Source organism: Phyllobates terribilis, unplaced genomic scaffold (assembly GCF_046119375.1).
Source record: "Phyllobates terribilis strain yellow unplaced genomic scaffold, ASM4611937v1 Scaffold_3__8_contigs__length_932513732, whole genome shotgun sequence".
In the NCBI taxonomy this organism is placed as follows: domain Eukaryota; kingdom Metazoa; phylum Chordata; class Amphibia; order Anura; family Dendrobatidae; genus Phyllobates; species Phyllobates terribilis.
The window spans coordinates 223,676,342-223,820,520 of NW_027362763.1; the positions used below are offsets into that span (position 1 = coordinate 223,676,342).

Below are 144,179 nucleotides of genomic sequence, written 5' to 3' on the forward strand. Positions count from 1 at the left end.
ACCCGGGTGTGGATGAGAGGACTCTCATCCAGACCCAGGTACCATTAAAAAAAAAGAATAAAATAAAAAATATATATATACTCACCTTCCGGCGTCCCGCGCTGCGTCCTCCTGGCTTCCCGGGCACTTCGCGGTTGAATGAAGGGCCTACGCTGACGTCAGAGTCATGTGACGGGTCACATGACGCTGACGTCGGCAGGTCCTTCAGTCTTACACTGCCGGCAGCCGGGACGGAGGGAAGCAGGACACCGGGGGCCATCGGAGGGTAGTATATATTTATTTTTTGACATTCACACACTATATAAATCCATGCCGGTTGCATGGATTTATATAGTGTGAAGTTGACAAGCACTTTCCAAGTGATGCTAAAATCGCTTGGGAAGCGCTTGTCAACCCGCATGCGGAAATGAAAGTGAAGACCGCTTCACATCCGCATGTCCCTGGCAGGAAAATGCATGTACAATCCGCATGTACAATCCGCATGTGTTTTTTCCTGCCAGGGAGATGCAGAAACGCTCAGGAAAAAATCCTGAGCATTTCTGCATCGTGTGCACATACCCTAACACAGTAACTTGAGACACAAACCCTGATGAGTACAAGATAAACATAGTATGGGCTTAAAAGGCCCAGGTTCTGTATATAAAAAAAAAAAAAAAAAAAAAAAAAAAAAAAAAAAAGCATAGTTATACCAAAATTCCTATCACATAAAATTATATGAACTGGATATTACCAACAACGACATACTTGAGGAATACTTGGAGTTTCAAAATTCTAACTAAAGTAATTTAGCAGAAAATAGCAAAAAAGTAAGCGCACGGGTTACACATTCTAGGGATAACAATCACACAGAGGACGTAGCCCCTATAACAATCATAGAGGATGTAGCCCCTATAACATTCGTGCAGGGGACGTAGCCCCTATAACAATCATACAGAGGATGTAGCCCCTATAACAATCATAGAGGATGTAGCCCCTATAACATTCGTGCAGGGGACGTAGCCCCTATAACAATCATACAGAGGACGCAGCCCCTATAACTACCGTACAGGGGATGTAGCCCCTATAACTATCACACAGGGGACGTAGCCCCTATAACAATCGCACAGGGAACGTAGCCCCTATAACAGTCACACAGAGGACGTAGCCATATAACAATCATACAGGGGACGTAGCTCTTATAACAACCGCACAGGGAACGTAGCCCCTATAACAGTCGCACAGAGGACGTAGCCCCTATAACAATCGCACAGAGGACGTAGCCCCTATAACAGTCACACGGGACGTAGCCCCTATAACAGTCACACAGAGGACGTAGCCCCTATAACAGTCACACAGAGGACGTAGCCCCTATAACAGTCACACAGGGGACGTAGCCCCTATAACAGTCACACAGGGGACGTAGCCCCTATAACAGTCACACAGGGGACGTAGCCCCTATAACAATCATACAGGGGATGTAGCCCCTATAACAATCATACAGGGGACGTAGCCCCTATAACAATCATACAGGGGACGTAGCCCCTATAACAATCGGTGTAGCCCCTATAACAACCGTACAAGGGAAGTAACCCCTATAATAAGTCATACAGGTGCGTAGCCCCTATAACAATCATACAGGGGGCGTAGCCCCTATAACAGTCATACAGGGGACATAGCCCCTATAACAGTCATACAGGGGACGTAGCCCCTATAACAATCACACAGGGGACGTAGCCCCTATAACAATCACACAGGGGACGTAGCACCTATAACAACCGTACAGGGGAAGTAGCTCCTATAACAATCACACAGGGGACGTAGCGCCCAAAGCAGTCTTACAGGAGAGGTAGCCCCTATAACAGTCATACAAGGGACGTAGCCCCTATAACAATTATACAGGGGATGTAGACCTTATAACAGTCATACAGGGGGCATAGCCCCTATAACAATCGGTGTAGCCCCTATAACAACCGTACAAGGGACGTAGCCCCTATAACAGCCATACAAGGGGACGTAGCCCCTATAACAGTCATACAGGGGACGTAGCCCCTATAACAGTCATACAGGGGACGTAGCCCCTATAACAGTCATACAGGGGACATAGCCCCTATAACAGTCACACAGGGGACGCAGCCCCTATAACAATCATACAGGGGACGCAGCCCCTATAACAATCATACAGGGGACATAGCCCCTATAATAGTCATACAGGGGACGTAGCCCCTATAAGAATCACACAAGGGATGTAGCCCCTATAAGAATCACATAGGGGACGTAGATTACTTAATCAATTTAATATAAACCCATTTCATTTGATATGTAAATGTGGGGTCTTTGGGGCGGCAGCGGCCTGCTGCAGCGTCCCGCCCTCCAGTCACACGATCCTCCGCACCTCCCTATGACTGACCGCACCGGGAAGCGCTGCCCGAACTGAATCACTGACGTCCACGTGCAGTGTGAGGAGCCTCGTGCACAGGTACTGCCGCTCCTCCTGCCACCACACTGGGACACGTCTGCGCCACTGTGCACTGACGTCACACACCACCTGACCGGGCGCCGCTCTGTGACGTCACACACCATTAGGCTGCGGTTTTTGTTATGCCGCGGTTTTTGTTATGCCGCGGTTTGTGTTATGCCGTCTTGTCCGCGTTACCGCGCTGTTACCTGCACGTTTGTGAATGAGCTGCTTCCTGTGTACAGTGGCCATTACAGAATAGGCAGCCAGTTCTTCCAAGCTCCTAGGCTCCATGCCAGTGATCCACTGTGCACTGACGTCACACACCACCTGACCGGGCGCCGCTCTGTGACGTCACACACCATTAGGCTGCGGTTTTTGTTATGCCGCGGTTTTTGTTATGCCGCGGTTTGTGTTATGCCGTCTTGTCCGCGTTACCGCGCTGTTACCTGCACGTTTGTGAATGAGCTGCTTCCTGTGTACAGTGGCCATTACAGAATAGGCAGCCAGTTCTTCCAAGCTCCTAGGCTCCATGCCAGTGATGTAATAATGTCAGCCTGACCACCAGCAATGTCATGGTTTTCCCTGTGGGACTACTAATGGAGGTGCACACTTGGTGGAGGTGGTCCAGAAGCCATGTCAGTAGTCCTATGCCACCAGACCAGAGCCCTGCGGACCTCCTGCCGGACCCCTGATACTTCTGATTAGTGGTCTCAGCGTGATGTCATGTATGAGTAACAGTGCAATGATGACATCACACCTTATCAGAAGAGGCACCAGGGATCCTAGCAGGTAGGCGGTGTTACCTAGGACTGTGATCTGGTGGCCATGGGCCACTGACAAGAGAGCTGGACCAGGGTCATATGACTTTTTTTTGCTCATCTCTAATATTTTGGGAGAATTTTTTTTCCACAGAAAATCAGCTTGTGCTGCGATCACAAAGGCCACGTTCACACTGTCAGTATTTCTAAGCCAAAACCAGGAGCAGGCGATAAATACAGAAGTGGCTGACATACTGATGTAAAATACTGAACGTGTGAACATAGACAAAGGCTCGCTCCCACTTGCGATACAATCGGATGACTGCAATCTGATTTTTTTTTTTTTTTATCGTATTGCACTCGCCCCAATGTTACCCTATGGAGCAGCGCACATCTGCGATTATTTTCTCATGCCGATTCGGATCACACGCAGCCATACAAGTCTATGGGTGCGTGTGAAACACTGGACTGCACTCGGAGATCACCTGAGTGCAGTGCGATTCCCTCGGACTCCAACAATGGAGGAGATGAATTTCTCCGTCTCTTCCGCACCTGCGAGAGGATCGAATCTCAGAGCACTGACACTCGGATGTGATTTGCTAATGTGACTCCGGCCAAAGGGTGAAATCGGCACGTATTCTACACAAAGAACACGTTACAGACTGTCAAATCCGCATAGAGGGTCGATTTCCTTTCAGAAATTGCATAAACAAGTAGATGAGATTACATCTACTTAACTGTATCACTCTGCAGATTTTCTGCACCAAAAATGCAGTGTGTGAACATAGCCTAAGGCTAGGGCAATGCAAGGACATTAACAGCTCAACCGCAAGTGCCAGACAAATCGTGAACAGATTTGTGTGATTTATCTGCGATTTGCAGCGGTCAAAAAAGAATTAGCGCTGTGATAGATTTGCTTGTAAAATGACCGTTGTATTAAAGTCTAACCGTTGTGTTTGTGGTAAGACTGTAACACGGCCCCATGACGCTGTAATCACATTCACCGTTCTGCTGAATGTCACCACTCTGGCAGCATTAGGCAGGGAACATTTGTCTAAATTTTGACAGATTCCTGAATATATAAGGAAACCTTAAAGGCCCCACTGACTCACAGGACTGAGTATAAGGCCACGTTCACACGGTCAGTATTTGGTCAGTCTTTTACATCAGTATTTGTAAGTCAAAGCCAGGAGTGGAACAATCAGAGGAAAAGTATAATGGAAACACGTCACCACTTCTGTATTTATCACCCACTCCTGGTTTTGGCTTACAAATACTGATGTAAGATACTTACCAAATACTGAACGTGGCCTAAGGGCTCATTCACTCGTCAGTATTTCACGTACGAGTTCTATCGGTGTTATTCATGGCCGTAACTCGTACCCATTATAGTCTATGATGTCCGTTTTTTTTTTTTTTTTTTTTTTTTTTTTTTATTGTGGATCAATTTTGATTCGTCTCAAACTTGAAAATACAAATCTATGAGTAAGAGTAAGTTCACACGACCTTGAACAGTCCGATCATTCTGATCAGAGTGGTATCCGTTTTTTTCAGACTTGGAGAAAAAAAAGTTTCTCCACCTTTTCCAATCTACTACGTCTGAGTGTCTGCCTCCAGTAGGTGTACATGCCCAAAAAATTATGCACGGCAGAGCGCACATCCACTCACGTGCCCGCACCATTATAGTCTGTGGCCCCTTTGGCACATACAAGTACATCTCACTGAAGTAGAATATCATCAAAAAGTTATTTTATTTCAGTTCTTCAATACAAAAAGTGAAACTCATATATTATATAGAGTCATTACAAACAGTGATCTATTTCAAGTGTTTATTTCTGTTAATGTTGATGATTATGGCTTACAGCCAATGAAAACACAAAAGTCATTATCTCAGTAAATTAGAATACTTTATAACAACAGCTTGAAAATGATTTTAAAATCCGAAATGTTGGCCTACTGAAATGTATGTTCAGTAAATGCACTCAATACTTGGTCAGGGCTCCTTTTTCATCAATTACTGCATCAATGTGGTGTGGCATGGAGGCGATCCGCCTGTGGCACTGCTGAGGTGTTATGGAAGCCCAGGTTGCTTTGATAGTAGCCTTCAGCTCGTCTGCATTGTTGGGTCTGGTGTCTCTCACCTTCCTCTTGACAATACCCCATAGATTCTCTATGGGGTTAAGGTCAGGCGAGTTTGCTGGCCAATCAAGCACAGTGATACTGTTGTTTTTAAACCAGGCATTGGTACTTTTGGCAGTGTGGACAGGTGCCAAGTCCTGTTGGAGAATGAAATTTCCATCTCCAAAAAGCTTGTCGGCAGAGGGAATCATGAAGTGCTTTAAAATTTCCTGGTAGACGGCTGCTCTGACTTTGGCCTTGATAAAACACAGTGGACCTACACCAGCAGATGACATGGCTCCCCAAACCATCACTGATTGTGCTAGACCTCTAGCAGCTTGGATTGTGGCCTCTCCACTCTTCCTCCAGACTCTGGGACCTTGTGGAGTGTGTCAATGACTGACTTCTGGACATCTGTTAAGTAAGCAGTCTTCCCCATGATTGTGAAGCCTACTGAAGCAGACTAAGGGACCTTTTTAAACGCTTAGGGTATGTGCCCACGTAGTGTTTTACCAGCGTATATGCTTCGGAATTTCCGCAGCGTAAACCCTTGTGAAACGCTAGGTAATCCGCCCCCCATGGTCCCCAAGGGGAATCCGCAAGTTCTATGCCCATTCTACGGATTTTTCCGCAGCGGTTTTGATGCGCGCAAAAATCCGCAGCATGTCAATTAAGTTTGCGTTTCTGCAAGCGGAATTGCCTTTGCAGTGCAATAAAAAATGCAAGGCAATTCCGCATGTCGAAAACGCGCGATAAATGCACGATAAACGCGTGTGGAATTCCGCATGCGTTTATCCGGGAGAGGACATGCAGAAATTTCCAGGACGTCCCTCCTGACAGCACACCAGGAGGTAGTCCTTCATGTCCGGCTAGGGGCAGGAACACACGAGAGGTTAAAAGGCCCCTCCCCACCCTCCATCGCCAGTGTTTTTCCTGTCCCTAGTCGGACAGGCACATGAGAGACGCAGCAGCGCGGAAACTATAGGAGCAGCCCAGGGGACGGAGGGGTTCTTATACCTGTCTCCTACCGCTGTCCAGACAGGCTGCCGGCTGAAACCCGTCCCGGTCCCTCAGCCAGCCCAATGGAGCAGAGCTCCTGGAAGGCGCCGCTTCCCTCCTCGGAGGGCTCTGGGCACTCTGCCTCTGCCGGCCGGCGCAATTCCGGTGACGCGGCTGCGGCGTGCGTTCCACCCTGGAACGCACTTCCGGTTCAGAGGTCAGCAGGAAGGAGAGCCCTGGAGAAGATGGCGATGACGGCAGACAGGTAAAAACTGTCCATGTGTGTCTGTCGTGTAGGCACTACACCTAGGGTGAGCTATGGAGGTTAGCCCCGCACAACACACGGATTCCACGGCCATCTCCCTGGGTCACGTAAGTGAGGCAGCTATAAGGCCCCTTTTTGTCACTGAGCTCTTGTAAGTTATCCTGACAGTCTGCCTGTGTCCAATATTGTCCATAGGCTAAATGGACCCCAAAGGGATCAGGTTCTAAGAAGAGAGCTAAATGCCCAACCTGTAATACCAGGCTGCCGGACACATATAATAAACAGCTGTGCAAGGACTGTATAGCGAAAGTTATGGCAGAGAAGCAGGCCACATTTAGAGCCGAAGTAAAGGCTATGATTAAAGAAAAAGTGCCGTCTTCAGTGTCCACCCTGTTAGCAGCACAGGCCTCTACAGGCGAACCTCCCTGCAAAAAAGCCAGGCAGGATTTCATAGTCTCTTCGGAAGAGAAAGAAGGAGCCTATGGTTCAGACCAGTCCAGGGAGCTGGATTTTGATTTACCTTGTGGTCAGCGGGAAGAAAATAAAAGATACCTCTTCTCCTCGACTGACACAGAGGAGCTATTACAGGCAGTACTCAATACTATGAACATTGAACAGCCGCAGGTAGCTCAGTCCATCCAGGATCAGATGTTTAGTGGACTACAGGCAAGGAAAAGTAGATGTTTTCCGGTTAATAAGCACATCAGATCCATGATTCTGGAGGAATGGAAGAACGCGGAAAAACGTTTATCAGTTCCGGGGGAGTTTAGGTCCCGTCTTCCCTTCGAATCGGAGGAGTCCAGGATTTGGGAGGAAGTGCCAAAGATTGACGTACCAGTAGCCCGAGTTTCCAAGAAGACAACAATCCCTTTTGAGGATGCGAGTCTAAATGATCCGATGGACAAAAAAGTGGATGGTCTACTTAAAAAAGCCTGGGAGGCTTCAGCGGCAATCATCAAGACCAATATTGCGGCCACGTCCGTGGCCAGATTAGCAGGTTTATGGTTGGAGGACCTGGAAGCCAAACTGGCACAGAGTAGTTCCAGGGAAGGTATAGCTGAGGTGTTATACATGGTCAGGATGGCAGTAAATTTCATGGCGGATGCGTTAGCAGAATCGGTCCGGTTCGCGGCAAGGAATGATGCGCTGTCAAATTCAGCCCGTAGGGCACTCTGGCTGAGGTCCTGGACAGGCGATATGCAGTCCAAAAACAAACTTTGTGTATCCCCTTTTCCGGCCTACAGGTTTTTGGGCCGGTACTAGACAGCATTCTGCAAAGGCGGCCGATAGTAAGACGGGGTTTCCGGAGGGACGACCTAGACGCCCCTTTTCCTTTCGAAGGAGCCGCCCCACCCAGTCCCAGAGTTATAGAGGGAAGGGGAAGGAGGGTAGATGGAGCTACCCGAAGGGTGGTAGAGGCCGCAGAGACTTGCCCGGGCCTAGTCAGAGGCAGACGCGTCAATGACACCGGACCAGTGGGGGGAAGGCTGCAGCATTTCCTAGGAAGTTGGCAGAGTATAACCCAAAATCAGTGGACTTTACAGCTTATAGAACACGGGTACAAGATAGAGTTTTCTCAGTTCCCCCCCCGACGTTTTCAGCTCACGGAAGCCTTCAAAAGGCTGGAAATAGACATCAAGCAACTCCTCCAGGACAGAGCAATAGCACCAGTTCCTTGTTCAGAGAGATACAAGGGCCATTATTCCAGACTGTTCTCCATAAAAAAGCCATCGGGAGAGTACAGGATAATTATAAATCTCAGACCCCTGAACCAGTGGGTAAAGTACAAGAGGTTCAGGATGGAGTCAATAAGATCGGTGATACCTCTGATACCCAAAGACGCGGTGATGTGTACCTTGGATTTGAAGCAGGCATATTATCATATTCCCATACACCCTTCAAGACAGAGATACCTCAGGTTTGCAACAAGAGGGAAAGGTGGCGTAAGCCACTATCAGTTCCAATGTCTTCCGTTCGGCCTGTCATCGGCACCCCGTATCTTCACCAAAATAATGTCGGAAGTAGTCTCCCATATAAGGAGAGAGGGCATAGTCATAATTCCCTACGTAGACGACTTCCTTCTAGTAGCAAATTCAGACGCGCAATTAATTCTTCATCAGCGTCGGGTAAGGCGACTATTGTCAGACTTGGGGTGGGTTCTAAATTTAGAGAAATCAGACCTAGCTCCAAGCAACCAGAAAATATTCTTGGGAGTGCTATTAGATTCGCACCAGGGCTTGTCCAGTCTCCCTCCAAAGAAAGCTCGGGACATAGTAAAAAAATTTGGTTCCTTTCGCAGAAAGAGGGAAGTAAGGGTCAGGGAAGCTATGAGTATTCTGGGGACCATGACATTGTGCATTCCCTGTGTAAGGTGGTGTCAGGCACATTACAGAGTTCTTCAGAAGGAAATCGGCTCCGCTTGGGACAAACGTCAGTCAGGCCTGGACAAAAAGATGCCCTTAGCTCCAGTCTTAAAAAGCTCCCTAGCCTGGTGGGTTTCCCCTTTAAATCTGGGAAGAGGAGTCCAGTGGATAGAATCCCCTTACCACGGACGCAAGCCAGTGGGGTTGGGGGGCCCACGTAGAGGGCAGATACATACAGGGGGCTTGGTCTCAGGAAATCAGACACCGGTCCTCAAATTACAGAAAGCTATGAGCAGTTTGGGAGTCCCTACAGAGGTGTCAGTCACTACTAGCAGGCAAGCACCTAAGGGTTGTCTCGGACAATTCCACCACGGTAGCCTTCCTTCAACATCAGGGAGGACCAAAACATACATGGCTCTAGGCGATAGCAGAGGAAATTTTCGCTTGGGCAGAAAAGACGGTTTCCTCCATCTCAGCTCTTCATCTCAGGGGCTCCCAAAATCATGTGGCAGACTTCCGGAGCAGAGAAAGGATATACCCATCAGAGTGGTAACTTCACCAAGAAGTTTTTCTTCAATTAATAAAGAGATGGGGGACCCCTTCAATAGACCTTTTTGCCTCAAGGAAAAATGCGAAAACCCAAAAATTCTTTTCCAGGTACCCAGAAGACAATCCAGCAGGGGTCGACGCGTTGTCCCAGACCTGGGATATGCCACTAGCTTACGCCTTCCCTCCCATAGCCTTAATACCAAGGATGCTACGGAAGATTCGGGAGGATGGGGCCACAGTGATCGCAGTGGTTCCCTTCTGGCCAAAAAGAAGCTGGTTCCCCCTCTTGATGCGGATGACAGCAGAAGATCACTTCCCTCTCCCGCTGCGACACGACCTTCTGTCTCAGGGACCTCTGAAGCATCCTGCGGTGGAGTGGCTTCAGCTGTCGGCCTGGATCCTGAAAGGTTGATCTTGAGGTCCAGGGGCCTCTCTGATAGGGTCATCACAACCCTTCAGGCAAGTAGGAAACCAGTGACTACGGCCATTTATTCAAAAGTATGGAAGAAGTTCTGTTCGATATACGGGAACACATTAATGGAGGCTCAGGCCCCACCAGTTCCAGAAGTCTTAGAATTTCTCCAGACAGGGTGTGACAAGGGACTAAGCCCCAGCACGCTTAGAGTCCAGATTTCGGCCTTAAGTTCATACTTAGACTATCCGTTGCCTAAACATCCGTGGGTGTCCAGATTCTCGAAAGCAGTGGGTAGATTGAGGCCCTTTATAAGGGAAAGGGTGGCTCCATGGGACTTAAATTTAGTGCTAAACGCCCTGTGTAAAAGCCCCTTTGAACCCCTGCAGGATATTAGTATCAAGTCACTGTCAATTAAAACCGTGTTCTTGGTGGCCATAACTTCGGCTAGGCGACTGGGGGAAATTCAGTCCCTCTCGGTAGTGTTCCCTTATATGCAGATTTTGGACGACCGCCTAATCCTTAGACTAGATCCTTCTTTTTTACCCAAGGTGGTGTCGGACTCCAACCTGAATAGGGAGATCATTTTGCCCGCCTTCTGCGATCAGCCAGGAAACCCAGGAGAACAGAACTTACACTCGGTGGATGTCAGGTGATCGGTTCTCCACTATCTAGATGCCACAAAAGAATGGAGGAAAGACTCTAGTTTGTTTGTCCAGTTCTCGGGGAAGAACAAAGGAAAGACTGCATCAAAATTGACTTTGGCCAGATGGATCAAAGCGGCCATTTCCCATGCTTATATTTCTAGGGGGATGTTAGTGCCAGAAGGCATAAGGGCCCACTCCACCAGATCCATTTCCACCTCATGGGCAGAGAGAGCAGGAGCTTCCTCAGAGCAGATATGTAATGCAGCAACCTGGTCAGGGTTGAATACATTTTGTAAGCATTATAGACTAAATTTGTTGTCCAATCAGCAGACAACCTTTGGGAGCAAAGTACTCCAGGCTGTAGTCCCTCCCTAGGACCATTTAGTTGGTATTTCTCCTGGTGTGCTGTCAGGAGGGACGTCCTGGAAAAAGGGAATTAGTCCTACCGGTAATTGGGTTTCCAGGAGTCCAGCTTGACAGCACCCTTATATTCCCTTCCCCTTTTTGAATAGCCAGAGCATGTGAGCATTTAACATGTATCGGTAGTTTCAATAAAATTGTGTTGCATCCATCCTGGTGTGGTACTTGGGAAAAACACTGGCGATGGAGGGTGGGGAGGGGCCTTTTAACCTCTCGTGTGTTCCTGCCCCTAGTCTGACATGAAGGACTACCTCCTGGTGTGCTGTCAGGCTGGACTCCTGGAAACCCAATTACCGGTAGGACTAATTCCCTTTTTTCTGCTTCATTTCTGCAACGTGGGCACATAGGCTTAGGAAGCCTTTGCAGGTGTTTTTGTTAATTATTCTAACTTACTGAGATAATGACTTTTGTGTTTTCATTGGCTGTAAGCCATAATCATCAACATTAACAGAAATAAACACTTGAAATAGATCACTCTGTAATGACTCTATAAAATGAGTTTCACTTTTTGTATTGAACTGAAATAAATAAACTTTTTGATGATATTCTAATTTAGTGAGATGCACCTGTATGTCTGAATCCCGTTTTGCAGGAGGGTTCGGATGCAAGCCTTGACAGAACCCACAAACGTGTAGCTAAACGCAATAACAGTGCACCCGAACCTGTATGTCCATATTAATAGTTTAGATATTGCAGGTGATTGCATCAATGGCTTTCTTTGCTGACTTTTTTTGGAACTCCTATGGAAGTGTAGCAAATGTGTTGCTACATCCTGTTTACAGTGAAATGGATGAGGACCCCTTGATGAGCGCTCTAGGTGTCTCAGACCGTAGACACATGAATCACGTGATCATTGGATGTCTGACTGACGTAGTGGAGCTGCTGGGTCTTAACAGACCAAGATCCGCTTGGCCAGTGACCTGTGTCACTAAAGAGAGGTGTTTTCATATGACTGAACAGTAGAAAAAGTTCAATGCCTATCAGAGATCTTTTGTGACCTCTTGAGGGACATATTATTATGTAACAATAATATACAGTACAGACCAAAAGTTTGGACACACCTTCTCATTTAAAGATTTTTCAGTAGTTTCATGACTATAAAAATTGTACATTCACACTGAAGGCATCAAAACTATGAATTAACACATGTGGAATTATATACTTAACAAAAAAGTGTGAAACAACTGAAACTAGGTCTTATATTCTAGGTTCTTCAAAGTAGCCACCTTTTGCTTTGATGACTGCTTTGCACACTCTTGGCATTCTCTTGACCCCCTCGAGTCACCAGGAATTCTCGGACTGCAGGTAGACGAACCCGGTCCGGCCATCGTGACTCTAACAAGATGGACGAATCTGCAGCCCTTAAGACCCCATCACACTTAGTGACGCTGCAACGATCCCGACAACGATACGACCTGTCAGGGATCGTTGCTGCGTCGCTATGTGGTCGCTGGTGAGCTGTCAAACAGGCAGGCTCACCAACGATCAAGGGAGCAGCGACATCGTGGAAAGAATCTTTCCACGATGTCCTGCTCCTGGTTACCAGCCTGCTGAAGCAGGAGCAGGCTGGTAACCATGGTAAACATCGGGTTACTAGGGGCACACGCGCACCTAGTAACCCGCTGTTTATCATGGTTACCACTCTGCTACGGTGAGCGGGAGGTTACCGCTCACTTTAGCAGGCTCGTAACCATGATAAACAGCGGGTTATTAGGTGCGCGTGTGCCCCTAGTAACCCGATGTTTATCATGGTTACCAGCCTGATCGCTGCTCCCGCTGGTCACACACAGCGATGTGTGCTGACCAGCGGGAGGGCAAAGACCAAAAAATGGTCCAGGACATTCTGCAGCGATCAGCGACCTCACAGCAGGGGCCTGATCGCTGCAAAGTGTCACACATAGCGACATCGCTGGTTAGGTCGCTATTGCGTCACCAAAACCGTGACACAGCAGCGATCTCGCTAGCGATCTCGCTATGTGAGACTGGGGCTTTAGGGACAATCCCCCGGCTGAGAAAGGTCCTCCAGCTAAACCGGTACAGGATATTTGAGCTCTGGGTAAGTGATCTTCGAGAAAGTTCACTTGGGTAATAAGATGTCCCTTCTTCTTATCCGTTTAGGGGAAGAAGTGTACCTCCAAAACCAAACACAAACAATGTGCGTTATGCGAGGCCCTATTGGCGGACTCATATTCCAAAAGACTGTGTCAGTCCTGCATAAACCAAACTTTGGCGGATGAAACCCCTAGTTTCGCCTCAGGCTTAAAAACCCTAGTTAAGTCAGAGGTGAGCAAACTCTCTAAAAAGTCTAAGAGGAAGGAAGCTAACCATGAGGTCTCCCCAACTCCTGATTGTTCCCTATCATCAGCCGAGGAGGTGGACTCTGACGATTCATCTTCTTCATCTTCCTCATCTTCGGATAGTGGTTCAGGCCAGCACTGCTTTCCATTAAATGAAGTTGATGGGTTGGTTAAAGCAGTCCGCTCAACAATGGGCATTACGAACCTCAGACCAGAGAAGTCAGTCCAAGACGTCATGTTCAGAGGACTGGGGCGGAGGAAGAGAAAATGTTTCCTGTTTAATGCTAAACTTCAGGGTCTAATCCATAGAGCGTGGCAAAAGCCGGAAAAAAAGGGTTCTCTCCCCACATTCTTTAAAAGAAAGTACCCCTTTGAGGACTCGGCCTCCTCCTCCTGGGAGAAGGCTCCCAAACTAGACGCAGCCATAACTAAAGCTTCTAAAAAGTAATCTCTCCCCTTTGATGATATAGGGGCCCTTAAAGATCCTCTGGACAGAAAAGCGGATGTGTTTCTCAAAGGCATCTGGGAGACAACCGCTGGGGCTTTAAAACCGACAATTGCTGCGACTTGCACAGCTAGGTCTTTGATGATATGGCTAGATCAGCTGGTATCACATTTAGAAAACAACACATCCAGGAAAGAGATCTTGTCTAGTATCCCACTCATGCAGGGGGCAGCATCCTTCTTAGCGGATGCTTCCGCGGACTCTGTTAAGTTAGCTGCTGATCGGCCGCCATGACTAATGCAGCCCGCGGGGCCTTGTGGCTCAAGTGTTGGCCAGGTGACATCCAGGCTAGAACTAGACTCTGTGCTATACCTTGCGAAGGGGAACATCTCTTCGGTCCAGTCCTGGATGAAATCCTAGACAAAGCAAGCGACGGGAAGAATTGTTTCCCTAGCCTGTCCATGCCTGCCTATAAGCGGTCTTTTCGCAGAAGAAGATTTGTGTGTAAAAAGCCACAGATTGACCAGGATAAATGGGAAAACAGTAAACCAAAAGGTAGAGGTCTTCTGTTCAGTACGTCTTCTTCCACTCGGGAGCCCCGGAAATCGAGTCAGTGACTCGTAGCCCAGGTAGGGGGGAGGCTGACGGCCTTCTTACCTGCCTGGACAAAGATTTCAGCCAGTAACTGGATCCTTAATCTGATAGGTTCGGGTCTGAGATTCCCGTTCCAAGGCGTTCCTCGTGGAAGGTTTATCTTGACCCCGGTCCGTTTCTCTATATCAGAACAACTCGCTCTTCAGGAAGAAGTACTGGACCTTGTTCAAAAAGTAGTCCTGGTGGAGGTCCCGGCGTCCGAAAGGGGATTGGGATTTTACTCCCCTCTCTTTCTGGTCTCTAAGCCGGACGGTTCTTTCAGGTGTATTATAAATTTAAAAGCCCTGAATAAATTCCTGATAATCCCCACCTTCAAAATGGAATCGATAAGGTCAACAATAAAATTGCTGTTTCCAGATTGTTACATGGTAGTTTTGGATTTGAAAGACCCCTATTACCATGTACCTACCCATTCAGATTACCAGAAATATCTTAGAGTGGCCGTGGTTATAGATGGGGTCATCAAGCACTTTCAATATAGGGACCTGCATTTTGGTTTAGCCATAGCCCCCCGGGTATTTATCAAAATCGTGGCAGAGGTAATGGCTCACGTTAGAGAGCATGGCATATATTAATTATCCCTTATCTGGATGATTTCCTGATAGTTGGTAACTCTGCCCTTCAATGTAGCACGCATCTAAAAATGGCGCTCTCCATCTTAGAGAATCTGGGCTGGGTCCTCAATTTAAATAAATCTAGGTTAACGGCCACAAAAGTTCAGCAATTCTTAGGAGTTATGCTGTATTCAGATTCTCAGACATGTTACCTCCCTGAAGCCAAAAAACTAAGGATCAGGGATCAAGTAAGAAGGGCAGTGTCAAACCCAGTCATGTCCCTGAGAGCTGCAATGTCCCTGTTAGGCACCCTGACATCTTGCCTTCCCGGGGTTCTGTGGGCTTAATATCACTCCAGGGTTTTACAATGGGATGTACTGCTACTGCATAATGAAGTTATGTTGGAGGGGAGGCTTTCCTTGTCTTCCCGGTCAGTTGAATCCTTAGTGGTGGGATAATGAAGTGAACTTATCCAGAGGGGTCCCCTGGGTTTTTAGAACAACCCGAACAATTACTACCGATGCCAGTTCCAGTGGGTGAGGGGCCTATCTGGGAGATATGGTAACCCAGGGGTCATGGTCTAATTCGGAAATAAGAGTCTCTCCAACGCTAAAGAGTTGCTAGCGATAGACAGGGCAGTCAATTATTTTCTAGTTTTTCTTCAAAATCACGGTGTAAAAGTTTTCTCTGATAATAAAATCGCAGTAGCTTACGTGAACCACCAAGGGGATACATGATCAAGATCTCTGATGAGAGTGGCGGATCATCTCTTTCAGGTCTCGGAATGCCATCTTCGTTCCCTAACAGCCCTTCATATAAAGGGAAAAGAAAATTCAAGGGCAGACTATTTAAGCCGCTTTACCCTGAGACAGGGGAATGGGAACTAAATCAGGACATTTTCTCCCAAATTGTCCAAAGATGGGGACCTCCAGTAGTGGACTTGTTTGCTTACAAGTTACATAGTTACATAGTTTATAAGGCCGAAAAAAGACAAGTGTCCATCCAGTTCAGCCTATTTCTTGTGCACTGCAGCTATTCCGCAGCGTTGATCCAGGGGAAGGCAAAAAAAAACCATGCGGTATAGGCCAATTTACATCATTGAGGAAAAATTCACTTCCCGACACCAATCTGGGAGTCAGATTAAATCCCTGGATTAATTAACTATCACTAAGCATAAGATGTAATTTTATTGTTCTCAAGAAAGGCGTCCAGGCCTCTCTTGAACTCATTAAGTGAGTTGGACATCACCACTTCCTCTCCCAGAGAGTTCCAGAGTCTCACGGCTCTGACCCTAAAGAATCCCCTTCTATGCTGGTGCAGGAACCTCCTTTCCTCCAGACGCATAGTGTGCCCCCTCGTCTTTGTCACCATCCTTGGTATAAACAGGTCATGGGAGAGATCTCTGTACTGCCCCCTGATGTATTTATACATGTTTATGAGGTCTCCCCTAAGCCTTCTCTTTTCCAACGTAAATAGGCCTAATTTTGACAACCTCTCTGGGTATTCTAGTCCCTCCATTCCCTTTATTATCTTAGTCGCCCTCCTGTTAAATCAGAAAACTCAGCTCTTCTGTTCCCTGGATCTCAAAGAAAAACCCCTGGTAGTAGACGCTCTCCAGATACCTTGGGGGTTCAGTCTAGCCTATGCCTTTCCCCCTTTAACCCTTCTTCCTATGGTTATCAGGAAGATCAGGGAGGACAAGGCGAGAGTTCTGCTGGTCGCACCCTTTTGGCCCAGGAGTTAGTAGTATTCATGCCCTGTCTTCAGCCTTACCCTTCCCTCAGATCCTGGATGATAAAATAATTCTTAAACCTGATCCCGCCTATCTCCCTAAAGTAGCTACCCGTTTTCACAGACTCCAAGAAGTAGTCCTACCCTCCTTCTGCCCTAATCCGGGTAACCGGAAAAAAAGAAGAGTTTCATACACTAGACTTAAGGAGATGTGTAATTAGGTACCTCTTGGTCACCAAAGAGTTTAGAAAAGATAGTTTGTTATTTATATCCTACCAAGGTGTCAGGAAAGGCTCTAAGGTCACAAAGTCCACCATAGCTAGATGGATCAGTGAGGCTATTTCCCTAGCTTATACATCCAGCGGTGAGGAAATACCACAAGAATTGAAGGCTCACTACACCCAGGCAGTGACTACCTCCTGGGCGGAGAAGACTGGTGTCTCGATAGAAGACATATGTAAGGCTGCTACCTGGTCTTCTCAGTCTACCTTCTATAGGCACTATAGACTGGATTCGGGTGTTTCGTCTGATCTCACTTTCGGGAGAAGGGTGCTCCAAGCTGTAGTACCTCCCTAAACTTCTTAATCTCTGTAATTTCTCTCGTTGTGCTGTCATGGTCGACCGATAAAGTCATAAGTTACTTACCGGTAACGGGATTTTTCGGAGACCATGACAGCACCCTTATATTCCCTCCCTTCACATTGGTGAGAGCACTCCTTGTTTATTAATTTTAAGTTGGTGATTTATAGAAATGTTGGTTTATCATGTTTTGCTATGTCTACTAACCTGGTGGTCCTCTCAATGCTCTGTAATCCAAACTGAGGCGAGAAGAGAGGGCTGCCCCTTTTAAGCCTGTAGGTTTCCTGTCCTTGGTGGGCGGATCTCTTCTCTCGTGGTGCTGTCATGGTCTCCGAAAAATCCCGTTACCGGAAAGTAACTTATGACTTTTAACAGATGTCTGGATAGAGCTATTTATCTGAATGAGTCATTGGGCTGTCTGATAAAAAAAATCGGTCATCACTTGAACATTTCACATGGATGTGTGAATGCAGACTAAAGCAGATATTTTACAAAGTTGATAACACCTGCATGTTCCATGTGTAATGTGGCAGATTTTGTTTTGTCTAACTTTAATGGAATGTTTTATTTTCTCTTTTAGGATTAAAACTTGACAGGGCAACTAACTGGCAAACAATGACTAGCGTGCTAGAATTCATTTCCAGAAGATCACCCATTGTCTGCACCGGCGGATGTGTAGCAAGCAGCCAACCACTTGCTACACAAATTGGCTTAGGTATTCCATGTAGTTTTCAGTAAATATAAGTTGTCAAATTGCCTTCTTCTGTCACCCCTTTTAAATTAAGTAGTCCCCCTTGTAAAATAAAAACACTATATACTCACCTCCTGCACTGGCGCTGCTCTGGCAATGTCAGCTCTGGGTGTCCCAAGTTTTTTGTTTTTTTTTTACATTGGCTGCAGGCCAACGTGTCATAACAATCAGCGGACGCCGATGGGCTGCTGTTCTCTTATTACTTCCATTTGTCTGAGGTTCATTCAGAGGCCTGACTACTTCATTTAAAAAAGGGGTTGCCCAGGTAGCGGACAACCCCTTAAATATATTCCTTAAAGAGGATCACCTTCACACATCCTAGAATGTATCACAGTGGAAGCATAAGGACTATAATTACAGAGATTTTGTTATGAGAGACTCACAGTTCATGGGAGGCGGCCATCTTGGGATTGGCAGCTAAGCCTGCTGTGTTGTAATGAAACGCCTCAAGATTCCAGGCTTGCTGCTAGGCAGAGCCCGAGCTAAGGCCTACAGAGTAAGGGTATGTGCAATACTTATTTATTTATGTGCACATAGCATCTCTTTCAGGCGGATTTTGCCTACAAAAAGACCTCATAAAATGAACAAATCGATACAGCTGTGCACATGTTCTGTCTTAGATCACTTCTTGTAACCACTTGTTCTAGATTAGCAAAGGATTGAAGAGTCGAGTAATGTTTTTTTGCTGTTGTTTTAAAGTATGTTCTTCTCCTTTTATTTTCATATTGTTTGACAACCCCTTTAACGTTACCATTCAGTGGCATGTATCAATAGGTAAGTTTCTGGCTGATTGCTACCAATTATAGACTTGTGCTTAGGTTCATAGACTGACTGACTGACTATTGTTGAGGGAGGGCACCAACGTCCCTTCATGGTTGACCAAGTGAGTGTCAAATTATTATGCTGATTGCGCAATACAACAGAAAACCAAACGGAAGCAGTGCTCTGTATGGGAGGATTCAGAGAATCTCTAATCTCATTTATTTCTACTTAGCATTTTATATTGTTTTGAGTATATCAATAGCCAATCACCTACAGACATACTACAGGCTTGAACCAATGTTAGTACAATTATTACGGAAATACACATATGGTCATATTATCGTTAGTTCGGTGCATGGTGGAAATCTACAAGGTTATACACATCCCGGCTCAGACCAGTTAGATAACAGGAGCGTCTCACAGAATGTTCTTGTGAGAAAAGGTCAGTGTGGGAAAGTTGCATGAGAAAAGAAGGAAATGTATGTTATGTAAGGAGTATAATAACATGATTTTAAAGCAAGCAGACAAAATGGAGTTGCTATAGCATGAGTATCAATATGTCCTTTACACTTGGATAGCATGAATATTAATATGTCCTTTACACTATCGATTCCAATGTAAAGAACTCTTTCGTAAGCCTCTGTTATGCTATTGTAGCTACTCACTCAGGATAATAGGCAAAGCTAAATACTGCAACCTACCCTGCCAGTGTTATGATCTGCTACAAGCACTAAGGAAAGACAGGAGATCTGTCCCTACAATAGAACTAAACTGGATCCCTACGATGTAACGGGGAACCTGATCCTGCGATCAGACCCGCTAAAGTCCTCGGCTAGTCTGTACGAAGACCTATAGATGCAAGAGAGGGATTCCTACAAGAACTAGGGACTGGGATAAAGTTGGACACCTCCTAGCAGAAATTGTAGCAGGCAAAGACAAACACACAACAAAGAACATAGAGGTCCGAAGACCTAGCACAACTAACAGAGAACGGTAACAGAGCACCAAGCTAGCTCAAGAGTAGTAAATACAATGAAGTCCAGCAAGGCCAGGAGGGCGGAGGCGGATTAAATAGGCAAAAATGGTCATGTGACCAGCAAACTAGAAAAAACCTAACAGGAGAGTTCTAACAGTACCCCCTCTTCTAAGAGGATCCTCCGGATCCCCTAGGACCAGGCTTATCAGGAAACCTCCTGTGAAACGCTCTGACAAGTCTAGAAGCAGAAACATCATCCGCCCTCACCCATGAGTTATCCTCAGGTCCGAAACCCTGCCAAGCGACGAGATACTGCAAACTCCCTCTATACCGTCTAGAATTTAGGATGCGGGAAATTTCATATTCCCCGTCCTCCACCACCGGAGGAACAGTGGCAGAGGCGTCACCAACCGACACATCAGCTTTTTTCAACAGAGAAACATGAAACACCGGATTAATCTTCCAGGAGGTAGGAACCTCCAACCTAACAGCAGATTGGTTAACTATCTGAAGCACCTTAAAGGGCCCTACAAACTTGGGACCCAATTTTTTAGGAGGAATCCTCAATCGCAGATTTTTAGAGGACAACCAAACCATGTCACCAATAGCAAACGAAACCTCTTGCTGTTTCCTATCAAAGTACCTCTTAGATTTTTTGTTAGCCTCCTGAAGATTTATCACGAGCATCCGTCAAAACTCTCTCCAAATCACCGGAAAAACTCTCCTCCTCCGGCACAGCCGATACCAATTTTGAGAATGACCCAAAAGACGGATGTCTCCCAGTACAACCAAAAAAAGGCGAACACCCAGAAGAAGAGGATGTATGGTTGTTAAGAGCAAATTCAGCAAGTGGCAGAAACTCAGACCACCCCTCTTGATTGTCTGCCACAAAGCAACGCAAGAACTGCTCAACATCCTGGTTCTTTCTTTCTGTCTGGCCATTAGACTCAGGATGATATCCGGATGAAAACGACAAATGAACTCCCAACCTGTCACAAAAGGCACGCCAAAAACGAGCCACGAACTGAGGTCCCCTATCAGAAACAATGTCAGTAGGAACGCCATGTAGTCTGACAATTTCCTTGACAAAGGCCTTAGCGAGTGTCTTAGCGCAAGGCAGTTTGATGAAGGGAACCAAGTGACACATCTTGCTAAAACGGTCCACGACCACTCAGATGACCGTGAAACCTTCAGAGGGGGGAAGGTCAGTAATAAAGTCCATAGCCAGATGTGTCCAAGGTGCACTAGGAACCTCCAGACGGCAAAGCAACCCCGCAGCAGGAGCATGCGAAGACTTAGATCTAGCACACACAGTACATTGACGCACCCACTTAATGACTTCCTTCTGCCATCCAGGCCACCAAAAACTGCGACCCACAAGTCTCTTAGTCTCAGAAATTCCTGGATGACCTGCCAGCCGAGACTCATGACACTCAACAAACAAATCTCTCCTAAAGGTCCTAGGCACAAACAACCTCCCATGGGGAGTGTTAGATGGGGCATTCTCCTGAGCTTCAAAAATCTCATCCTCCAAAACGGAGTCCAAAGCAGCAATCACAACACCTTCTTGTAAAATGCTCTCCTCCTCCTCCTCAGCACTGACCATGGGAGAAAAGCTGCGAGACAAAGCATCCGCTTTAACATTCTTGGTACCCGGGATGTAAGTAACGGAAAAATTAAACCGCGAAAAAAAAAGTGCCCACCTAGCCTGACGGGCATTCAAGCGCTTGGCAGCATCAAGAAAACCTGAATGGGAAATTCAGCACCTTCCAAAAGATGACGCCAGTGTTCAAATGCGAGTTTAATAGCCAGCAATTCCCGATTACCAATATCGTAATTGAGTTCAGTCTCAGAAAATTTTTTTGAAAAAAAGGCACAGGGATGTACTCCATCCTTGCTTTCCTGAGACAACACCGCACCAATCCCCATAGAAGAAGCATCAACCTCAACCAAAAACGGCTTAGTCACATCAGGCTGCATAAGGATGGGAGCAGAGGTGAACCTCTCCTTTGTAACATACCTGGCGGCGTCCTTGCATAGTGGTCCATCTCCCACTGTGCAAGAGCGCGCACTTGATCTCCTGTCCAGAATGTCTCTCTGGCTTCCCTCCATGCTGTCTGTTTGTGTCTGTTTCTGCTGCTTAAGGGCGGCGCCCGATCACTTCCTGCTTTTTGTACCTGCTGTGGGTCACACCCCTTGTGCGTCCTCAGCCTATTGCTGTCTGTCACCTGGTATATAGCCCAGCTGCGGCGATCAATCCCTGCCTGAGCATAGTGTTTCATTCAGTGTGTGCTTGCACTCTGAAGGTGCCAGGTCCCGTTCTTTATCTCCTGCCTTGCGGTATCAGTTCCCGTGTCTGAACTGAGTCCTGTCTATGTCTCCTGCCTTGCGGTATCAGTTCCCGTGTCTGAACTGAGTCCTGTCTATGTCTCCTGCCTTGCGGTATCAGTTCCCGTGTCTGAACTGAGTCCTGTCTATGTCTCCTGCCTTGCGGTATCAGTTCCCACGTCTGAACTGAGTCCTGTCTATGTCTCCTGCCTTGCGGTATCAGTTCCCGTGTCTGAACTGAGTCCTGTCTTTGTCTCCTGCCTTGCGGTATCAGTTCCCGTGTCTGAGCTGAGTCCTGTCTTTGTCTCCTGCCTTGCGGTATCAGTTCCCGTGTCTGAGCTGAGTCCTGTCTATGTCTCCTGCCTTGCGGTATCAGTTCCCGTGTCTGAACTGAGTCCTGTCTATGTCTCCTGCCTTGCGGTATCAGTTCCCGTGTCTGAACTGAGTCCTGTCTATATCTCCTGCCTTACGGTATCAGTTCCCGTGTCTGAACTGAGTCCTGTCTGTGTTCTCTTGTCTGCCTATCCTGGAGGCTGTATTTCCAGGCCTGTCTGAACACGCTCCTAGCCTGTTCCTCCCGCCTTCTTAGGGGCCGATTACCTAGACCCGTTCCTGTATCTTGTCTGTCCTGTCTGAACACGCTCCTAGCCTGTTCCTCCCGCCTTCTAGGGGCCGATTACCTAGACCTGTTCCTGTATCTTGTCTGTCCTGTCTGAACACGCTCCTTGCCTGTTTGTCCCGCCTCTCTGGGGGCCGTATTCCCAGACCCGCTCCTGTCTCCCGCTGCAGTGTCGGTCTCCTCCGTACACTCAGTTCCAGTCTGAACTCTTTCCTATCCTTTACCTGTTTTGCCTCTATGTCCGTTCCCTTCCTTTTTCTGCAGAGTCTGAACTCGTACCTAACTCCTGCTTGTTGTCTCTGTACTCCCGTTTGTGAGTTTGTGGTCCACTCGCTACTTCACTGCAAGTATCCTGTGGGTATCTGGCTCTGCCTTTCTCTTCCTGTCTGTTCCGTGTGAACAGAGCCCTGTCCCCCCTGCTCTGACTCCTTTGCTCACCGCTCCGGCGGTTCTAGCCTGCTCCTTCTCCTTTGCTCACCACTCCGGCGGTTCTAGCCTGCTCCTTCTCCTTTGTTCACCGCTCCGGCGGTTCTAGCCTGCTCTGACTCCTTTGCTCGCTGCTCCGGCAGCCTTGCTCCGCTCGGACCCTTTTGCTCGCTGCTCCGGCAGTCTCGCTCCGCTCTTATCCTTTTGCTCACTGCTCCGGCAGTCTTGCTCCACTCTTGCTCACCGCTCCAGGCGGCCTCGTCCTGCTTTACTCTTGCTCACTGCTCCGGCAGTCTCGCTCAGCTCTGACCCTTTGTTCACCGCTCCAGGCGGCCTTGTCCTGCCCTGTTCTCGCTCACCTCTCTGGGCGGCCTCACTCTGCTGTGTTTGTCCGCCACATCTGTGGTTCTGTTCCTGAGTCCCAGTGTGTACTGGGTCCTATCCCGCCAGTGTTCCTACCTGCTAGTGCTTCCCTGTCTGCACTCTAGCTGTGCTTGCCTGTACCCCCCTGCCTGCTTACCCGCCTGCCTGCATACCAGTCGTGCCTGCCTATACCCACCAGTCTGTGTGCCAGCCTACCAGTCTGTTCCTGTATTCCCCTGTGTGGGTCAACAGCCGTGTCCGGGGTCTGTCCTGGAGTAGCACCTGGTCCCTCTGCTCGGTTCCTCCTTGGTGCACTGGCGTCGTATGCCGTCGTGCGACCCTGGTCGGATCGGGTGAATACCTAGTTACGCCCCTCCAGGCATTCACTCTCCGGCCCGGTCCAGTGGAATCACTACAATCACACGCACACGCCGCTCAGCCCGGGCGTGTGCATTACATCCTTTAGAAACACAAAAGCTTCAATGGCCTCAGAAGTCCACTGAACCGCATTAGCACCTTTCCTAGTGAGATCGGTCAGCGGTTTGACAATAATAGAAAATTTTTTTAGGAATTTTCTGTAATAATTGGCAAAACCCAAAAACCTCTGTATAGATTTCAAACCAATAGGCCTAGGCCATTCCTGCACAGCTTGAACTTTAACCGGGTCCATCTCCAAACCTTCACTGGAGATAATGTAACCCAAAAAACTAATTCTCTGTACAGCGAACTCACATTTCTCTAGCTTAGCAAAAAGCGAATTGTCCATTAATAACTGTAAAACCTCACGTACGCTCCGCCAATGAGACTCCAGATCAGGCGAATAAATCAGAATGTCATCCAAATACACAACCACATTTTTGCCGATCAAAGGTCTAAGGATGTCATTAATAAGATTCTGAAAAAATGCTGGAGCATTGGTAAGACCAAAAGGCATAACCAGATTCTCAAAATGACCCACAGGAGTGTTAAACGCAGTCTTCCATTCATCACCCTCCTTCATGCGCAACAAATTGTATGCCCCCCGGAGATCAATTTTAGAGAACCACTTGGCCCCCACTAACTGGTTAAACAAATCAGGAATCAATGGCAGTGGGTAAGGATTGTGTACAGTAATTTTATTAATCTCACAAAAGTCCAGACAAGGACGTAAACCGCCATCTTTTTTTTTAACAAAAAAAAATTCCAACAGCCACAGGAGACTTGGAAGGCCTAATGTAATGAAGGCCTTGTCTGTATGTATTCCTCCAAAGCCTTTCTCTCAGGAATAGTAAGATTAAATAAACGACTTTTAGGAAGAGTCGCTCCAGGGACAAATTCAATGGTACAATCATAGTCTCTATGGGGAGGCAAAATTTGTGACTCCTCAGAAAAAACTCTCCAAAAATCCTGAATAGGTACAGGTAATTCCCCTTTTTCCACCGCAGCAATATGTCCGTTACAACACTTGTCATAACATTTAGGGCTCCAGGACTTAATTTCATTGGTAGACCAATCCAGTACAGGATTATGCAATTTTAACCAGGGCAACCCCAATATTACTGGAGAAGGCAAATTATTCAATACTACCAAATCCAAATTCTCTTGATGAACACCATTAATAGTGAGGGGAAACTCACAGACCTTGTGAGTAACACTCTTCAAGGGAGAGCCATCAACAGAAACCACAGCAATAGGGGATGACAAAGGTTTAGGTTTTAATGTAAGCTTTTCCAAGAATCCCCCATCAATCACATTCAGAGTAGAACCACAATCCACAAATACCCGAAATTCAATTAATTCTTCCTGAGCAGCGGTAGTAGCAGATAGGAATATTCCCTTTGTATTTAAACAGGCTATACGTGCATAACTGACCATTTTTTTTTCTTTGTTCATACGAAGCACTCAGTTCTTAATAAAATGACCAGAATTTCCGCAATAGAAGCACAAACCTTCAGAAAGCCTGCGGTCTTTTTCCTGAGAGCGGGGTGTCATCACCCCAATCTCCATCGGCTCTCCTTTGTCAGCACAGACCCTCTCAAGACTCGGAGCTGACATAGCAGAGGATTTGCTCTCATTAACCCTTGCACGCAGTCTCCTGTCCACCCGTATAGCTAATTGCATAGCCTCCTGCAAGTTTCCAGGTGTGGGATAAGCAATCAGCAAATCTTTAACCCTTTCACCTAGCCCCGCAAGAAACAAACTTTTCAAAGCTGAATCGTTACACCCCACCTGGGCAGACCACCGACGGAAGTGAGAACAATACTTTTCCACATTACCTGATCCCTGCCTCAAACGTCTCAATTCAGACTCAGCAGATGAGACACGATCAGGATCATCGTACAACAAACCCAAAGGAGAAAAAAAACTATCCACTGATCTAAAGCACGGATCACTAGGTTGGAGAGAAAAAGCCCATCCCTGAGGATCCTTGCACAAAAGTGACATTATGAACCCTATGCGCTGTGATTCATCACCAGAGGATCCGGGTTTTAAACGAAAATACAATAAACAAGTATTTTTAAAAGAAAAAAAATCTTGTTGTTCACCAAAAAATAGATCAGGCAGACGTACCTTTGGCTCTACCAAATGTGCTCCAGAACAGCTACTCACGTGTTGTTGGAGCTCGGCTACCTCCAGAGAGAGTCCCTGCAAGCGTTGAGCCAAATCTTGAACCGAGACCATGATGGAAACTGGAGGTCTTTCCTTAGAGAAATTTTTTGGGCTGGACTTACTGTTATGATCTGCTACAAGCACTAAGGAAAGACAGGAGATCTGTCCCTACAATAGAACTAAACTGGATCCCTACGATGTAACGGGGAACCTGATCCTGCGATCAGACCCGCTAAAGTCCTCGGCTAGTCTGTACGAAGACCTATAGATGCAAGGGAGGGATTCCTACAAGAACTAGGGACTGGGATAAAGTTGGACACCTCCTAGCAGAAATTGTAGCAGTCAAAGACAAACACACAACAAAGAACATAGAGGTCCGAAGACCTAGCACAACTAACAGAGAACGGTAACAGAGCACCAAGCTAGCTCAAGAGTAGTAAATACAATGAAGGCCAGGAGGGCGGAGCCGGATTAAATAGGCAAAAATGGTCATGTGACCAGCAAACTAGAAAAAACCTAACAGGAGAGTTCTAACAGCCAGTTCCTGTACAGACCAGAGATCCTGATCCTGCAGGTCCTAGTGGTTCCTGTGTGACCAGTGTTTGAACAGCGTCGGCACCCCTGTGCGAATCCTCCTCCTCTTCCCTGCAGGGACTCCGGCGTGTTCGCTTACCTGTCCGCGCTCCCTCGGCATCTGCTTTCTCCCCGGACATGCGCACGGCATGCAGGTCTCCTGGGAGTGTACTTATGGCGCGTTCTCCCTGCCTCTTAAAGGGCCAGCGCACATTTCTGAAAATGTCCCCAGCCAATAGCTGGGAAACATCTGACATTTAAGGCACCCTCCCCTATTGGTAGGTGCCATAGCAACTAAAGTATTCAGTTTGTTTTCTGCTACCAAGTGGTAAGGTCACTGTACTCTATCTGACCCTGTCCGTCCTGCCTGCCGTGTCTGACCCTGACTCTGTCCGTCCTGCCTGCCGTGTCTGACCCTGACTCTGTCCGTCCTGCCTGCCGTGTCTGACCCTGACTCTGTCCGTCCTGCCTGCCATGTCTGACCCTGACTCTGTCCGTCCTGCCTGCCGTGTCTGACCCTGACTCTGTCCGTCCTGCCTGCCGTGTCTGACCCTGACTCTGTCCGTCCTGCCTGCCCTGTCTGAGCCTGACTCTGTCCGTCCCGCCTGTTGGCATATGCAACAGTTGTGGACTTTTTTGTTTGTGTGAAGGAGGACTTTAGGCTGATCTGACAGTAGATGACGATGTTGTGTAAAGTTTCCTTGTTTACTGTATTGTAAAAGAAAAAAGTCTCTCTTGTACTTTGTTTTGTTCTTACTTCCTGGTGCAGTACTGTGTGACTGTGTGGTTTTTTTTTTTCCTTTACCTCATGGTCTGAGAAGTAAAAGCTTGTTATCCCATGTAATCTGCTCTGTGAAGTTTCTACCTCAACTGTGGGTATCCAGAAGCTGTGCAACAGGTTATGGGCCCAGGCACCGAGGACCCCAGACACCCAGGACACTGGAACTCTCAGTAAGACCCTGGTGAATGCAGAAGAATTCTTCAGTACAATTCTCTCCAAACAAGTAAGACAAGTTAAAGATGAGAAGTAGCACAGAGCTAAAACTCACAGTAGCTAAGCTGAATAATGAGAATTATCAGTTATGGAAGTTCAAAGTAGAAATGTTATTGTCTAAAGATGATTTATGGGAAGTAATCACTACAGATAGACCGGATGAGGATAATCAGACCTGGGATAAGAAATATAGACAAGCAAGAGCTACCATCAGCCTATTAGTGGATGATGCTCAATTAATCCACATGAGGATACAGCAAAGGGAATGTGGGAAGCACTAAGAAAGACCCAGCTTAAATCAAAAGTTATTTCTGCTAAGAAAGCTTTACAGTATGAGACTAAGTGCAGACAATGACATGCAGAAGCATATATTCTCTATTATGGAAGTGATATCACAGCTGAAATCAATTGGTGAAGATATTAAGGAAAGCCATGTAGCAGCAATATTATTGTGCAGTTTACCTGATTCATATACTGCTTTGATAAATGCACTAGAGACAAGACCTGAAACAGACATTACATTAGTTTGTGAAGACCAGACTCACAGATGAATATCAAAGAAGAACAAACAAATGATTCTTCTACTGAAAAAGATAATGGAAATGCTCTTAGAGCTACAGAATCAAAAAGACCCTATAATAAAGAGACGAGAATGTTTCAGATGTAAGAAAAAGGGACATTTAAAGAAAGACTGTACTATATGGAAATCAGAACAACAGAAATTACATCATAAAGAGAATACTCAGAAGGTGAAAAACACAATTTCTGATTCATGTGAAAATAATTGCAATGGCACATTTAAAGTGACTGATAAGAAATCATCGTTGGGTTGGTTTATTGACTCAGGAGCAACAAGTCACGTGACAAGTAATAAAAATTTCTTTACTGAACTTAATTTAAATAAGAAGGAAGCCATTTATCTTGCAGATGGAAGCAAAATAACTGCAGAAGGTGTTGGACAAGGAATGCTAAACTGTTCTAACAAGTTTGGGCATGATTCAAAAATACTTGTACAGGATGTGTTATATGTTCCAGGATTAGAAGTATTGTTATCTGTAAAACTTCTAACAGCTAAAGGACTTACTGTAAAATTCAAAGAGGATGAGTGTACAATCCTAGCAGGAAACAAGGTAATAATCAATGTCAAGGCAGATGAACAATTATATCATCTAGACACATTAAGGCTATGTGCACACGATGCAGAAATGCTCAGGATTTTTTCCTGAGCGTTTCTGCATCTCCCTGGCAGAAAAAAAATGCATGCGGATTGTACATGCGTTTTCCAGCCAGGGACATGCGGAAATGAAGCGGTCCCACTGACATTTCCGCATGCAGACTGACAAGCGCTTCCCAAGCGATTAGCATCACTTGGAAAGTGCTTGTGACAACTAGGTCACACTATATAAATCCATGCAAACAGCATGGATTTATATAGTGTGACCCGAGAGAGTGGTAAAAATAAAAAAAATAAATGTATACTTACCCTCTGATGGCCCCCGGTGTCCCGCTCACTCCGTTCTCCCTTGCCGGCAACAGTGAATTGAAAGACCTGCCGACGTCAGCGGCACGTGACCCATCACATGACTCGGACGTCAGCGCAGGTCCTTCAACTCACTGCAAAGTGCCGGGAACCAAGCAGGAGCGGTGCGTGGGCCGACAGAAGGTAAGTATACATTTATTTTTTATTTTATTCTTGTTTTTACAGCTTTTTTATGGTACCTGGGTGTGGAGGAGAGTCTCATCAAATACAAATGCAGTCTTGCGGTATTGGCGCGTTCTAATGCAACTCAATGGCAGCGAAAACGCCGCGTTTCCGCAAAATTAATGGACATGCTGCGGATTTTTGAACGCAGCATAAACGCTGCGGAAAAATCCGCAGCATGGGCACAGCACATGCGGATTTCCATTGGGGAACATTGCTGACCTTCTACCATGCATTTTTAATGCGTTTCCGCGGCTGCAAAAACGCCGCGGAAACGCATTAAAAACGCATCGTGTGCACACAGCCTAAAGGAACAGATGAAGTTGTGTACACATGATCTCAAGAATTGTATTCACATGTGGCATAGACGTCTAGGACACAGACATCCTGAAAGTATAATGGAGCTACAAAGGAAAGAATTGGCAAAGGATCTATGGATATCTGATTGCTCAGTTACCGTATGATGTGAATGTTGTATAAAATCCAAAGCCACAAGGATATCTATTCTTAAAGAAAGTGAAATGAAAAGCACAAGGCCACTTGATTTGCTGCATATTGACGTATGTGGACCCATGAAAGTGACTACATCAGGAGGCAATACAGTTAGGTCCATATATATTTGGACAGAGACAACATTTTTCTAATTTTGGTTCTAGACATTACCACAATGAATCTTAAACAAAACAATTCAGATGCAGCTGAAGTTCAGACTTTCAGCTTTCAGTTGAGGGTATCCACATTAAAATTGGATGAAGGGTTTAGGAGTTTCAGCTCCTTAACATGTGCCATACTGTTTTTAAAGGGACCAAAAGTAATTGGACAGATTAAATAATTGTAAATAAAATGTTCATTTCTAGTACTTGGTTGAAAACCCTTTGTTGGCAATGACTGCCTGAAGTCTTGAACTCATGGACATCACCAGACGCTGTGTTTCCTCCTTTTTGATGCTCTGCCAGGCTTTCACTGCGGTGGTTTTCAGTTGCTGTTTGTTTGTGGGCCTTTCTGTCTGAAGTTTAGTCTTTAACAAGTGAAATGCATGCTCAATTGGGTTGAGATCAGGTGACTGACTTGGCCATTCAAGAATATTCCACTTCTTTGCTTTAATAAACTCATGGGTTGCTTTGGCTTTATGTTTTGGGTCATTGGTCGTCGTTTCATACTACAGATGGACAATCAGTTTGGCTGCATTTGGCTGGATCTGAGCACACAGTATGGCTCTGAAGACATCAGAATTCATTTGGCTGCTTCTGTCCTGTGTCACATCATCAATAAACACTAGTGACCCAGTGCCACTGGCAGCCATGCATGCCCAAGCCATCACACTGCCTCCGCCGTGTTTTACAGATGATGTGGTATGCTTTAGATTATGAGCTGTACCAAGCCTTCGCCATACTTTTCTTTTTCCATCATTCTGGTAGAGGTTGATCTTGGTTTCATCTGTCCAAAGAATGTTCTTCCAGAACTGTGCTGGCTTTTTTAGATGTTTTTTAGCAAAGTCCAGTCTAGCCTTTTTATTCTTGATGCTTATGAGTGGCTTGCTCACCGCACCTGCGGTTTCTCTCTGCTCTGCCTTGTCCACTGCTCCGGCGGTTCCGCTCTGCTCTGCCTTGCCCACCGCGACTGCGGTTTTCGCTCCGCTCTGCTTGCTCACCACACCAGCAGTTCCTCTCTGCTCTGCCATGTCCTCCGCTCCGGCGGTTTCGCTTTACTCTGCTTGTCTACCACATCTGCGGCCCTGTACCTGTCTCCCAGTCTGTACTGGACCCTATCCAGCCTGCGCTCCAACCTGCTAGTGCCTCCTTGCCTGAACTCCAGCCGTGCTTGCCAATATCTCCCTGTCTGCATACCAGCCGTACTTGCCAGTACCCACCTGTTTGCATACCAGCCGTACTTGCCAATACCCACCTGCCTGTATGCCAGTCTAACCTGCCTGTTCCTGCATTCCCCAGTGTGGGTCAACAACTGTGACCGGGGTCTGACCTGGAGTCGCACCTGGTCCCTCTGCTCTGTTCCTCCTTGGTCCACGGAGTCGACTAAGCCGCCGTGCGACCTTGGTCAGATCGGGTTGATGCTTAGTTACGCCCCTCCAGGCACTCCTAGGTTCATGGTACAGTGGGATCACTAATCACGCTCACGCCAGTCATTCCGGGCGTAACAGAATCCTAGATCCCAAAACAGACAGAGTTATGGTAAGTAACAGTGTGACATTCATTGAGGATCTAAATGAAGACACTATGATTTCACTGTAAACAAAAAATGAAAAAAACAGCAATGATATAGCTGAAGGAATATCTGATGAAAAAGAAGTTGAAATTAATAAAAAACAGAATACTGAAAGTGAAGAGAAACCACTACAAACAGACACAGAACAAAGACGTTCAATAAGAGAAAACAAAGGAAAACCACCAATACGCCTTTCATACAAGGCAAGTACAAGTAAAATTTATGAGCCTACCTCTTGGGAAGACATATCTTGACTTCCTGAAGAAGAAGCCAATAAATGGATAGAGGCAACAGAAATAGAAATAAAATCCATGCATGACTCAAAAACATGGGCACTAACAGGATTACCAGAAGGAAGAAAAGCTATAGGATGTAAATGGGTTTTTAAAGTAAAGTACCAAACAGATGGCACAGCTGAACGATACCGAGCAAGACTCGTAGCTAAAGGTTATTCTCAAAAATATGGAGAAGACTATGATGAAACATTTGCTCCAGTTGTCAAACATACTACAATAAGAACTTTGTTTGCAGTCGCAGCAATGAAACAAATGGAACTGAAACATCTGTATGTAACGACAGCATTTTTGAATGGAATTTTAACAGAAGATATTTACATGGCACAACCTCCAGGATTCAAAGATGAAAGTAACCCAAACATGGTTTGCAAATGACAGAAAAGTATATACGGTTTAAAACAAGCTGCTAAAGCGTGGAATGATAATATCACGGAGGTGCTCACAAATGAAAAAAGAAGCAAAGCTGATCCTTGCCTGTACACAAAAAGACTAATGGACAGATGGATCTATGTACTCATATATGTTGATGACATTTTAGTTTGTTTTGAAAAAGAAAGGGATAAAGAGGACATACTAAAAATCCTGAATTAACATTTTGAGATCAAAGACTTGGGAAATGTGAAACAGTACTTAGGAATACAGATCGAAAGAGAAGAAGATGGAAGTTTCCTACTTAATCAAAATCCCATGATTCAAGACCTAACCGAAACATTTGGATTGAAGGATGCAAAACCAGCAAAGTCTCCAATGGAAACTAATTATCTTAAAGAGCTGAGTAGTGAGAAAAATGTGTTACCAAATAATGGAGTACAGAATGGCGATACAGTAATTTTCCTATCTAGCGACTGTTACAAGGCCAGACATTGCAGCAGCAGTAGGAATTCTGAGTAGAAAAGTGCCCAAACCCAATATAGCGGATTGGAATGCTGTGAAGAGAGTAATACGTTATTTGAAAGGAACCAGCAATGTTAAACTGAAACTGCCTACAAGTGATAAATGCATTTTAACTGGATATGTTGATGCAGATTGGGCTGGAGATCCAACTGACAGCCACTGATAGATTTTCTATCTTTTCTTTCTCTCAGGTGGACCAATTAGTTGGACTAGTAATAAACAATCAATAGTAACGCTGTTGTCACCAGAAGCAGAATATGTTGCAGCAGCACATGCGAGTCAAGAAGTTCTATGGTTAAAACAATTGCTAACTGACCTAGGACAAGCACAGTTGGAACCAACAAAAATAAATGAGGACAATCAGGGATGTCTTGTTCTTGCTCAGATGGAAAGAGTTAAACGAAGAACCAAGCCCATTGATGTGAAGTATCATTTCTTGAGGGACCATCAGGAACAAGGAATTCTGAAATTAGAATATTGTTCAACTGAAGATATGACAGCAGACATTTTCACAAAGGCATTGAATGCTGAAAAATATCAGCGACTAATGAAGAAATTAGGTTTGACTGAATAAGTCCTTCCTGTTGAGAAAGGGTGTTGGTATATGCAACAGTTGAGGACTTTATGCTGATCTGACAGTAGATGGTGATGTTGTGTAAAGTTTCCTTGTTTACTATATTGTAAAAGAAAAAAAGTCTCTTGTATTTTCTCTTTTGTTCTTACTTCCTGGTGCAGTATTGAGTGACTGTGCATTTTTTTCCTTTACCTCATGTTCTGAGAAGTAAAAGCTTGTTATCCCATGTAATCTGCTCTGTGAAGTTTCTACCTCAGCTGTGGGTATCCAGAAGCTGTGCAACACTGCCTGCACTGTCTGAGCTTGTCTCTGTCCATCCTGCCTGCCCTGTCTGAGCCTGACTCTGTCCGTCCTGCCTGCCCTGTCTGAGCCTGACTCTGTCCGTCCTGCCTGCCCTGTCTGAGCCTGACTCTGTCCGTCCTGCCTGCCCTGTCTGAGCCTGACTCTGTCCGTCCTGCCTGCCCTGTCTGAGCCTGACTCTGTCCGTCCTGCCTGCCCTGTCTGAGCCTGACTCTGCCCGTCCTGCCTGCCCTGTCTGAGCCTGACTCTGTCCGTCCTGCCTGCCCTGTCTGAGCCTGACTCTGCCCTGTCTGAGCCTGACTCTGTCCGCCCTTCCTGCCCTGTCTGAGCCTGACTATGTCCGCCCTGTCTGAGCCTGACTCTGCCTGCCCTGCCTCTGTCCACCCTGCCTGCCCTGCCTCTGTCCACCCTGCCTGCCCTGCCTCTGTCCACCCTGCCTGAGCCTGACTCTGTCCGCCCTGCCTGACTCTGTCCGTCCTGCCTGCCCTGCCTGACTCTGTCCGCCCTGCCTGACTCTGTCCGTCCTGCCTGCCCTGCCTGACTCTGTCCGCCCTGCCTGACTCTGTCCGTCCTGCCTGCCCTGCCTGACTCTGTCCGTCCTGCCTGCCCTGCCGGACTCTGTCCGTCCTGCCTGCCCTGCCGGACTCTGTCCGTCCTGCCTGCCCTGCCGGACTCTGTCCGTCCTGCCTGCCCTGCCTGACTCTGTCCGTCCTGCCTGCCCTGCCTGACTCTGTCCGTCCTGCCTGCCCTGCCTGACTCTGTCCGTCCTGCCTGCCCTGCCTGACTCTGTCCGTCCTGCCTGCCCTGCCTGACTCTGTCCGTCCTGCCTGCCCTGCCTGACTCTGTCCGTCCTGCCTGCCCTGCCTGACTCTGTCCGTCCTGCCTGCCCTGCCTGACTCTGCCTGCCCTGCCTGAGCCTGTCCGTCCTGCCTGCCCTGCCTGAGCCTGTCCGTCCTGCCTGCCCTGCCTGAGCCTGTCCGTCCTGCCTGCCCTGCCTGAGCCTGTCCGTCCTCCCTGCCCTGCCTGAGCCTGTCCGTCCTCCCTGCCCTGCCTGAGCCTGTCCGTCCTCCCTGCCGTGCCTGAGCCTGTCCGTCCTCCCTGCCCTGCCTGAGCCTGTCCGTCCTCCCTGCCGTGCCTGAGCCTGTCCGTCCTCCCTGCCCTGCCTGAGCCTGTCCGTCCTCCCTGTCCTGCCTGAGCCTGTCCGTCCTCCCTGCCCTGCCTGAGCCTGTCCGTCCGCCCTGCCTGAGCCTGTCCCTGTCCGTCCTGCCTGCCCCTGTCTGCCCAGTCTGAGCCTGCCTGAACTGGTTCCTGTTCGCCCTGCTGTATTCGGTTCCTTAGCCCGTCCTACCTTTACCAAGTCGTGAGCCTGATCCGTCTTTTCTGCACCTATACCGCTACCCTTACCAGTCCAGTCTGAACCTGCACCTGTGATCCTGTACCCAAGTCTGTCCTGTGTTCCTGAACTCATCCTGTCAGTTCCTGATCCAGTACCTTTTCTGTCTCCAGCTGCATGTCCCCCTGTGATCCAGTTCCTGGCCAGTCCTGCTTCCCTGCACCTTTTGGGAGTCAGCTGCTGCGGCTCTGGTGTCTGTCCTGGAGTAGCACCTGGCGTTCACCTGGGCTCAAGTCTAACCACACCATCAGGGGCTCTAGTGAAGAACCAGGTGGTCGCTTAATCACGCTCCTCCAGGCTCTCCCGGGACTGTGACACAGTGGTTCCACAACAAGCGTAACACAGAAATAGCCCTAACTACAATCTAGAAGATGGCAACTCTGACCTATGCTGCCTAAAAGGCCGTCGAGCTCATAACATTCCTCCTAAAAAAACAGAGGACAGAGCAGAGTGTGAATTACCTACAAAAGGGAAAGTGCTGAAAAAAGGAAAGATCCCAGAGTGAGTAAAATAAACCCTGAAATCCAAAATAAAGTACGTACTGGTAGAAAATATGCCACTTATTTCCTAAAAAGAAATAGAAGCTAAGTGCAGAGCAAAGAACATAAACCCTAGCTGGAACTTCACTCACTGGCTTTAAACTACAGCAAAATGGCTGGACATCCAAATGAGAATATCACCAGCAGGAAATGCCAGCAAGGGGTCGAATATAAAGCCACACTCGATAGGCAGTAAGGCAGACAAATCAAAACACCTATGTTATGCTAAACAGACTGCAGCCAGAATTGCAGAACCTAAACACCCAGAAAAAGGTGTCTGCTGTGGCTTGGTAGACAGAGAAGCTGACCACAAAACACGGGATCATGGGTTCGACCCTAGGAGCATGACAGCCTTATTGTGAAGTTTTTTTTCTCATACGTGAAAACAACCATCAGATTTTTATTGGTATGCTTGATCCATTATGTGTCTGTTTTTACCATCACTGTTTCATAGTCTTTTTTTATTTGCAAAAAAAACCTGATGTTTCTCAAGCAAATAGTCATTGAAAAACAGACAGCACTAGTGATCAGTTAGGATGCCATCAACAGTGCTCAGCATAAATTGGTACACCCCAACAGATTTGTCCGGAAAACTTTATTTCCTTTCAGAATCCACCTTTTTTATGGGATGCCAAACTACAAAATACTCCTTCAAATGTGGGACATTGATTGCAAACAAGATTTGTTATTTTACACACCCATAAAAGTAATTTTCCTAACATATTCTTTCAAGATCATGCTGCAAAAATGAGTAAACCCCATTAAAAGTCATACGAGCAAAACTAAAGTTTAGACTGAAAAATTCTAAATAACAACAATTTAACTACAGGTAAAACTAATTATTCATTAAACAGGTGTCCAACAGACAGCCGACTATAAAAGGGCAATACTTAACAAAAAAAAACTTTTCCCATTTCATGCTGTTAGCAATGGCACCCCATGGAAGAGAGATGTCACAAGACCTGAGAAAGAAAATAATTTCTTTACACAAGAAAGGTAAAGGCAACAGCATGATCAGCAAATCTTTACTAATTTGTCAGAATACTATAGGAAAAGTGACGAAAAAATATAACAATGATGGAACTGCAACAATCTCACTGACACGTCCAGGCCGACCACGGAAGTTAACACTGAAACAGGAGCGTCCTCTGATGAGAAGAGTTGAAGAAATTTGACATGCAAGTTCACTAGTTGGCTAAAGATGTAGAAAGCCAAACTGGAGGGAGTGTTTCCCGTGACACAAAACAACGTACATTACAGAGGAATGGCAAGCATGGGTGTTGTCCACAAATGAAGTTTCTTCTAGCGCACATGGACAAAAAAAAGCCTGCCTACAATTTGTGAGGGCCCATGCCGAAAAATATAAAGACTACTGGGACTCTATACTCTGGATTGATGAGCCCAAAATAAATGTTTTCGGAACTGATTACTTCAAAACTGCATGGCTTCAGAAAGGTGAGGAGTTCAAAGAAAAATGCATGGTGCCTACAGTGAAACATGTTGGTGGCAGTGTCCTTATGTGGGGCTGCATGTTTTTGTAGACTGACATTTCATTGATGGTATCATGAATTCACAGATGTACTACTTCATATTGAAAGAGAAGATGCTGCCATCACCACATGCCCATGATTTACATGCACTTTTTCAACATGACAATGATCCAAAACGCACATTTAAGGCCAATGTTGCATTTCTGAAGAAGAACAGGGTGGAAGTGATACAGCGGCCAAGTTTGTCTCCTGATCTGAACCCAATCGAACACTTATGGGGAATTCTGAAGAGACAAGTTGAGCATCACTCAACATTCAGCATTGAGTCTCTAAAAAAGGTCGTTCTTGAATAATGAAGAAAGATAAATGTTGCAATATGCTTCCATCTTGTTCATTTCAGGCCTAGAAGACTTGGTGCTGTCCTTTAAAAATCATGGAGGTCATATAAAATACTAGATGTAGTAGTTGTTGGTGGGGGGTGCATTCATTTTTGCCTCAACTAATTTGAGTAAAACTGCAGATTTTGTAATGAAAAGTTTATTATTAATCCTACTTTCATGTTATGGGTTAAAAAAACAACTTGTATGAACCTCAGTCTTGTCAAAATTTTGGAAATTGTTCCTGTGTTCAGTGAGATATTGATTACAAATTTTCTTTTCAGAGGGGGTGTACTCATTTATGCTGAGCATTGTATGCGCTGACCGAGTTTTTACAGACTCATAGACTTGAATTGGCAAATTTGAACAGGGGCTCAGAAAAACCATGGTCCCGAGGTACAACAATTGTTCTTTCCTGGATGTGCGTTGGTTTTCTTGAACTATGAACACAATTTGATCAATGATGTATACATTGAAAATCCTATACTCTGTGTATGCTCATTATTCATGTGTACTGTTAATAGGTTTTACATGGTGATACAGAAATGTCTCTAAGGATTCTTGTATCCGGAGGATATTGATTAGGTCGGATGTCAGAACGGTGGTGGCAGTACTTATATTCTTTAGTTAATAAAGTTAATAGTTTTCATGTTTGGGGTGTGAGCCAAGGTCACTGTTCTCTGTAGTAGAGATGTGGATATAAAGCGCATTGTGTATCTATAGATTACAATGGACAGTGGTCTGGGTAATAATTCTAATGAATGGATATGTGGAAAATCCCCATACAGCCAAATCCTGCTTACAAGGAAATGGCTGCAGTCTTCTCTATACGTGTGTGTGTATATGTATGTCCATTCTTCTGTTTCCATCACATTCATGTTACATTGCAGATGATATAAAAGGTATGCATCTTTTTAAAAGAAATTAATTTTGAGAGAAATCAATGTGATTCTTGTTTAATGAAAATATGTGCCTGCCTTAAAGCGTACTGATCACGTTACCCAAACCAAAAGCACTTTGTTGCATCCTCCACCCCCACCCTCATAAGTTCAAACTGATTTTCCGCATCTACAAATCTGCAATGTACAGAAACGGCCCCAATTCTCCTGCTCTGTAATTTGCTATTTACTCTTTTTGAGTGAATGATTCCTCCTCATCAGCATTTTTCCAGCACTATAGGTGCTTGAAATATCGTTTCCTCATTGCCTGCATGTATTGCATCTGCCACTTGGCCTGACTACCCAAAATTAAAATCACAACTCCTTGTTATGCCTGTTTGCTCCAGTTGACAGACAGGTCTCTCCCTATTTTTATAGGGAGAGACCTGTCAGACAAAGGGATCGCATCGGGAGAAGTCAGCCGACGACTAGCCCAGACTAGTCAGCTGAGATGCATGGTCCCCAGCCAGCTGTCTAAAGTGTGCTTTTCAGGATGGAACATACCTGGCGACAATCGCCCAGCCAATGTCTGGTTTGTGTTGTTTGTGGTTCTGGTAGTATGAATCTGATGACATGTTCCCTTTAATGTGTTATCCAATTTACAAGACCTGAAACAAAATCCTAGGCTGGAATAATTGTTCTACTTATAGAGGTTGTCCACTACTTTCACACTGATGCTCTATCCTTGGGATAGGTCATCAATATGTGATCAGCTGGGGTCCGACACCCGGCGGCTGCCGCCGGCTGTCTTCTGATAGTGGTCGCCGCAGGGTACTACACATCCGTCTCCTATTGATTTGAATAGGAGGCGGATGTGCAGTACCAATCCTTGGCCACTGCCAGAAGACGGAGCAGTTCGGCAAGTGAGCACTTCTGGCCGCCGACACCGATATCAGCGGAGGTGCCGGGTGTCGGACCCTGGCTGATCAGACATTAATGACCTATCCTAAGGATAAGTCATCAATGGAAAAGCAGTGGACAACCTTAACAGATATTTTGTCAACATTTTATTTGACACCTTCTTGAAGGTTTATTACTACCTTTACACACACAGGTTAAATATAATTTTTTATTGTCCAATAAACCAGATTATATGATATTCTGGCACCTATCAAGTCTCATTGATATCGCATTAAAAATAACTGTTTTATTTATCTCTGTGACCAATCCTGTGTTTTAAAGAATGAATAAATTGTACAACATAATACACTTTACTCTTTTAAATCTATATTCCATAGTATAGGGGGCTGTTTCACTTTTGTGTAAATTATTACCTCAAATCAAATAGGGATCAACCTATTAATCAAGCTTAGTTAGGAGGTGTGTTTGGGCTCATTGTCCTGTTGAAAAATAAATGATGGTCCAACTAAACGCAAATCGGATGGAATAGCATGCCGCTGCAAGATGCTGTGGTAGCCATGCTGGTTCAGTATGCCTTCAATTTTGAATAAATCCCCAACAGTGTCACCAGCAAAGCACCCCCACACCATCACACCTCCTCCTCCATGCTTCACGGTGGGAACCAGGCATGTAGAGTCTATCCGTTCACCTTTTCTGCGTAGTACAAAGACACGGTGGTTGGAACCAAAGATCTCAAATTTGTACTCATCAGACCAAAGCACAGATTTCCACTGGTCTAATGTCCATTCCTTGTGTTCTTTAGCCCAAACAAGTCTTTTCTGCTTGTTGCCTGTCCTTAGCAGTGGTTTCCTACCAGCTATTTTACCATGAAGGCCTGCTGCACAAAGTCTCCTCTTTACAGTTGTTGTAGAGATGTGTCTGCTGCTAGAACTCTGTGTGGCATTGACCTGGTCTCTAATCTGAGCTGCTCTTAACCTGCGATTTCTGAGGCTGGTGACTCGGATAAACTTATCCTCAGAAGCAGAGGTGACTCTTGGTCTTCCTTTCCTGGGGCGGTCCTCATGTGAGCCAGTTTCTTTGTAGCGCTTGATGGTTTTTGCAACTGCACTTGGGGACACTTTCAAAGTTTGCCCAATTTTTCGGACTGACTGACCTTCATTTCTTAAAGTAATGATGGCCACTCGTTTTTCTTTACTTAGCTGCTTTTTTCTTGCCATAATACAAATTCTAACAGTCTATTCAGTAGGACTATCAGCTGTGTATCCACCTGACTTCTGCACAACACAACTGATGGTCCCAACTCCATTTATAAGGCAAGAAATCCCACTTATTAAACCTGACAGCGCACACCTGTGAAGTGAAAACCATTTCCGGTGACTACCTCTTGAAGCTCATCAAGAGAATGCCAAGAGTGTGCAAAGCAGTCATCGAAGCAAAAGGTGGCTACTTTGAAGAACCTAGAATATAAGACATATTTTCAGTTGTTTCACACTTTTTTGTTAAGTATATAATTACACATGTGTTAATTCATAGTTTTGATGCCTTCAGTGTGAATGTACAATTTTCATAGTCATGAAAATACAGAAAAATCTTTAAATGAGAAGGTGTGTCCAAACTTTTGGTCTGTACTGTATATGATGTAGTTATTGTCACGCTCCAATAACTTTGTAGAGTGAACCCAAATCCTGCACCGGATTGCACTACTAGCAATTAATGGGGACGCTCCAGTACAGTTAGTACCGTACATGTAACACATGTCGTATTGTGTTTCATTTCCCGAGAATTGACTGCTTTGTGTCTAAGGAAGTAATGCTATTGGATATAAAGCAGCTGGTGCCCCGGAGCCATCACATCGAGCCTCATACTTGGTGATTAGATTGATATCACTATATTTGCTTTTACAAAGGTCACCGCAGCACCGTAGACCGGCCAGAAAACTTTTGCATAAGTGTTTCTTAGCATGAAACGAGTTACTGTGAACGCTGAGTCGTCTATTCTGTATTTGCATTCACAATAAATGATGTGTTCCCATTACTGCGATGTGAATGTTAGCAATGGAGTTTTGTTGTCTTTATTTGCAGATATTCTGAAGAAAGGTGGGAATGCCGCTGATGCTGCGGTGGCTGTCACCGCTGCCCTTAATGTCACTGAACCCACCAGCACAGGGATCGGTGGCGATTGCTTCTGTTTGTTTTATAAAGCAGAAACTAAGAAAGTCTATGGACTGAATGGGAGGTATGGATGGTTCAGTATTTCTACTTTATGTGAGACAAATTAAAGTTGTATCTGATTTTGAATTGGAGATTTCATATACATTCGTAAGGGATTCAGGAAATAAATGTATTTACTTGTAACTATCTGCAAACTACAGTTCTCATGCTAAAGAAAAAGGTTTATTAAACTGCCTCTATTTGCCTTTCACTCATCATAAAATACTATTTGCCACAGTTTTGCTATACTATAACTGAACAGCATAACTGCTTGTAAAGTTTTTATTTTTGTTTTCTTTCAATATATTGTTCCCTTTTCACAGTCTTTTTTTTTTTGTTGTATAAAACAATCACAAGAAGTCCCAGCGATCAGCTCTAATACGTGGGGAACCTTGGCAACAAATGTACCATTTTCCTGTAGCACTCTCACTGCGAAAATTAAGTATTACGGTATATAAATTAGCTGCAGATGTAATGCACCATCCTACCAGGTCCAACCTATAGCGGCTCTTTAGCTGGATGATGAATAATAGTCTGAACTTTGGATGCCCAATATTTCTTTAGAATTCAAAAGAAATGTAAATGGGTATGGGTTTTCTAAAGAAGAGTACCCCTCTAAAGCACGAACTGTTCTATTCCAACATCAAAACTCTTCAAAGTTATATCCCTCCTCTTACGGTGCGTTCACATTGTGTTTTTACCAAACGTCAATCAGTTGGCTTCCATCAGAAGTCCTAAAAAAAGGGGAATAAGGGGAAAACCCTGATGGGACCATTGACTTTAAAGGAGCAGATTGATCATTTTGTGCTTTGTCTAGCCTTTGTTTTGACAGTGTCCATCTTCTTGAGGAGGGCACAAAAAGCACAGTTGATTGCGCCTTTGTGCCCACCTCAAGATGGTGGATACTGTTGAAATGGAGGTCAGATGGAGCATAAAGTTGCACTTGAGTATCATCATTCAGGGCTTCAGATGGTTACTCACCTGGATATTAGGATAGCGTGTTCAGTGGTATATGCTGGTTCTGCCCTAGAATAAGAAATATGGAACAACCCTGTCATTTGAAATAAAAAAACAAACAAACAAAAAAAAAAACGGAGGATCTGCTTGACCGCTGTATGTTCACTTCCCAGCTATTCAGCTTGGTGCTTTGCTCTCCTAGTATATGTCACACAGGCCATCGATTGTTATCGCCAGTACTGCACACTTGCTGTTACACGTCTGTTGCATTGTGAGAACATTGATTACAAATTAGCTAAAACTCTTCTATTTAGTTCGATGGGAATCAAACTGACGCCAAAGTGAATCATTTTGGATCTTTCATCAGCATGTCCTATTTTATATTGAGGACTTACATTTATGACACCTCAAGAGTTATAGCCACTTGAGGCAGAAAGAATCTGTTGCGGATTTTGATGCAAACTCACATAAAATCCGCAAGCTGCAAATTTTCTTGTAGATTTGCCACAAACTTCACCCTATACATTGCAAACTGTGAAATCTGCGTTAAGTACACATAAAGAATTGTCATGGTGTGAATTTAAAGTGATCAATTTACCTGAGGAAATTTTCTACAGACTGTGGGTAAGATGTGACATGTCATCCACTTTACTGCTACTTTATGTAACTATGGATCATCCACCCTGAAATCTGGACAAGTAATCTGCCAGATTATCACTTGCGGTGATTGTAGCCTATGAAAATCATGAAACACAGTATTCTCCATTGATATCCCATTTTAAATCACAATCTCACTCCAGAACAGTCCTTCTTTAATTGTTGCTGTAACGCTAATGCCAGTGTCCCTGCATGGTCCCTCTTCCCCCTCCACGCAGAGACGCCGACATACTCACCGCCCCGTCCACGCTGTGACCTTTACGTTATTCTGTTTTCAGTGCACACTCCTTCCTGGCGGCACACGCGCTCCCATTTTTAAATGGGCAGCGCACTCACCTTGTAAATGTCCCCAGCCAATATCTGGGAGGCATCCAGTATCAAAGGCACCCTCCCCAGTTGGGAAGTGCCTGAGCCACCTCTGTATTTTCCCTCAACTCTTGTATGTGCAACTGTATGTTGCCAGGTCCCCTGTGCTAATCCATTGACGTTAGTTTGTTATCCTGATTCTGTTCCTATTTTCCTGTGTAGTGTGTACGTTATCTTGAAGCTACTGCATCGTCGGACCCTGAAGGTGCTCCGCCGGTACCTGAACTCTGAAGCCGCACCTGTCTAAACTGGTTCTGAATCTAGCCTTGTCTGTGACTCCGGAGTCCAGTCCGTGTCAGTGAACCCGACCCTTGGGGTAGGCAGCTGCAGTATCCAGGACTGCTTAGGATTGGTACCTGGCGGCTACCTGCAGTTTAAGCCTGGCTCCAACATCAGGAGCTACAGTGAAAATCAGGTAGCCGCTTAGCTGTGCCCCTGCTAGGCACGTTTGGCCCCGTAGTACAGTGGATCCACGATTCACGTGCGCCACACGCATGCGTCACATTTGCCAGTCACCAGCTGTCTTCCATGCTGTCACTTGTCGGGCAAAGTTGGTATTTCTATATTGAAAATGAGGACAGTTCGTCCAGTAGTGACATACTGTTATTTTGCTTCAACCCTTGCTTCAAACGTACTTAAAAATGTACATATAAAATACAATATCAGAGAATAAATATTTTATTTATTTATTTTACTCGCTTATATAGCGCCATTAATTCCACAGCACTTCAGACATTATGGGCACTGTCCCAGTTTGGGCTCACAATCTACATTCCCTATCTGTATGTCTTTGGAGTGTGGGAGGAAACCGGAGAACCCGTAGGAAACCCACGCAAACACGGGGAGAACATACAAACTCCTTGCAGATGTTGTCCTTGGTGGGATTTGAACCCAGGACTCCAGCGCTGCAAAATAACTGCTAACCACTGAGCCACCGGGCTGCCCAACCAATAAACTTTTGGCCTTACTCAGTTTCACCATCTAGGCTTCTTCAGGAGAATCCAAAAAGAAGCCAAGATTTTTAAGAAGCTGGTCCAGGTAACTTAGCTGTGCGTATGCATGGGGTTTCAGAGCTGATGCTGCCACATTAAACGGAAGAAGGGTACCATGTTATACAACTGATAGATATGCTTTTAGTAGTTTCTGTGAATGCTGCATTTATAAAATAGGATCTCTTCCCAGGGCTTATCAGAATGAGGGTGGAGAAAAGGAATTGTAATGTCTTGCCCAGAAATCACAGCATTTCTCTTAAATTGGGAGAATCTGTGATGACTGCAAGAGCGGAACAGAAATATTCCCACATCTATTAGTACAAGCACAATAAAGTTCACTTTTAATTTAGGTTGCACTCTGAAACAAATTCCCCTTCCCCTTTTTAAAAAATTAAAAAAAAATAAACTATGGTGGAATTTCTTTTTTTTTTTTTTTTCCTTCCCCAAAAGTTTAGTCTCTCAGTATGGAGCTAAAAAAAGAAAAAAAAAAATTATTAAAAGGATAAAACATGCCAAAGAAAAATCTCTTATTGACATGCAATCTAAAAGATATACTTTGACTATTATAATGTATTGGTCATATTTTTACTACTCTGCTAAAAATCTCCCAAATCCGAAATGTATATATTCCCTTTGCAGCGGCCGATGTCCAGCAGCACTCAGTTTGGAGTTGTTGAAACAACAAGGGTTTGATGAGGAAAAGCCGCTGCCCCCCACACACGCTCACAGTGTTACCGTGCCGGGGGCCGCCGCTGCTTGGGTCGACACTGTTACTCTGTTTGGGAGTAAGAAGGTAATATACACTTGTATCTCATGTAATATTAAATACTCCAATGCAGACGTGTGGAGCTTCACTCAGAGTGCTAGCTTCATTATTGTATGAGAAAGAGCTACTGCAGATTGTGGCAGTATGTTTGTGTATTCAGCAGGTGCTCTCTAAATGCAATGCTAGGGTTAGCTTGGAGCAGCCATCTAGTAAGCATCTGTTCACACCTATTTTCTTGTTTTGGAAGTGCCGTTCAGTTTTTTCTGTTTCTATGTATAAGCTTTGAGCACTCTATGCCACAGGCGATTTTAATTACAGCAGCATCTTATTATCCCACACATAAGCAGACGGATGTCTCTTGGAGAAGTATTCACATTGATAGGGTCCTGGTATTTTGAGAAACGCCTTACCGTGGCTACCAGGTACACATGAATTGGCCAATTTATGCACTAAAATTTCTCATTTATTTCTAATTTCTACAGCAGTAATGCTATTCATATTTCATATTTTTCATGTTCGCATACTTAGCGTTACAGAGTGCTACTTTGTATATTACTCTGTTGCCGTCAGATGGGGGCCCTGCCTTTTACCTGACAGCATCCCCAGCTCTTTTTTTTTATTAGCCAGCCTGGCGCATATTCATAGTTGTAAGGTGACTCACACGTGATTTCATGCAAGGCTGGCTAATAGAAAGAATGCTGATGCTGTTAGGAAAGAGGTGGATCATTGCGCAACAGTCTGACGTGGCTGCTGGACCGGGTCCTGCAAAGCGATGTGCGCCAACTCCGCACACAGTTCTTGCATTCTATTCATATTGTATACAGAAAACTCACATGAAGTAAAAAATTTTCATTATCCCTTCTGGTTACTTGCCCACTGTTACTATGTTCAATAATGACCTTAGTTTGCTATTAAAATTCCATTCCACAATCTGTACTGTGGGTCTAAAGGTACATATTTGCTCTAACCCATCAGCGATCAGTGCTAATGCTTTTGATACATTCAGTAATACATTCTCTTGCACCGTACAGGTAAATGTTTGCGTAAAAAGGTAGAAAAAAACAGAATCGTATTATAGTGCCCCCTCCACCATCCAAAATACATAAGTCACTTTATGGTAGTTGGCAGAGACACTGAAGGAAGGAGATATTTAGTGTGTTTTTTTCCACAATGAGGTTGGCACCCTGGCTGGCATTGTATATGGGGTACTCTGCTTGCACTATGAAAGTACCCTGCCACTGTCAGTTGGAGCACTCGTTCTGACCGTGGCACTGGTAATGTGGGCGCTCTAGTTATGCCAGTGGGGAGCTTCGGCTGGCTGTGTTAATGACACTTTAGGACTACCAGTGAGGGAGTACTGACTGGTACTGTCATTTGGGGGGGCTTTGCCTTTCATTGTTGATGGCCATGTTTGGTTTTGTAGTACGGAGTTCATTATGTAAATTTGGGGCTGATGATAAAAAATGAACTAATCTCCTATCTTCCCTTATGTCATGAACTAATAGCTGAGCCTCGGAGAAATTCTGCAACCGGCTATTGAATTGGCGGAGTCTGGATGTCCTGTATCTGAAGTGACCGCCTTTCTGTGGAAAGTAAAAGCCCATAAGCTCCAGTCTCCCAATAACAAGTTTGGGGCAGACCTGCTAATCCATGGACAAGCCCCACAACATGGGCAGCTGTTCAGAAACCCATCACTGGCAAACACGTTTAAGGTACAAGCGGGTATTAAATGCTGCTTTTTTAACCCATTTTCCACTGTGTTACATGTGAAAGTTAATCCCGTATTACTGCTATATGGTGTGTAACGTCTTATTACTGAAGACTTCCTTATAAAACGATCATTGATCACAACATTGTATTGCAAAACCCTACTCCTGTGATTGATTGCAAAAATTGTAACTGTTCCTTACCAGATTAAGGAGCCTTGCAGCCATAATAGGTTGGCTTTCACTACAGGGTCTTTAAATGCCTTTATACTTTTAACCTGATTATTAATATAGTTTTAAATAAGGCTCTGATCACATCTGTGTCATGGCTTCAGTTTATAAGGAACACTATGCCAGGTCCATTGTAGAAAGGATCCCAGCACTGTCTTAACGGACCCTATTGCCTAATGATTAGTTGATAATAGATGGTTTCCAAATCCATCCTCTAACACAAGTGTGAACATAGCTGTTACTTACTGTATATGATATACCATGTAATGAACTATTTCGAGTTTCTGTATTTTTTTGTTGTAACTTTGCCTTATTCTGCAATAGCATTTAAAGGGAACATTGTGTCATCAGGTTTTCTGAATCTAAGCTGCTGCCATCAACTTTTGTACTGCTTAATAAGGATCCTAAAAATCCGTTCCTTACAGCCCTGCATCCCGGCGTACCTGCACTGAGCGGTCTGATTGGCTGGTACGGACCAACCTCCGTGCTTGACCTGATAATCGGGCCCCTGGTAATCATCGCTGAGTACCATGGAGAAACTTACAGGGAAAGTGATGTATAATGTTCATTTCTGCAAACCTGAGGAGGAATAGAATCCTGTTTAAGCAACACAGGAGGTGGTGACAGGAGCTTACCTCTGGTAACTAGTGACTGCTGCCCTTCAAAAGGGTTGTGAAATAAGGTTAACCCATTGCTCATATAACCTATAAGGGTATATGAACATCCTAGAGGTAACTCCCCAGCTTGGGACTCCGCACTATGAGCCATAACGGAGAGCAGATTTGTAAGAGCAACTTCTGTTTTTGCAGACTTGAGCCGTTTCATTGCGAGGACAGTTCTTCTTGGCTTCTATAAATGGCTGCTATATAATAACATAATACTGCATTTCCAATGCATCATCCCTGCAGTAGAAATACAGTACCTGGCTGGCTCTCCCAGTCACAATTTGTTATTTGCTGAGGAATACCAGGAGCAGGACCCGAGGCGATCAGTTAATTTGTCAGATTTGTCACTTCTTCAACTATTTACCGATTATTAGATTCCTTTTATTATGTAACTAAAATAAATGCCCATTTACAAGGACCCATATCTGCCCATAATTGAGTGCAATCGACTATCTACCGTACAAGTTGATCGGTGCTTACTTAATGTCTGATTCACGCAGGCAGACACAAACTGAATTTATACCATTTATATTATAAGATCGCCTCCTGAGGAAGAAGGCGAAACGTACGTTGGGGCGTTTCTCTGCAGATGGGTGTCGTGAGCTAAGTATGTTGTGTTACTTTAATAGTCTGTATGTATAGGGTTTGGTAGATTATTTCTGTTTGTACTAGCAGCCCTATAGCATGTGTTACTTTTATTGTCTGTATGTATGGCCTGGTAGACAATTCTCTACTTGCACTAGCAGCCCTATAGCAGAGTATTTATGGTGCACTGGCAAGGTGTTATTAGTTCCCTCTTTGTCTTTGGTATCTTAGTTTGTTACATCTAAAAGTTTATGGATTATTACAGGATCGGGTTGGTATTACCATAATCATGTTCACCATAATCATGTTTTCTTTTCTCATGTTATAATAATTTTGTATCACCCACTCTTGTTCTAAGTGTTTTCAGTAGAAAACTTGCATACAACACTGAAAATTCACAACATTTTTATGCAACATCGAGTTGTGCAAAAATGAAGCAACATTTGTAATTTTCAACCCAGCTTGAAGTAGCTCCGCCTAAACCAGCGGAGCTGGGGAGGGATGGGCGCGCACCCATCAAATTAATTAAGAATGCCAGCATTTCTTATGCCACAAATGTTACCTCAGTTCCCGACTTGCGTAACATTTCTGACGAGGTGCATGCACTGAACAGATGAGCCAAATTCATCAAATTGGCGTTTTTAACACGAGTCTTAATGAATTTGCCCCTGTGCGTTACCCGGTTCAATGGTTTGGTGGTAATTATTAAGAAAGACTGAAAATGTAATTACTCATTCGGTACATTGGGGGACAAAAAAATCATGGGTTAAGTCTGCTGCCACCTGGAGGCTGACACTAACAATACACCATAACAAAAAAGTCAGCTCCTCCCCAGCAGTCTATTTCAAGTTTACCAGCACCAAGCTCTTTAGTTTAGCTTAGTGTCATGTCGGAGGCAGACATGAGTCTGAGTTTCAGTCTTGACCTTGGTTAGGTTAGGAACTAAACTATTCTCCCTTTTTTTCCATGTTAGGTTAGTAACTAATCTTTTTCTTTTTTGTTTTCTAGGAGCTTAGACTTTTGTTAGGATGGTTAGGTAAGCATAATGATGTAGCTCTGTTTTTCCCCATGCAGCGACGGTGAGTACCGCCTGTACTGGTCAGCCTGTATTCTCTCTCGTCAGGATGGCAGGGCCATGTACCTCGACAGAGTCAGAGATCAGGTATCTGGGGTAGTTAGTCCTTTTGACATTGACTCCTGCCTGCCCACAGTCCATAACATGGCGCTATTGTATGGAGCGGAAGATGGAGCTCAGACTTCCCGATGCCACAGGACCAAGCCTCATCAGGCAGTTAAGTATGTCCCTTTCTGCTGCCCTGTGTTGTACTGGCTCCTCTGTGGTTGTTTCAGCATGGCAGCAATTTAGCAGTGTTCGGGCCGGATGCTTTTGGATACTCTCACTAGTCCGCACGACTCCCGGTGGTTTTGCTGTCATTCCTGCCCTTCTGCACCTCTCCTCCTTTTCCCTTCTCCACTCCCCTTACCTGGGTTTTCAGGGTTGTCTGGCCCCTCGATTGTGGGCCTTCTGTTTTCTTAGGATCTCCTTTCGAGGCTGGGATTCTGGTTGAGCCGGCTTTTGTAACATGCTGAAGCCCTTCAGGCCACACCCCTCTTCAAGTCATCCAATTGGTACTGTAAATCAGCGTGGCATGTGTGTGCCCACCCCAGCCAATCAGCCGGCCATTCTCCGTGACTGACATGCACCCGCCCCGGCAGATCAGTGTGGCATCATGCGTCTGATCAACATAGCCGGCATGCGTCCACCCCCAATCTGAGTGGCCAACGAGCCGCAGACAATTTCCGTGACCGGGTGTACCTGCCCCCTGGCCACTTGACGTGGCCAGCAAGCACCCACCCTCCAGCCGATCAATGTAGCCAGTATGCTCCCGCCCCCCCCCCCCCCGGTCAGTCTGCTTTGCTGACGAGCCGCTGGCCAATCTGTGTGACTGGCGTGTATCCGCCCAACATAGGCCCCACTTCTTCCACTTTTACGATCTAGGCACTGCCATTTTTCCCTAATCATTTTTCCACAATGGGTTATTCTGGTTCCTGACATTGCTCAATGGCTCCTCACTCAGCTTGCGCTAGCTGCACCACCCTGCGCTGGCTGCACCACCCTGCGCTCCAGTTGATTGCCTTAGGAACACCGACTGTGGTCAATTCAGGCATCCTTGGTCACCATCCAGTTGAGACCTCTCCATATTCGCCCTTAGCGGAATATTGGACCGGGTAGGCTGTTGTCTCTTATAATGTCTAAGTCCAGAGAAGACCGCACACACTTGATGACCCAGTCCTGTTGACTTATTATGCTTGCATTTCCTGTAAGTGAAAATTTCCGTCGAGGCAAGCCATAGCCTACTGCCCTGCTAGTAACCTCCCATCTCCTCTGCCGGACGCCCATGGCCCCTTGAGGAGGATGCACCCCCTACTGCATCGGCTCTGGCTTAACTCATACTGTAGCTGAGTTAACTAAGATATTCCAGACCTTGGTTATGGTTGTGGAACAATTGCCCAAGGACTTTATTGCCCCTGGTACTCTGCTGCTGTCCATAGTGAGTCAGACCCTCCAGCTACACTGCTGCAACCCAACCAATCACAGAGGCGATTCAGGCGACCTTAGATCAGCTCATCTTTCTGGTTAGTCTTGTACTGGCAGTGAACTTATCCCTAGAGGTCACTAAGGCAGAACCCTCTCCTTCCACAGAGTTAGGGTTCTTTAGAACAGCTGTATGTGTCTCTAACCACCAGGAGTTTATATACGTACTGGATAAGGAATGGGAGCATCAAGACAGGCGTTTTCAGAGTCATAATTGCATAAAGATATTGTATGTTTTTCCAGTGAAGCTGGTGGCGACGTGGTCCTCCCTTCCGGAGGTGGGCACTCTGGTGTCTCGTTTGTTGAGAACTACCAGGAAGAACCAAGAAACCCTCTGATAGATGTTTTGAGTCCATGGCGAGGTCAGTGTTTGAAGCTGCAAGATCTGCCCTGTGTCCCGCCTTTGCTGTCACATGGGTTTCGAAGGTGGTTACTGCTTGGGTGGAGCACCTTCGGAAATATATTCTTTCTAGTTCTCTTAGGGCGGGGTTAATGGACGTGGCCAACTAGAATGCTCAGGTTTGTCAAGTATCTTTGTTCAGCGTCCTTGAATGTGGCTAATTGCTCGGCTCAAGCGGCAAGCAATACTGTGTCTATCTGTCATATTCTATGGCTCAGAACGTGGAAGGCGGATCTTGCTCCAAGAGGTCCCTTACAGCCCTTCTTTTTCAGGTTCTCATCTGTTCAAGACCACATTCAACAAAACTATTGTGGATGCCACCAGCTGCAGATGTATATTACTCCCTCAGTCCAGGTTTAGCAGCTGGTTTCTGAGACGTGGAACCAATCGGTTTGGTCTTTTTTTTGTCAGTTTCCATCGGCTGGTGAGCCTAACCATCAGAGCAAAGTAGTGTAATGTGCATGCGCGGGGAAAGGCCAAAGAGTGCCAACGCATGCTTTGCTCTGCTCTCGGCTGGGCAGAGGAATGTGTCTGCGCAGGAGCACGTTGCCGAAGACATTGTGTGCATGACGTAGAACACATCATCTACACGAAGCAAGAAGAGAGGAGGCGCCAGGTGAAGAACAGTGACTTCAGTCGGACGTTTTGTGAACATAGAGACCGCATTCTAGAATGCAGTCACATAGGGCTTACAGGTGCTGACCCTACTTTATATGGGAAAAACCTGTTGACAGGTTCACTTTAAGGTGTATTGTTAGTGTCAACCTCCAGGTTGCAGCAGACTTAATCCATGGTTCTAGTGTCCCCCAATGAAGGCTGCAAGAAAGAGATTTTATGGTGAGCACCAAAAATCCTCATTTTAGTACAATGAAAAACTACAGTATTAACCTTTGTCTACTATGGATCTTTTTTTTTCCTTTCTTTGATGATTGAATTGTATCTTTAGCATATTTAATACTTTTGCTCATTCTCATTGGTTTCTTTGCAACCTTTCTCTCACGCTCCTCATATTTTTTAAATAGTTGTTTCAAGGTTTCTTGAAAGTAAATAATTTCTAAGTTTTCCGTTGTGTCTTGGAATACTCCTTAATTTTCAGCCCTTTTTGTCGCAATGTATGAACATTACTAAGCAATATGTAGGGTAAGTATCTTGGCTTTTAACGGGTGACTGTACATTGACTCATGTAATGACTCTGGTAATGGGATCATTTGTTATGTCATTGATTGCACAGCAGGGCTAATCTTAGCTCGACCTCGTGATCGACTAATAAGCACTTCCTTGTGTTTGTTTCCTTTTTGGGCTTTCCACATTTTTTATTTGCTGAAATCGATAACAAGAATTACATATACATACTGTGGTAAAGCGGCTTGCTTGGCTGTATGCGGAGGTAGACAACGGAACACCGTATCTTTAAATTTCGGGTTGGTTTATTAAAAAGTCCTAAACCAACATGGAGTCTATAAAGTAAACACAGCCCATTTGGCATAACGGCACCTACCATGCAGGAGACAAACTTCCATGTTTCACATCACTGAAGCTAATAGCCTCAGTGAAACATATCTCCCCTCCAGTATTCTGCCGGTAACTTTGTCACAATACAAATAATTGTAATTGTTCACTGGCTAAAATAATAAATCTAAAAACAAGCGCAGCCATGAAACAACCCAAAATCTGGTTAACTTTTTTATTCTACCCTGATTCTGTTATAGTGTAGAGCAAAATATAGAGTTAATTAAAGGGACCTGCCTGTACTTCATATTTGATGGCCAGATTGGTGGGGTTCAACATTCCCATTTGATTGCTGAGTTTGGTAACACATAGTATAGAAATAAGCTAGATCTTTAGGTAAGGTAGATGGCATAGAAATAAGGTATGTGAGATAGAAGTAGAAACAAATTTAGGAAAAATAAACAGTAAATGAATTAAAATGTCAGAAACTGGACGGTACCTGTGTCTTTAAATGACTATTCATGATGTATTAGATTTAAAAAAAAAAGCTGGATCCATAATATTATTAGAATATTTAGATGCCTGCGTACCTGCCTAGTTTTGTAAGAGGAAGAAGCTTCTGGAAATCACTACCAGTGGGGATATTATATATGCAGGTGCATCTCACTAAATTAGAATATCATAAAAAAGTTAAATTATTTCAGTTCTTCAATACAAAAAGTGAAACTCGTATATTCTATAGAGTCATTACAAAAAGAGTGATCAATTCCAAGTGTTTATTTCTGTTAATGTTGATACTTGTGGCTTACAGCCAATGAAAACACAAAAGTCATTATCTCAGTATCTCTGGAAACTGCTTGAGGACTGGACCAGTGACATTGCCGCTTTCAAAGCCTACAGCAGTTAAAAGATGCTCAAAAAGACTGATCATGCGAATTGCCAGTTGTTTTCACATTACAGTGCACACGTTCATTGTTTCAGAATTTTTAAGCGCTTTTTCAGGTGTATTACTGAGTGCAGACTTTCAGTGCAAATACCTTAATAGTGACTCCACTTTCTGTCACCATAGACCACACATGCCAGCAGTCAATATCATATGCTGCCTGAATACAGTCAGATCTTTGCAGATCATTTCACTTTGTTACCATGGACTGGGCCCAACCACAACTAAGGGGCACCGTGTCCTTGAGCTTATTGATTAAAGTAACTAGATGATGCCCACCGGGTGTGCAAAGGACTGCTCATCAATCACATAAGTGTTGATTGCAGCCCTTGTTTGAAGCTCCCAGACTTTGTCAGCTTGACCACCCCTGACCTAGAGAAAGATGGTGATATAGAAATATAGCCCCCGATTCATCAGAGTTTCCACCACTTTTCTGATATAAAACCTTGAAATGCCATAAATTTTTGAGCAAGTCAAAATTGTGCAAAAATGTTGTGACTTTTGGTGTTTTTACACCAGTCCCAACAAGTTCTGCTAAAAGGAGCAATGCTGGCATGGGAAATGGTGGTGCTTCACTTCTGTCACATTTATTGGAATTTGCACCACAAAGGTGGCCTAAATGACATCAAATGTACACCAATGCCTGGCTGGAGTAGCATTTGTGGCAGTAGCATACTAGTTATCAGACGAGCCAAATCCATTAAGAGGAGTATGAACTTTTCATTAAGACTTGCATACAAAACACCAGTGTTAATGAATTTGGGTCATAGCGCCTAATAGTAATTAGTGAATGGATACATTGAATTATTATTTAAATGGAATTGGTCACCAGGTTTTGCCACCTAATCTAAGAGCAGGATAGTGTAAAGACAGAGACCCTGATTCCAGTGATGTGTCACTTACTGGGCTGCTTACGGTAGTTTTGATAAAATCACCTTTTTTTTTATCAGCAGGAGATGATCACTAGAGGACTAGTAAAACTGTTGCCAAGTAGTCCTCCATATTCATGAGCTCTGTATAACCCCGCCCCCACCACTGATTGTCGTCTTTCTGCCTATGCACAGTGAACACAGAAAGCTGCCAATCAGTGGTGTGGGCGGGGTTATAGTGAACTCAGCAGATAAAACAGTGATTTTATCAAAACTGTAGCCAGCTGCTCAGTAAATGACACATCGCTCGAATCCAGCCCTCTCAGATAGAGTAGCAAAATCCTGCTTGGAGATTCCTTTTAAAAAGATAAGAATTAATTAGACATTTACCATCCTGTTCATTTTGATAGGGAAAAAAAGGCCAAAGACAATAATACAATCAGTCCTGAGAAATGATGCAGAATGTAATTCTGTTGAAGAATAAAGGATGTCATGTACAGAATATATGGCATAGCACAGCTCCATTATGCAATGCATTGCAATGATTGAATCATTTGGAAGTTGCTTTGTTCCAAGATCCATAGAATTTCATTCCTTATATACATTCAGGGACGGAACGATAATAGGTGCAGGGGTTGGAGTCGTACGGGGGCCTCAAAGGTACTTTTACCCCATATGAAAAGACTATTACTATTAAAGACCTGTGTTAGTTGATGGCCCTGTTGGAGATTTTGCTCAAGCTCAAGTTCCGGCACTGTATACATTGATTGCTAAACCCCGGCATACTGTACATCGGTCATTATAGCCTGAATCCGAAGCTTCTATGAATGAGTGAAGCTGCTTGATTATTTTTATTGTATGTCATTTCATATCCGTCATGTGAATGAGGTTTTATCAGTCTGTCCCTCACTCAGAAGATGGACTGTGCGTGTTCATGTTACCTTTATGTAGGAGTCCTTTATCTCACAAGGTAGCCTAGTGCGATTGCAGTATACACCTGGAATTTATGATCGATAACATAGGGCACAACAGTATAACCAGATACTGGAAGAATTTCCGGAAACACCTCGTCCTCTGCCATCAGGGTGAATTGTATGTCATACAGGTAACACATGATTTCTGATAGAGAACTGTCTGTTCTATCTGCTCTTGTGTATATCAAATCTTATCGGTGTATCTCTGTTTCCCATGAAATAACAATCCTGAAGCATATTTTGTTAGGACTCTCCTCTCCTCCTGGAATGGTATGATTATGTGGCACCCCAGGGGTCTGGTTTCCACAGTAATAGCAATATTACGTCTGAGAGCAGGTGGGAGGTCTCCTGGTCAGGAATCCTAAGCATGCCACACCTCCTGCCCAGTCCTGGGAGGGGAAGAACTTCCCCTATATAAACTGGGGCTGAGGCAGGGTTAGAGAGGAGAGAAAGAGAAGAAGAGGAGTCCCAGACAGAGACACAGTCTGGTCTGGAGTGAGGCAGCTATAGGGAAAGAGAGATCAGGAGCTCTGTGGGAGCCGTGCTAAAAGAGGTCAGGGGCTGGAAGCTGTAGTGCTCGCCCTGATTGAAGAGTTCTCACCGGACCCGGAGTCCGAGGCTGTGGGGACTAATCCTTACCCAGCAGCAGAAACCGACCGGCAGGGGATTTCAGGTCCTCTGGCCAAGAAACCCGAAGGCACGGTCACACGCAAGGGACCAGCACCGCCGTCGTGAAGCGGAAGCTACCAGAAGGCCCCGAGTCACCGGCCATACGGGTGAGCACCACACGGTACACTCAGGGACGTGGGCTACTTTTACCCGCCTCTAGCAAGGTAGCCAGAAGAGTACAATTAGTTGGGGAGGCCTACAACTCCGCCTGGCCAGGGGAGATCCCATCTGCTCACGGACTGACCAGGCCCCGATCGCTAGCCAGTACTCCGGGAGGGTCTATCTTTGCCACCAGTAAAGACCCTGAATTACACCGCACCGTCTCTGAGTGTTTCATCATCCACGTCCACTGGCCATACCCCTCCCGTTGGGGGTTATACCATCCACGCTGCACGACCGTACCACCGGCCTCAGCGGTCTGCCCTGCAGCGGCGGTTTCGTAACCGCATTCAACGGGTGGCGTAGTCGTACAATATCACATCTGCCACTAAAAACATCGCCACTTAGTTTGACACCCTGGGCACGGACCGGGTCACCGCCACGAGGACTACTATCCCCAACAGATCCGGCTCCGAGTATTCCCCTAACATGGCCCAGGGGGCGCGTCAACTTTTGGCGTAGTCGGCAGGATTTCGTGCCCGCAACCACCGGGTACTGCGTGCCTGAAAAAGACTGTTAAACTTACCAGTGGTGAAGATTCCCGCCATCCGACGCCATCTTCTGCCTTCTTCCCGCCATCCGTGGAGTTTTCCCGCCATCCGACGCCATCTTCTGCCTTCTTCCCGCCATCCGTGGAGTTTTCCCGCCATTGGACGCCATCTTGAGGACGCCGCGCGGGAAGAAGAGGGGCGTGGACTCCGAAAGCGCGTGAGAACTGAAGCCCCGCCTCACGTCCGGACGTTGCGTAAGGTCCTGGAAGGAGCCGAGCAGACGCCGACGTCACAGGAGCGCGACGGAAGGTCCTCAACCCTGACGATCCACTGCGGAGCCGCGGCCTACGGAAGAGGATCATCGCAAGGTAGGCCACGGTCCACTAGGGGGGAGGAGGATGTCGGATACGGAGGAGAGCTTCACCGCCACAGCCACCGCCAGCGCCACCGCTGCTGCGGTCATGCCTTTCACCATGCCCTATATCCCGGGGGCAGCCTGGCTACCCCAGTACTCGGGGGAGTCACATACCCTAAATGACTTCAGAGAAAAGCTGGATAGCCTCTTCCAGGTGTACCCCCTCACAGAAGAGCAAAAAGTGAGCATCCTGGTGGCTCAATTAACAGGGGCAGCCCAAAGGGAGGTAAAGTCCTGGCCACTTGGGAGGAGGAGGACTGTCGCAGAGATACTAGCCCGGCTGAAGGACACCTTTGATACCCATACCTCAGCCGAGATCAAGCTTAGATTCTACGGGTGCAAGCAGCGAGCACATGAGAATATAAGGGACTATGCATTAAACCTACAAGAGGCCCTGAGAGCCATTAAGCAGGCTGACCCTGACGGCGTGGGAAACGAAGACAAGTTGTTGACTGAACAATTTATAGAGGGTCTACATTGCAATGCCCACCGAACCCAGTTGCGGGCAATGGCCTTACAGGACCCTCATCTGGACTTTGCACAGTTCAAGGACAGAGCCATCCGGGTGCTCCGAGAACCGGCACCAGGTGGCGCTGTGACCCACAGACGCCCTACTACCACTTACCACCAGGAGACGGCGCCCTTGTCGGCAGGGCCTGTGGGAGCTGATGCGCAGGCTTTAAACAGTGACCCGGCTACAGACCTGCACCATCAGGTCCAAGAGCTAACTAAAAGCGTTGCCGCGCTAACCCGAACTGTGCAGTCTTTACAGGTTTCTACTCCAGGGAAGATCCAGCTGGCATCCGGACCGGAGGATATCCCGTGGCGCCGACCAAGGAGGACCCCACCGGCCAGAGGAAGACCCAGCGACCGATACAACGAGGACGGACAACCCATCTGCCGCCGCTGCAATCAACCCGGACATATGGCAAGGTACTGTCCTTTAAACTGGCACAACCTGGGGTAGAGGGCCAACCCCCAGGAATAAGATCACCAGGCCCATCGAACTGGCGTGACAAATACGTGGGAGGACGTCCAGTCTTGCCTGTGGTACTGGATGGCATTCCTATGAGTGCCCTACTTGACACCGGGTCACAGGTCACCACCATCCCGTACGTGCTCTTCAAGCAGTACTGGAATGACTCGGATATAACCCGCTACCCTGACGACGACTTGAGTATCATCGCCAGCAATGGTCAGCCCGTGCCACAGATCGGATTTAAAGAGGTGACCATTAAAATCGGTAAAGTCGAACTGGCAGCACAGGGACTGATCATTGTGGACATTGACAAGCGCGAGAGTCACCCAAAGATAACTCTAGGAACTAATGTGATTGAAAATTGTCTTGCAGAGGTGATTCTCATTTTACAGCAGGTTGCCAAGAACGCCAGCTCCGGTCAGCAGCGAGTGCTCCAAAAAGAGATCCGGGCACTGATGCGACGGCAACAGGTGGAACTCTCCGGTGGTGAGATTGGTAGCGTGAGAATGTGTGACCCTTTCCCTATTGCCATGCCCCCGAAAAGTGAAATGATGATTTGGTGCCGGGCAGCTATTGGTCTGAGAGGTAGAGATTACCAGGCAATGGTAGAACCAGTCTACTCAGATAGTAGGCCCACCATTTTGACGGCACGGGGGGTGGTTGATGTACGCCATGGGAGGGTGCCCGTTCGCATAATAAATATCGGGAAGAGGGAAGTGTACCTGCCCCGGTATGCTACGCTAGCCAAATTGTATACCATCAACCAAAATTCTGTACAGTCCGTGGAACCCTTGCCTCCATCTCATCCAGAGGAAGGTAACGGCTCTAAACAACAAATGAAGGACTGGTGTCAGCAACTGCATTTGGGTACTGACTCCACTCCCTCACACCAGAAACAGGGAGTCTATCGGGTGGTTCAAGAGTACGAGAGAGTGTTTAGTAAACACCTGCTAGACTTCGGGTGAGTAAAGGTGGTAGAACACCACATCCCCACGGGAGACCATCCTCCCATAAAGGAGAGGTATCGTCCCGTACCCCCTGCACATTACCAACACGCCAAGGGGATGCTTAGAGACATGAAGGAGGCTGGAGTAATCAGGGATAGCTGTAGCCCCTGGGCAGCTCCACTAGTCTTGGTTAAAAAGAAGGACAACACCATGAGAATGTGTGTAGATTACCGGAAAATCAACCGTATCACCCACAAAGATGCGTACCCCTTACCAAGGATAGAGGAGTCTTTGGCTGCTTTAAAATCTGCTAACTTCTTCTCCACTTTGGATCTCACTAGCGGGTACTGGCAGGTTCCTGTAGCAGAGGCGGACCGGGAGAAGACCGCATTCACCACCCCGATGGGACTTAGCGAGTTTACCTGCATGCCGTTCGGACTCTGCAACGCACCAGGAACCTTCCAACGATTGATGGAATGCTGTCTGGGACACCGGAACTTTGAGACGGTCCTGCTGTACCTGGACGATGTTATAGTTTATTCCAAAACCTACGAGGACCACCTGAAACACCTGGCGGAAGTGTTTTGAAGCCCTGGCAAACTACGGTCTGAAGGTGAAACCGTCGAAGTGTCACCTGCTAAAACCAAAAGTGCAGTACCTGGGACACGTGGTGAGTGCTGACGGAGTGGCTCCCGACCCTGATAAGATCACCGCGATTAATGAATTGCCAAGACCCTCCAGCGTAAAGGAAGTACGGCAGTTCCTCGGGTTGGTAGGCTACTACCGAAGATTCATTCCCGGTTTCACCAAAAAGGCAGCTCCTATGCAGGACCTCCTGATAGGTCAGTCCAGGAAGGCCAAGAACCAGAAGCCGCCCTTCAGATGGGAGAAGCTGGAAGAAGAGTCCTTCCGCCAGCTGAAGATGGCCCTCACGGGGGATGAAATCCTGGCGTACCCTGATTACAGCCAGCCCTTTATCCTCTACACCGACGCAAGTAACCGGGCTAGGAGCCGTACTGTCCCAGATCCAGCAGGGGAAAGAACGGGTAATTGCTTACGCCAGCCGAAAACTACGACCCACCGAAAGAAACCCTGAGAATTAAAGCTCATTCAAGCTAGAGTTCCTGGCAGTGGTGTGGGCAGTCACCGAACGCTTTAGGCACTACCTCGCCTCTTCCCGGTTCACCGTGTACACGGATAACAACCCGTTGACACATCTGGACACTGCAAGACTCGGTGCCCTGGAGCAGAGATGGATGGCCCGTCTGTCCAACTATGAATTTACGATCAAATACCGGGCAGGACGCTCCAATACCAACGCGGATGCCTTGTCCAGAATGCCAAACCTACCGGACGTAGGGGAAGATCCAGAGGAACTGGAAGAAGTTGAACTCCCCGCGTTCCACCGTCATGGGACTATCCAGTATTCCCACCATGTAAGGGGTAAGCAATCCGCTACGTTTAACCCCTTACCTCATTACAACTGGGCGGAAGCGCAGGACAGTGACCCCGCTGTCCGACTGGTGAAGGAGATGCTGACTCAGCCAGATGCCCGCCTTGACCCAGACGCTCCGGAGGAAACCAAGCAACTGTGGGTTGAGAAGAGTCGACTGTTCCTTTACAGGGGGAAGTTGTGCCGCAGAATGGTTAACTCCCGGACGCATGAACTGATCTGGCAAGTGGTGGTGCCGAGAAGAGACGCGGCTATGGTACTGGAGGCATACCATGACGGAGCTGGGCACTTCGGATGGAAGAAGCTGGAGTTCCTGCTGCGCGGGCGGTTCCACTGGGTAGGCATGAGAGGAACCATCGAGAGGTGGTGCAGAGACTGTGGCCCATGCAACCTCAGAAGGAAGGACCGTGCCAGCCAGAAGACTCCCCTGCAGTCCATCGTCACCAGGCAGCCGTTGGAACTGGTAGCCTTGGACCATGTAAAACTGACCCCCAGCAGAAGTGGCTACGTCTATGCGTTAACCATCGTGGATCACTACTCCCGGTTCTTGGTTGTAGTCCCCGTCAAGGACTTAACGGCTCAAACAGCAGCTAGAGCCTTCCAGCAGCACTTCTGCCGTCCACACGGATACCCAGAGCAGGTGCTGACGGACCAAGGACCTGCCTTTGAAGCAGAAGTCTTCCAGGAGTTCTGCACCCTGTATGGCTGCCGGAAGATGAGAACAACACCCTATCATCCGCAAACCAATGGACTCTGCGAGAAGATGAACCAGGTGGTGATAGACCTTCTGAAAACATTGCCCCTGGAAGAACGCAGTCTGTGGCCTGAGAAACTGCCTGATCTGGTGGACCTATACAACCACATCCCTGTAGGTTCTACCAACTGTACCCCGGCTTACCTAATGAGAGCAAGACCTGGTAACCTGCCTGTTGATCTGGATATGGGAGTCCTGACACCCGAGGACACTTCACCAGAAGCAGACTGGGACACAGAGAGGCAGCAGCAGTACCGGAAAGTACAGGAGAGCGTTGAGCGAAGTCTCTGTCAAGCAAGAGAAAGACAGGAGAAGACTTACAACCAGTATGCTCCCGCTGTTCCCCTGGTACCTGGAGAGCAGGTCTTGAAAAGGAAGAGACGGCTCCACAAGTTGGACGACCAGTGGGAGAAGGACCCGTACACCGTACTGCCCTCAAGCCATGAGAACTCAAAAGTCTGCACAATCAGTAAGGACGGAGGAGAAACCACAGCCATTGTTTCCTGAGATCACCTGAAGAAGTGTCCCGAGAAGCTACGAAACCCTGAAGAAGATCAAGAAAACCCTCGACCCGCAGAGGAAAGGGAAGAGATGGTCAGTACTGTACTCGGAGACTTCCCTCGGTCTTGGGCACAAGTGAATGGCGCTGTTGTGGTACCCGTCCTCACCTTCCTCCAGCCGGCATCCCAAGTTCCTACGGAAAAACAGGTAGAGCTGGAAGCGCAGCCGGTCCAGGAGGCAGAAGACCCCACACAAGCAGACCAGGAGAATCGACCCTCTGCTTATAGTGAGCCTGCCGTGCCCCTAGTGAGCCAAAGAGTCCGTAGACAGCTGCCCAGCTTACCTTCAACAGCTCCTACACCCTGTAGCTTAGGACCAGTCAGTCAGCTCCGTAGGTCTACTAGGGCCACTAAAGGCCAGTTGCCCGTACGTTGGAGGATCTAAAGTGTTTAGACTGTTTTATTTGTATGTACCTGTTTATAGTTGCTTGTAAATAATTATGTATTTCTAGTTGTTTTATAGGTGTCTTTTATGGATTATCCAGAATCCTTTGTATATATGTTTGGAGCGTAACCCAGGAAAGGACTAAGACTGTTAAAGACTCGGGGTAGGACAGACCCCTACCTGGTTACGGCTCCCTGTTCTTTGGTGAAATGGACACCCTTGTTTTCTTCAAAAACTGCACCCGGTTGCGGACACGCCGTGACCATCCTAATGTGGTTTTCTTTATTGTACTGTTTCTGTTTATAACTTGTTATGTTTTCAAAAAAATATGGTTAGTCCCGGAGTACTAAATTTTACTAGGGGGGAATGTGGCACCCCAGGGGTCTGGTTTCCACAGTAATAGCAATATTACGTCTGAGAGCAGGTGGGAGGTCTCCTGGTCAGGAATCCTAAGCAATGCCACACCTCCTGCCCAGTCCTGGGAGGGGAAGAACTTCCCCTATATAAACTGGGGCTGAGGCAGGGTTAGAGAGTAGAGAAAGAGAAGAAGAGGAGTCCCAGACAGAGACACAGTCTGGTCTGGAGTGAGGCAGCTATAGGGAAAGAGAGATCAGGAGCTCTGTGGGAGCCGTGCTAAAAGAGGTCAGGGGCTGGAAGCTGTAGAGCTCGCCCTGATTGAAGAGTTCTCACCGGACCCGGAGTCCGAGGCTGTGGGGACTAATCCTTACCCAGCAGCAGAAACCGACCGGCAGGGGATTTCAGGTCCTCTGGCCAAGAAACCCGAAGGCACGGTCACACGCAAGGGACCAGCACCGCCGTCGTGAAGCGGAAGCTACCAGAAGGCCCCGAGTCACCGGCCATACGGGTGAGCACCACACGGTACACTCAGGGACGTGGGCTACTTTTACCCGCCTCTAGCAAGGTAGCCAGAAGAGTACAATTAGTTGGGGAGGCCTACAACTCCGCCTGGCCAGGGGAGATCCCATCTGCTCACGGACTGACCAGGCCCCGATCGCTAGCCAGTACTCCGGGAGGGTCTATCTTTGCCACCAGTAAAGACCCTGAATTACACCGCACCGTCTCTGAGTGTTTCATCATCCACGTCCGCTGCCCTGAGGCCATACCCCTCCCGTTGGGGGTTATACCATCCACGCTGCACGACCGTACCACCGGCCTCAGCGGTCTGCCCTGCAGCGGCGGTTTCGTAACCGCATTCAACGGGTGGCGTAGTCGTACAATATCACATCTGCCACTAAAAACATCGCCACTTAGTTTGACACCCTGGGCACGGACCGGGTCACCGCCACGAGGACTACTATCCCCAACAGATCCGGCTCCGGGTATTCCCCTAACATGGCCCAGGGGGCGCGTCAATTACATTGACAACCATGTTACTCTGTACTTAAAGAGGACCTTTCCCTGGATTTTTTTCTATTGATTGTTTCATATTCTAAATAGTTTCTCTGTTATTCCTCCTAGAAATGTAACAATGGTGAGAATTTTCCTTTCAACAATTGGACGAATACGGCAGAATGTCTCTGGTCATTTGCTTTTTTGTCTCTGATGCTGCCCAATCAAAACATGGTTAGTTCGTTGAAGGGACATTTTGCACCATTATTACTAGGAGGATATAACTTTGGGCACAGAAGAAAAATGTTCCAGAATCTGTGGAGCAGCAGCAATTGGAAGATGTACTTGGTTTAAATCATACATGTCCAAATCTGGCCCGCAATGTGGTTATATTTGGCCCTCGACACCAGAACCGACACACCTTCTATATGGGGCCATTATTCTGTATGAAGAACTATGTGGGGCCCATTATACTGTATGGAGGACTATGCCGGGCCATTATACTGTATGGAGGACTATGCGGGGCCCATTATTCTGTATGGAGGACTATGCGGGGCCCATTATTCTGTATGGAGGACTATGCGGGGCCCATTATTCTGTATGGAGGACTATGCGGGGCCCATTATACTGTATGGAGGACTATGTGGGGCCCATTATACTGTATGGAGGACTATGTGGGGCCCATTATACTGTGTGGAGGACTATGTGGGGCCCATTATACTGTGTGGAGGACTATGTGGGGCCCATTATACTGTGTGGAGGACTATGTGGGGCCCATTATACTGTGTGGAGGACTATGTGGGGCCCATTATACTGTGTGGAGGACTATGTGGGGCCCATTATACTGTGTGGAGGACTATGTGGGGCCCATTATACTGTGTGGAGGACTATGTGGGGCCCATTATACTGTGTGGAGGACTATGTGGGGCCCATTATACTGTATGGAGGACTATGTGGGGCCCATTATTCTGTATGGAGGACTATGTGGGGCCCATTATACTGTATACTGGTTTGCCCACGACTTTGTCTAAGTTTTTCATTTTGGCCCCCTGTGTCTTTAAGTTTGACAACCCTGGTTTAAATGAAAAAGTCCAGGAAAAGGTCCTTTTTTAAACAGCACTGATTGCCTGATTATGTATGGACATACTAAAGACAGCACTTAGTTGTCAATTTATTGTTCCATTTCTAGGAGAAATAATAGAAGCATTTAGCGTATAAAACATTAAATAGAGCTCTCTGGAGGAAGAATGCTGGCTCTCTAGTGCTACTATTAGAGGTAGCTACCCGATACATCAATGTCTGACTTAGGATATTTAGCAAAATTTGAGTCTTCTTAAGAAAAAAAAGACACTCCTTTACAGACAGCTATTGTGGGGTTCTTGTCCCTCATCAGTGCTACATAAGATACTGGTTGGCTGACTAAGAGGTCTTTGATAAAAGTATTGTGAAGTCTTGTGAAGATTACACACAACTTGCCAAAAAGCACTTAAAATTCAAAAAACCTCACAGAAAAAAGTCAGCTGTACTTATTAACACCAGGAAACCATACTAATGCACTACTGGATTCAGCAAGCCTCCATGATGGAGAGGCGGCAAAGGTGCAAAACACTAAGGAAACAATCACTAACATGCCTAACTTCATGGAGGGGGTGGGAGCCTTGCATTATAAATGCACATGGATAAGGCATGTATAGGGCACCAGTCACACTGATACGTGAGTTGCTTATAATTTTAGTGTTGGTACTCAAAAGACAATAAGGACTCTTCATGTGGGTAGCGAGCTGGCATATTTTAGCCAAATTATCGACCAGTACCTCATTTTTTTTTATTTTATTTTTTATATTTTTTGGCACATTTTTTCATATTTTGTAGGGCAGCGTCATATAATATTATGGGCTTAAGCTGTAAGCCAGACACTGTGCACTACACATACCTGTGTGCCTGGCGCCCTATGCAAGCCTTATCTGTGTGCATTTAAGAGGCTAGACAACCACCCCCTCCATGAATGGTCGGTGTGCCTGTGGTTGTTTCATCAGTATTTTGCACCAGTGCTGCCTCCGTCTTTATCATGGGGCTGCTGAGTCCTGTAGTGCATTAGTATTGTGACCTGGTGTTAGTACATATGGCCACTTTTTTCTGTGATGTGAAGACTACAGACTGCTTTCAGGCGAGTTGTAAGCAATCAGTACACAAATCGGCTCCTCTCCAGGGGAAGAAATCTGTCTCTTTTGTGCTATAAGGCCTCTCACCCAGTCAACCAGGACCTTGCTCTTCACTGATAACCGGTAAAACCCCCAAAACAACTGGAAATGGATGGAGGTCTTTCCTTTTTTTAGAGGACTCTAAATATACCAAGTCATATATTGATTTACTGTATAGGGCCCCTACCTTCAATTGATGGCCCTAAAGAGCCAAAATTCATCCTCCAGGGTGAGGATGCCTCCAGGAGAAAAGTGGCACGTATTATGGTCAGTTCCTCCTGGAAAAAATGTGCTTGTTTTGATTAAATTGTTCAAATACAGTATGTAGATAATGTGCAGAACCCTCAAGCTTTGCGTTCTACTGACAAATGGACCAAATATTTTACCAGTTTTCTTACTGTCATTATAGGAACTGTCTAAAAATGGTAAGAAAGGTTTCTATGAAGGCCGAATTGCCCAAGCCATTGTCCAGGTTGTACAGAATAATGGTGGGCTTTTGGACCTAACTGACTTGTCCAATCACGTGACCGAAGAAGTACAACCAATTTGCACCACGTACAAGGTATCTATATGACCATCTGTTACACATTGTTGCATTTGTAATCTTGAAGATCTGAAATAATATTGAGTTGACGAGGATTAGAGAAAATCACTACAGTATTTTTTTTCGACTATAAGACGCACCGGACCATAAGACGCACCTAGGTTTTAGAGGAGGAAAATAGAAAAAAAAATTTAAGCCAAAAATGTGGTCATGATTAGTGTTGAGCGATACCTTCCGATATCAGGAAATATCGTATCGGATTGGATCGGACCGATACTCAAAAAGTATCGGATATCGCCGATTCCGATACCGGAAACCAATGCAAGTCAATGGGACACTAATATCGGAATGAAAATAAACCCTTTCTTTCCTTGTAGGTTAATTCTACATGAAGTAAAACAACTAAGAATAATGTAGAATGTATGCGAAAAGCCGGCAATTCATCAGCGCATACACCGGTACCCGACAATTTACAACAGAAAGAATAGAGCTTCACACATAGATTAGATAGATAGAAACATGTCAGTCACATATATATGAAGTACAGTGACAGTGTTGGTTACTGTACTTGTCATTTAGTGTAAAGGATTTATATAAAAAAATAATAGTGTTTTCATGCACCGTCTCTTTAAAAAAGCCGGCCGGCAATTCAGCAGCGGTACCCGACAATTTATAACAGGCAGAATAGAGCTTCACACATAGATTAGATAGATAGAAACATGTCAGTCACATATATATGAAGTACAGTGACAGTGTTGATTACTGTACTTGTCATTTAGTGTAAAGGATTTATATAAAAAAATAATAGTGTTTTCATGCACCGTCTCTTTAAGAAAGCCGGCCGGCAATTCAGCATCTGTACCCGACAATTTAGAATAGAAGGAATAGAGGATCACACATAGATTAGATAGATAGAAACATGTCAGTCACATATATATGAAGTACAGTGATAGTGTTGATTACTGTACTTGTCATTTAGTGTTTAAAATAAAGGATTTATTTAAAAAAAAATTGGCGTGGGGTTCCCCTTAATTTTAGTCTCTAGCGGAGGTTAAGCAGACAGCTGGGGCAGATGTTTGAAGCCTGGGAAGGGGGTAATACCCACGGAGCTTCCCAGGCTACTAATATCAGCCCCCAGCTGAATACCTAGCCTTTACTAGCTATTAAAATGGGGGACCCCCCAAAAAAGTGACGTGGGGTCCCCCCTATTTTAATAGCTAGCAAAGGCTAGGCAGACAGCTGGGGGCTGATATTAATAGCCCAGGAAGGGAGCCATGAATGTTGGCCCCCTCTCAGGCTAGAAACACCAGCCGTCAGCCGCCCCCGAAATGGCGCATCCATAGGATGCGCCAATTCTGGCACTTAGCCTCGCTCTTCCCACTGCCCTGTAGCGGTGGCAGTGGGGTAATAGGGCTGGGGTTGATGTCAGCTTATAATGCCAGCTGACATCAAGCCCAGGTTAGTAATGGAGAGGCGTCTATAAGACACCCCCATTACTAACCCCATAGTGAAAGTTAAAAAAAAAACACAAACACCCAGAATAAAGTCCTTTAATTGAAATAAACACACAATTCTATATTGTTCTAAATTAAACCATACTTACCATCACACCCATTCCAGCTGAAGCCAACGATCTCCTGCAATAAAAGAAAAATAATAAAGCAACCTCATCCTTACCTTCCCATGGATCCCACGACAGCTTCAGCTCTGCTACATCGAGATGACAGGCTGGACCGCAGCAGAACGCTGCCATCCAGCCTGTCATCCCGCAGACAGTGAGAAGCGCAGGCATGCTTGCGCTCCTCAGTGTCTCTCTGTGACGGTATCCAGATGAGCCGACAATGAACTCGGCTCACCTCATGCACGTCACTGACAGCGTGGGAAAATTCTCCTGCACTCAGCGCTTCAGCGTGAGAATTTCCCCACGCTGTCAGTGACGTGCATGAGGTGAGCTGAGTTCATTGGACATGAACTCGGCTCATATTTATGCCGTCAGAGAGACACTGAGGAGCGCAAGCATGCCTGCGCTTTTCAGTCTCTGCGGCATGGCAAGCTGGCTGGCAGCGTTCTGCTGCGTTCCAGCCTGTCATCTCGATGTAGCAGAGCTGAAGCTGTCGTGGGATCCATGGGAAGGTAAGGATGAGGTTGGTTTATTATTTTTCTTTTATTGCAGGAGATCGTTGGCTTCAGCTGGAATGGGCGTGATGGTAAGTATAGTTTAATTTAGAACAATAAAGAATTGTGTCTTTATTTCAATTAAAGGACTTTTTTCTGGGTGTTTGTGTTTTTTTTAAATACTTTACTAGAAATTCATGGTGGTCATGTCTAATATTGGCGTGACCCCATGAATTTCGGGCTTAGGGCCAGCTGATAATGCCAAGCTGGCCTTAACCCCTTTATTACCCAGTGAGCCACCGCACCAGGGCCCTGGATGAGTTGGGTACAGCGCCAGAAGATGGCGCTTCTATGAACGCGCCATTTTCCGGGGCGGCTGCGGACTGCAATTTGCAGCGGGTGGGGCCCAGAAAGCTTGGGCCTCCCTGCGCTTCAGATTCCAGCCCCCAGCTGCCTAGTTGTACCTGGCTGGACACAAAAATAGGGCGAAGCCCCACGTATTTTTTTTTTTAATTATTTCATGAAATTCATGAAATAATTAAGAAAAAAAGGGCTTCCCTATATTGTTGTGTCCGGCCAGGTACAAATAGGCAGCTGGTGGTTGGGGGCAGCCCGTTCCTGCCTGCTGTACCTGGCTGGACCCAAATATAGTGCAAAGCGCCACGTCAATTTTTTTTTTAATTATTTCATGAAATAATTTTTTAAAAAAGGGCTTCCCTATATTGTTGTGTCCGGCCAGGTACAAATAGGCAGCTGGTGGTTGGGGGCAGCCCGTTCCTGCCTGCTGTACCTGGCTGGACACAAATATTGGACGCAGCCCCACATCAATTTTTTTTTAATTATTTCATGAATTTCCTGAAATAATTAAAAAAAAATTGACGTGGGGCTTTGCACTATATTTGTGTCCAGCCAGGTACAGCAGGCAGGAACGGGCTGCCCCCAACCACCAGCTGCCTATTTGTACCTGGCCGGACACAACAATATAGGGAAGCCCTTTTTTTCTTTATTATTTCATGAATTTCATGAAATAATTAAAAAAAAAAATACGTGGAGCTTCGCCCTATTTTTGTGTCCAGCCAGGTACAACTAGGCAGCTGGGGGCTGGAATCTGCAGCGCAGGGAGACCCAAGCTTTCTGGCCCCCCCCCCCCCGCTGCAAATTGCAGTCCGCAGCCACCCCGGAAAATGGCGCGTTCATAGAAGCTGGATGCTGTACCTGGCTGGCATACAAAAATATAGCAAAGCCCACGTCAAAATTTTTGGGAAAAATTAATTAAAAAATAAATAATAATTTAGGGACTGCATCTTTATTAACTCATCAAATGTCATTTAGTGTTAAAATAAAGGATTTATTTAAAAAAAAAATTGGCGTGGGATCCCCCATAATTTTAGTCTCTAGCGGAGATTAAGCAGACGGCTGGGGAAGATGTTTGAAGCCTGGGAAGGGGGTAATACCCACGGAGCTTCCCAGACTACTAATATCAGCCCCCAGCTGAATACCTAGCCTTTACTAGCTATTAAAATGGGGAACCCCCCCAAAAAAATGACGTGGGGTCCCCCCTATTTTAATAGCTAGCAAAGGCTAGGCAGACAGCTGGGGGCTGATATTAATAGCCCAGGAAGGGTGCCATAAATATTGGCCCCCTCCCAGGCTAGAAACACCAGCCGTCAGCCGCCCCAGAAATGGCGCATCCATAGGATGCGCCAATTCTGGCACTTAGTCTCGCTCTTCCACGCTGCCCTGGTGCGGTGGCAGGGGGTAATAGGGCTGGGGTTCATGTCAGCGCCAGCTGCCATGAAGCCCAGGTTAGTAATGATGGGCGTCTATAAGACACCCCCATTACTAACCTACAAAGTGTTAAAAAGAAAAACACACTACACCCAGAAAAAAATAATTTATTTGAAATAAAACACACAATTTTATTAAATTCTTAGTTTACTAAAAAAAATAGTTACCTGTCCACGTTCCTGCGCTGATCTCCCATGCACAGCTGTCACATCTGGAGATGGTGACAGCTGTGCATGGCTGCTGTAAGCTCACGCTGCCGGGAGCACGTCCGCTCCCGGCAGCGGGAGCCACTGACTGAGGTCACCGGAGTGCATTCAGGCAGCGCAGCTCCGAGACGTCCTTTACGGCACTGCTGTACCGTGGGAATTTCTCACGATACAGCAGGGCTGTAAAGGAGTTGACCGGAGCAGCGCTGCCTGAACTCCGGTGAACCCGCTTATGCAATGACGGGGCTGCTTTACGGCCCCGTCATTCTAGCGGCGGCAGCGGTTCAGAGCGGTCACATTCTATGTGGCTGCTCTGAACTGGAGATCTTCGTGGGACACTCGTGGACTACTACGGAGGGGTAAGGATAAGGTTGTGGTTTATTATTTTATATTTTATTACAGGAGATCGATGGCTTCGGGGAATTAGGTGTCTAGGTGAGTATAGGTGTAGTTTTTTATTTTTTACTTTATTTTAGGTGGCGATCGGCGGGGACAGGTAATGTATGAACTAATTTATTGTAGGCAACCACTGGCCACCAATGACATGTATTTAAAATTTATTGGGGACACAGTAGGGCAATTTAAATAGCAGGATCAGGATTGTTTAAAAGCCGGCGGCTTTTTACCGCGCGCCGGCTTTTAAACAATCAGGAGAATTCTCCCACGCTGGGATGGCATTCTGATGACAGGCTGGATCGCAGCTGAGCGCTGCCATCCAGCTTGTCACCCTTCAGAGAAACGGCAGAGCGCAGGCATTATGGGAACTTCCGATTCCGGTATTCGATATTGTAAAAGTATCGGAATTAAGTATCGGAATTCCGATACCGCGAATATCGGCCGATACCCGATATTTCAGTATCGGAATGCTCAACACTAGTCATGATGCTTTGTTAAGTGGGAGGGGGTCTGCTGCTGACACTGTTATAGGGGTATTGTCCCCCAATTCTGGTAATATCCCCCATCCTGGTATATATGGCCCCCTCCTTCCTGTTATATGTGGCCCTCATCCCCATCCTGATATGCATGGCACCGCAATCCCCCATCCTGGTATGCATGGCCCCCTCATCCCTCTTCCTGGTATGTATGGCACCCTTCATCCTGGTATGTATGGCCCCCCTCACACCCATCCTGGTATTTATGGCACCTTCATCCCTCTTCTTATGTATGGTACCTTCATTCCTCTTCCTGGTATGTATGGCCCCCCTCATGCCTTATTCCTGTATGTATGGCCCCCCTCATGCCTTATCCCTGTATGTACGGCCCCTCCACATCCTTGTATGTATGGCCCCCCTCATCCAGGTATGCTTGGCACCCCCTGATCCCCGTCACGCTGCACAGAAAAAAAAAAAACTTGCCTCCTCTCTCCTCCAGTGCGGTGTTCCGCTCTGTGCCGGAATAGTCACTGCTCCCCACGCCGGGACTGCCTGCGTGGTGAGCAGTGACCGTTCATTCTCCCTAATAGCGCGCACGCTGTAGCCGCAGCGCGGCTAATGCTGCGCTCAGTGGTCAGCATGCCCGCTATTAAAGGCCATGAATTTTCACCACACTCATGGGAGTGGTGAATATTCATGGTCTTTAATAGCGGGTGTTACGCACACGCCCGGACTGACTGGCATGAGCATGATTAGTGATCCCACTGGACCATGAACCGAGGAGTGCCTGGAGGCGCGTAACTAAGTATCAACTCGGTCCGACCAAGGTCACATGGCTGCTCAGTCGACTCCGTGAACTAGGGAGGAACCAAGCAGAGGGACCAGGTGCTACTCCAGGTCAGACCCCGGTCACAGCTGTTGACCCACACCGGGGAATGCAGGAACAGGCAGGTTAGGATGGCATACAGACAGGTGGGTACTGGCAGGCACGGCTGGTATGAAGACAGGTAGGTATTGGCAGGCACGGCTGGCATGCAGACAGGTGGGCACTGGCAGGCACGGCTGGCATGCAGACAGGTGGGCACTGGCAGGCACGGCTGGCATGCAGACAGGCGGGCACTGGCATGTAGGAACGCAGGCAGGATAGGGACCAGTACAGACTGGGACACAGGAACGGAGCCGCAGGTGCGGTGGACTAGCAGAGCAGAACCGCAGGCGCGGAGGACAAGCGGGGCAGAGCAGAGCGAAACCGCAGGTGCGGTGGACAGCAGAGCGAAACCGCAGATGCGGTGAACAAGCAGAGCGGAGCTAAACCGCCAATGCAGTGAACAAGCAGAGCAGAGCGAAACCGCAGGTGCGGTGAACAAGCAGACCAGAGCGGAACCGCAGGTGCGGTGAACAAGCAGAGCGGAGCAAAACCGCAGGTGCGGTGAACAAGCAGAGCAGAGCGGAACCGCAGGTGCGGTGAACAAGCAGAGCAGAGCGGAACCGCAGGTGCGGTGAGCAAGCAGAGCAGGGCGGAACCGCAGGTGCGGTGAACAAGCAGAGCAGAGCGGAACCGCAGGTGCGGTGAACAAGCAGAGCGGAGCGGAACCGCAGGTGCGGTGAACAAGCAGAGCGGAGCGAAACCGCAGGTGCGGTGAACAAGCAGAGCAGAAGGTGCAGGCAGACAGGACAGGGCACTGTTCACATGGAACAGACTGGAAAATACAGGAAGATAGTTAGAACACAGGAGGTAGATACGGAGGCAGGGAAACGGGACAAGCAGAGCCAGATACACACAAGGTACTTACAATGAAGTAGCGAGTGGACACAAAACTCACAAACAGAAGTACAGAGACAACGAGTTGGAGTTAGGTGCAGGTTCAGACACTGCAGGAAAAGGGAAGGTTCGGACATAGAGACAAACGGGTAACGGGCTAGGACACTGTTCAGACAGGAACTGAACCAGGAACAAGATACAGGAACGAGCCTGGGAACTCAGCCTCCGGGTGGCGGAAACAGTATATTATTATTATTATTATTATTATTATTATTATTATTATTATAGAAGTCACAGATACAGGCAACAGGCCTGGGTATACAGCCCCCAGGGTGGCGGAAACAGACACGATACAGGACAGGACCTGGCAACTCAGTTGCACAGAACAAACTGAATGAAAGTGTTGCTCGGGCACCCCCTACTGGGTGGAGGGGGTTTAAGTATCCAGTGACTCACAGCAATAGGCTGGGGAGGCATTAGGAGTGCGCACACAGTAACTATAAGAATCAGGCAGAATCAGCCGCGCCGCCGCCCTAAGCAATCAGACAAGAGACACAGCAGGTACTGGGGCAAAATGTGCAGCCTGGATTGATAGGTAAGATGGCGGTCTTGCATGGTGGGAGGTGGTAAGCCATGCCAGCACACCGCCAGGGATGTTACAGCGGGCACACTGACAGCCGAGCGCAGCAGGAGCCGCTTTGCAGCTAAAGTGTGCGGGCTATTGGGGAGAGTGAATAGTCACTGCTCACCACGCACGTAGTCCCGGCGTGGGGAGCCGAGACTATTTCGGCACAGAGCGAGACACAGCACTGGGGGAGAGAGGAGGGGAGTATGAAAGTTTTATTTTTTCTCTGTGCAGCGTGACAGGGATCAGGGGGTGCGAAGCATACTTGGATGAGGGTGGCCATACATACAGGGATGAAGGCCAGGATGAGGGGGGCCATGCATACAGGGATGAAGTATGAGGGGGGGGGGGGCATGCATACAGGGATGAGGCATGAGGGGGGCCATAAATACAGGGATGAAGGGGGCCAGGAGCCGCGCTGCAGGCACAGTGTGCCGGTTATTAAGGAAAATTATTATTCACTGCTCCCCACGTCCATGGACGTGGGATGCAGTGAATATTCATTTTCTTTAGTAGCGGGCACAGTGTAGGCTGCAGCAGGCGGCTGCTGCCTCCTCTGCCCCACTACTTTGCCACTGTCGCTTCCCCCACATCCCTCACCACCCACAGCCATAGTATTTATGTATATCGGACTATAAGACGCACCCCCCACTTTCCTTCAAAATTTTGGAGGAAAAAAGTGTGTCTTATAGTCCGAAAAATATGGTAAGTTCTAGTGAAGGAGCAACAGTGCCAGACATGGGACCATTGGCAGAAGCTGGCTGTTACTGGAAAACAGCAGAAACTTTTGTTTCCTAACCCTGCCCCACATAAAATTGTATAATGTGAATCAGCATTTACTATCTTCTAGCTTTCTATTCTCTGTTGTTCTGAAAGGGGTATTCATATATTTAGCATATTGCCAAATTATTTATTTCTTTATTTCACTAGTTTATATAGTGCCATTACTTTCCACGATGCTTTAGAGATATCAGCAAAATATTGCATAATGGAGGTCAGTCTTCCAGGAAATTCCTCCAATCCCAGGAGTGAATGAGCAGATGCCCCTTCTACACTGTGGCACTCCTGACCATTCATTCATGTAATTTCGGCTTTGCTTTAGTTCTCTGCGCAGCAGGTGGGGCAATGTGTGCTATGCAAGGAGACTGTCACACACAGTGTAGGAAAGACTAAGTGCAACCCGAAGGGATGAGGGGAAGGGAGCCCAGACACTAGGGAAAGGGGGAGTGGAGACCCCTAGGCTGATCTAATATCACCCTGTCTCCCCTATCATCCCTATATTGGTTCATCACCAATTGCCAAACAGGAAACCTAAGCCCTGTAAATCCCTAGAGCTAGGCCCTGGTTAGGGAAGGGGGGGTGAGCACTGGTCAGTCCCCACTAAACTAAAGACAGCAAGGGAGACAAATACAGGGGGAAGAAACTTAGCTTGAGCAAACTTCAGAGAGATTTCGCCAAACGTCCTCCAAAACACCAGAGAGGAAGTAAGCCAACTACAATTGCTCCAAGTCTTCACAAGGGAACGTGTGAATATCACCGCCCCCCCACCCCCCTGCAGCAAGCTGAAAGTATTTAAACATCCAGGCCAGGGTGTCAATCAGAGCAGGAGGGAGGTAGTCTCTGGGTCCTAAGGAAAGACAGATTTAACGAGTCATCTGTAATGCCAAATGAAGTGATCTTCTGCAGTCAGCTGCAGAGCGACTGTCTGCCACATCTGACACATCCGTGACAGAGACATTGTGAAGAATCAGTAGCACCTTTAGAGGCTGACCACTCCTGAATTAAAGCATACCATCAGACCAGTTCATAGCGGCCCCACTTGTAATCCTGGCTCAGTTACATTACGAGTGGCTTCAGTTCTCACATGTGGAGTACCGAGACCAGCGGAGGACACAAGCAGCATTAGAAGAGGATCCGAAAGGGGAGAGTACACTGGACAATTTGTGAAAATAATTACATGGATGGACATCACATTTATTTAGTACTGCGGTCATCCATTCTGAGGATCGGGGGAGGGGAGGTGGGGGGGCAGACAGTCAGATTACCACTGACCACCCTTTGATATGCCATCACTTGTAAGGGTACAATCAATCAAATGTGTTTTCAGTCTATGTGTTGTGAAAAAAACGAACACCATCTGGACCCACAATTTACATGAGCTTTTTTTCACGTGCACCTTAGGTCCGTGTGAAATAAATGGCAGCGTGTTCTAGTCTGGTCCGACTTGCGGACCAGAGTAGTGCATGTAAATAGCAAGTAGGTCCTGCTGTCATCCTCTATGTGGGATTGTCTGCCCTAAGTTTTACAATGGCTGCCTGATCTTAAGTGTTTTTCCCCTACTAATTGTAAGTATCTAATGGGGCTAGTGATGCACTAGTTAATATGTATACAAGTGTATCTTTTGTATTTAATCTCTAGTGTTATAGGTAACATTTAATATAGAAGAACAAATACTATATAACCGCTTACCATACCCACAATACCTAAGCCAAATCTAACCTTGGCATCCAGCCAAATGAGACAAACACACCCATCTTGATTGCTCTGAGAACAGAAAACCATGGGAATGTATGTGAACGCAACATAGCAGCTAAGTGCCATTCAATAATTTCCCTGGAGAATAATTGAAGGTTAGCACTGACCAGGAGGCAAAAACTCTGATTATAGTTTTGGATTGGGTGGAAGTCATCTGAGTCACAGTATCACCTACATCTACAAAACCAACTAATTAGTCACCCGTCATATCTCTGACATGTAATATATCCAATTAGGACCTGTTATAGAGGTCTACTAAAATGATTGCTGTAGTATCCTACTGCAATGTTGTGAGTACTAGACTTAAGGTACATTTACATAGCTAGAAGTGCTAGTTTCACGATAATCTTTCGGTATAAACAGGCTGCCAGCCACATGACAAAGGAGCTAAACACTCGTTCGTTGTGTGAAATGATCTTGTGGTAGGCTTAAAGTATTTGCTGCATTTTTGTTGCTTTTTTTTTTCCCCCACTCAGTTTTGCCACAAAAAGAGACGCATTTCCTAGTACCAGCAAAGTGAATGAGTCTCTTCAAGTCTCATGCACACGTTGCTTATTTTTTCCTGCCATATTTGAAGCCGTTTCAATTCTTTCAGCATTTTTGTATCATTTATCACCCATTCTAATGCTTGGAAAAGAAATTAACAGTAATAAAAAAATGCAAATTCGTCAAAAACATGCACATTTTATGCTGTATTTTTTTTGCCAAGAGACTTGTTTTTCGTGCAGAATAGTAATGAGCGAACATGCTCGGATAAGGGGTTATCCGAGCACGCTTGGGTGATAACTGAGTGTCTCTGCCGTGCTCACAAAAAGGTTCACATCGTCGCGGCTGCATGTCTCACAGCTGTTAAACAGTCACGAGACTTGTAGGGATTGCCTGTTTGTCATTCAGACGCAGAGATACTCGGTTAGCACCCAAGCCATGAGACATGCAGCCGCGGTGACGCAAACCTATTTTGCGAGCACGCCGAAGATACTCAGTTAGCACCCGAGTGTGCTCAGATAACCTCTTATCCGAGCATGTTCACTCATCACTAGTGCAGAAATGTCTGCCGCAAATACTTAACATGTTCACACTCCCTGATTTATTAGCAAAGTACCATATTTTGCGGACACTAAAACGCACCAGACCATAAGACACGCACCAAAGACATTTTATTTACTTTTTTTCCTAACGGTAACTCATCTGGCGGCGGCAGCGGTGGAACGGAGTCACAGGAGCCAGGGTTGCTGCTTCTGGAGGCTGGAGGCTGGTGGCGGCAGGAGTGGGGCGTTGCTCCTTTCTCGAGATCTCGTCTCCTGATATCTCAATCTGCGTATGCGCCACCTTTGGCGACTATATTCCCGAAGCCCACCACATGGAAATCTACGAGTAAGGGAACGCCGATGACCTCTTCTGAGAGCCCAGCGCCTGCAGCATCACCCGACTCCTGCAGTCACCGGCCTCCTGAAGCAGCGACCCTGGCTCCTGTGCCCCGCACCACTGCGCCGCCCTTCTTCCCCTCTCCTCGGTAAGATACCTTCGAATTATAACACGCACCCCATTTTTCCTCCCAAATTTAGGAGGAAAAACTGCATCCTATAATCCGAAATATACAGTATTTCTTTTATTTTCCTGCAGCTCTTGTATTTGTTAGTAAAGCTTTCAGAGGTAAATGATTGACCGAGACACTATCACACTATATGGTGACTGACTGGATAAAAATATCTTTAAAAAGGGAATTCTCGTACTGTTATCTATAGACCTTGAGCATTATCTATAGGGGTATTCTGTTCCCTGATAAGTATAGATTATCAGAAAACTACAATAAAGATAAAGTGTCAGAGGAAGAATGTTGTAGTCATCAGAAATGACACCGACATAATAAAAAATGTTCACACGATACATCTTACAGGAAAACCGAGCTTTATAACAATATATTCGAATCGCTAAGGGTGGAGATGTCCCATAGAGATATTCTAACACACAGGATCATATATCGTTACTATATGGAAAGATTGAACAGATTTGTCATAGCAAAGAGATGAAAAAGATGTACTCAACTGTAGGCAGCAGGGTTGCCCAGTGGTTTGTATGTTCTCCCCATGTTTGTATTGGTTTCTTCCCACACTTCAAAGACAAACTGATAGGGAATTTAGATTGCATGCCCCAATGGTGACAGTGATGATGATGATGTATGTAAAGCGCTGCTGAATATGATGGCTGTGATGTTCAGCTAATCGTCTACAAAGGCTTTCAGCCATTGCAGGGACATTTGCCTAATGTCATATGTCTTAATTCAGTCATTTATCATATATGGATAGTATAGTACAGTATTTGTTGTCCTTTGTTGCCATGTACTAGCCATTGTTATAATATGATGTTCATGTATTATAGCTGTGATTCCCTATAATGCTTCTCTCTCTACAACTCCTCCTATCTTGTTTCCTTACATTCTTTCTGCATCAGGACTGAAGAGCGAATTCTCCTGTTACCTCTATTCCCCACACTCCATTTTCTGCCTCTTCTTCGTCCCTTCATCTTCCCTGACATCTTATTTCATATCACCAAGGTAATGTGAATAAAATTGGTTAAAGCCGATCACTGCATGGTCATTCCTGGATTAACCACGTGCAGCTGGTCAAGCATAGGAGGAAAGGGTAGCGAGTAGCACTATCTGCCATTGCTTGTACAGAGATCCATACTCCTATCCCTCAAACACATCTCACTCACATACATCGGTGGCAGAATAATGGCGCTATATAAATGAATAAAATAAATAAATACTCCACAACTGCATGTATTAGTATAGAGCTGCAATGGACACTGATGAGCATCACATAGTAGATGACCTTGTACTAGGCCAATCTACATAATAATTGGAATAACATGACTAAATATTTCAGTTCTTAGTTTTCGCTGTGTGACCTGTCCAGTATATCTAGCTGTCTAGTTATTGTAATATCACTGTAATATTCAGTCTACTTTTTTTTTCTTTACGTTTCATTAGAGTGTGAGAGTTTGGGAAATCCCACCCAACAGTCAAGGAATCATTGTCCTCATGGCTTTAAATATGTTGGAAAATTTCTCTATGAAAGGTTTGTTATGTATGAAATATGCTCTCTACCTAGGTTTAAATGTATTAAAAGCAATGACTCAGATAAGTGGCACGATGTGGCTTCTTGTAGCCTTCCTTTCTGTTGGCGTTAATTTGACCTTTCTCCAACAGTCTGGAAGGTGGACTACAGTATATCTAACCAGTACAGTCTTTTCAATGAGGTTGGCTCCTTATTATAATTAATCCATCTCTGATTACTCCGCTGATCATCTCCAGGTACAATTGGAACTGAACATACGGCAAATGATAGTCAAAAAGGTTTTGCAAGTCTCAACCCCTTCTAAACCAGACACTTTAGATTTGTTTTTTCTCTTCGTCTTGCGATAGCCATAGTTTTTCTATTTTTCTGTTTACTAAGCCATTTGAGGGCTTTTTTTTTTGCGGGACGAGTTGTAGTTTTGAATGACACCATTTACTTTACCATATAAAATTATGGTGATGTGAAATAGTCATCTTTATATTTTAGAGATTTTAAAAAATTTCCAGAACTTTATTAAAAACAAAGTGGTTTGTGTCACCATTCTCTCACTATCCTTCAACTTTTTTTTTCTTTTTTTGATGGACCTGTGTTTGGGTTTGTAATTTTTTATTAATGCCATTTTTAGGTACATAAGACATTTTGATTGCTTTTCATTTCATTTTTGACGAGTGAAACATAAATTCTGGCATTTTGATTATTTTTCTTTTTGTCTTTTAATGTATGGGTTAATTTTTATAGGTCAGACTCAATTGCGCCACTTAAATTCTGCTATTAGAGACTGCAGCATTCAGTGGATAAAGTGAGTCTGTCAGCACAGAATGACTGTATAAATCAAGTACAGGTGCTCTGCACCATTCTGTGCTGACAGATTCCCTTTACACAGCGTTAACTGGTGCTCTTTGTTAGCTGCTATTAGAGGCGGATGCTCAGCCTGTTCTATACGTCCGCACCTAGCGTACATGTATGTCACATGGAAAAAGGGTTGAACCACATTTTTCGGTCTCTTTTTGCTGCAGTAATCATATTCTAGAAAAAAAAAAATTCAGGTAAACTTTTTTGATTACATTGTAAAGGGACTTTTACGCTGCAGAATTTCTGCAGTGGAAAATCTACTTTAAAGGGAACCTGTCACGAGAAATAACGCTATTAACCTGCAGATATACGGTTAACCTGCAGGTTAATAGCGTTATTATGCTGCCCGGCGCCTGCATGCAGCCGAATGCAGCAGGGAGATGATTAAAACTCTATTTTCCCCTCCAGCATTCGGTTTCAGTCACTGGAGCGGAGCTGGTTCAGTCACCGCTCTGAGAGTACAGAGTGGCGGCTGTAACCGCGCCCCCGGCCCTGACTGACAGCCGGCCTCAATGCAGAGCAAGTGACAGTTGGCCTTCGTCTAAGTGCAGGTGCCGGGCTGCATACTAACGCTATTAACCTCCAGATTAACCCCATATATGCAGGTTAATAGCATTATTTCTAGTGACAGGTTCCCTTTAAATTTGCATTGCTTAGGGTGAAATCTACGGCAACGTCCACTTTATACAGTAAATTGACGCACATTTTAAGTCTGCAGCGCTGGTCCATTTACACTGCAGCATGACTTTTTGTGAAATCTACTGTAATATGCAGCAGACTTATTGCACACACATCCGCAGTAGAAAAACCTTTACTTATATCACTTAAAAGAAGATACTAGTAGTGAAAAGGTGATAACCTGAGGTATGAACCTTTCACATTTCTAAAACTTGACATCTACTCCAGTCATTTACAGTGAAATAGGGTATATTTACACTATAAGGGAAATCGCAATTTATGGAAAATAGCAGCAAAAAAAACACAATCTGACCATACCATGTGAATACCGTGTAATCTCTTATTAACATTTTATTATACATAATTATATACAAATACATATATATTTATTTTTTATTCTGGCAAGAAAATATGCTGTAACCTAGGAGCTAGCCTATTCACTGGTAAGCACATCAGACGCTGCCTACATACATACTTATGGCTAATTCACGCAACCTTATAGCGGTTATATTTTCTGATCCACATTACAACACGTGTCATAACCCAAACTAACCGCATTGTAGGCATTTATGACACTGCTAGCTACCAAATATGATGCTGTTACTTCGGGTCTTTTTGCTGTTAGGTAATTCTCATACAAAACACAGATCCTGATCTTTAATATTCACTATCAATATGATCAATGGCTATTTACACATGACAGATTGTTTTTCCCAGATTATTTGTTGGACACAGTGGAGCATAATTTTTAATACTGGTGCAGTATGGTGTATGGGGTCTTACCTCCACTAATCTGAGGGAAATTTTTAGGTACTTATTTTTTAAAAGAGATTTTGGAGTTCAGTGAATAGACTATTCGGCCTGCACTATTCTTTTCAATGTATTTGTGCCACTAAGGAGCAATTACATCAATAAATAATATACCGCAATGTATATAGGTTTATATAGCTTTATTTTTCTTGTAGTCACAGTATGTAGTTGCCTAATCGTTCTAGAATTTGTCATATTTCAGAGTTGGGCCATAATAGCGCAGATTACGTCCATACTGTAACTGAGGCTCTGAAACGTTGCACAGCAGATGCGAGCTGGTACTGTGCGGACAGTGCGGTTGTTCCCGTACCCTCAGAGGAGCTTCTCAGTAAGGTGTACTGTACAAAACGAGGGAAAGATATTGATATGAAGAGGTAAGCGTTAAATGAGACTTAGGTAATAATGTCCATATATAAAAAGTAATTGTGATCATTAATGTAATATGTGGACAGATTAATATTGCAACATATAATGTAAGGCAGGAAGAGGAATGTCATCTGAAACGTGAATCATGCAAGATATTGCTTGCCAGCTTACAATAAATTTAGCTAATTGGTACATAGTCTTAATTAAATTTAATCATTTTTGTGGTAGTCAGGATTATCATATGTACATGGAAAATGTTCTGAGATTGCACATGGCTATGAACCATTGAGGGTACTGTAGGGGGTCTTGGAAGGGAATAGACTTGGAGCATATTAGAAATATATAAGCTTGATCTGCTGGGTTATTGTAGATATCCTTTCCCAGGGCTGAAATGGAAGTAATGTACGTTTTCTGTCTTTCCAGATATGGGAGTTTCTAATTTTTAGCTTTTATATATGTAGGTTGGTTTTATGCATAGTGGGGTTTTTTAATTTTTTTGCATTATTATTTTACTGGCGTTTCTCTATGTTTGGACCTTTATAGCAGACTGTGATTGTTACTATATATTGCAATTCTGTATTACTGCAGTGCATAAAATAAATCATCACAGATTTAGATACCCTATTGGGACTAAAAAATCAGGTATAAAGTAAAAAAACAAAGTTATTAAAAACAAAAGTTTCAAACAAAAAAAACATAAGTTTAAATCCCACACCTCTTTTCACAAGTTAAAAAAAAGTAAATGAATAAGCATATTAATTATTGCCGTGTCTGTAAAAGTTTGATCCCGCAAAATATTAAATGATTTAACCTGTACAGTAAACGCCAGAAAGAAAAAAGAATAAGGAATGCCTTGAGTCAACGTTTTTCGGTGTTCGCATCTCTCCCAAAAAAAACGCAATGAACAGCAATTAAAATGTTATGTATGTCCCCTAAAATGGTATCAATAAAAACTAAAGCTTCGCATGCAAGGAAAAAAAATCCTTCACACAGTTCCATAAGTAAAAAAGTTTTTACTTTTTTTTTTTTTTTCTTTTCAGGTCACTAAAACAATAATAAAAAAAAAAAGCATACAAGTTTGATATTTCTGTAATTGTAGTGAACTGAAGAATCATGTTTCCAGGTCTTTTTCACTGAACTCTGAGAAAAAAAAAAAGAAAATGCGAAAACCAGAAATTGGCTGCATCCAATTTGGATCCAGACATCCTTTGTAATACTTAAGCCAGGGTCACGCGAGCGTGTATTCTCTCGTCTGAGAGAATCGGATCGATTATGGTAATGACACTCCGATTAGATCAGAGTTTGATCACAGTGTCAGCTTAGTGTGATCCGATAGGTGTGGAGAAGCTGGAGAACAAAATTTCTCCATTGTGTGTGTCCGTTTTCCACGCACCCATAGAATTTAATGGGTGAGTGGCTTCCGATTTTGTAGTGAAATCCCAGCATGCTGCAATTTTTTTCACACAGTGAAAAAAAACTGTAATCCGTACTGCCCCATTAAATAACATTGGTCTGAATATTATCCGATATAAAAAAAAACGATAGCACTCGTCCAATAAATACGGTGGTGTGAACGAGACCTTAGAAGTATGGGGGAAAGGCTGCATGGACCTCGGAGATATGGGCCTATCTATATAGTGTTCCTTTTTGTGGTCTTTATCAAGGGAGCGTGGCTCACAGGGTAATATTACAGAGCAGCCTAAAGACGAGCCCCCAGAAAATCCAGATGAAGTCCAGAAAATGTAGCCCTAAGTGAATACACAGGTGTAAGTACGCTGTGGCTGTAGTAAAGAATAAAAAGATACAAAAGCGATTTGTAATAATACTCAAGAAAATCCTAAAAAAAAAAAAAAAAAAAAATGTACAAATGGGGGGAAAAAAATTGCAAAAAATCCTCTATGTGAATGAAGCCAAAAGAAGACAATTTCTGCTGATATTAATAAGGTGCTTGTTGCTCTTGTTTTACTATTGATGTCATATTGGCCCTGTTTTATTGTATACACTGCTCTGTGGATGTTTTTTTTAATAAATTGTCCGTATTAGTCATGGCAGCATCACTGGTAAAATATTAAGGTATTAAAGAAGACCTGTCATCAAGTCAAAAGTGGCTACTACTTGGTCTTTTATTTTATTCTCACTGCTCCCCTGAGTATTCAGTTTTTTTTCTTTTTTTAAATATCTGCCATACGGTTCTAGAGATACGGGCCTTTTTATTCAGTTTTCATTTTTCTGGTGTTTACCAACAGGGTGTGGCTCACAGAGTTCTGGGGGTGTGTCTTTAGGCTTCTCTGCATTATTACCCCATAAGCCACGCTCCATTGATAAAGACCATAAAAATTAGCAATAAGTGAACAGGCCAATATCTCTGGAACCAGATTAAAAAAAAACAAAAAAAAAACACTATATTCCGGGGGGCATAGGGAATAAACTAAGAGCAAATAGTGGCCACTTTTGACCTCTTTAAAATTCCTCTCCATGAATAGTCATTGCATACTTTATTCATAATGGTGTACAAAGTAGTTGATTAACTTGGCCTAATTAACATTAATAATGGCCCTAGTCTTGCCCGTTCAATGCTCTTCTCTTATTTTGGGGACCAGGAAAAGAATAGGGTTGCTCCTCGAACAGAGAGTGTTACCGTGACTTATTTACAGGTGCTTCTCACAATATTAGAATATTCTCAAAAATGTAATTTATTTAAATTCTTCAATACAAAAAGTGAAATTTATATATTATATAGAGTCATTATTATCAATATAGTGATCTATTTCAAGTGTTTATTTCTGTTAATGATGATGATTTTGGCTTACAGCCAATGAAAACACAAAAGTTATTTTCTCAGTAAATTAGAATACATTATAACACCAGCTTGAAAAATGTTTTTAAAATCCAAAATGTTGGCCTACTGAAATGTATGTTCAGTAAATGCACTCAATACTTGGTTGGGGCTCCTTTTGCATCAATTACTGCATCAATGTGGTGTGGCATGGAGGCGATCAGCCTGTGGCACTGCTGAGGTGTTATGGAAGCACAGGTTGCTTTGATAGTAGCCTTCAGCTCGTCTGCATTGTTGAGTCTGGTGTCTCTCATCTTCCTCTTGACAATACCCTTTAGATTCTCTATGGGGTTAAAGGTCAGGCGAGTTTCCTGGCCAATCAAGCACAGTGATACTGTTGTTTTTAAACCAGGTATTGGTACTTTTGGCAGTGTGGATAGGTGCCAAGTCCTGCTGGAGAATGAAATTTCCATCTCCAAAAAGCTTTTCGGCAGAGGGAAGCATGAAGTGCTCTAAAATTTCCTGGTAGATGGCTGTGCTGACTTTGGTCTTGATAAAACACAGTGGACCTACACCAGCAGATGACATGGCTCCTCAAACTATCACTGATTGTGGAAACTTCACACTAGACCTCAAGCAGCTTGGATTGTGGCCTCTCCACTCTTCCTCCAGACTCTGGGACCTTGATTTCCAAATGAAATGCAAAATTTACATTCAACAACACCTTGGACCACTGAGCAACAGTCCAGGTCTTTTTCTCCTTGGCCCAGGTAAGATGCACAAGGAATGCGACACTTGTAGCCCATGTCCTGGATACGTCTGTGTGTGGTGGTTCTTGAAACAATGACTCCAGCAGCAGTCCACGCCTTGTGAATCGCCCCCAAATTTTTGAATGGCCTTTTGTTAACAATCCTTTCAAGGCTACGGTTATCCCGGTTGCTTGTGCACCTTTTTCTACCACACTTCTTCCTTCCACTCAACTTTCTATTAATATTCTTGGATACAGCACTCTGTGAACAGCCAGCTTCTTTAGCAATGGCCTTTTGTGGCTTACCCTCCTTGTGGAGTGTGTCAATGACTGCCTTCTGGACATCAGTCAAGTGAGCAGTCTTCCCCATGATTGTGGAGCCTACTGAAACAGACTAAGGGACCTTTTTAAACGCTTCGGAAGTATTTGCAGGTGTTTTCATTGGGTGTAAGCCATACTCATCAACATTAACAGAAATAAACACTTGAAATAGATCACTCTATATAGATGACTCTATATAATATGAGTTTCACTTTTTGTATTGAAGAACTGAAATAAATTACATTTTTGAGGGCATTCTAGTTTTGTGAGAAGCACCTTTATATAGATCATTTGCAACGAAGTGCTCACGTCTTATTGTCCCAGAGTCAGGTGTTGGTGCAGCTTCTGCCCTTCCCGGCTGTAGAGTGTCGTAGGCAGAGGATGACTTCATGACCACAGCGGGGAGGCCCGTGATGCCGGTACCAGTGTGTGTAAGGTTGCTTTGTGTGCTTTAGATAACACTGTTTACTTAACTTGCTGGCTGCTCCATAGATATTACCTGGCCATAAATCCATTGCAGACTTTGGAACCTTTTTGTGTTTTGGGATGAGACAGCAGTGCCACCTAGGAAACCCCTAAGCATGTATATCATTTTTTCATTGTACTTACTCTTAATATTATGATAAAGTTAATGTGTGTTACAATGAACTGATTTCTAGTGCTACGGTATGAAGACAAAGGTTTTTTTAAATGTGCATGTTCCAAATGTACGATGTGCCAGTATACATTGCAAACTCAAAAAATTGATGCAACTAATGATATTAAAAGATTTATTAATTGCAATACAAATTATGTTGTGTATTGCATATTTTGCAAAGAATGTAACATAAAATACATTGGCTGCACAATACGAATTAAAGAAAAGGATGGCAGAACATGTTATCAACATCAAAAATAAAAATGCATCCTATTCAGGAGCATGCAAGCATTTTGTAGAGAGACATAAAGGGGGTTTAAACAATTTTTCATTCTGTGGGATAGAAAAAGTGGATATTCCTATTAGAGGAGGGGATTGGAGGAAAAAACTCCTCCTAAGAGAATTAATTTGGATCATTAAACTTGATACAAAATACCCCAACGGCATGAACCATAGGAATGATACTCTTTACCTATATTAAATTTTAGAGATTTGAATGCAGGTTTTTTTGTGTTTTTTTTTCTCCTTCTGGTTTTCCTTGTGATTTAGCCTTGTGATTATGCTAATTATTCTCAAATGTGATTGATTGTTAATATATGTGTTTATTGATCAACGGTTGGTTACCATTTGTTTTTATACCATGTAGCATAAGGAATCTGTTTCTCAGTTAATAAGGGCTTTTTGCCAGAAATGCGTTGAGATGTATTCCCAACCTGTATGATCTTCTAAATTATTTTTAAATAAATTGAGAATTTTAATTATTTTTGGGACTCATCCAAATTCTTTTCTTATATGAAGACATCCTCTCTTGGTTGTTTTGTGATAGTTTTTTATTCGGAGGTTGTGAAAAGTCTTAAAGGTGTTGTCCAGGTTAAATATACCGTATGTACACATTTTCAGAAGGCATTGTACAGGTAACCTTTCAGGCATGAGTCCAAATTGTCCTTTTTAGCCAATTTTATCTAATGCGTATATATGGGAGGCTTAAAACAATTTAATGGGGAATACATTATTATTCTCTCTATACATTACATATATAGTTATATACAGGGGCGGACATATCATTGGTGCAACCTGTGCAGCCGCATCGGGTGCCAAGGGGTAAGTGAGCCACTACCACCTCCATAGCAGGCAGAATTGTGCATAATGAGGAGCTAATGGACTGTAAAGGGCCCATATAGTGTTATTGCACAGAGGCCCTCTTGTGTCTGTGTCCGCCACTGGTTATATAGGTTGAAAAAAGAGTCGGGTCCATCAAGTTCAACCTTTCTCCCCTACAGTGATTATTTAAGCTAAAAGAAAAACCTTAAATTTGAATAGAAAACCCTGGCACAGCATCACAGACGTCTAGAACGGGACCCTCTTCACTTTCTGCTTGTTTCTAAGTCTAGGTACTATATAGAAAATTATAGCCTGGACATATCCAAGTAAAAGCCATTCTATAGATTGAAGGAGATAACCATTAATTTACCCCTCTACTCACCAGTCAGATATTAAGATTCACATTAGTATCCAGATAATCTGACTTTTCTATTGATTTCAGTAATATGAATTTAGTAATAATGAAGGTCTTGTCCTCTTAGCATTTTTAGATGCATTCCTCTTTTTTCTTAAGGGCCTCAGAAGCTACTAACCATGGAAATCCTTTTGAAATGGGAGGTGACACCGTTTACTTCACTGTGGTGGATGAACACGGCAATGCCTGTTCTTTTATTAATAGCAATTACTTGGATTTTGGCACAGGACTTGTGCCAGAAGGTTGTGGGTTCACTTTGCAGGTTAGTAATTATTTCATTACTTTATGTCTTTCACTTTGGTATAGTTGACGTTCTTCTGCAATGTTCACGGTTAGTCCTTAGTGCAATTGCTTTGCTGAGGTGCTTTGGGACAGATTAACAAAGCAAAGTGCAAACCGTAGCTACAAATCATGTCAGTTATTTCTATTTGTAAGATCATAGTCCCATACAAATTAGATGGTTGGCCAATCCCGCCAATAATCTTTTATGTGTATGGGGATTTAAGGCTTAGTCCCGTTTTCTTAGTTGGGTTATGTTTTGTTAGTGCGTGTAAAAAATGCAAATCCACAAGTTGCCCCCATTCTCCCACTAACTTTGCTTTTCTGGAATATTGTTTACTCATGTTGCGCAGGGGTTACAAGCTCTTTCCTGCTGTGCTTGTAAGCACTGCACTGAGGCTAACCGGGAGAGATGGACTGTGCTCTAGGTGCAAAGCTCATACACCACTCCCCAGCCCACTAGCAATACCCTCTCAACAAAAGCTGTCTATTTTTTTAAAAAGTGTCTGGGCCGGTTTAAAAACTCAAAAAGTCACAAAATACTGGCATATATACATTTAAAGAGTTCACCCATCCCGCCTCTCTGACTAATTCACTTACTTAAACAATACCTCAACTTATATTATAACTGGATACCTCCGTCAAAATTGCAAACCTCCCACCTAAAAAGAAAAAAATGTTTCGGACAGAAGACATTGAAAATCAGATATTAATGTTCTAACAATGGCGAATAGTGTTCTATAATTTATATAATTCCGTAACACACAGGTATACAGTCATGGCCAAAATTGTTGGCACCCTTGAAATTGTTCCAGAAAATGAAGTATAGCTCCCAGAAAATTATTGCAATTACGCATGTTTTGTTATACATGTTTATTTCCTTTGTGTGTATTGGAACAATCAGGCAAATTGGACATCATTTCACAAAGAAAAAAAAATGGGCTGAACAAAATTGATGGCACCTTTCCAAAATTGTGAGCAAACAACTTTTGTTTCACGCATTTGATGCTCGTTCAAATTCATCTGTGGCAAGTAGCAGGTGTGGACAATATGAAAATTACACCTGAAACCTGATAAAAAAAAAAAAAAAAGGGAGAAGTTGACGTAATCTTTGCATTGTGTGTCTGTGTGTGCCACATTAAGCATGGAGAACAGAAAGAGGAGAAGAGAGCTGTATGAGGGCTTCAGAATGAAAATTGTTGAAAAATATCCAAAATCCTTCTGGGAAAGCGTTTTGTGGACAGATGAGACAAAGAGCTCTTGGTAAAGCACATAATTTGACTGTTTCATAGAATCATAGAATGGTAGAGTTGGAAGGGACCTCCTGGGTCATCTGGTCCAACCCCCTGCTCAAAGCAGGATTCACTAGATCATCTCAGACAGATGTCTGTCCAGCCTCTGTTTGAAGACGTCCATTGAAGGGGAACTCACCACCTCTCGTGGCAGCCTGTTCCACTCATTAATCACCCTAACTGTCAAAAAGTTTTTTCTAATATCTAATCTGTGTCTCCTCCCATTTAGTTTCATCCCATTGCTTCTAGTCTTTCCTTGTGCAAATGAGAATAAAGATGATCCTTCTACAATGTGACAGCCCTTGACATATTTGTAGACAGCTATTAAGTCTCCTCTCAGTCTTCTTTTTTGCAAGCTAAACATTCCCAAATCCTGCAACCGTTCCTCATAGGACATGGTTTGCAGACCAGTCAACATTCTGGTCGCTCTTCTCTGAACTTGCTCCAGTTTGTCTATGTCTTTTTTAAAATGTGGTGCCCAAAACTGTACACAGTATTCCAGATGAGGTCTGACCAAAGAGGAGTAAAGACCGATAATGACTTCACGTGATCTAGACTGTATGCTTCTGTTAATACATCCCAGAATTGTATTTGCCTTTTTTGCTGCTGCATCACACTGTTGACTCATGTTCAGTCTATGATCTATTAGTATACCTAAGTCTTTTTCACATGTACTGTTGCTTAGCTCTATTCCTCCCATTCTGTATATGCTTTTTTCATTTTTATTGCCCAGATGTAGTACTTTGCATTTTTCCCTGTTAAAAACCATTCTGTTGGTTGCTGCCCACTGCTCCAGTTTATTTAGGTCTTTTTGAATCCTCTCTCTCTCTTCTCTAGTATTAGCTATCCCTCCTAGCTTTGTGTCATCAGCAAATTTAATCAGTTTACCCTCAATTCCTTCATCTAAATCATTGATAAAGATGTTGAACAATACAGGTCCCAGGACGGAGCCCTGTGGTACCCCACTTGAGACATTCATCCAGCTGGATGTGAAGCCATTTACAACCACCCTTTGAGTCCGATCACTAAGCCAGTTATGAATCCACCTAACAGTTGCCTGGTCCATTGCATACTTGGTCATTTTTTCAATAAGGATGGTGTGAGATACTTTGTCAAATGCTTTGCTGAAGTCAAGATATACTATATCTACAGCATTTCCCTGATCCACCCAGTCAGTGATTCTGTCATAGAAGGAAATTAAGTTAGTCTGACATGACTTGTTAGTTACAAACCCATGCTGACTCTGGTTAATCACTTCATTCTTATCCATGTACTTACATACATGTTGTTTAATAATTTGTTCAAAGATCTTTCCTGGTATAGAAGTCAGACTCACCGGCCTATAGTTCCCTGGGTCCATCTTCTTCCCCTTTTTGAAGATAGGAACAACATTTGCTCTTCTCCAGTCTTCTGGGACTTCTCCTGTTCTCCAAGAATTTTCAAAGATTATGGAGAGTGGTTCTAAAATTTCTTCTACGATCTCCTTCAGTACTCTGGGGTGTAATTCATCTGGACCTGGAGACTTGAACTCATTTATGTTAGCTAAATATTCCCTCACAATCTTTCTGTTTACAGATAACTTGGATTCCTCTATTCCTTTAAAAGGACAGTGAAGATCAGTTGATGTTACATTTTCTTTCTGAGAGAAAACAGATGCAAAATAGGAATTAAAAAGTTCGGCCTTCTCAACATCCTCTCTTACCATTTCTCCATTTTCATCCTGTAAAAATCCTATAGCATCTTTGACTTTTCTTTTACTTTTGACATACCCCCAAAATCCTTTTTTATTGCTTTTGACATCTCTTGCAAGCCTTAATTCATTGTCAGCTTTAGCTAACCTGATACGTGCCCTGCAGGATCTGCAGACTGCATTATAATCTTCTTTAGATATGCCTCCCTCTTTCCATTTAATAAACATTTCTTTCTTTCTTTTTAGCATGTGTTTAAGTTCTGTGTTCATCCATCCTGGTTTCCTTAAATGCTTCCCATTCTTCCTACTTTTCGGGATTGTTAACGATTGTGCTTTGAGAATCTCATTTTTAAAAATTTCCCATCCTTCCTGGACATTTTTGTCCTTAAGGACATCCAGCCATTGGATCCCTCCTATTCTCTTTCTGAGTCTCTTAAAATCTGCCTTTCTAAAATCTAACCTTGAAGTTTGAGTCTTCACATGTCTTCCTCCTCTAGTTATCCAAAATTCTATAATAGCATGATCGCTGCCTCCTAGGGTCCCAGCCACCTTTACCTCCTCAACCATTTCCTCCCTGTTTATAAGGATTAGATCCAAAGTAGCAGATCCCCTTGTTTTCTCCCCTACCTTTTGGAAGATAAAGTTGTCAGCAAGAGAGGATAAGAATTTGCTTGACCTGTTAGTTTTACTTGAGAGAGATTCCCAACAAATGTCTGGATAGTTGAAATCTCCCATGACCACTATGTCATATTTTTTGGAGAACTTGGTCATTTGATACATAAAGAGTTCATCCATATCTTCAGCTTGCCCAGGTGGCCTGTAGTAAATGCCTACAATGGTGTCCTTTCCGTTGTTCTCTCCTTGTATTCTTACCCAAACAGTTTCCACAGAACTCCCAGTCTCTGCTTCAATCTCTGTGCAGATATACGCTTTTCTAACATACAATGCAACACCTCCTCCTCGTTTATCAAGTCTGTTTCTTGCAAATAAGTTGTATCCTTTTAGCCTTTTATTCCAATCATGTGTATCGTCCCACCAAGTTTCAGTGATTCCAATGACATCATATTCCTTTTCCTGCATTAGTAGTTCCAATTCTCCTTGTTTGTTGCCCATGCTTTGTGCATTTGTATAAAAACATTTTAGTTTGTGATTGGTTTCTCTTCCTCCCATATTTTTATTATTTAAATTGTTTTGTCTTTGTTCTTCTTTTCCACTTCCAGTAGCAGAGATCTCAATAGTATTTGTCAGCTGTATGGCTTTTTCTGGCCTTTTGCTTCCCTTCCCACATTGTTCTAGTTTAAAGCTCTTCTGATGAGTGTAGCAAGGCGACTTCCAAATACATGTTTTCCAGTCTTCGTAAGGTGCACCCCATCTCTAGCAAGTAGTCCATCGTATAGGTAATTCATTCCGTGATCCAGAAATCCAAATCCTTGTTGACGGCACCATCGACGTAGCCAGTTGTTCACCTGTAGAATCTTATTCCACCTCATTGTTCCATGGCCATCCACTGGGAGGATGGATGAGAAGACCACCTGCGCTCCCAATTCTTTCACTTTCTTGCCTAAGTCTTCAAAGTCACTGCAGATGGTTTCCAGGTCCTTTCTTGCGGTGTCATTTGTCCTCACATGTATTAGCAGGAATGGGTAGTGATCTGTAGGTCTGAAGAGTCTTGATATCCTGTCAGACACATCTTTAATTTTTGCTCCTGGAAGACAGCACATTTCTCTTGAGGTTATGTCTGGTCTGCAGATAGCGGCCTCTGTTCCTCTTAACAGGGAATCCCCCATGACCACCACTCTCAGTTTTTTCTTTACAACATTCTTCTTTCTCCATCCAGGAGGATTCTGAGGGCTTACAAGGTTATTCATTGCTGGCAAAGTCTTATTTTACTGTATTTCTTCATGGTTCTCCTGCGTGAGAGCCTGGTACTGGTTCCTGAGCAGTATGGGTGCTGACTGCCTCTCGATCCTCCTGCTTCTGTGGGTCACATGCTTCCATTCCTCTGTTTCCTCAGGTGCAGTTCGAATTTCTTCTCTTTCTGAATCATGAAAAGATAATTCTGCTCTGTCTAAGAACTCTTCACCTTCCTTAATGATTTTCAAGGTAGTTAACCTCTCTTCTAGATTTCGCAACTTTTCCTCCAACAGGGACACAAGCTTGCATTTCTGGCATGTGAAGTTTGGCTTTTCCACTGGCAAGTCTGTGAACATGTAGCAGGATATGCAGCTCACCAAATGGCTCCTGGACTCTTCCATGTTCTTATTGTTAATGTTCTGAAAAAAGCTTAAAAAAAAAGCTTCAAAATGCAAATTATCTCCTCAGGACTCCTCCCCTGGTTTACCGATGTCCTCTTTTCAGCTCCAACAGCCAAAATCCAGTGTTCTTTGAGCTCGCGGAGACTCTTCACTTACCCCAAAATGCAGTGGGAATATGCAAATTATCTCCTCAGGACTCCTCCCCTGGTTTACCGATGTCCTCTTTTCAGCTCCAACAGCCAAAATCCAGTGTTCTTTGAGCTCGCGGAGACTCTTCACTTACCCCAAAATGCAGTGGGAATATGCAAATTATCTCCTCAGGACTCCTCCCCTGGTTTACCGATGTCCTCTTTTCAGCTCCAACAGCCAAAATCCAGTGTTCTTTGAGCTCGCGGAGACTCTTCACTTGCCCCAAAATGCAGTGGGAATATGCAAATTATCTCCTCAGGACTCCTCCCCTGGTTTACCGATGTCCTCTTTTCAGCTCCAACAGCCAAAATCCAGTGTTCTTTGAGCTCGCGGAGACTCTTCACTTACCCCAAAATGCAGTGGGAATATGCAAATTATCTCCTCAGGACTCCTCCCCTGGTTTACCGATGTCCTCTTTTCAGCTCCAACAGCCAAAATCCAGTGTTCTTTGAGCTCGCGGAGACTCTTCACTTACCCCAAAATGCAGTGGGAATATGCAAATTATCTCCTCAGGACTCCTCCCCTGGTTTACCGATGTCCTCTTTTCAGCTCCAACAGCCAAAATCCAGTGTTCTTTGAGCTCGCGGAGACTCTTCACTTACCCCAAAATGCAGTGGGAATATGCAAATTATCTCCTCAGGACTCCTCCCCTGGTTTACCGATGTCCTCTTTTCAGCTCCAACAGCCAAAATCCAGTGTTCTTTGAGCTTGCGGAGACTCTTCACTTACCCCAAAATGCAGTGGGAATATGCAAATTATCTCCTCAGGACTCCTCCCCTGGTTTACCGATGTCCTCTTTTCAGCTCCAACAGCCAAAATCTAGTGTTCTTTGAGCTCGCGGAGACTTTTCACTTACCCCAAAATGCAGTGGGAATATGCAAATTATCTCCTCAGGACTCCTCCCCTGGTTTACCGATGTCCTCTTTTCAGCTCCAACAGCCAAAATCCAGTGTTCTTTGAGCTCGCGGAGACTCTTCACTTACCCCAAAATGCAGTGGGAATATGCAAATTATCTCCTCAGGACTCCTCCCCTGGTTTACCGATGTCCTCTTTTCAGCTCCAACAGCCAAAATCCAGTGTTCTTTGAGCTCGCGGAGACTCTTCACTTACCCCAAAATGCAGTGGGAATATGCAAATTATCTCCTCAGGACTCCTCCCCTGGTTTACCGATGTCCTCTTTTCAGCTCCAACAGCCAAAATCCAGTGTTCTTTGAGCTCGCGGAGACTCTTCACTTACCCCAAAATGCAAAACGGAAAAACGGAATGAGGCCTACAAAGAAAAGAACACAGTACCTACAGTCAAATATTGTGGAGGTTTAAATATGTTTTGGGTATGTTTTGCTGCCTGTTGCACTGAGTGCCTTGGCTGTGTGCAAGGCATCATGAAATCTGAAGATTGCCAAAGGATTTTGGGTCTCAATGTAGTGCCCAGTGTCAGAAAGCTGGGTCTTCCAGCAGAACAATGACCCCAAACATACTTCAAGAAGCATCCAGAAATGGATGGAAACAAAGGGCTAGAGAATTTTGAAGTTGCCAGCAATGGAGAGATCTAAAAATTACTGTTGAGAGAAGGCACCCTTCAAATGAGAGAGCTGGAGCAGTTTGCAAAAGAAGAGTGGTCTAAAATTCCAGATGAGAGGTGTAAGAAGCTTGTTGATGGTTATAGGAAGCCAATGATAGCAGTTATTTATTCCAAAGCGTGTGCAACCAAATATTAAGTTGAGGGAGCCAACAATTTTGTCCATCCCATTTTTGGGGTTTTGTGTGAAATTATGTCCAATTTTGCCTTTTTTTTATTTCTCAGTTTTTTTTGTGTTGTTCCAATACACACAAGGGAAATAAACACGCGTATAACAAAACGTGTAATTGCAAGAATTTTCTTTAAGAAATATTTCATTTTCTGGAACAATTTCAAGGGTGACATGACTTTGGGCCATCACTGTAATTTGTAGGGTGGACTCAAAAGTGTTCCTGCGTGATATATTTAGATAAAATGATAGCTTTCTGCAGATATGATTTATAAGACTGTGATGTAAATAAGAAAGTAAATCTGGAAAGGTAATGGTCACATTGCGTAAAGGCCCCGTCACACATAACGAGATCGCTAGCGAGATCGCTGATGAGTCACGGTTTGGTGACGCAATAGCGATCTCGCTAGCGATCTCGTTATGTCTGACAGGTAGCAACGATCAGGCCCCTGCTGTGAGATCGCTGATCGTTACAAAGCTTCCTGGACCATTCCTGGGTCGTTGCGCTCCCGCTGGGCAGTGTGCATCGTTGTATTTGACACCTTGTCAACGACCTCGCTAGCGATTCAGAACTGAGACACATTGAGGTGCATAAATTGGACTTTTCTGCGTTCATCGTCCCTGATTGGTGGTCGCTACTGCGTCCTTGTTTTTTTCAGATCCCACCAGCGTTCTCCGGCTGTGACTCCACTTTGAACAAATCAGACATCTTTAGCGAAGTAGGTATTGTTTGGGGTCTCAAATGAGTTTCCATTTTTAATTCATTTATAGGACATCTACCAATTATCTGCTATCATTGCTCTTCAGGGAGGGAGGGAGGGCTTGGCTTCTATCTGTATATATATGCTTTTGCATGGACAGATATTTTAGGGGTCTCGTGCACACACACCCACACAGCACGTTTTCTGACACGCTGTCGTGGCCAACCGCTTCAGAGTTTTTCATACGCCAATTAACATGAAGCTTAAATCAATAGACTGTTCTTTTGGCCTGTTGCACGCTTCAAAACTTTCTTCGTCGACGTGATGCAATTACGTACTGTCCGCCTGGCTTTGTGGACTCTGTGGACCGAGCCAATGGGGAAGTGGAGCTCGGTGAATAGCGTGCAAACGATCCTGCAATTGCAGGCCTTCAACCAGTGGGACATGGCAGAAACACCCATGATGCGAAGACCTGCCGCGACAACTGCTGCCAGTATTTTAACGGTCCTGGTGCCCCGTCACACATAACGAGATCGCTAACGAGATCGCTATTGAAGCCAAGCCCTCCCTCCCTGAAGAGCAATGATAGCAGATAATTGGTAGATGTCCTATAAATGAATTAAAAATGGAAACTCATTTGAGACCCCAAACAATACCTACTTCGCTAAAGATGTCTGATTTGTTCAAAGTGGAGTCACAGCCGGAGAACGCTGGTGGGATCTGAAAAAAACAAGGACGCAGTAGCGACCACCAATCAGGGACGATGAACGCAGAAAAGTCCAATTTATGCACCTCAATGTGTCTCAGTTCCGAATCGCTAGCGAGGTCGTTGACAAGGTGTCAAATACAGCGATGCACACTGCCCAGCGGGAGCGCAACGACCCAGGAATGGTCCAGGAAGCTTTGTAACGATCAGCGATCTCACAGCAGGAGCCTGATCGTTGCTACCTGTCAGACATAACGAGATCGCTAGCGAGATCGCTATTGCGTCACCAAACCGTGACTCATCAGCGATCTCGCTAGCGATCTCGTTATGTGTGACGGGGCCTTTAGTGTACGGCATGTTCTACACTTAATGATTCAGAGCCAAAATTGTAATGTTTCCATAGTATAAAGCTGATTCCCAAATCACAGTATCCAAGGCAGTTTTGAGGTATAGTTACATTGGTGGCCAAAAGTATTGGCACCCCTGCAATTCTGTCAGATAATACACAGTTTCTTCCTGAAAATGATTGCAATCACAAATTCTTTGGTCTTATTATCTTCATTTAATTTGTCTTCAATGAAAAAACACAAAAAGAATTGTCCTAAAGCCAAATTGGATATAATTCCACACCAAACCTAAAAAAGGGGGTGGACAAAAGTATTGGCACTGTTTGAAAAATCATGTGATGCTTCTCTAATTCGTGTAATTAACAGCACCTGTAACTTACCTGTGGCACCTAACAGGTGTTGGCAATAACTAAATCACACTTGCAGCCAGTTAACATGGATTAAAGTTGACTCAACCTCTGTCCTGTGTCCTTGTGTGTACCACATTGAGCATGGAGAAAAGAAAGAAGACCAAAGAACTGTCTGAGGACTTGAGAAACCAAATTGTGAGGAAGCATGAGCAATCTCAAGGCTACAAGTCCATCTCCAAAGACCTGAATGTTCCTGTGTCTTCCGTGCGCAGTGTCATCAAGAAGTTTAAAGCCCATGGCACTGTGGCTAACCTCCCTAGATGTGGACGGAAAAGAAAAATTGACGAGAGATTTCAACGCAAGATTGTGCGGATGGTGGATAAAGATCCTCGACTAACATCCAAACAAGTTCAAGCTGCCCTGCAGTCCGAGGGTACAACAGTGTCAACCCGTACTATCTGTCGGCATCTGAATGAAAAGGGACTGTATGGTAGGATACCCAGGAAGACCCCACTTCTTACCCCGAGACATAAAAAAGCCAGGCTGGAGTTTGCCAAAACTTACCTGAGAAAGCCTAAAACGTTTTGGAAGAATGTTCTCTGGTCAGATGAGACAAAAGTAGAGCTTTTTGGGAAAAAGCATCAACATAGAGTGTACAGGAAAAAAAAAGAGGCATTCAAAGAAAAGAACACGGTCCCTACAGTCAAACATGGCGGAGGTTCCCTGATGTTTTGTGGTTGCTGCCTCTGGCACTGGACTGCTTGACCGTGTGCATGGCATTATGAAGTCTGAAGACCACCAACAAATTTTGCAGCATAATGTAGGGCCCAGTGTGAGAAAGCTGGGTCTCCCTCAGAGGTCATGGGTCTTCCAGCAGAACAATGACCCAAAACACACTTCCAAAAGCACTATAAAATGGTTTGAGAGAAAGGACTGGAGACTTCTAAGGTGGCCAGCAATGAGTCCAGACCTGAATCCCATAGAGCACCTGTGGAGAGATCTCAAAATGGCAGTTTGGAGAAGGCACCCTTCAAATATCAGGGACCTGGAGCAGTTTGCCAAAGAAGAATGGTCTACAATTCCAGCAGAGCATTGTAAGAAACTCATTGATGGTTACCGGAAGCGGTTGTTCGCAGTTATTTTGGCTAAAGGTTGTGCAACCAAGTATTAGGCTGAGGGTGCCAATACTTTTGTCTGGCCCATTTTTGGAGTTTTGTGTGAAATGATCAATGATTTGATTTTTGCTTCATTCTCTTTTGTGTTTTTTCCTTGCAAGCAAATTAAATGAAGATAATAAGACCAAAGAATTTGTGATTGCAATCATTTTCAGGAAGAAACTGAGTATTATCTGACAGAATTGCAGGGGTGCCAATACTTTTGGCCACCACTGTATATTTATTTTACTCACTTATATAGCGCCATTAATTCCACAGTGTTTTACAGACATTATCATCACTGTCCCCATTGGGGCTCACAATCTAAATTCCCTAAAACACTGGGAGAACATACAAACTCCTTGCAGATGATGTCCTTGGTAGGATTTGAACCCAGGACCACAGCGCTGCATAACTAGAGTGCTAACCACTGAGGCACTGTGCTGTCCCCCAGTCATGCACCCCAAGTGAGGTTTATGGCGTTATCACACTACAATTATAACAATACATTTCTATATTAGCCAGAAGTAATAAAAATGGAATAGAAAAGTCTGGGGAAATACAGTTTCACTACAGACATAAGATATTGCCATCATCTTGCCTTTCGTGCCATATCCACAATTCATGCTGTTGTAAACTGAAGACCGTCCCAATGTCAAAGTCCTATTTGTTGCAAAATGGTAGATTATGTTTGATGACAATGAATTTGTCCTTCTAGTTCACATTGCCGTAGGGTTGACATGTTGAAAAGTGTAAATGCTGCTTAAAGGTTTATTCCAATCCCATTAACAGCAAGGATAGATAATAGTTGGATGTTAAAACCTAACTTTTAATATAAACACATAAAATCTGGAGAACATGTAATCAAAACAGGCAGTACCACACAAAAAATGAGTGCTCAATAGTTCACCAGTGCACATGAATAAAAAAGGTTCGGTCTCACCCCTTCAGTGCCCAGAGCGGGCCGTCCATAGTTGCAGGAGAGAAGTGGGGGTGAGGGTATTAAATGCTATTAGGCTACCCTGTCATGCCTGTGCGCGTTTCCCATCCTCACAAGGACAGTCCCCAAGTATGGTCTTGTCCTAGATAGTGTCACTTAATTTCCTCCCGACACGTTTCATCCACTAGTCAAAATGGGCTTATCAGGAGAATAGGAATATGTATTAGGGATTATTCAAAGGTTCAGATATTAGAACCGTAACAAGAGTCATCGGGACTGAAGTTTTCCAGGGTTGCCCGTGTAGAGGGGAACCCTGTCCTGTCGGCAGAGTGCTGCATAACTAGTCAGAGTAATAGCGAAGGCCATTTATTCCAATTCCATAAAGTGATGGCACATCACTAGGTTATAACTGTATGATTGGTGGTGGTCTACCCTCTGATCTTGAGAATAAGGGGCTTCAGCACTCTGGCTCCTTTAGGGTATGTGCGCATAGCATCATTTAGACGCCGGTGCAGCTGGCAGTCATTCTCCTGAGTCCGTTGTTTTCACTCTACACAACTAAGTACAGAGAACAGGCGGCTTCCAAGCCCAAAGAATTAGCATGTCACTTCTCGTAACTGCTCCAGGGTTTCTGAACCCAGAAGTGATTGAACATGTGCACTAGGTCACTTCTTTTAATGTTCATTTAATGTGTGACTTTGCGGTGCTTTTTCAGGCTGGGTCTGGGTGAAATCCACATGTGGTGTGCACATGCCCTTACAGTCTTTACTTGTATAGTGTCCCTGCTATCTGCAGTGGTGCTCAAGTGAATGTGTTCACTGAACAGCGGGATGATCGTGCGGCCTAGAGATATGCCATCACTTTATGAGCTGGAAATACCTATTTAAGAGTCATGGATTTGTTCAGACATGACACAATCTACATGTGCTTATTGCATTGCAAATGGGGTTAAAATACCTTATCAAACCTGCAGAGTGGAAACTTCTCCCTTTCTCTCTGTCTATTTGCTCTGTGAATGACAAATCCCTTTAGAAAAAAATACATTTATTGTGATTAGAAAAAAACTAAAATTAAGCTTTATAAAATATACATAGCACTGTACAGCTGCATTTCTTGTAGAATCATTTTACTGTCCCCTGAAATAGTCTATTTTATATATTTATCATGAAGTGCTGAACTTTCTCTGCCCGCGATTGGTCTATCCAATTCTATTGACGTAAAATTACGAAACTTTAATAAGCACAATAAGCTGGAACCTGGGAGCGGTCTGATAAGATTTAGCTGCTCTACTTTGTAATGTCACTGAACACTCCCTTACTAAGGACACTCACATGATCTTTGTTCATCATCATCCTATAGCTTTTATCTCACTCATTCTATAAACTATACGTCACATTTATGTGAATCTGACACCAGGACTGACCCTTTTACCTGCATCACTTGTTCCATAAGAAAAAAAAAAATAAGCCGACAGGAGCACAGACTCGTGAGATGAGAAATAATAGCAGATTACTATCCCTGACCCTTCTAGTACATATTTTATTCCACTACCACTCTATCAATGGTTGGTGTTATAGCAATTTATTTCCCAGCTTTCCCTTTTCTAGCAGAAGAAATGTATTTGCTGTATGTATCTCACCAATATAGTAATCCTTGTTCATTGGACCAAAGTGAACTGACCATAATTAACTAAAAAGAACACAAACTAGCTCTAAAGTATCAAACACAGATATTGTGTTGATCTTCAATGTAGTTGTTTTATCTTCAATGTAGATTTACAATACTAGATCATGTGTGTCTTTTTGTGACATTTAAAGTGAGTAACTTTTGTATTACTGTATGTCTGTGTATATTTCCCCAAAAATGTGGTCTTTATAAAAAGCGAATGCATGTCTGGTGTTTAGGACCCGGGTACACAAATGGCCTTTTCGAACAGGAAAAGAGAACAAGATCTCTGGTGCCACCTATTGGAGCTAGTAATCCTAGAAGTCAATATTGACCGTTTAAAGAGCCTTGCTGCATGAGGATATAAAGGCCTTCTACTTTGCACTAATGAGGGGTTATGAAACCTAAGACCGCTCTCAAATGGAGGTTTTTTTTGTTTTTTTTTTAAGAAGATTCTGGTTGGACTTTATATCCTAAGTCATGTGGCAAGGTCTTTAAAGGATCAATATAGACTTATAGGATTGCTACCACAAGTAGATGGCACCAAAGGCGCTGATCCCTTTCTCTGTGAAGACGCTATTGGTATATCATCTTCTGAGGTAGCATTGCCTGGCCTACAAGTTTCCCTATGCCCCGGACCTGGTTTAGGGTAAACACTTGCAAATTTGTGCAGTTACATTATACTTGAAAAAGTATTCATATCATGTGAACTTTTACATGTTTTTTCACATTGTACCAACTAACTCAAATGTATTTTATTGGGATTGTATGTGCTATACCAACACAAAGTAGCAAATATTTGTGAAGTGTAAAGGAAAAGATACATATTTTTCTAATCATTTTAAAAAACATAAATCTGAAAACTGTAACTTGCATTTGTATTTAGCCCCCTGTAGTGTGATACCCCTAAATAAAATCCTAAGTGATCAATTGCCTCCAGATGTTACATAATTAGTAAATTGAGTTCACCTGTGTGTACTTTATTCTAAGTATAACTACAGCTGTACTGTGAAGGCCTCAGAGGTTTGTTTGAGAACATTAGTGATCAAACCGCATTATAAAAACTAAGGCACACACCAGATAGGTCAGGGATAAGGTTGCGGAGAATAGTAAAGCTGGGTTAGGTTACAAAAATAACCCAACCTCTGAACATCTCACAGAGCACTGTTCAATCCATCATCCAAAAATGGAAGGAGTATGGCACAACTGCAGACCTACCAAGACATGGCCGTCCACCTAACCTAACATCCCAAACAAGTAGAGAACTAATTAGAGAAGAAGCCAAGAGGCCTATAATCAGTCTGGAGGAGCTGCAGAGATCCACAAAGATGAGAGAATCTACCATCAGGACAACTATTAGTCATATACTCCACAAATTTGGCCTTTATGGAAGTGTGGCAAGAAGAAAGCTATTTTTGAAAGCAAGCCATAAGAAGTCCTGTCTGCAGTTTGCAAATAGCCACAGCTACGGGACACAGCTGGCATGTGGAAGAAGGTTCTCTGATCAGATGAGACCAAAGTAGAACTTTGTGGACTAAATGCAAAACGCTATGTGTGGCGGAAAACTAAGACTGCACATCACCCTGAAAACACAATCCCCACCGTCCAACATGGTGGTGGCATCATCATGCTGTGGGGTTGTTTTTCCTCAGCAGAAACAGGAAAGCTGGTCAGAGTTGATGGGAAGATGGATGGAGGTAAATACAGGGTAATCCTGGAGGAAAACCTGTTAGAGACCGCAAAAGACTTGAGACTGGGGGGTAGGTTAACCTTTCAGTAGGATAATGACCTTAAACATACTGACAGAGCTACAATGAAATTGTTTAGAGCAAAGCGTATTCATGTGTTTGGCCCAGTCACAGTCCAGACCTAAATCCCATTGAGATTCTGTGGCAAGACTTGAAAATTGTCATTTACTGACATTCTCCATCCAATATCACTGAGTGAATCGAGTGTGCAAAGAAGTGGAGACATACCCCAAAAGACTTGCAGCAGTAATTGCAGCGAAAGGTGGTCCTACAGTGTATTGACTCAGGGGGGACGAATACAAATGCACATCACAATTTTCAGATTTATATTTTTAAAATAATTAGAAAACCATGTATCCTTTCCTTTACACTTCACAATACTACTTTTTGTTTGTATGTCGCATAAAATCCATTTTAAGTTTGTGGGTGTAGCATGAAAATATGTGGAAAAGTTCACAAATTATGAATACGTTTTCAAAGCACTGTATATTATGTAGGGATAGAGAAGTAGCCATAAGCTGAGAAGATTTATTAAGGTATTCCAAAAGGTTCGGAAATATGGACCCAATTTCTGCTAATTGGATATGACACACTGATTTTTGGCACAGCTCCATTTTTTGGTTGTTTCTACTGAATTCTCTGTGTTCCTAATTCAGTTTTACATCCACTAGTTTACTGTAGATACAATACTGGAAAATGTGCAGTGAGGCAAAAAAATATATAAACCATACTTATATTTGGTTTGAATATTTTAGAACCGAGGGAACAATTTCTCCCTTTCCTCTGGACACCCCAACTGTTTGGCACCTGGAAAACGTCCTTTTCACACAATCATCCCAGCTATGGCCACTAATGCTCACAATGAAGATTTGCTGTGCAGCTTTGGTGTTATGGGAGGATTCATGCAACCTCAAGGACATGTCCAGGTAAATATGGTGACATGAATTTTTTTGGGATGGAAACATGTAAACCTACAACATCATCAGATTAAAAAAAAAAAAAGAATAAATGTACATGAACTTCAAGTCATCTTAAAGACAAAAATGAAGCACAGTGTAAGGCCCCCTTCACACGTCCTTTTTTTATGTCCGTATGCGGTCCATTTTTTAAGGACCACAAATATGGACAGACGCACACCCATTGTATTCAATGGGTGTGTGCACATGTCAGGTTTTCCACACAGACCGTGTGTCCGTGTGAAAAACCCGCAGGCATGTCAGGTGTTTTTGCACAGCACAGACAAAATGCATGCTGCACATGTGCACATTGATGACACATGGATGTCATCAGCATGACACGCAACGGCACCTGGGAAAAAGCAGTACAGGTTCGCGCTAATCCCAGGCGCCGGCTGCTGAAGGCAGCTCTCATCATTGCCTCCTGGTCATGCTGAGATCAGCGTGACCAGGAGACAATGATGGGAGTTGTATTCAGCACCCGCTGTGTACATCCTGTGTAAAATGAAGAATTCAATTTTTTTAAAAAATGGCGTGGCCAGCAGAGGGGAAGCCACCCACTGGGGGCTGATCTTACTAGCCAGGATAAGAGGCCATTAGCAAAAAATGTTTCCTGGCTATTAACAGCTCACAGCTGTTTGATAAGCATTCACTGGCTAGATTACAGAGGGACCCCCAAAAAAATATACGTAGGGTCCCCCTATAAATTCTAACCAGCAAAGGCTAAATAGACAGCTGTGGGCTGACATAAATAGTCATGGATATTGGCCTCCTCCGAGGCTAATAAGATCATCCCTCAGTGGCCCCAGAAATGGCGCATCAATAAGATGCACCAATTCTGGCGCTTAGCCTCGCTCTTCCCACTTGCCCTGGTGCGGTGGCAAGTGGGGTAATAGGATTGGAATTGATATCAGCTTTGTATTGTCAGCTGACATCAAGGCCAGGGGTTACTAATGGAGAGGCATCTATAAGATACCCCCATAGTAAGTTTTGAAATAAACACATCAAGAATAAAATGCTTTATTTGAAATAAATGTCAACACACAGTTTTACACATTTATTAAAAAATAATAAACGCAGTTTTACTCACCTTTACGCCTAATCCATTGAAGCCAATGTTCCCTGTGAAAAAAAAAAAAATACTTTGTACAAACTTTCTACTCTCCAGTCCTTCATATATCTTTCCAGCCACTACACCGATGCCTCCACCATGTGCCAGTCATTGCACTGGTTGCTCATTCACTACAGAATACAGTGCAAACTTATCTCTCACCCACAAAGCTCTCTACATTTCTGAACCACCCTATATCTCCTCCTTTATCTCTGTCTATCTCCCTACCTGTGCGGTCCATTCTGCAACTTATCTAAAACTAATATTCTCAATAATCAGAACCACGCATCTCCGTCTCCAACACTTCTCTCGTGCTGCCCCAGTTTTCTGGAATGCACTACCCCAGATGATCTGACAAGTATCTAGCCCCCACATTTTTAAGTAGGATTGCTACTTCCAATGGGTGGCACTAGAGTTCAAGTCCCCTTCTCTCTGAAGAGACAATTTGCATATTTAATTTCTCAGAGGCCCATCAAGACGTTTAAGTCTCCTCATACTCCTCATACTGGTGTGCCAGACCTGGCATGTCACTCTCCACTCTTACCCCTTGGATCCCAGTCTTAGCCTCTCACTTAGCCAAATCAGATCTCATACTTTGTACTGACGAGAGGCAATACCCTGAAACACTGTCTGCAAATTGAGATTCTGATTTGGCTTTTATCCGAAGTCATATTGCAAGGCTCATTAAAAGGTCGAAAATGACTTGTAGGATTTCTACTTCCAATAGGTGGTACAAGAGTTCAGGACCTTTTCCTCGCTAAAGAGACAATTTGCATATTTAATTTCCCAGAGGAGCATGCAAAGCATTTAAGTCTCCTCATACTGGAGTGCCACTCTCCACAAGGATAAGTGTGTTTTAAATACACATCTCTTTAGACAAGCCTATATCACCTCACTTCACTAATCTAACTCTTCCCTGTTCCCTTATTCTAAATTTTCCTCAAAGTCTGGCCCCTCCTATTCATCTGTCTCCAAATCCTCCATGCACCCAATAGCACTTGGTGACTGCACTTAGACCAATACTGCCTGGTGACCGGATCATGCAGCTTTATTTGAAATGCCCTATTTATTACAATGATGACTGGACCATACATGACAAGCATGCTCTACCTATTGTATCACCTTCCCTATTTCCTTATAGATTGTAAGCTTGTGAGCAGGGCCATCAATCCTCCTTTAACTGATGAACTATGTGTTACTTTGTAATGTCTTGTATTGTCTGTACATGTCCCCACTCAATCGTAAAGTGCTGTAGAATTTGTTGCCGCTATATAAATAAAATTATTATAATTATTATTATTATGCACTGTTCCGCCAACTGGTTTTGACTCCCTCATTTATGATTGACAGCACTGACTTGTCTTGAGTGAGCACTGTCTGCGGAGAAAGCTCAGGCAAGCCAGTGAGGGAGGTGGCGGCATCCAAACCAGTGGGCGAAACAGGAACACAAGGGTGCGCCAAGTACTCTAAATAGCATATTTGATTAAACTTCCGTTTCTGCAGAACAGAAGCATCGTTTAGACCACCAAAGGTGAGATTTTCGCAGTGCCAATATCCCCTCAAGGCTATGTGCTTAGTTTACACTGTCCATTTGGGCTGCAAGACTTCCTTTTACTCTGGCGCCTATTAATTTGATAAATTTTCCCTAATGACTGATTACATGGCTTTAATTACATGACAACAGACCACTCCTATACACAAATCTCAAAGTTCAGGTTTATTTTACCAGCACTTTGCTTATTTCAAAGGTTCTTTTAAACATGGTAGAATTTCGAATGAACCCTCAACGAGCACTGGACGCCCCTCGGTTCTATGTGGAATATATTCAGAAAGGTAAAAGTCTCTTACTCAAATAATGTACCATAAGTGACCACTAAAGAGAGTTAATCACTCAATCAGGTGCTAGTAAAGCTAATTTGACTGGTGAATCAGCCTTTATTATTTCCAGTCAGAAGGTGAAATAGAGATCATAATAATGCTGAGAATTATTTTCTGCTATAAAAGACTCCAGGACTGGGTTCACACATGCAGTTTTTTTTGCCAAGGACAGGATTAGATCCAAATGGAAAAAAAAAGTATAACAAGTTTTTACTTTACTTCTCTGATGTATCTACTACCAACTTAATTTTATTAAAACTGCATAAAAAATTCTTTAAAAATTGTATGTATTATTCCGTCAGGTTCGGTTCACATTGATTTTTGATGAGGATTTTGGAGCATATTTTGGTCCAAAATCCACATACAAAAATGCTTAAAATGAACTTTGAACAACATTCCTATCTATCAAAGTGCACATGCACATCTTCTGTTCAGAGTAGGAATAAATGCAATAATATACAGAAAAAACATTACTTAACTAATTACGGACCGGCCATAGGCTTTAAATGTCCAGCCTGACTGCATTCTAAAACGTTACTGTATACATGCAATTGTGCATATGCGGGAGCTGGGATCCGGCTGTCAAACACAGCCAAGCTCCCCATAGAGAAGGCACATGCAGTTTATTACCATCTTTTCCTTCTCGATCACTGTATATGCAGCGCTGAACAAGTTCTATTTAAACAGTAATAGCAGGCACTAATGGTGTTTCCTCCTCCAGAGCCAGTGGCCATGTGATTGCTGTGTATAACAAGGGAGCAGGAGCTGCTGGTTCCTAGGAGACTCAGTCAGCTCTGCTATGTAGCCAGGAGCCTGCATTTCCACTGTAACTGGGGTTAATATACCTGCCCCAGATACAAGGGAAATCAGTAAAAAAAACAATAACGTTTTTATGACCTTATGAGGGGGCACACTATGTGCACAGCGGACCACACACAGACCAGCTATGTGCACAGCGGACCACACACAGACCAGCTATGTGCACAGCGGACCACACACAGACCAGCTATGTGCACAGCGGACCACACACAGACCAGCTATGTGCACAGCGGACCACACACAGACCAGCTATGTGCACAGCGGACCACACACAGACCAGCTATGTGCACAGCGGACCACACACAGACCAGCTATGTGCACAGCGGACCACACACAGACCAGCTATGTGCACAGCGGACCACACACAGACCAGCTATGTGCACAGCGGACCACACACAGACCAAATTTTTTGACTTCTTGGAAAAAATTATCAGCATACTGTATAATGTTCCTGGTCATGGACCAGGTTAGTGCAAGTAAATATCAGGCAGCTTTTTCACCCGTCCGTTATGCAGACAAGTGCTCGGAGCTACACACGGAGCAGTGGGGTGCATCAGTTTCCACTTTGGAGCAGTTAAGTTGATAGCCCTGCGAGACCGATATTATTAAGTTGTCAGTTGAGATAAAGTTCTGTCGATGATCTCTGCAGGGACTTTCGACTCAGACCACCCCTCTTCTTTCCTACAAGCAGATGTTGGGAAAAATGGGATTAAATAGTTGGTATTTATTTATGCCTGATGCTTTGTTCCCAGGTAGATAAGCCATTGGCAGAGCTGACATCAGTAGACAATAAGCAGCCACATTGGAGTGGGCCAAGTGCCGTTTATATTCTTTAATTGGAAAATTACATTAATAAAATCAATTCAAACTATCCCAGTCTTGGGTATAAAATTAGATTAAAGTCATCTGAACACGCTGATTTCACCTGATTAAGATGATGACGGGTCAGACAGGGATAAATGTAACCCTTTAGTTCCCAGGTAGATGAGCAGCCTCCACAGCTCGCTCGTGTGTATGGGCACCGTTAGGCTGTTATTCTGCCAAATAACTTTCCACAAATGTACACATCACATAATCCCGTTATATATATTTCTTATGTATTATTTGTATATTTCTTGTGTACTGTATGTATGTTTGACTTTTTTTTCATATTCAGATCAGAAATGGCACCTGTATCTGGAGGAAGGCTTTCCAGGGAACATTGCAGAAGACTTAAAAGCAAGAGGTCATCTGGTACATTGGCCTATCACTGGTCATGACAGGAAACTTTTTGGACGTGGGCAAATTATTACTAAAGGGGATTGGTGGAAATCATGTGACATCTTCTCTGACGGCAACAAGGTGTGGTGGGCTGGCTCTGACCCTAGAGGCGATGGCTGTGCAATGGGTTATTGCAGTGTAAATGGCAGCTAATCGTTACAGACAAGAGTCTCCTATCTACTAAGTGCCCTCATTATATATTCACCAAACATGAGCAAAGAAATACACGACCAATCAGAACAGTGAACAGTAAAGGGGATGCAGCACAGCAGTGCTTTCATTCTCACAGTGGATGTCCCAAAGCTGGACCCACACCTATCATAAACCAATGCATATCATAGCAATATACCCCACTGTATACGATAGGAAAATGATTCTAGCAGCTGATGAGCACTGACAATAATGTGTTTTACTTTTACATCCAATTGTTCTGTTTGCAAATGAAACTGCAATCATGGTAGTAAATGTTTTCTTCTAAAGGAATGTAAACGTTTTCAGACACATTCAATAATTGGGAAAGTCATATTGTGGAATATTGGGCTTACCTTTACAATATACATTCATTTGTACATTTATTTATGTGGGTCTATAAATTATGCCCATACTGCAAAGAGAGTGCATAGTTTGGATCTGGGCCCCCACTAACATGTTGGTCAGATATATGGGCCCCTGTAATAATGTCCCCTTTCCTGTAATATTGTCCCGCGACCTGGCCCCTGTTGTGCAATAATGTCCCCATCTTGTAATAATGTCCTCCGTCCTGGCACCTGTGCTGTATTAATGTCCCCCGTCCTGGCCCCTATGCTGTAATAATGTCCCTCATCCTGTAATGTCCCCTGTCCTGGGCCCAATCTTGTAATAATGTCCCCCTCCTGATACCTATCCTGTAATAATGTTGTCATGGGTTTACCGCGACAGAGAGGAGCCAGAAGACCGCAACGTCTGAGTTCACATACTCTTGCATTGAGTAGACTCACTTCTCCCTCTTATTAAATGCTGCTAGTTTCTTTGCAGGAGATAATCTGCTCAGTCTGTGTAATTTTTTCTTGAAAGTTCTCAACTGTCCCATCCTCTTCTAATTTTATTTACCTTCCTCATACCTTCGGTGTTTCCCTCTGTTGTCTGTGAGCGCAGATTTTGTGTGTTTGGTATTTTCATTTATCCCTGTACGTCCTTTCCTTGTTTGTCTGGTTGGTATATTTTCATACACTATTCCTCCCCACTTCCCTAGGTGGTGGAGGGGACAGATAAGGCTGATTCACGAGAACAGCAAGGTACGTGGCCCCAGCATCTTCGCCATCTGAAGTAACCTGGAGAACAGGGATAGATAGGGTGCCCATAGTGTTAGGCTATTTTTTAAGTCACTTTCACGAGTTACTGGATAACTACCTCTTCATCAGTGTTAGGGACAGAGTAGGAGCCACTGGTCCCAGGTTGTCAAATAGCAGCATTGTGACAAATGTCACACTTCCTGTTACCTATCCTGTAATAATGTCCTCCACCCTGTTATAATGTTCCCCATCCTGTAATAATGTCCCCCTTCCTATAACCTATACTGTAATAATGTCCTCCATTCTGGCACCTATGCTGTAATATTGTCCCCCATCCTCTAATAATGTCCCCCTAGCTGGCACCTATCCTGTAATATTGTCCCCCTTTTTGGCCCCATCTTGAAATAATGTCCCCATCCTGTAGAAATGTCCCCTGTTCTGTTCACTATCCTGTATTAATGGGCCCTTTATGTAATAATGTTCGCCCTCCTGGCGCTTTCCTCAAACACATTTAAACATAAATAAATACATTTTTCTTACCTTTCCTTTTCTCTAGCAGCAAGCAGGGTCCTTCCTCCTCCATAACCATTGCAGTGGGGTGGGTGGCACATGGAAGTGACATAATGTCCCGCTCGCAACGAGCACGCCAACGTCAGTTGTTGGCCTCTGATTGGTTGGTGGGCACTATAGCTATTGTGGCGCAGGGAGCTGGTGGTTCTCTGCCCCACAATAAATGTCAGCCGAATTTGCATCCAAGGACGCACATTCAGTTGATAATGCACGGACCCGATTCACCCTCTGCGACCGCAATCATTATGACCCTGGATGGAAGGTATTGTGACTAGCTCCAGTCAGATCACTGTTTCCTTGTCTAATCTGAGAGAAGTAATCTGCTTGTTGTGAACAGCGCCTCCTTTTTTTCAGATTGGTTGTATTTTTTGTCTAAAAAAAAAAAATTGTATAAAAAAAAGGAACACAGATTTCAAGTTACGCACCAAGTGACTTTCCGCTTTTTCATTCCATTCCATTCTATTCACCATTTTTTGGTGTGTGGTGGAAGTCCGCTCTGTGCCCACTACAGTAGAGCGTCACTCTAGAGTGGTGTTCCAGCCTTCGCACCTTTCCTAATGTACTTTATGCTTTAATGAGGCTTGTTGGGCTCAGTATACCTGTGAATATTATCTGATATTCCTATTTTACGCACTCATGGTTAAGGTTTATAGTCACTCTCTTTGCTGTGGTGGGCTTATATCCCACAGTCAGTCTGAACTAGCATTATTGATAGCTGCAGCTGGGATCCGAGAGATCTCCAGTCCCGGCCTCTACAGTCTGTTACATATGTCCTAATTGTGGTCTTCTAGCTGGATCTAATTATATATTTATGGGAGGGGGTTAAATAGATTTGCTGATAGGCTGTGCCTATCGTAGGAGTAATATAATGCGAGGCATATAGTATGGGTTTAGGTAATGCCAGCTTATAAAAAGTAAAGGAAAGAAACAGAATAACTTGACAGAAAAGGGCAAATCTAGGATTTACATTGGATTATATGGTACCAAACCTGTTCTCTGTAGGACTTTCCCTGCTGAACATGATCGCTCCTATGTATATGTGTAAACAAAACTTCCAAGGGAGTTACCGAAATGACTCAACATAGTGCAAACTTCCCTGAGTCACATGCCTAAACAATGTGATGTGGACTCAATGTATTAAAGCTTCATTAATATCATGACGTGAGATTAGAACGATTATTATGTCGCGTCACTCTATGTGATTACTGGCGTAGTAGTACATCAGCCAACTCATTTCTACCACTTTCTGCTGACAGAAGCAGTAGTTTTCCTGGTGCACAGCTCTGCATCATGACGACATCACAAGGACATGAATCATGTGACGCTGATTCCATTTCAGATATTTCTTTATCATTTTGTTTTGTTGATCTTAGGACGGCTTCTTCATTCTCATCTAGATTACATGATGAGGTGCAATGTTTACAGGAGTGTGCCGGCTGGTTGGCATTTGACTGTGTTGTATTTTTGACAGTGGTGGGGGGAAGGTATTACAGCAATGTTGTGTTCAAAAACGCATGTAAAATCCGCATGAAAAAACACATGCGTTTTTCTGGCAAGGAAGATGCAGAAATGCTCAGGAAAATGTCTGCTTCATTTCTGCATCGTGGGCACATAGCCTTATTCACTTCAATAGAAAAAAACTGTAATATCCTACATGGCTGCTAAAAAAAAAAAAAGTAAAACGCAGGCAAGTACAAATCAGCCGGCAAGGTGGCCTTACAAATCAGATAAATGGCGGTGTATGGTGGTAAAGTAATGTGTATGGTGGTGTCGCATGAGATAAGGGAAAGTCGGGAGACTGACGGCAGCTTACTCCTTTCTCCCTATGGAAAACACATGCGCACAATGCAAGCATGCCTATGGGGGATCCGGAAGAATGGCTGTTGGTTGACAGTAGAGTTGAGCCACCCCCGTAGTGTTCGGGTTCGGTTAGTTGAACACCGGTGTGTTCGCCGAACTGTTCTCGAACACCGTTAAAACCAATGGCAGGCAAACAAAAACACATAGAAACAAATAGAAAACACCTTCAAAGGTGTCCAAAAGCTGACAAACCGCTCAGAATACACAACTAACACATGGAAAAGTGACAAGTACATATAGTCATGCGAAAAGAAAAGAGGTGGAGGAGTAAAAGGAGGGGGAGACACAGATATAGGCATGTCATGCCCTTCTAAAATCAAGAAAGGCTGGAGTAAAAATCTAAAATCAGCCTACCAACACCCAGACGTCGTGACAAGAAAATAAAAAAAAGAAATATCTTTAGGTAGAATGTCAGTTCCATTCAGAACACTTTCCTTACAAGACGTAGTGGTATCCCCGTTGTGAGTTGTGCCAAAAACGGAACCCAATACATTCGGACTAATCCACCATTTGTCATATCCAAGGGGCAGGTCAGTAAACGACAACATCAACGCGGAACCAAGTACAGTAGTATATACTGTACATCCTTTGACAAGGCAGTAAGGCGGATCAAGAAGTTGGGAAGGGTCACCCTAATGGCCAAAACAGACATTGATGCGGCGTTCCGGTTACTTACTACCTGTGCCTCCGAATAGTGTCCACCTATTGGGCTGCTTCTGTGAAGGAGCATACTATATAGATCGCTGTTTGCCCATGGGGTGGTCCAGATCCTGCTCACTATTTGAGGCGTTTAGTTGCTTCCTCGAATGGGTTGTATTGGACGTTTCTAAGGGGGCACATATTATCCATTACCTCGACAACTTCTTATGCCTGGGCCCAAAAGATTCTCCACAGTGTGAATACACACGGTAGTCCACCTGTGAGGAGAGAGCTGGAGGGAGAGCGGACACCACAGAGCCGAGGGGTTAGATGGAGAACGGAAGAAGGAAAGAGGGCGAGGGAGGTAAAGGAGTACAGTGGAAGGCCGACCTGAGCTCCCCCACGTTCCTGCTGGGCGGGGAACAGCCCTGGGAAGAAAAGCCACTTGCGCATCTCTTTGAGGTTACGGGCGCGAGCGGGCAGAGGGACTACGCTGGAGTGCGAAGCCGACACGGCCAGTCCGTTCCTGCCCGTGCGACCTCCGTGTCGCCGGGTTTGTGCCAGAGCCGCGGTGGACCCTGACGGCCAGCCCCCCTCTCCCAATACTGGTGCCTGTCCGCTGGTGGGTCGAGCCCCCCCGCGGTGGAGGCAGGTCTAAGCTCTGTAACTTTAATTGGCTCTGTAATTTGAATGAGTACACTTTAAATCCTTTTACAAGGATCTATTGGAGGGCAAGTCTGATGCCAGCAGCCTCGGTAATTCCCTCTCCAGTAGCGTCCACTAAAGCTGCTGCAGTTAAAAAGCTTTTATAAGGATTGGGCTTGGCGGTCCACAGCAAGGCGTGCTACCCCCAGTCCCAGCCCCTTTGCCTTGGGGCGCCTCCCCGATGCTCTTCACTGAGTGTCCCGGGGGCCCGATGCATATCCTTTGAAAAAATTAAGTGTCCAAACCACAGGTGGTGTAGCTTGCTTAACAGCTGGGATACTCCGCTGACTAGCAGACACTGTTACTAGGCCCAAAGTATTGCCTGGGCTAGATGCAGTTAAAAATTTGTAATTAGATCTACAGGCGCTGGCTACTCCGCTGACTAGCAGACACTGAAGCTTTGGAGCAGACCTCTGATTCCCAGGCTATAGTATGAGTAAACAGCTCTTCAGACTCAACCATCTGTGTTACCCCAAGCCATAGTGTAAGTAGTTTCTTATGGTTAAAAGGGGGGGGGGGGAGACCCGACCCACCTGGCATTGACGATGCCAACTTCATGTAAAACACAGCAAGGGGACTCCAAAAAGAGTCTCCATTTTTTCCAAAAATTGTGGCACAGACACCACTTAAGTGGCATCAATTGTCCCAGAGTTGCTTAAAATGGTTGGTGAGGTGATTTTCCAAAATCCTCAAGCTTTTAGTCTCCCCAGGATGACACAGGTGGGGCTGATGGTGGTTGGCCCGGCCCTCTAGGCCGCATTGTAGCACAGTGAGCTTCGCACTGCAACTTATGCTTCATATCCATGTGACGGTTCAAGCTTAAAGTACTCAAAGTATTGTTTTTTTGACCTCTACTTAGCTTTTGGTGACAAATGTTACAGATAACATGAGTTGGGTCATCCTTAGCGATCTCAAAAAATGCCAAGGCTATGCAAGGTTTAGAGTCCATGCGACACTGCTACTAGCAATACTAGCAAATGATTGGCTGGGTTAGATGCAGTAAAAAATTGTTATTAGATACACAGGCGATGCAGCTTGCTTCACAGCTGGGCTACTATGCCCAAAGTATTGGTAGACTCTATACTAAATAAGGAAGGAGTCACTGACTGTGGTGGCCCCTCCGCGGGCCGTGTCGATTGGTCATCCCCTTTCGCTGCCCCTTACTCAACGAATTCACAAACATCTCCCGTTGGTTTGGAGTTCCATTATGCCCAACAAAAACCATAGGCCCCACAACAAAGCTATCGTTCTTAGGCATCGAAATCGACACCACAGCAAGGTTGTTCCGCCTCCCACGGGAAAAAATACCAAAACATTACACCTGATTGAGGGTTTTTGTGCAGTATGGAAAGTAACACTACAGCAGATGCAAGTATTACTAGCTCTCCTCGTGTTTGTGAGCCGGGTGATGCCAGTCGGAAGGGTTTTTTCTCGTCATTTATCGCCCGCAACAAGAGGGGCATCAAAACCGAGTCATAGACTCAGAATCAGCAGGCAGCTACGGGCGGACTTAGAGGTGTGGAAAACCTTCTTATAATCATTCAACGGTCACACGTTATTTATGTCAGCAGAACAGTCCAACATTGAACTAAGATTATTCACCGGGGCGGCAGAATCAGGCGGATATGCAGCGATACTAAATAACCAATGGTGCACAAGCTTATGGCCTCCGTATTGGGCAGAACAAGTGCTGACAAAAAAACAGACACTCCTGGAACTCTTCCCAATAGTGATAGCAATAGAAATATGGGGCGCGCGCCTGGCTAACAAAAGTATACGCTTCATAACAAAAAACACCAGCCTAGCGCACTGCATTAATAAGATGGCATCATCGTCTCTCCCAGTGCTAGGCCTACTACGCCGGCTAGCATTCCTGTGCCTAAAATACAATGTATGGGTCCGCGCTAGCCACGATGCTGAGGGGTCTAACGCTGCTGCTAACGCTTTATCACAATTCAATTGGCAGATTTTCACAGAGCTCCTCCCCAACGCCCACCCATCGGGCAACAGTTGCCCACCCTCCCTATTGGATCTAGTGGCAAATAGTTGATGCCATTAATCAGCGCGTCAGTTGCCCCGTCGACGTGGCAAGCATACAGTAAGGCATGGGAAGAGTGGACACGACTAGTAGCAGGCAGACGGGTTGACCAATGTGAACAAGCCAGATTACAAGTCACCATAGAATTTCTCCACCAGCTAATGATGAGGGGCATATCAGGGGCGTCAGCGCAGCGGTGTCTGACCAGAGTAGCATTTCACTTCCAACTACTGAATTGGGGACATGTGACAAAGAGATTCATCATCAGACAATCCAGAAAAGGGTGGAAAAGGGGTCAGGCAAGTCAGGAGTGTAGACGTGCCGTCCCGTGTCACTAAAACTGATTTCTCACATCATATCCCTAACACCATTAACATGACACTCACAATTTGAAGCTACACTACTGTCTACTGCATTTGCTATCGCCTTCTTCGGGGCGCTATGCATAAGCGAATTAGTCCCTCAATCCAAAATTACCACCAGTGGAGGCTTATTACACCAGGACGTAGTCATAGCCAATAATGCAATACGTCTACGCATACGCAAATCGAAAACGGTTTCAGCGGGCAGGGGCACTTGGGTATTTCTACAACCCACAAACGGTACACTGAGTCGGGTAACAATAGTAGAAACATATACACTGTGTGCAGAATTAATAGGCAAGTTGTATTTTAGAGGATTATTTTTATTATTGATGAACAACTATGTTCTCAATCAATCGAAAAGACTCATAAATATCCAAGCTTAATATTTTTGGAAGTTGGAGTGCTTTTTTTTAGATTTGGCTATCTTAGGAGGATATCTGTTTATGCAGGTAACTATTACTGTGCAGAATTATTAGACAACTTAAGAAAAACCAAATATAATCCCATCTCACTTGTTTATTTTCACCAGGCAAACCAATATCCGTGCACAAAATTTAGAAATAAACATTTCTGACATGCAAAAACCAAAACCAAAAAAATTAGTGATCAATATAGCCACCTTTCTTTATGATGACACTCAACAGCCTTCCATCCATAGATTGTCAGTTGCTTCATCTGTTTTCGATCAACATTGCGTGCAGCAGCCACCACAGCCTCCCAGACACTGTTCCGAGAGGTGTACTGTTTTCCCTCCCTGTAGATCTCATATTTTATGATGGACCACAGGTTCTCTATGGGGTTCAGATCAGGTGAACAAGGGGGCCATGTCATTATTTTTTCTTCTTTTAGACCTTTACTGGCCAGCCACGCTGTGGAGTAGTTGGATGCATGTGATGGAGCATTGTCATGCATGAAAATCATGTTTTTCTTGAACGATACCGATTTCTTCCTGTACCACTGCTTGAAGAAGTTGTCTTCCAGAAACTGGCGGTAGGTCTGGGAGTTGAGCTTCACTCCATCCTCAACCTGAAAAGGTCCCACAAGTTCATCTTTGATGATACCAGCCTATACCAGTACCCCACCTCCACCTTGCTGGCGTCTGAGTCGGAGTGGAGCTCTCTGCCCTTTATTAATCCAGCCTCTGGCCCATTAAGAGTCACGCTCATTTCATCAGTCCATAAAACCTTTGAAAAATCAGTCTTAAGATATTTCTTGACCCATTCTTGAAGTTTTATCTTATGTTTCTTGTTCAAAGGTGGTCATTTTTCAGCCTTCCTTACCTTGGCCATGTCCCTGAGTATCGCACACCTTGTGCTTTTTGATACCCCAGTAATGTTGCTGCTCTGAAATATGGCAAAACTGGTGGCGAATGGCATCTTGGCAGCTTCACGCTTGATTTTTCTCAATTCATGGACCGTTATTTTGCGACGTTTTTGGCCAACACACTTCTTGCCACCCTGTTGGCTATTTGCCATGAAACTCTTGATTGTTTGGTGATTACACTTCAAAAGTTTGGAAATTTCAAGACTGCTGCATCCCTCTGCAAGACATCTCACAATTTTAGACTTTTCAGAGCACGTCAAATCTCTCTTCTGACCCATTTTGCCAAAGGAAAGGTTGGGGGTCCCCACAGTCTGCCTAGGCTAGATGCAGTTAAAAATTCTTATTAGATACACAGGCGGTGCAGCTTGCTTCAGAGCTGGGCTACTATGCCCAAAGTATTGCCTGGGTTAGATGCAGTTAAAAATTGTTATTAGATACACAGGCGGTGTAGCTTGCTTCAGAGCTGGGCTACTACGCTGACTAGCAGACATTGAAGCTTTGGAGCAGACCTCTGAGTAAACAGCTCCCAACCCACCTGGAATTGACGATGCCAACGTCACATAAAACACAGCAAGGGGACTCCAAAAAGAGTATCCATTTTTTCCAAAAATTGTGGCACAGGCACCACTTAAGTGGCATCAATTGCCCCAGAGTTGATTAAAATGGTTGGTGAGGTGATTTTACCAAATCCTCAAGCTTTTAGTCTCCCCAGGATGACACAGGGGTAGAAAAGTCCTTGCGGATCCATGATTTGTTCATCTTTATGAAGGTGAGTCTGTCTACATTCTCAGTGGACAGCCGCGTGCGCTTATCTGTCAGCACACCACCAGCAGCGCTGAACACACGTTCAGAGAGAACGCTGGCTGCAGGGCATGACAAGATCTCCAAGGCGTGAGTGGCGAGCTCCGGCCATTTTTCCAGATTGAAAGCCCAAAATGAGCAAGGGTCCAGTGACACAGTCATGGCTTCGATGTTCACTTGGAGATACTCCTGTACCATCCTCTCTAGGCATTGACTGTGTCAGACTTCTTGTCTCCTGTGGCCTTGCAAAGGATGGTCTAAAAAAGTGGTGAAACGATTCCACAAAATTGCTGTTACTAGCAGATACTGTGTTACTGTTACGGTTTGAGTGATGAAGACTCGACAGTCCCACGGTTGGCAAGTTAGAACTGCGAGATTCACTACGTGCACCACTAGCGTTTTGTGGAAAAGCACATGTAAGATTCTGCAACAGCCTCTGCTGATACTCCTGCATGCGTGAATCCCTTTCTATGGCAGGAATTATTTCGGCAAATTTACTTTTGTACCGGGGATCTAAGAGTGTGGCAACCCAGTAGTCGGGATTACTTTGAATTCTGACAATCCGAGGGTCATGCTGCAGGTAGTGCTGCAAGAAGGCACTCATGTGTCTTGCGCATCCAGGAGGACCAAGTCCTTGTTGAGTTGGTAGTGAGGTAAGAATCATGCTTTCTTCCTCTGCCCTCTCCCCCCAACCTCGCACAACAGAAATGTGATCAAGGTCTCCCTCATCTGATGAGTCTTCCATGCCCATCGCCAGTTCGTCCTCCACTTCTTCCTCGGCTCCTGCACCTTCCTCAACAGTTTGGCTGCTACCATGTGCCCTGGTTAATCCCTCTCCCCCACGCTCCCATGCCTGCCGCCTTGGTGCTGCCGACCGTCTGGACCTTGGAGATGTTATCCCTTCCGCATACGACTCCTCTACTTCCTCCACCTCCTCTTGTCCCACCACCTGACTCCAAATTCTGTTTAACGTGTGCTGCAGCATGTAAATCACTGGAATAGTCATGCTGATAATGGCATTGTCAGCACTAAACATCTTCGTCGCCATTTCAAAACTGCAGAAGGGTGCATAGGTCCCTGATCTGAGACCACTCCTGCAGCGTGATTTGCCCCACCTCTGGATCTCGTTGGCCCAGGCTATACGTCAGAACGTATTGCACCAGGGCTTGTTGGTGCTGCCACAGTTGCTGCAACATGTGCAGGGTTGAATTCCACCGTGTTGGCACATCGCATTTCAGCCGGTGAACTGGCAGGCCCAACGACTTCTGTAGAGATGTAAGTCGTTGAGCTGCGGGATGCGAACGGCGGAATTGAGCACACAGTGACCGTGCCCTCTGCAGAAGGCCATCTAGTCCGGGATAGTGGGCTAAAAATTGCTGGACAACCAGGTTCAACACGTGAGCCATACAAGGCACGTGTGTGACATTGCCCCGGCGAAGGGCCGCACCCAGCTTTGCAGCATTGTCGCACACGGCCTTCCCTGGTTGCAGGTCCAGTGGAGATAACCATTCATGAAACTGGGTCTCCAGAGCTGACCACAACTCCTCAGCTGTGTGACTCACATTTCCCACACATTTCAAAGTAAACACCGCCTGATGCCGTTGAGCCTGCTGCCAGCATAGTAAGGAGGTGTGCAGGATTCGTTCTGCGCAGTTAGAAAGCGGGTGGCATTACCAGACAGGCTTTGGGTGCATGTGGAGGACCGAGATGAGGTTGAGGAGGCAGAAGCAGTGGAGGAACTTCTAGGTAAAAAGGATTGACGCACAACTCGTGGGGACGGCAAGACTTGGACAGCAGCCCCTTGTCCTGCTGTCATCATAGTTACCCAGTGCCCAGTTAGTGACCTGTAACGCCCCTGTCAATGCCTACTCGTCCAAGTGTCTGTGGTTAAATGCACCCTGTCACACACAGAGTTTCTCAAAGAAACAGTGATGTTGTGTGCAACATGCTGGTGTAGCGCAGGCACACCTTTCTTTCAGAAGTAGTGCCAACTGGGCATCTGGTACTGGGGCACTGCAACGGACATAAGGTCTCGAAAATCCTCTGTGTCCACCAGGCGGAAAGGCAGCATTTCTGTAGCCAACAGCTTGCAGATGGTGAAATTCAACCTCTTAGCTTTGTCATGGCTAGGAGGAAATGGTCTTTTACTTGTCCACATCTGAGGGACTGAGGGCTGGCTGTTGTGCTTAGACGGGGTTGAGTAGGGTGTCCCCGGCAAACTGCCGGTCTGTGAGGAAGATGCAGGCGGAAAAGTTAGGTTGCCTTGATCCAAAGGTGGTGCTCTCGATGTCGGAGAGCGCTCAACACCAGCTGGTGTTTCCACTTCCAAATGAAATGATGACCTGCCAATCACACTGGCTGTTGCGGGTAAAGAGGTGGCAGGTCTGTGTCCAAAAACATGTGTGACTGCTGTCCCCCCAGTCACAGAGGATGAAGAGGCCGCGGATGCACAAGATGGGGCAGACGGTGGTTGGGCCGGCCCGCTAGGCCGCATTGTAGCACAGTGAGCTTCCCACTGCAACTTATGCTTCATATCCATGTGACGGTTCATGCATGAAGTACTCAAATTATGGATTTTTTGGCCTCTACTTAGCTTTTGGTGACAAATATTACAGATAACACGAGTTGGGTCATCCTTATCGATCTGAAAAAATGCCCAGGCTATGCAAGTCTTAGAGCCCATGCGACCTGAAGAGCCACCACGACTTGTGGTCAGAGGCAGAGTTGTGGTTGAGGATGCAGTTGTTGACATGCTTCAAGTACTTTGTCTCTGTCCAGGAAGGCGCAACCTAACCTCGTCGTCAATAGCAACCTCCTCCACCTCCTCTGCTGACCTCATCGACTGGCAGACTGTGGGTTGACAGTAAGTGGGATCTCCAACCTCATCATCATCACCCTGTGTGTTCTCACACCCGTCGTCCTCAGAGCCAACCTCTTCCTGCCCTGACCGAAAAGTCAAGTTGTCGCTCCAATCAGGTATTTGAGTCTCATCATCGTCTTCATCATTGTCTCCACCAACAGGAGTTACAGTTTGGGAACGAGGGTCTACATTATGCTCAGAACCTTCTTCATCTGGTCCTGGATCCGACTCATAAAGATTCTGGGCATCAGTGCAGATCATTTACTCGTCTGGATTAACAGAAGCTCTGGAGCAGACCTCCGTTTCCCAGGCTATAGTATGAGTAAACAGCTCTGCAGACTCAACCATCTGTGTTACCCCATACTCAGACGGGCAGCTAGAGACTTGGGAGCTGTGAGGAAGCAAGTGCGATTGGGGTGACACCTCTGAGGACTGGAGTATTGGTGAAGTTGAGGTGGAGGAGAGCCCACTTGAAGGAGCACTTGATATCCGTTGAAGCACCTGCTGTTTTTGTGCCTCATCGGGAATTTGTAGCGATGGGCGTGTCCTTAAGAAAGGGATCATATCACATTGTCCACGACAAGAAGTAGACATCTTAGTTTGGCTGGAAGATGGTCTTTCTTCTGCAGATGTTACTGTTGCTTTAACACCTACCCCACAGACACAACCTTTTTTTCCCTTTCCAACATTCCTATTCCCCTTTCCACCAGCAGCAGTCCTTTTGCCACTCATTTTGGTGGTTAACTAATTGACAACTCTGTAGTTGTTTGCACAAAAAAACAGTGGATGGAAACCGAGCAGAGCTGAGTGGCCAAACTGTGGTACTAGCCCATAAGGATTGGCTGGGTTAGATGCAGTAAAACAATTTTATTAAATACAAAGGTGGTGTAGCTTGGTACAGATGGGCTACTCCAATGAGTAACAGACACTGCTACTATGCCCAAAAGGTTTTACTTGGCTAGGTGCAGTAAAAAATTGGTATTAGATACACAGGTGGTGTAGCTTGCAACACAGATAGGCTACTCCACTGACTAACACACACTGCTAGAGGCCCAAAAGGATTGGCTTAGCTAGATTTAGCCAAATGCTGTGAAAAACATTTGCACAGCACTGGCACAGACATGCCTGGCAAAAAGTGCTAGGAACTGCTGTAACGTAGCCCTCAAAAGGGCTGCAATTACAACTAATCCCTACTCCCTAAACCTGTCTATTTAAGAGCAAATTCGCTTGCAATTCACACAGTTACAAAGTATAGCGCCCACAGCAGCAGCGGTGCCGTCTAACACTCAGCTGCAGCACTGAGAAAATGGTGGCGACGGGGAAAATGGCTTGGTCTTATAGGGCAAGGACATGTGACATACACTGCCAATGACACATGCCCTTGCTTGTGTGAAAAAAAAGCACTTTGCTGCGTGTGTGCGCTGCTGATAGGCTGACAGATTGCACCTCCCCACTGTAAATGCGGGAAAGAAAAAAAAAATGGAGATCGGCATTATTTCTGCAGAGATCCATCCCCTGCCCCTCCCCCCACCCACTCTACACTGAAACTGTCTATTAACATTGATTAACAGCATTACTGTGAAAAAATCCAGTTATGATTTTGGTGCATGAACAGTTATCGAACATAACCTCAAACAGCCGGATTTTTTGCAAATCGTTCGGGTTCGTCGAACGGCTCGAACACCGCCCAAAACAGCTCGAATTTGAGAATGGCGAACAGTTCGAGTCGAACAACGCTCATCTCTAGTTGACAGCTAACTAAACTGTATAGAAAACGTTACTTTTTTTATTACTATTGACCTATGATGAAACGCCTGTTTTTTTTAGTTTTGATTCTATCTAAAAAAAAAAAAACAATTCTCTGATCTATGACCATCTATGGCAGAGGTCTCAAATACGCGGCCCGTGGGCCGCATGCGGCCCCTCCAGCTGCTTCATGCGGCCCGCAGACTCCATAGACCCCGATTGCGGCCCAGTCCAGGAGCTGCCGACAGCAGCGCTGTAGTGCAGTGTATTGCCGGGCAGAGACCGGCTATCTGCACAGCAATACCAGCCGCCGGCCTATCAGAGGCCAGCAGCTGACATCTGCATCCCAGCGCAGCGTCGTATGACGTCACTGACATGCGCAGATATCAGCTGCTGGCCTCTGATAGGCCGGCGGCTGGCATTGGCATTGCTGTGCAGAGAGTCGGTCTCTGCGCGGTAATACACTGCACTACAGTGCTGATGTCGGCGGCTCCTGGACCGGGCCGCGATTGTCAAGGGGTCTATGGTGCCTGCATGCTGCATGTGCAGAAGGACGCCGAGGGAACGGAGGACAGGTGAGAAGAATCTTTTTTTTTTTCTCTGTTATGTGCACTATGGGCACCTGGATGGGGATGTATAGACACCTGGATGGGAACATATGTGCACCTGGATGGGGACATTCCTTCAAGATGAGGACCTGGATGGGGGACGTTACGACAAGATGAGGACCAGGATGGGGCATTACTACAAGATGAGGATCAGGATGGGGCATTACTACAAGATGGGGACCAGGATGGGGCATTACTACAAGATGGGGACCAGGATGGGGCAATACTTCATGATGAGGACCAGGATGGGGCAATACTTCAAGATGAGGATCAGGATGGGCACATTGCTACAAGATGGGGAACAGGATTGGGCATTACTACAAGATGAGAATCAGGATGGGCACATTACTACAAGATAGGGGCCAGGATGGGGCATTACTACAAGATGAGGATCAGGATGGGCACATTACTACAAGATGGGGGCCAGGATGGGGCATTACTACAAGATGAGGATCAGGATGGGGCATTACTACAAGATGGGGACCAGGATGAGGCATTACTACAAGATGAGGACCAGGATGGGGCATTACTACAAGATGGGGACCAGGATGGGGCATTACTTCAAGATGGGGACCAGGATGGGGCAATACTTCAAGATGGGGACCAGGATGGGGCAATACTTCAAGATGAGGATCAGGATGGGCACATTACTACAAGATGGGGACCAGGATGGGCACATTACTACAAGATGGGGACCAGGATGGGCACATTACTACAAGATGGGGACCAGGATGGGCACATTACTACAAGATGGGGACCAGGATGGGCACATTACTACAAGATGAGGACCAGGATGGGCACATTACTACAAGATGGGGACCAGGATGGGGCATTACTACAAGATGGGGACCAGGATGGGGCATTACTACAAGATGGGGACCAGGATGGGGCATTACTGCAAGATGGGGACCAGGATGGGACATTACTACAAGATGGGCACCAGGATGGGGCATTACTACAAGATGGGGACCAGGATGGGGCATTACTACAAGATGGGGACCAGGATGGGGCATTACTACAAGATGAGGACCAGGATGGGGCATTACTACAAGATGGGGACCAGGATGGGGCAATACTTCAAGATGAGGATCAGGATGGGCACATTACTACAGGATGAGGACCAGGATGGGCACTTACTACAAGATGGGGACCAGGATGGGGCAATACTTCAAGATGAGGACCAAGATGGGGCAATACTTCAAGATGAGGACCAGGATGGGCACATTACTACAAGATGAGGACCAGGATGGGCACATTACTACAAGATGAGGACCAGGATGGGCACATTACTACAAGATGGGGACCAGGATGGGACATTACTACAAGATGGGCACCAGGATGGGGCATTACTACAAGATGGGGACCAGGATGGGGCATTACTACAAGATGGGGACCAGGATGGGGCATTACTACAAGATGGGGACCAGGATGGGACAATACTTCAAGATGAGGATCAGGATGGGCGCATTACTACAAGATGAGGATCAGGATGGGGCATTACTACAAGATGGGGATCAGGATGGGCACATTACTACAAGATGGGGACCAGGATGGGCACATTACTACAAGATGAGGACCAAGATGGGGCATTACTACAAGATTGGGACCAGGATGGGGCAATACTTCAAGATGGGGACCAGGATGGGGCAATACTTCAAGATGGGGATCAGGATGGGCACATTACTACAAGATGGGGACCAGGATGGGCACATTACTACAAGATGGGGACCAGGATGGGCACATTACTACAAGATGGGGACCAGGATGGGCACATTTCTACAAGATGAGGACCAGGATGGGGCATTACTACAAGATGAGGACCAGTTCAAAAGGTGTATAGAAAAAAAAATGGGATCACTAAAAATGTCACTTTGTCATGCAAAGAATGCGGCCCCCCAAATTCAATTTTTTCCGTGTGCGGCCCATATACCCAGCTGAGTTTGGGACCACTGATCTATGGTCAGGACTTCCCAATGTCGATATTTTTGTATAGTTGTGGCCATATACTTAAAGTGAAAGTCAACTATAACTTCTAATTTCTGCGGGATTAGTTAATCTTTTATTTAAAGATCAACCTGATTTTCCCTAGTGGCAGATGTTGGGAGAAAGAGGGATTCTTGTGTATTGGCGTCTTTTAAGGATGTTTTTCTAGATATTAGAAAGATATTATAAGATATGACTGGGGACATGTTGTTTTTTTTTCAGCTTTGCAGTAATACCAATGTAGTCCAGAAGAAATCCTATTCAGTGTCTTTTGCAAATACGTAAGACAACCCACCAAAGAAAGCATGACTACGACCATATATCGCCATAAAAACATATAGAAAAAAATATAACCACATATATAATCCACACAGTGTAGAGGAGAAGAGCTGAGGTGGCAGGGCAAACCAAGAACGAACCCCAGAATAAACCAAAGTAAAAGGTGACTAATATAAATGCATATGATATGGTATATGTATATGAGTCACACCAGGCACAAAAATACATAAATGCAAAAAGTATAGAGTATATAGTAAGTTACAGATTTAGTTGTCCATGGTGGCAGGCATACTAATGAAAACACTAATGAACATATTAGTACATAGTCAGATCTCATAATACCATCCAGAGATAAGGGGGAAGTTAAGATGCCCAGCCTGCCCGACACTCGTTTCGTACAACGTTCTTCATCAGGGGTAAGATGAGGAATCTTATGAGCAACGACTGTCATCTCATATCTCAATACTGTAAAAATCTGTCTTCACTGAATACAGATTGTATCCGTATATTGAGAATTTTGAAAATGAAAGATCGGTCCAGGCGGGGAGAGAAGCAGGTTTCTCTGATCTAATATATTACAAAGTTTCTTATTTTCATGTGTAATACTGATTTATGAAATAAAAATGTAAATGACGGTTACTATTTAAACAATCGCACGCCAGAGATTTAGTTATTGAAATCGATAAAAAAAAGCAAACATCACATAATGAGATACTCAATAAATATATTCTGATTGTATCCTGGGATGAAAACTTTATATTAAATAGGTTTTTCACAAAACACATTGATGACAAATCCTCAGGGGCCACTCTTTTATAAAGATCAAATGGATCAAAGACCACCAATTTGTGCTTGTTTATGACATACCGTTTCACAAAAACATCACAATGTGAAAGTATCCTATATGAGACTTGTAAAACTAGTTCATACGAGAAATTCAGACCTATAAAAGAAGAAAAAAAAAACTGTATAATGTTTTTCCTTTCTAAAAGTCCCCATATTCAGCCGAAACTGCCAAGATGAGGCCACCACCTAATGTGTATGTAGGCCTTCAGAAACTCCCCAACAGCGTTTGACATCTGTTGTGTATGCCCAACTTTATTTTTGTTCTTGGATTAATACTTCTCTGCTTGATGATTCTTTTAACAAATCTAATATTTTATTGGAATTTTTTTTCTAGGAAATTTTAGCCCAATGTTTTATTATAAAAGCCCAGGTGAGAGATATGCACATGCTTACAGCCCATACAATGACAATGCAGATGGAAGCCTCTTCTTAAGTGCAAAGATAACCTCATGTAGAACTTTCTTTATTGAATTGAACCAATAAGTGCAAAATCTCGCAACTTTCTTGCAGAACGAAATATTTCACAAGTACCACCTAGGAGAAGTAGCTACTCGTCATCATGTGTCAAAGCTTGTTAAAGGGTTGAACATTGACTTTTAGGGTAGCTACTTTCGCTAGGTGGTATTAGCAAGATTGATTATTTTATTTTGTGAGAGAGCTAATGTGCATAGATTGGCTGCAAGACTTCATTCTCAGCTTGTCTCCTTGATGGGAGACTGTTATAACGATCCACACCACTGCCCCCACCCTCCCCTAAACTGTTTAAATGGTCATGTTGATCTCTGAAAGATAATCTTTACTTATGCAATATGTTCCTCCCTTCAAGGCTTCAGTATTTTAGTTGTATCAAAGCACTTCTCAAGACTTTACTTCTAAAATCTCTATTTCTTGGCTCTATTCACCACCCAGCCCACCTACTTCTGCTTGACTGACAGCTCAGTCGTGATTTAGTCAAGCCAGTGAGCACTTAGTCAAGCAGAAAAAGTTGAGTTTGGGTGGTTAATAAAATTAGGGGGCAAAGACTTGGGAAGTGCTCTGATCCTGTCCAGATCGCTTAAAGAAAACCTACTATGTTGAATTACGCCATTCAGTTGCAGATCTAGAGTTAATCTTTAGAAAGATGTCCAGCCACCATACTGAAAGGGCAGCACCCAGGTGAAAATTAACTTAATTCCTCCTGGCAGCTGCCAGTTTTCAGTCTTCCAGGTGCGCCGGCACAGCTAAAGTCACCGCTCACAACACGCCCTGGCAATTTGACTAACAGCTGGCTCTGCACTGATGAACTGTAAAGCTGACTGTCAGTCTAAATGCCTGGGTGTACAGACAGCCGCAACTCACAGTGCTGTGAGCAATGACTGAAAGCCGGCGACTCCTGGGAGTAATAAAGTTCATCAATATGGCGGCAGGCACCTTACTAACAGTATTTACCTGCAGATTAACCCTATATCTGCAGGTAAATATCATCCGACATGACAGGTTCCCTTTAATGGATCAGGTAAAGTGACAGGTGCAGCAAAGCCTCAGGCACAAGTGACAGGTCCAGCAAATTCTTATCCTCTCTTGCTGACAAAATGTAGACGAGAGAGCAAGGGGATTTGCGACCTTGGATCTAATCCTCAAATGAGGAGGAAATGGTTGAGGAAGTAAGGGTGGATGGGACGCTAGGAGGCAGCGATCATGCTATCATAACATTTTGGATAACTAAAGGTGGAAGACCTGTGAAGAGTCAGACTTTAAGGTTGTACTTCAAAAAAGCAGATTTTAAGGGACTTAGAAAGAAGATAGGAGGGATCAAATGGCTGGATGTCCTTAAGGACAGAAATGTCCAGGAAGGATGGGAAATTTTGAAAAATTAGATTCTGAAAGCACAATCGTTAACAATCCCTAAAAGAGGGAAGAATAGGAAGCATTTAAGAAAACCAGAATGGATGGACACAGAACTTAAACACATGCTAAAAGGGAAGAAAGAAATGTATATCAAATGGAAAGAGGGAGGCATACACTGTGTGCAGAATTATTAGGCAAATGAGTATTTTTATCTCATGATACTTTTTATACATGTTGTCCTACTCCAAGCTGCATAGGCTTGAGAGCCAACTACCAATTAAGTAAATCTGGTGATGTGCATCTCTGTGATGAGGAGGGGTGTTGACTAATGACATCAACACCATATATAAGGTGTGCTTAATTATTAAGCAACTTCCTTTCCTTTGGCAAAATGGGTCAGAAGAGAGATTTGACGGGCTCTGAAAAGTCCAAAATTGTGAGATGTCTTGCAGAGGGATGCAGCAGTCTTGAAATTTCCAAACTTTTGAAGCGTGATCACCAAACAATCAAGCGTTTCATGGCAAATAGCCAACAGGGTCGCAAGAAGCGTGTTGGTCAAAAAAGGCGCAAAATAACTGCCCATGAATTGAGGAAAATCAAGCGTGAAGCTGCCAAGATGCCATTTGCCACCAGTTTTGCCATATTTCAGAGCTGCAACGTTACTGGAGTATACAAAAGCACAAGGTGTGTGATACTCAGGGACATGGCCAAGGTAAGGAAGGCTGAAAAATGACCACCTTTGAACAAGAAACATAAGATAAAACATCAAGAATGGGCCAAGAAATATCTTAAGACTAATTTTTCAAAGGTTTTATGGACTGATGAAATGAGAGTGACTCTTGATGGGCCAGATGGATGGGCCAGAGGCTGGATCAGTAAAGGGCAGAGAGCTCCACTCCGATTCAGACGCCAGCAAGGTGGAGGTGGGGTACTGGTAGAGGCTGGTATCATCAAAGCTGAACTTGTGGGACCTTTTCGGGTTGAAGATGGAGTGAAGCTCAACTCCCAGACCTACTGCCAGTTTCTGGAAGACAACTTCTTCAAGCAGTGGTACAGGAAGAAGTCAGTATCGTTCAAGAAAAACATGATTTTCATGCAGGACAATGCTCCATCACATGCGTCCAACTACTCCACAGCGTGCCTGGCCAGTAAAGGTCTAAAAGAAGAAAAAATAATGACATGGCCCCCTTGTTCACCTGATCTGAACCCCATAAAGAACCTGTGGTCCATCATAAAATATGAGATCTACAGGGAGGGAAAACAGTACACCTCTCGGAACAGTGTCTGGGAGGCTGTGTTGGCTGCTGCACGCAATGTTGATCGAAAACAGATCAAGCAACTGACAGAATCCATGGATGGAAGGCTGTTGAGTGTCATCATAAAGAAAGGTGGCTATATTGATCACTAATTTTTTTGTTTTTGCATGTCAGAAATGTTTATTTCTAAATTTTGTGCACTGATATTGGTTTACCTGGTGAAAATAAACAAGTGAGATGGGATTATATTTGGTTTTTGTTAAGTTGCCTAATAATTCTGCACAGTAATAGTTACCTGCACAAACAGATATCCTCCTAAGCTAGCCAAATCTAAAAAAAAAACACTCCAATTTCCAAAAATATTAAGCTTGGATATTTGAGTCTTTTGGGTTGATTGAGAACATAGTTGTTGATCAATAATAAAAATAATCCTCTAAAATACAACTTGCCTAATAATTCTGCACACAGTGTATCTAAAAATGAATATACTGCTGTCTGCAGAACCTGTAGGGCACATATCAGAATAGCTAAAGCTGATAATGAATTAAGGCTTGCAAGAGATGTCAAAAGCAATAAGAAAGGATTTTGGGGTTATGTCAAAAGTAAAAGAAAATTCAAAGAAGCTATAGGATTTTTGCAGGATGAAAATGGTAAAGTGGTAAAAAATAATGCTGAGAAGACTGAACTTTTAAATTCCTATTTTGCTTTTGTGTTCTCTAAGAAAGTAAATGTAACATCAACTGATCTTCACTGTACTATTGAAGGAATAGAAGAATCCACACTATTTATAAACAGAGAGATAGTGAGGGAACACTTAGCTAACATAAATGAATTCAAGTCTCCAGGTCCAGATTAATTACATCCTAGGGTACTGAAGGCGATATCAGAGGAAATTATTGAACCACTCTCCATCATCTTTGACAATTCTTGAAGAACAGGAGAAGTCCCAGACGACTGGAGAAGAGCGTATGTTGTCCCCATCTTCAAAAAGGAGAAGAAGGTGGACCCAGGGAACTATAGGCCTGTGACCCTTACTTCTATACCAGAAAAGATCTTTGAACAAATTATCAAAGAACATGTGTGCAAGTACCTTTATGAGAATGAAGTGATTAACCAGAGCCAGCATGGGTTTGTAACTAATAAGTCATGTCAGACTAACTTAATTTCTTTCTATAACAGAATCACTGACTGGGCGGATCAGGGAAATGCAGTAGATATAGTATATCTTGACTTCAGCAAAGCATTTGAGAAAGTATCATACCAGTCTTATTAAAAAAAAACGGCTAACCATGGAATGGACAAGGTAACGGTTAGGTGGATTCATAACTGGCTTAGTGATCGGACCTAAAGAGTAGTAATAAATGGTTGCACATCCAGTTGGAAGAATGTCTCAAGTGGGGCAAAAAAGTCGAACACAATTCTGGGTTGCATCAAAAAAAGCATACAGTCTACATCACGTGAAGTAATTATCCCCCTCTACTCCTCTTTGGTCAGACCTCATCTGGAATACTGTGTCCACTTCTGGGCACCACATATTTAAAAAAGACATAAAGAAACTGGAGCAAGTTCAGAGAATAGCGACCAAAATGGTGACCGGTCTGCACACAATGTCCTATGAGGAACGGTTAGAGGATTTGGGAATGTTTAGCTTGCAAAATAGAAGACTGAGAGGAGACTTAATAGCTGTCTACAAGTATCTCAAGGGCTGCCACACTGTAGAGGGATGATCCTTATTCTCATTTGCACAAGAAAAGACTAGAAACAATGAGATGAAACTGAATTGGAGAATATTCAGATTAAATATTAGAAAAAACTTTCTGACAGTGAGGGTGATGAGTGAGTGGAACAGGCTGCCACAAGAGGTGGTGATTTCTTCAATGGAAATCCTCAAACTGAGGCTGGACAGCATCTGTCTGAGATGGTTTAGTGAATCCTGCATTGAGCAAGGGGTGGGACATGATGACCCTGGAGGTCCCCTCCAACTCTAACATTCTATGATTCTATAAAATTGCTTATGAGCAGATAAATCATAGATATGTCTCCCAGGGATATGAAAACTGTCTCATACTTTATCTAAACACATACATATTCAATGTGGCTGACAACAGGTAATGGAAACAAAAGCTTAGAGCCTGTAATCTTTAAATAAATGACAGAGAACATTAGTAAGTCTGCAAACACGCATCACGAGAATGAATCTCATAGAAAACTACTGTGACGTCACCGTTTTGGCTTTAATAGGTTATACCAAGTTGTAATACAAATAACTTTATCTTGCCCCACCTTTCTTTTGTTTGTAGGTTTCCAAAAAAAAAATCGACATACTTGTAATGATAGGTCTCACTGTGGTGAGTAACACTGGGTAGTCCTGGGTATTTAAGAGCTTGAACAACAGGTGCACATTCTATTTATTCAGAACTGCAGAGGTTATAGCAGATCCGGACCTAAGGAACAGCAAAGATGTGCTTTGGGAAATGTGCAAAGTGCATTGGCTATTTTCTTCTCATTCTAGCAGTATTTTCCATTGTTGCTAACATCTTGTTATACTTCCCAAATGGAGAAACGAAGTACGCCCGAGAAAATCACCTGTCCAGATACGTATGGTTTTTTGAAGGTATCGCAGGAGCTGGACTTCTTGTAAGTATATCTTTTTTTACATTAGCACTACAAAAGATGAAAAAAAAATGATTTTACTCGTGTTTATTTCGAGTTGCAAAAAATTTTGGTACAATCTTATAGGTTCTTATGAAGACGCAACAATTTTATTAGGTTATATTTTAGGGTAGTTTCCCACACAGGATTGTTTGGGGAAAAAAAACAGTTTTTGTAACAGTTTTTAGATGCAGTTTTCTGAACCAAACCTGGAAGTGCATTCCAAAGTGATGCAAATATAGGAAGGTCATATACCGTACTTCTTTATGGATTCATTTCTAGCTTTGACTTGTTCGGTGCTTTCCCCCTAAAATGCTCTCTTTGACACAACGATAGCTACTAAAAAAGAACAGGAGAGAAATCCAGTATATGGACATATTTTATAAGTTACAGTTTTTGGTACAACACACCAATTGTAGTATAGTAACTCTAAGGTTATGTTCACATTGTGTTTTTTTACGACAGTAAAAAATGTCCAGTTTTCAAACGTAAACCACTTAAGGAATCGTTCTTTATTTTTCTGGCTTTTTCTCTGCATTTTTTTGTTTCTGGTTATTTTTCAGCGTTTTTTTTTCTGCCCACATTTTTTTACTTTTTTTGGCTTTTTTTATTGCAATTTTTCTGATGTTTTATTAAATACATTAAGCAATTAATAAAATGCTTGCATTTTTATGGTAGAAATGCTAAAAACAAAATGCTCAAAAATTTGCCCAAGCAACTTTCAGGCGTTTTTTAGCCTTCCCATTGCTGAATATACATATGTACAGCAAGTTGTTTTTGCATAAAAATGAATAGGACAATTCTTCTGAGTATTTTGTTACCGCATTTTATGTAGTATTTTGGAGCAGAGTTACTCAAAAAAGCTGGAATAAGATGCAGTATGAACATACCCCAAGATTGAATTTCTGCAACAAAATTTGTGGGTGGTGATAGAATTCACCCTAATTCAGTTGGATAATTTAAAATGTGTGTAGACTAAATTAATTCTTTTAATTATGTAGTAATTTATTCATAATCTAAGACTAGAATTATAGATACACAGACGACACCTCTAACTGTACAAAGGACTATGCGGTGCCCATAATATTGTATGGAGGACTATGCGGTGCCCATAATACTGTATGGAGGACTATGCTGTGCCCATAATACTGTATGGAGGACTATGCGGTGCCCATAATACTGTATGGAGGACTATGGGGTGCCCATAATACTGTAAGGAGGACTATGGGGTGCCTATTATACTGTATGGAGGACTATGCGGTGCCCATTATACTGTAAGGAGGACTATGTGGGGCCCATTATACTGTATGGAGGACTATGCGGTGCCCATTATACTGTAAGGAGGACTATGTGGGGCCCATTATACTGTAAGGAGGACTATGGGGTGCCTATTATACTGTATGGAGGACTATGTGGGGCCCATCATACTGTATGGAGGACTATGTGGGGCCCATTATACTGTATGGAGGACTATGTATGGGCCCATTATTCTGTATGGAGGACTATGTAAGGGCCCATTATTCTGTATGGAGGACTAGGTGGGGCCCATTATTCTGTATGGAGGACTAGGTGGGGCCCATTATTCTGTATGGAGGACTATGTAAGGGCCCATTATTCTGTATGAAGGACTATGTAAGGGCCCATTATTCTGTATGGAGGACTATGTAAGGGCCCATTATTCTGTATGGAGGACTATGTAAGGGCCCATTATTCTGTAAGGAGGACTATGTAAGGGCCCATTATTCTGTATGGGGGACCATGTGAGGCCCATTATTCTGTATGGAGGACTATGTGGGGCCCATTATTCTGTATGGAGGATTATGTGGGGCCCATTATTCTGTATACTAGCCCGAGACTTTTGTTCAAGTTTTTAATTTTGCACCTTTGTGTGTTTTAGTTTCACATCCCTGCCCTAGAGGGTAGGTGGTCAGTAGATACCCGACGCGTATCGCCACCCCACATGTGACATCCTCGGTAGCCCTACCACGGTTCATGGATGATCTGTCTCTGCAGCTTACCTTGAGGTAAAGCCTAGCATGTCTTTACACCTGTGAGTAATGCCATTCCTAGAGAAGATCAGAAGTGAGAAAAACCATACAGTGATTGTAGAATAGTTTGTCTCCTACCTATAAGCAGAATTTAGGCTGTCAAATATAATATCCTGTATTCTGATGGCAGATTTGGAATCTGCAGGGAGGGTTCCCTCGCGCTACCTTGAGCAATATTGTACAATGGTTCAGCTAACTGTAAACTTTTAAGCAGGTACATGTGACTCCTGTTTTTCCAGTGACTCTGCCCTCCTCTGACATGTCTGTGCACGTTGGTCAGATTACTAAGACCGTTCTCCAAATACAACCTTTATTTATTCATTCCTCACTAACAACAGTAACAATAACCTTCCTAAGGGCGCAGCACTATGAAGAAACCTGCAATTTACTGCAAACAATCCTACTATTCAGAGCTGTGTGTCTTTGTGTCATGGAATAAGCGTCTGCTGAGATCATGAGTGTCTCTGTCCTTTATCAGTACGACTGCAGTAATAGCTGGCTCTGCTTTATCCCGGAGAGAAGAAAACACTTTGAATGGCCGCTCTAGGATTCTGGCATGTGTGGCGCTAAAAACTGATCCACTCACGGATGACATAATGGATGACTATCTGTTATGATCCATTTTTATTAGACTTCAATGTAAAAAAAAAGGATAGATCCAGTTGCTATCCACTTCTTTGGCCGCATAAAAAAACTTTGCAGACTGCTACAGATTGCAGCTGAAAAGGGGATATTTTCTGACACCTCTGTTCCCAATCAAATGAATGGATCCTGTACTGGAGCATTATAGTTCCAATTTTATTATTTCAAAATGGGTCCAATAATGAAAATAACAATTAAGACATGTGAACAGAGCCTTAGGGAGCTCCACTGTCTCTTTGTATCAGTGCAGATTGATTCACTTTTCAGGCTGTGGTAGTTTGTACTGCACCGAATCCAAATGTCATGGGTGTATCAGAGGTGACAGACAGTCGCCCTGCAGTTGGTTGCAGGAAATCTCTACGTTTGGCATTACAGACATCTTCTTAGATGAGAGGCTGTATCTAGGACCTAGCAGCTACCTCCCTCTGGTAATTAGTTCCCTGGCCTGGGTGTATATATACCTGGTGTGTCTGAGAGGGAGGTGCCAGCTATATTCATTTCTACTTGTGAAGGCTTAGCAAGAGCAGTACTTCGTCCTCTCTGGAGCTTGAGGTCGAGTTCGCATTTGTCTGGAGTCGTCTAAAGCTAAGCATTCTCCCCCTGTTTGTCTGCCCTTGTTGTCTATAGAGTTTAGTGGAGATCGACTAGTGCTCATCTCCTCCTATCCCTAGCCTTAGCCATACGCCAGGGAAAGACAGGGCGAGGCACGCATGCGGCGATTGCTGAAGAGGCAATATAGGGACAGTAGTTGACACTAGACCAGACTAGGAGATCTCCACTTCCCCCTTTCCCTAATGTTTGGGCTCCCTTTCCCTCTTCCCTCTGTGTTGCACTAAGTCTTTCCCACACCTTGCGTGACACCAATGCACAACCCTCATTTCACTGAAAAGTATCAGGGAGCAGTAGAGGGGTCTAATAGTGTGGCTGCCTCCTCATTATGGCAAAGCACTTTTCCACCATGGCAGTGGCTCTGTGCCTGAGTCTAAGATGTGATATACATTTAAAAAAATATATATATCAATGTGGGCAAAATTTCACATTTTACATACGGAAGTAGTGGTATGACTGTGAAGCCATATGTCCCCCCAATAAAAAATGATACATTTTTTCTTGCAGAGATCTGATGTGCCAGTCATGAGAAATCTAGAGTAGAAGCCATATGCAAAATAGGCTGGAAGTGGGCTGAGGGTGTGTCTATGAACTGCTTTGCATTTTCCATGTCCATTAACACACCTCCAGTGCACTCCAAGATTGACTTGCATATTGCTTCTACGCTAGATTTCTCACGAGTGGCAAAAATGATCTTTTTATAGAGATCCAAGGTATTAGTGGACAACCACCTTAACAGCCATACACCTACCTCCATAAGTTCACATTAACATAGTGGGTTCAATATGTGAAAAGTTCCAGAGGACCAGATCTCTAGATGAAGATACAATTGGAGCAGAACTTCCTAAGTCATAAAGGACAGTCATGATTTATAGAAGAAGTTAGTTCAAGCACAAATTATTCTTGAGCCTAGCTATTCCGTAAAAGAAGTCACTTGATTTTTGGCAGAATATAAAATGATGAAGGCAATTTAACCCTACAATGCGTATTGGGGGCCTTTTAGGCCCCGGTGCTTACTTTTTTGCTATTATCTGCAAAATTACTTTAGTTAGAATTTTGAAACTCTAGGTATTCCTCAAGTATGTCATTGTTGGTAATATCCAGTTGTTCATATAATTTTTTTGATAGGCACTTTGGTGTAACAATGCTTTTTTGGGGAAAATCACATCTCTACGGAACGAGGGCCTTTTAGGCCCCTGCTATTTTTATCATGTACTCAGCAGTGTTTGTGTCTCACGTTACTTTATTTGTAGTCAGGGTTGCTAGTGGAGGGGACAGGGGGCGGATCATGCCATGTGAGGATGTCATGTGATTTTGGGAGGGAGTGATAAGGCCTAGAAGGAAGACTTATCGCTTCTGCAAAAAATAAGTCCTGGAAAAATATCTCAAAAGAGGAATTTTATGCATATAATGGACTTTTACTGCTGGCAGGGAGTCAAAAATTGTATGATGTTCCAATCAGAGAATATTTCTGTACCCACTTTCTGATCCACACTATAAAGCGACAATGGCAGTGGACAGATATGAGGAAATTAGAAGAAACATTCGATTTAATGATAAGCGAACTCGTGCAATGAGGTTCCAAACAGACAAATTAGCCCCTATCAGTTATATCTGGAACATATTTATCAAAAATTGCACCAAACTTTACAATCCTAGTACTAATGTTACAGTAGATGAGCAACTTGTACCCTTCAGAGGACGTTGCAAGTTCATACAATACATGCCCAGTAAACCAGACAAGTATGGAATAAAAATCTTCTGGATGTGTGATTCTGCAAATTATTATGGCATAAATGGGCTTATCTACTGTCGCAAAGAAGTTGATGCACCAGTACAGAAAGATCTAGGGTCTGAGATTGTGAAAACACTTGATGTACCAATATACAATTCAGGTAGAAACATTACCATGGACAGTTATTTTACCAATGTTGCACTGGGCACTTTTCTGCTTGAAAAAGCTGTTACACTTGTTGGTACTATGAAGCCAAACCAACGAGAAATTCCTCAAGCAATGAAACACAATCCACAGCGATCACTTTATGAGAGTGTCTTTGGTTTCGACAACAAAGCAACACTGGTATCTTACAAAGCGAAGGAGAAATCCGTTATATTACTCAGTACCATGCATTATGATTGCAGTATTGACAGCAATAACAGGAAATTGAAACCAGAAATCATCTGTATTACAATAAAACTAAAGGAGGTGTAGACAAAATGGATGGAATGGTGGGAGAATATTCTTGCAAGAGGCAAGCAAGACGCTGGCCTGTAGTAATTTTTTCAAATATGATTGATGTAGCAGCCCTGATTCATTCATTATTTATACAGAAACTCATCCCGATTTCCATGCAAGGAGGAAAGACAGGAGACGCCTATTCTTGAAGGACCTTTGCCATGAACTTGTAATGCCTCACATGATGGAGCGAAGCAACATGAAATGCTTGCCAATGCAAACTAAAGAAGCAATGAAACGGTGTGGCGTACAGTTTCAGGATATTCCAGGGCCAGGAGAAAAAAAACAAAAGCGTTGTTTAATTTGTCCAAGAAATTTAGAGAGGAAAGCTGAGCAATATTGTACCACTTGTGGGGAAAATGTCTGTAAAGAACATTCTTCAGAAAAGATAACATGTGAAAATTGTTTGGATGACCAATAAAATTTAAAAGAAAAAGTTAGAAAAGCAATGTAGCTGCAGCTAGTTTACTCTAGATTTATATACCTTTGTGTGTTTTTCATATCTTTGTTTGAAATTTGGGGAAAAAAATGTTTTTTGGTGTTTTCTGCAAAAAAATTATAATTAAAATGTTGTGCATTATTCATATCTTATTTTGCAATTTTGAAATAAACTTGTAAAAGTTATTTATGTGAGTTTCTCCATAAAAGGCCCCCCGTTACGTAAAGGTGTAGATTTGTGACGTCACGCATGCTAGGGTTAAAAATCTCATGAAAACTCAGCCATGATGCACTGTACACAGTGTTTGGCTGGTGAGCCTTGGCCTACCGGAGAAAACAAATCAATCCACTTTAATTGTATCATCAGGAAATCTGTCAGCAGGTTTTTGGTATTTAATCTGAGAGCAGCGTGATGTAGTGGCTGAGACACTGATTCTAGGGATGTGCCACTTATTAGGCTGTGTTCTGTAGTTTCATTCTGTGTTTTAGCAGCAGGAGATTATCACTAGAGGACTTGGTGTCGAGTGCAGGCCAGTCCGGCTAATCTGTGTGTCCCCGCCCCCACCAATGATTGGCAGCTTGCTGACAATGTACACACGAAGCTGCCAATCAGTGGTGAGGGCGGGGATATACAGGGCTCAGCTTTTGTAGCACTGCTAAATATACAGCAGAGAAAACAGGGATTCTTTCAAAACGACATCAAGCAGCTCAGTAAGTGATACATCACTGGAATCGGGATCTCTGCCCCTACATCATGTAACTGTAACTTATAAAAATGAAGCCAATCAGCAAGTAATGGTCTCCGAATCGCTTTTAAACCAGATCGCTTTATCTTTTAGAGTCTATTATATTGTCAGAATACAGGCTTAGTGGAGGATACCCTGGTGGCTAATACAACCCTGATAACTACAAAGAACTGAAACAGTTGTCATACTAGATTTATGTACCAACACCTTCAGGAATGTTTTGGAGAGTGCTGGGCACCTCACATGGGGAAAACGCAGTCACTGGCATATAGGACAGATAATCAAATTAGTTATCTCCTGCTGTTCAAAAATATAAAAACCTTCTTTTTGTCATCTGCTTGTCATGTAGATCAAATATTAACTTGCTATTTTTTTTTTGTAGATGCTGATTCCAGCATTTGTGTTCATCGGACTAGAAGAAGAAGACTGCTGTGGATGTTGTGGCAATAGGACCTGTGGGCGAAGCTGTGCAGTAAGCTGCTTTATATAGAAAATGTCACGTATTTCCAATCAGGAGAGGGCAGATACGACACTAATATTTCTTCTTTATTACAGATGCTGGGGTCTGTAGTGGCTGCGTTACTTGGAGTTGCTGGTGCTGGTTATTGTGTCATCATTTCAGCATTGGGCTTAACAGAAGGACCGTTGTGTCTTAGAAATGGCGAGTGGGTCTATCCATTTGCGGGCTCTAATGCAACGTATGTATCTTTTTAGACTGAATAATAAATAATCAGAACTATGCTTGATCCCTCCGATATCTGCCAGCGGGGACGGTTTGAAAAAGTCTGCCAATCCCATCTAAATTTTCGATCTCCATTCTATGGCCAGTCGTGAGGCCATAGATGATCCAACTATTCTGCACTCATCATTCACTTGACGAAACGTCAAATTTTATGGTTCCAATTTAACTCTCATGTGCCTTACCCAGTACTAAAATATATACCTTTAAGTCCTCAAATTGTTGATTTGATGGTAAAAACTGAGTAGATAAGGAGTATGTGCATGCAATGTCTCTTTTAGCATTGAGTTTTTCCAAAGGAAACCTCTTTGGGAAATGTTAACTTTTTTTTCCTGAAGCAACTTCTTTAGTATTTCTTTTTGGGGTGTTTTTTCACATTTTTGGCAGTAAGTTTTTTGAGCAATTTGGTGTCTTCAAAGTGGAAAACACCTGAAGAATGGACACCTTCTTCTTTTAACCTCTTGGATTCTTTCACAACCTGAAGTGGTTAAAAGACCCTTGAAAGCCTGAACATATGACTAGCAAGTCGTTTTTACATAGAAATGTATAGGTTCGTTCTTTTGAGTGTTTCATGAGCGCTGTTTTTGGAGCGGAATCTGTCTGAAAAAAAAAAACAGTGTTTACATATCCTAATATTGAGTTTTGAATGATATAAATATATTTTAAAGTATAATTATTTTATATTTTTTACAACTTGGTGTCTGTCTTACAGCTATTTGGCTGACCATTCAACTTGGTCCCAGTGTACAGAACCAGCAAATGTTGTTGTATGGAACGTTACCCTCTTCTCCATCCTTTTGGGTCTCTCTGGAATTGAAGTCATTTTATGTGTAATTCAGATCATCAATGGTTTGATTGGAGGAATATGTGGAGCTTGTTGCTGTCAGCAAAAGTCACAGGTAGTGAGAATTGTCCATAAACGTTGGTGATCACTGTCATTGTGTCCAGAATATCATTTTCTGTTTGTATACATTCCCTGTTGGAAAAGCTTCTGTGAATATATTAAATTATGTATGTATTTAGGTTTATTTTAAATTTTTGTATTTACAGAGGTTGTCTCCTTAAAATAGACAGCAGGATTTAGCAAGAATGGCTGAGACCATTCACCGAACAAAATCAAATTATACTTTACACTGGAAAACTGTCAGCAATTATATAAGATTATTTATGCCATTTCATAGCTGGTATTGATTTCATTTTCTGGCTCGTGAAAAGCCTAAATTTTTAAGAAATGTGCTCCTCCGAAAAACATTTAGTGCCGCTTACTCCAGTGAGCGTTTTGTACGGGATTGAAGTCTGACACGTCCAAGGTCACTAAGGTTAATAAACACACGTCCATCACATTCACCTTTCTCAGGTCAATCATTGATAAATTATTTATTATCCTGAATATCAGGAAAGACATTTTCAGATTCCAAATGGAGTCCTACATTTTAAGCCACATTCACACCTTCAGCATTTGGTCAGTTTTTTACCTCCACATTTATAAACCATTTTCTCATTATTTGCTGTAGATACCAGATAAAATGTCTTTTCTTGTCTTTGTATTAGAGGATTCGTGACTACTGCTCTAAACTATGTGCTTTTTTTGTTCTTTTTCTAGCAATATGCTTGCTGATGAAATTTTCTGGACTACGAGGACATGAAGACCTTTTTTTGCTATATAACTTGTATATGTACTTGTACAGAACTATGTATTTAATATATTTGCTTATTGGATGTGCAATAATGTAACTTTTTATACTGAGATTGTTGAAACTGACTGAAAATAAAGTAAAGGCAGATACAGTGTCTGGGATGGCATTATTAAAGAAAGACTATACAATCCCATGGTAACACTTTATGATGCTGAAACTTCAAGAGTAGCTCCATTTTCAGTTGTTCATGAATTCATAGTTGAAATATAAGGGTTAATATTTGTGCCTTTTTGTCTTTTTATTACGCACTTTTCCTTACTGTAATTTCATTATGAACAAATAAACAACCAAACAGAACATGCTGATGTGCTACTTGTGGAACTGTATGTGCCAGCTGCGTACTGCCAACATTTCCCCCATGTGAGGGTGAACGCAACTCCTCAGGAAGATGAGAGATATATAGGTAGATAGAGAGATGGGGATATATATATATATATATATGTATATATATATATACAGTGCCTACAAGTAGTATTCAACCCCCTGCAGATTTAGCTGGTTTGATAAGATGCAAATAAGTTAGAGCCTTCAAACTGCAAACGAGAGTAGGTTTTATGAACAGAAGCATAAATCTTACAAACCAAAAAGTTATGTTGCTCAGTTGAATTTTATTAATTTTTAAACATAAAAGTGTGGGTCAATTATTATTCAACCCCTATGTTTAATATTTTGTGGAATAACCCTTGTTTGCAATTACAGCTAATAATCATCTTTTATAAGACTTGATCAGGCCGGCACAGGTCTGTGGAGTTATCTTGGCCCACTCCTCCATGCAGATCTTCTCCAAGTTATCTAGGTTCTTTGGGTGTCTCATGTGGACTTTATTCTTAAGCTCCTTCCACAAGTTTTCAATTGGGTTAAGGTCAGGAGACTGACTAGGCCACTCCAACACCTTGACTTTTTCCCTCTTGAACCAGGCCTTGGTTTTCTTGGCTGTGTGCTTTGGGTCGTTGTCTTGTTGGAAGATGAAATTACGACCCATCTTAAGATCCTTGATGGAGGAGCGGAGGTTCTTGGCCAAAATCTCCAGGTAGGCCGTGCTATCCATCTTCCCATGGATGCGGACCAGATGGCCAGGCCCCTTGGCAGAGAAACAGCCCCACAGCATGATGCTGCCACCACCATGCTTGACTGTAGGGATGGTATTCTTGGGGTCGTATGCAGTGCCATCCAGTCTCCAAACGTCACGTGTGTGGTTGGCACCAAAGATCTCGATCTTGGTCTCATCAGACCATAGAACCTTGAACCAGTCTGTCTCAGAGTCCTTCAAGTGATCATGAGCAAACTGTAGACGAGCCTTGACATGACGCTTTGAAAGTAAAGGTACCTTACGGGCTCGTCTGGAACGGAGACCATTGCGGTGGAGTACGTTACTTATGGTATTGACTGAAACCAATGTCCCCACTGCCATGAGATCTTCCCGGAGCTCCTTCCTTGTTGTCCTTGGGTTAGCCTTGACTCTTCGGACAAGCCTGGCCTCGGCACGGGAGGACACTTTCAAAGGCTGTCCAGGCCGTGGAAGGCTAACAGTAGTTCCATAAGCCTTCCACTTACGGATGATGCTCCCAACAGTGGAGACAGGTAGGCCCAACTCCTTGGAAAGGGTTTTGTACCCCTTGCCAGCCTTGTGACCCTCCACGATCTTGTCTCTGATGGCCTTGGAATGCTCCTTTGTCTTTCCCATGTTGACCATGTCTGAGTGCTGTTCACAAGTTTGGGGAGGGTCTTAAATAGTCAGAAAAGGCTGGCAAAAGAGATCTTTAATCCACACATGTGAAGCTCATTATTCTTGGTGCCTGAACTACTTCTTAATACTTTAGGGGGACCAAACAGAATTCTTGTGGTTTGAGGGGTTGAATAATAAATGACACTCTGAATTAACTTTTAACGTTTTAAAAAACAAAAACAAAAAAAAACAAAAACAAAATTTGCTGCAGTGCATTTCCCACTTCCAGGCTGATCTACAGTACAAATGTCACAATGCCAAGTTAATTCCGCATGTGTCAACCAGCTAAATCTGCAGGGGGTTGAATACTACTTGTAGGCACTGTACATACAGTAGAGACCAAAAGTTTGGACACACCTTCTCATTTAAAGATTTTTCTATATTTTCATGACTATGAAAATTGTACATTCACACTGAAGGCATCA

General features: G+C 44.3%; 2 protein-coding genes across 2 annotated transcripts; both read left to right on the plus strand.

Moving 5' to 3' along the window:
• Positions 1-2,344: 2,344 nt before the first annotated feature.
• On the plus strand, positions 2,345-110,265 carry LOC141259122 (glutathione hydrolase-like YwrD proenzyme). Its single transcript, XM_073674640.1, has 12 exons — positions 2,345-2,455; positions 17,809-17,943; positions 41,278-41,431; positions 45,018-45,171; positions 46,650-46,856; positions 66,335-66,487; positions 79,365-79,452; positions 81,995-82,166; positions 88,256-88,418; positions 103,976-104,146; positions 107,036-107,120; positions 109,141-110,265. The coding sequence occupies exons 2-12, from the start codon at positions 17,844-17,846 to the stop codon at positions 109,395-109,397; spliced, it is 1,704 nt and encodes a 567-aa protein (XP_073530741.1). The 5' UTR covers positions 2,345-2,455; positions 17,809-17,843; the 3' UTR covers positions 109,398-110,265.
• A 22,269-nt stretch (positions 110,266-132,534) lies between these two features.
• On the plus strand, positions 132,535-142,325 carry TM4SF1 (transmembrane 4 L six family member 1). The gene is made up of 5 exons (XM_073674641.1): positions 132,535-132,858; positions 139,975-140,064; positions 140,148-140,290; positions 141,044-141,230; positions 141,935-142,325. The coding sequence occupies exons 1-5, from the start codon at positions 132,682-132,684 to the stop codon at positions 141,947-141,949; spliced, it is 612 nt and encodes a 203-aa protein (XP_073530742.1). The 5' UTR covers positions 132,535-132,681; the 3' UTR covers positions 141,950-142,325.
• Positions 142,326-144,179: the final 1,854 nt, after the last annotated feature.

Bases quoted from the DNA above. Each gene is read 5' to 3' on its own strand.
- LOC141259122 (XM_073674640.1), top strand. From the start codon at position 17,844: ATGACTAGCGTGCTAGAATTCATTTCCAGAAGATCACCCATTGTCTGC. The intron at 46,857-66,334 runs GTACAAGCGGGT...CTGTCATTATAG, and splicing joins CACTGGCAAACACGTTTAAG to GAACTGTCTAAAAATGGTAA. The intron at 66,488-79,364 runs GTATCTATATGA...ACGTTTCATTAG, and splicing joins CAATTTGCACCACGTACAAG to AGTGTGAGAGTTTGGGAAAT.
- TM4SF1 (XM_073674641.1), top strand. From the start codon at position 132,682: ATGTGCTTTGGGAAATGTGCAAAGTGCATTGGCTATTTTCTTCTCATT. The intron at 140,065-140,147 runs GTAAGCTGCTTT...TCTTTATTACAG, and splicing joins CCTGTGGGCGAAGCTGTGCA to ATGCTGGGGTCTGTAGTGGC. The intron at 140,291-141,043 runs GTATGTATCTTT...TCTGTCTTACAG, and splicing joins TTTGCGGGCTCTAATGCAAC to CTATTTGGCTGACCATTCAA.